Source organism: Peromyscus leucopus, chromosome 18 (genome assembly GCF_004664715.2).
Source record: "Peromyscus leucopus breed LL Stock chromosome 18, UCI_PerLeu_2.1, whole genome shotgun sequence".
Classification (NCBI taxonomy): domain Eukaryota; kingdom Metazoa; phylum Chordata; class Mammalia; order Rodentia; family Cricetidae; genus Peromyscus; species Peromyscus leucopus.
The window spans coordinates 11,102-131,239 of record NC_051078.1 but is presented as its reverse complement, the minus strand read 5'-3'; the positions used below and the strand labels follow the sequence as shown (position 1 = coordinate 131,239).

Genomic DNA, 120,138 nt, shown 5'->3' with positions numbered 1-120,138 from the left:
ATGAATCTAATCTCCTTTGTTCAGCTTTTTTTCTAATCATTAACAATAGCAACTTGTAACCAACCCCTTAAACAATGACAAATATCCATAATTTATATGTGGGCATAGTTCTCTAGACTACTTCCTGTTGATTGGTGGTGCTGGCAATCTTTGAGGGACCCTGAGAAAATTCAAGATTATAGTCAAGTCCTGACTGGAGAATTCTGTGAGGCTGGATAATCTCAATCAGGAACCCTGAAGCCATTCTTGATGCAGAACTCAGAGGAAATTGCAACAAAGGTGCTCTGAAATGTTGGGTCATCTGGGCCATCTGTTCTCATTAGAGATTTTTCAAGGGATCTTCCTTGATCAAACCTGATTTTTCTTAACCTAGAATGTTTCCACAGCCTCTCATTTCCTGTGGAAACAAAAATATAACTTCTCCCCCAAAGTTACATATCTTTTGACTTAAATTTTGAAGTCAAGGTAATTTAAAAATTGGTTGGTTTAATATGGCAGCTTTTATAATCCAAGATCTCTTAGCTGTGGTAATATATTGTGTACCCCAATAAAGCTTGCCTGGGGATCAGAGGACAAAGCCAGCCACTAAATTAGACATAGAGGTCAGGCAATGGTGGCACACACCTTTAATCCTATCACTTGGGAGGCAGTGATCCATCTGGATCTCTGTGAGTTCATGGCCACACTGGTAACAGAGCCAGGCATGGTGGCACACACCTTTAATCTCAAAACTTGAGGTCTCATGTCTTTGCTTGGGAAGAAAACATTCTTTCAATCCCAGGAAGTAATATGGCAGGACACAGAAAGGTATACAAGGCGTGAGGTAACAGGAACTCACTCTCTTGAGACTGAGGATTTCATAGAGGTAAGAATTTGTCAGTGGCTTGCTCTGCTTCTCTAGTCTTTCAGCTTTCACCCCAATATCTGGCTCTAGATTTTCTACTAATAAGACCATTTAGCAATTCATGTTACACTTACCAGCAAAAAAAAAAAAAAAAAATTAAATACAACACAATAATATACATAATCCAGACTGTGTATTTTCCATCTTTTGCAGCTTATTATAATTTTATTACTCTATTTCTTTTTTAAGGATTTTCTCTACTAAGCCTACAAACATTTTCAAACATACTGTAACCCATTTATAGGAGTTTTTGGCCTGAATCCATCTTTACTGTATATCCCTATCTTTTGCTGACCACACGAGTCTTTAAACTGCTAAGCAGTGGCTTTGGTGACTAGCTCCACCCATTCCTTTGTTCCTTGAGAGTCTAGTCTTATGGCAGAGGTACTTTTACTGCCAGCTCTGGGAACCATGTTTACCATTCCAACTCTGGGAAGTTTTTGAATCCACACTGCCACTGAGTAGTATGCTACCCACTGCTCATAAACTCTATTTAAGTGTTTGGCAGCAGGGCCTCTTAAAAGAGCCACTTGGTTTTTGCCACTAATGCTGTATCAGGAAACCATCTCTTAAAGAAGCTGTGCCTTTGCTCACTGCCAGTAAACAGAGCCCACAGGAGAAAAAGTGGTTACCAAGAAGCTGAGTTTTACTCTTTTTCTGTGTTTAGAATACTTTTTAAAGCTTTGTTAGGTCTTATGTGAAAATTCTGACCAAACGTTTGGGTGCCATGTGTAAATGGAATTTCTCTATCCAGCCAGCAACTTCCAAATACCCAGAAGCCATTTTTCCAAGTTATCACACAGAAGCTTATATTAATTATAAATGCTTGGCCCATAGCTCAGGCTTATTACTAACTATCTCTTACACTTAAATTAACCCATAATTCTTATCTATGTTTAGCCATGTGGCTTGGTACCTTTTTTCAATACAACATTTTCATCTTGCTTCCTCTGCATCTGGCTGGCAACTCCTGGCTCTACCCTTTCTCTTCCCAGCATTCTTAGTTTGGTAACCCCATCTATACTTCCTGCCTGACTACTGGCCAATCAGTATTTTATTAAACCATTTTGAATGGCAAATCTTTACAGTGTGCAAGAGAATTATTCCACAGCAAAGTATAAAAAGATGTAATGGAGTAGGAAGCAGGGATGAATAGAGACAGTCCATGTAAAAATGTAGGTTTACTACTTTTTGCTATTTAATATACTAATTTTACTCTTTTGAATTTTCACTTTTTAAATGTGTGTGTATGTGTATGTATGTATGTATGTATGTATGTATGTATGACTCAGGCTGCTAAGGCAGGTTTTTTGTAAATGGTTTCAGAACTTACCACTCTGCACTAGACAACCATGAAGGGGGCTCTTCTCTGGGAAAGTTAAATTCTCTTTCTCCCAACAGTCATTAGTTGCCTGTAGTTCTTGGTTTAGGGGTGGACCCCGTGGAATTTTCTCTTTCCTGACTTAGAGACCAGCCCCCAACTGCCTTCCTGCCCTGGACCTCCCATCTGGACAAGAGGTGAGTGTCTGGGCTCAGACCCAGAGAGGCCTGCCCCTAGATTCCATCCCTGGGCACCAGCCATTCTGGGGAAGACCTGCCCAACTTGGCCCCAGGTTCTGGCCATCAGGCAGGATCTTCTCCACCCCCACCAGGAAGGCTCCCCTTCTCCAAGACTCCAGGCAGACTGCAATCTCCACGCCTTGCCCCTATGCCCATCTGCCCAAGACCGCAGCCACTTCCTGATACTTAGAGATCAGCCACCAGCTCCCAATCTGCCCCGGACCTCCCATCTGGACAAGAGCTCCCATCCTGCCCCAGACCTCCCAATTGGACAAGAGCTCCCATCTGGACAAGAGAGAGAGGCTTCCTGAATCTGTCAGCTCTGTCTGGACCAAGAGCGCTGATAAGACCAAGAATGAATCCACAAGGAGATGAGCAGACATCAAGGCAGAAGTACATAGAACAAAATGAAGAACAATACAGCATCACCAGAACCTAGTCCTCCTCCAACAGATAGAACATCACAAAATGGAAGAAGCAGAAGAAAGCAACCTTATGAATAACATCATGAAGAGGGTAGAGGCTTATAGAGAAGAAATCACATATGAAATTGAAGAAAAAACAAAAAATGGGAAGAATGCTATAAAAAACGAGAGGAAAGAACAAATAAAGCACAAGAAAACAATAAATCCCTGAAAGAAAATCATGAAAAAGCAATGAAACAGATGAAGGAAACAGTCCAAGACCTGAAAAGGGAAATAGAAAAATGAAGAAGACACAAACAGAGGGAATGCTGGAAATAGAAAATCTGAGTAAACAAATGGGAACTTCAGATACAAGTATAACCAACAGAATGCAAGAGATGGAAGAGAGGATCTCTGGCATTGAAGATTCGGTAGAAGAAACAGATTCATCAGTCAAAGAAAACACTAAAGCCAACAAAGTCATGACCCAAAATGTCCAAGAAATATGGGACACCATAAAAAGACCAAACCTATGAATAATAGGGATAGAGGAAGGAGAAGAATACCAACTCAAAGGCACAGAAAATACATTCAACAAGATCATAGAAGAAAACTTTCCCAACTTAAAAAAGGAAATGCCTATGAAGATACAAGAAGCCTATAGAACACCAAACAGACTAGACCCCCAAAAAAAGTCCCCTCATCACAAAATAAACAACTAAATGTACAGAATAACGAAAGAATATTAAGAGCATCAAAGGAAAAAGGCCAAGTGACTTATAAAGGCAAATCCATTAGAATAACACCCAATTTTTCAGTGGAGACTTTGAAAGTCAGAAAGACCTGGAAAGATATAATACAGACACTAAGAGACCATGGATGCCAGCCTAGACTAATATACACAGCAAAACTTTCAATCATCATAGACGGGGTGAACAAGACATTCCAAGACAAAGCCAGATTTAAACAATACTTATCCACAAACCCAGCCCTACAGAAAGCACTAGAAGGAAAATTCCAACCTAACGAAGTCAGATACACCCTCAAAAACACAGGCAATAGATAATGCCACAGCAGTAAACCCCAAAGAAGAGAAGTACACACATACTACCACCAAAAAATAACAGGAATGAACAATCACTGGTCATTAATATCCCTTAATATCAGTGGACTTAATTCACCTATAAAAAGACACAGGCTTACAGAATGGATACGAAAGCAGGACCCATCTTTCTGCTGCATACAAGAAACACACCTCAGATTCAAAGATAGACACTACCTAAGAATAAAAGGCTGGGAAAAGACTTTCCAATCAAATGGTCTTAAGAAGCAAGTGGGTATAGCCATCCTAATATCCAGCAAAATAGACTTCAACTAAAATCAATCAAAAGAGATCAAGAAGGGCATTACATACTCATCACAGGAAAGATTCACCAAGATGAAGCTTCAATTTTGAACATTTATGCCCCAAACACAAGGGCATCCACATATGTAAAAGAAATATTACTAAAGCTTAAACCACATATAAAACCCCACACATTAATAGTGGGAGACTTCAACACCCCACTTTCACCACTGGACAGATCTCCCAAAACAAAACTTAACAGAGAAATAAAGGACTTAACTGATGTCATGACCCAATTGGACCTAATAGAGATCTACAGAACATTCCATCCCAACAAAAAGAATATACCTTCTTCTGAGCACCCCATGGAACCTTCTCTAAAATTGACCACATACTTGGCCACAAAGCAAATCTCAACAGATACAAAACAATTGGAATAACCTCCTGCGTTATATCAGACCACCATAGTTTAAAGTTAAATTTCAACAACAACAAAACTACAGAAAACCTACAATCTAATGGAAACTGAATAATGCTCAACTGAATCACCAATGGGTTAAGGAAGAGATAGAGAAAGAAATTAGACTTCCTAGAGATCAACAAAAATGAAGACACCAGATACCCAAACTTATGGGACACTATGAAAGCAGTGCTAAGAGGGAAATTCATAGCACTAAATGCCCACATAAAGAAGTTGGAGAAATCTCACACTAGTGACTTAACAGCACACCTGAAAGCTCTAGAACAAGAAGAAGCAAAGTCTCCCAGGAAGAATAGATGCCAGGAAATTATCAAAGTGAGAGCTGAAATCAATAAAATAGAAACAAAGAGAACAATACAAAAAATTAATGAAACAAAGAGTTTGTTCTTTGAGAAAATCAACAAAATAGACAAGCCCTTATCCAAACTAACCAAAAGATAGAGAAAGAGAGCATCCAAATTAACAAAATCAGAAATGAAAAGGGGGACATAACAACAGACAATGAGGAAATCCAGAGAATCATCAGGTCATATTTCAAAAACCTGTATTCCACAAAACTAGAAAATCTAAAAGAAATGGATAATTTTCTGGATAGGCACCATGTACATAAGTTAAATCAAGACCAGATAAACTATTTAAATAGTCCAATAACCCCTAAGAAAATAGAATCAGTCATGAAAAGTCTCCCAACCAAAAAAGCTCAGGACCAGATGGTTTCAGCGCAGAATTCTACCAGGTCTTCAAAGAAGAGTTAATACCAATACTCTTTAAATTGTTCCACACAATAGAAACAGAAGGAACATCACCAAACTTCTTCTATGAGGCTACAATTACCCTGATTCCTAAACCAAACAAGGATACAACAAAGAAAGAGTACTACAGACTGATTTCCCTTATGAACATTGATGCAAAAATACTCAATAAAATACTGTCAGACTCCAAGAACACATCAAAACAATTATCCACCATAATCAAGTAGGCTTCATCCCAGGGATGCAAGGGTGGTTCAACATATGAAAGTCTGTCAATGTAATACACCATATAAACAAACTCAAAAAAAAAAAAAACCACACATGATCATCTCACTAGATGCAGAAAAGGCATTTGACAAAATCCAACACCCCTTCATGATAAAAGGTCTTGGAGTGATCAGGAATACAGGGAACATACCTAAACATAATAAAGGCAATTTACAGCAAGCCAACAGCCAACATCAAATTAAATGGAGAGAAACTCAAAGTGATTCCACTAAAATCAGGAACGAGGCAAGGCTGTCTGCTCTCCCCATACTTATTCAATATAGTACTTGAAGTTCTAGCCAGAGTAATAAGACAACATAAGGAGATTAAGGGGATCCAAATTGGAAAGGAAGAAATCAACCTTTCCCTATTTGCAGATGACATGATAGTATACTTGAGTGACCCCAAAGATTCAACCAAGGAACTGATACAGCTTATAAACACCTTCAGCAACATAGCAGGATCCAATATCAACTCAAAAAAATCAGTAGCCCTCCTATATACAATTGACAAACAGGCTGAGAAGGATATCAGAGATATATCACCCTTTACAATAGCCACAAATGATATAAAATACCTTGGGGTAACACTAACCAAGCAAGTGAAGAACCTATATGACAATAACTTTAAGTCCCTGAAAAAAGAAATTTAAGAAGATGTCAGAAAATTGAAAGATCTCCCATGCTCATGGATAGGCAGGATTAACAGTAAAAATGCAATCTTACCAAAAGCAATCTACAGATTCAATGCAATCCCCATCAAAATACCAAAACAATTCTTCACAGACCTAGAAAATATAATACTCAACTTCATATGGAAAAAAAAGTAACCCAGGATAGCCAAAAGAATCCTGTACAATAAAACAACCTCTGGAGGCATCACGATCCCTGACCTCAAGCTTTACTATAGAGCTACAGTGATAAAAAAAAAAAAACAGCTTGGTACTGGCATAAAAACTGACATGTGGACCAATGGCATCGAATTGAAGACCCTGACATTAGTCCGCACACCTATGAACATTTAATTTTTGACAAAGAAGCCAAAACTGTACAATGGATAAAAGAAAGCATCTTCAACAAATGGTGCTGGCATAACTGGATATCAACATGTAGAAGGCTGCAAATAGATCCATATCTGTCACTGTGCACAAAACTTAAGCCCAAGTGGATCAAAGACCTCAACATAAATCCAGCTACTTTGAACCTGATAGAAGAGAAAGTAGGAAGTAGTATTGAATGCATTGGCATTCAAGGAGATCACTTCTTAAATATAACACCAGTAGCACAGACACTGAGAGAAACAATCAATCAATGGGACCTCTTGAAACTGAGAAGCTTTTGTAGATCAAAGGATACGGTCAACAAGGCAAAGCGACAGCCTACAGAATGGGAAAAGGTCTTCACCAACCCCACATCTGACAGAGGACTGATATCCAGAATATATAAAGAACTCAGAAAATTAGACATCAAAATGCCCAACAGTCCAATTAAGAAATGGGCTATAGAACTAAACAGAGAATTCTAAACAGAGGAAAATGGCTGAAAGACATTTAAGGAATTGCTCAACATCCCTAATTATCAGGGAAATGCAAATCAAAACAACTCTGAGATACCACCTTACACCTGTCAGAATGGCTAAGATCAAAAACACTGAGGACAGCTTATGTTGGAGAGGATGTGGAGCTAAGGGAACTCTCCTCCACTCTGGTGGGAATCCAAGCTTGTATAGACACTTTGGAAATCAATATGGTGCTTTCTTAGAAAATTGGGAATCAATCTCCCCCAAGATCCAGCTATACCACTCTTGGGCATATACTCAAGGAATGCTCAATCATACCACAAGGGCACTTGCTCAGCTATGTTCATAGCAGCATTTTTGTAATAGCCAAAACCTGTAAACAACCTAGATGCCCTTCAACTAAAGAATGGATAAATGAAATCTGGTACATATACACAATGGAGTACTACTCAGCAGAGAAAACAATGACATCATGAGTTTTGCAGGAAATTGATGGGTCTAGAAAAAATCATCCTGAGTGAGGTAACCCAGACTCAGAAAGACAAACATGGTATGTACTCACTCATAGGAGAATACTAGAGGTAAAACAAAGATGACTAGACTGCTACTCCCAACTCCAGGAAGGCTACCTAGAAAACAGGACCCTAAGAAAGACACAGGGATTGCCCAATGACAGAAAAATTGGATGAGATCTACATGAACAACCTGGACATGAGTGGGGGTAATAAAGGGCAAGGGTCAAGGGAAAGAGAGCTTGGGGGAGTGGGAGATCCCAGCTGGTCAAAAACAGAGGGGGAGAACAAGGAATAAGAGACCATGGTAAATGAAGACCACATGTGAATAGGAAGAAGCAAAGTACTAGAGAGGTCCCCAGAAATCCACAAAGATATTTCCACAATAGACTACTGGCAATGGTTGAGAGAAAGTGCGAACTGACCTACTCTGGTAATAGGATGGCCAAACACCCTAATTGTCGTGCTACAAATCTCATCCAATGACTGAGGGAAGAAGATGCAGTGATCCAAGGCCAGGCCCCAGGTGGAGCTCCAGGAGTCCAATTGGTGAGAAAGAGGAGGGTTTGTATGAGCAAGAATTGTTGAGACCAAGATTGGAAAAAGCACAGGGACAAATAGCCAAACTAATGGAAACACATGAACTATGAATGAATAGCTGAGGAGCCCCCAACTGGATCAGGCCCTCTGGATAAGTGAGACAGTTGATTAGCTTGATCTGTTTGGGAGGCATCCAGGCAGTGGGACAGGGACCTGTCCTCAGTGCATGAGTTGGCTGTTTGGAACCTGGGTCTTATACAGGGATACTTGGCTCAGCCTGGGAGGAGGGGACTGAAACTGCCTGGACTGAATCTACCAAGTTGAACTCAATCCTCAGGGGAGTCTTTGCCATGGAGGAGATGGGAATGAGAGGTGGGCTGGGGGGAGGCGGGGAGTGGGTGGAGGGGGGATAACAAGGGAATCTGTGGCTGATATGTAAAATTAAATTAAATTTTAAAATTTTAAAAAATTCTTGTGTCCCATATCAAAAAAGCCCTCTAGTGTGGGACAAAAAAAAAACCAATATTTTTTATTTATAACAGGTTGATTATAAATACAATCTCTTTCTTTTTTATTTTATAATTTAATTTAATTTTACATATCAACCTCCTCTGTCCTCTGTCCCCCCAATTTTCTAAGAAAGCACCATATTGATTTCCAAAGTGGCTGTATAAGTTTGCATTCCCACCAACAATGGAGGAGTGTTCTCCTTTCTCCTCATCCTGTCCAACATAAGCTGTCATCAGTGTTTTTGATCTTAGCCATTCTGCATTTCCCTGATGACTAAGAATGTTGAGCAGTTCCTTAAATGTCTCCTAGCCATTTGAGATTCTTCTGTTGAGAATTCTCTGTTTAGCTCTGTAGCCCATTTTTTAATTGGATTGTCCAGCATTTTGATGTCTAGTTTATTGAATTCTTTATATATTTTGGAGATCAGTCCTCTGTCAGATGTGGGGTTGGTGAAGATCTTTTCCCATTCTGTAGGCTGTCATTTTGTCTTATTGACTGTGTCCTTTGCCCTACAAAAGCTTCTCAGTTTAAGGAGGTCCCATTTATTAATTGTTGATCTCAGTGTCTGTGCTACTAGTGTTATATTTACTTGTCTTATATTTGGTTCACTTTTCAAATAGAACTCTCATCCCAGTGTTGGAATTCCTGGCCACTCCCCCACCTACATGACCACATATACGCCACTCCATAGCCTGTCAAGATATTTAGTCATTCCAGAGCTTTACATTCTATGTGACTGTGCACTGCATGATCACATAATTTGCATTCAGTGTACTCACGTAATATCTGTGCATGCATGGCATAGCTACATAAGCCCATAAGCACATGTGTGGGGGCATCAATAAAAAGTGGGCCACAGACTCCTCCCCCTTCTTCTCCCCCCCCACAACCATTTCCATAGGCCTAAGCACTCCCCTCTTAATAAACTCTTATAGTGGGTTTTGTCATACCTCGTGGCTTTTCTCACATGGTAAACAGTGCCGCTTAATGAATAACATCATGCCTCATAATAACTAACACCCAGAAACTGAGATCAACCAGTATGTTGCCTAGGCATGTTGTGTTCATTGAATGGAAAGAAATTGGGATGTCCCCTACACCAAAAATCCCTGTTTTCCTCTGTCTCCCTTTTCAACATTGCCACAGTCAATACAAAAAGAGAATTCTTCCTTAAAGTCCACCAAAGAAATCAGAGCCTCTGTCTCCCAAAGCCTGCCATAAAACCTAGAAATAGTACACTTACTGTGTCTTTACTATATCTGTGCAACAGCTAATAAGAAAATTGTCAGAGCTATCATCTCAGATAGAATAACAAAGTCTCTTCTTCCAGAAGCAAGCCATAGTCAAGAGAAAGTGCTACAGAGGAATACCAGGAATAATCAGAGCTTGCAATCGTAGCTGTTTCCTTGGAGCTTAAGGCATGCCCTTCATTGTTCACATCTAATTCCACACATTATCCAGCTGTTTCAAACCTTAGCACAAAAGTGGATGATTATTCCCAGGTTCTTTGTCTCTTGATTTATACTGGTTTTGCTGTTACATAATTTTTTATTAAATAAGTCTATTTTGCTTTTCTACTGTCAACCTACCTTTGGCTATAAAAGTGTCATTGGTGACCCTTGTGATGAAGAGAGGTTATATATTTTGTTTTTTACCCTTTATGTTTTTATCTTAAATTTTGGAGTATCTATGTTCATCTCTGAGTTTGATATGATGTATGATCTATTTCTTCAGGCTTCATTTTTTGCTTTTTATTATACCTATAAATTATTAGTTTTTGAAAGTTAAATGTGATGTATATGTAATGAATACTGAAGTATCAGGGATTTAATAGTGAAGTTTTAGGCTACTTTGTCTAAGACTTGTACTGTTAATATTTTCTATAGTTTATCTGGTAAATGGTACAGTTTCATGATTTTTCCTTTTTTTATTTTGTGGGTTTCCCAAAGAACTTCCAGAATGACCCCAGTTTGCTGAAGATTTCTGTTGTAGCCATTATTTGGAGCTCTGTTAAAGTCCTGGGGAGGAGAAATTTGTATATGCCCAAGATTAAATATTGGTTTTCTTATTGGGCATATGTTCCATGTGGTATTTAAGTGTTTCTTACCTAATTTTCTCCACTAAGCATTGCTAGGAGGAGGCAGAAGCTAACTAACAATACTTTTTCTAGGTCAGATAAAGTTCCTGGAGGGAACATCCTTTGGTGACAAGCCCTTGTTATTGAGAACACCTTGTGACATTCTCAAGTTGCTTCTTTCTTGATTTTTCTGCTGAAGCACAAAGGTTTTTATCTCCCCTCTCTTCTGTAAGAACCTTGTTAAGTTCTAGTAAAATCTATGCAGTTTAAAGACTTTATATGAGCAGTAGCAATGTGTTGAGATAACCAACACTCAGCCTCCATCAATTGGTCATTCCTGCTTTAATTTAAATGTTCCTGCCAGCTATGGCCCCTGTGCTTCTGCTTCTACTGGCTGGATCTCAGTGTCGATGTTGCATTTGCTCATCTTTCAGCTGTCTGGCTGGTGGATTTTTCCTATGAACTCAGTTATCTGGTGAAAGTGAGAAAGGATGATGGACACAGCTGAATATTTTTGTTTGTTGTTTTAAAGGAAGTCAATAGCAATACATTCCATTTTTAAAATATTTAAAGTAGAAATTATATTGCCAAAGAGTATTACACAGGATGTAATTTTTCTTGGTATAGAATTCAAACAATAGGATAAAATCTTGGTTGATCAACTTTCTTTGAAATTTCATTTTGTTCAGTTTGTTTACCCACAAAATCTTTACTCAATTAGATGCATGAGATCTTACATTTATGCATTTTCTGCAAAGTTTAACTTATATACATTCATAATACTTAATAAATTATGTATTAAATAAACTTTTGAATTATTTTTCATGCCTTTTTCTTTTCATTATTACTCACTACAATTTTGATTAATTCCCTCTGGAAATATATCTGTAGAAGACCTTAATATATACTTGTTTATACTCATTGATTGTAACTTATTAAGCAAATAGTCTTGTGCACTGTGGTATAATTAACCTGAATTTATAAATTTCTGTATTTTTAAGTAAAACAACTCTGTTTTTTTTTTTTTTTTTTTTTTTTTTCCGAGACAGGGTTTCTCTGTGTAGCTTTGCGCCTTTCCTGGAACTCACTTGGTAGCCCAGGCTGGCCTCGAACTCACAGAGATCCGCCTGGCTCTGCCTCCCGAGTGCTGGGATTAAAGGCGTGCACCACCACCGCCCGGCACAACTCTGTTTTTAAGCACTATTATTCATAAAGCTGAAGATAATATTTGTCATTTTTAGCACACTAAAAATGAAAACTATTTTTATATCACTTACCTTCACATATTCTACTAAAGGCACATAATTCATTGTGCTTCAGACATATTGTTTTCATAACTAGCTTCCTACATTTGTTAGATTTTGGAGGATGCTAATCAATTTCACACAATGTACTAAGGTACTTGACCTATTATATAGGATATCTGCCAAATAGGTACATTAAATTGAATAAGTCAAACATGGCAGTGTATTTGTAATTCTGGAATGAGTTAGATTATTTTAAAGAGCTGACACCCTTGCTTTAATACTAAACGCAGTGGGTTGCTCTCTGAAAACTGACTGGAGGGTCCCATTTCCCAGGACAACTTTCTCACAGCTCACTGAATGCAGAGAGGTTACACAGGTGCAGGCTTGGAACTTTCACCCCCATGTTCTAGTCTCCTTGGCACAAGAGCACACTCTACAGCTACAAAACAAACAAACAAACAAAAAACAAAAAAACACTTACAATCTTTCCTGACTGTAAGATGTGCTAGAGCATGGTGACACAGAACATGTTAGGAGTACCTAAACAATGTTTTTACTTGACACACACAGCATGACAGGGGAACCATACCTTATAGGACCTGGATAGCCTGGAACCTCACGGAGATTTTAATGACAAACATGCAACCTGCATGGGTCTGCACCAGGTCCTCTGCATATATAGGCTGTTAGCTCCTGCTGCCCTAGGAGGCCAAAGGAATGCATCAGACCTCTTAGATTTGGAAATACAGGTAGTTCTTATCCATTTGATGTGGGGACTAGGAACCAAACTTGGGTACTCCTTACTACTAATGAGCAAACACTCCAGCTCCCAAACATGTCATTATAATGCAGATGAAGATGCTCCACTACTCCATGTGTCTCCTGTCACTTGAAGGTGGTGAAAGTTCCCACTAGACGGCTGTCAAAGAATTCAATGGATTTCTATCTGTGAATAGACTATCTATATTGCTTATTATTATTATTATTATTATTATTATTATTATATTTTGGTTTTTTGAGACAGGGTTTCTCTGTGTATCTTTGCACCTTTCCTGGATCTTGCTCTGTAGACCAGGCTGACCTCAAACTCAGAGATCCGCCTGCCTCTGCCTCCTGAGTGCTGGGACTAAAGGCATGCGCCACGACCCGGCAAGTAGAGCATCAGCCTCCTTGTGGGGAAATCGAACCCCGGTCTCCCGCGTGACAGGCGAGGATACTCTCCACTATACTAACAAGGAAGACGCTTATTATTTTTATTGTTAACACAGTTCACTTAATGTAAGTAAAGATAACAAAAGGTTTTGTTGAGATCAGTCAGAATCTAGTCAGATTACATTAGGAAAAGTTCCATAATTTGAGATATATTTTCTCTTTTTGGAATTTTTTTGAAACAATGTATCCTACATAGTCATTGCTGTCCTGGAACTCACCAAGCTGGCCTCAAACTCAAAGTGATTGGCCTGCCAGTCTCCCAAGTGTTGGGATTACAGGCATGTAGCTCTAAGCCCAGCTGAGATACACTTTTAAAATGACCTATCTTGATTCAGAAAATAAAAGAATATGGTGAGAGTTAAAAAGAAATCGTCAGTATTATGATAAACAATAATTCTTGAAATTCTATAATAATAATTTAAACATTATTTCATATGACAAATCATTTCATATGTTCTCAATAATTGGGCTATTTTCTTTGCTTTGTTAATTTCATTCATTTAAAAATGTCTGAACTGTGTTTGTGTGTATACACCTGTGCCACGTTTATTTGGCAGTGAGAGGACTACTTACAGGTGTTTATTATCTACTTTCCCAATATGAGTTCTAGAAACAAAACACAGGGTGTCAAGTTTGGAATGCAAATGCCCTCAATGGCACTTATTTGGGACTAAAAATTATTTATGTATGTGCTGGTGAGGGAGAGGGAACATGTGACAGTCCAAGTGTAGAAATAACAAAATTGTAGGAGTAATATGAACCTCCCAGAGACTGAATTCACGTCATGAGGCTTAGCAGTAACAAACTTTACTGACTGAGACAATTCTCTGGCATTCATTTGTGGTTCAGAGCAAGTGTTATGAACAAATGTTTAGTCCTTATGATAAACTAACATATCATCCCCCACAAAGTATATAGAGATATATTATTTTCAGTTGCAAATAGGATTTATTATTCAAATATTCCCATTTTCCTCTATTCTTGAAAGAAAATATATTTACAATCTAAAGAGAAGACAATATTTTACTGAGGTAATGTTTCAACTTATCTTATTTCAGCATCAGTGAGAGCTCAGTGAGAAATGTCTCTGGTGTGCAAGGCTGGTAGCCTCATCTCAATCATTTTATCACCAAAGATCACCAAAAATAAACTCAAAAAAGTTGCCTTCTAGTCTCCACAAATGTGTCATGGCCTAAAAAGCCCATAATCACATTACACATAAACACAACAGACATGTTTTTTTTTTTTTTTAAGTAAATCTCACTGTCATTACATTATCTCACATAACTGGTTAATCCCCTTAGAAGGCAGCACTTCAAGATGAAGATCCAAATGAATAACTAATGGGAACATGAAGATGCATGAAACTTCAAATGATATATACATATCTACAACACATCAAGCTATTGTGAAATGGACAGTTGATTGTTAATTATTATACTTTATTACATCATTTCCATATAGATGAAAATGCTGCTTTGGATGCACATGAGGTATTTAATGTTTCTTATATTCTCTTCTAATGAGCATTTTAACATTAGCATTGTTAAAATGTATTGACAAAACAGCACACATCGGGGGTTTATATTCTACTCTTGAATTTGTACTCAGGAGGCTGACACATGAGGATCATGAGTTCATATGTATCCCTGACTAATTACTGACATCCAAGCCAGGCTGGAAGGCAAATAGCATTTCAAGGGAATTTGTGAAAATGTAAACAACAAAACCAGGAACAATGACCCATCACCCTTACACAGACAGCCTTACTTGAAAAATATGATCACACATTGCCTGGTGTTTAAATAAACAATGGACCACTTACATGATGGGCATCCCCATCATTGTAGCAGAAAAATACCTATCACTAAGTGAAAGCACAACAGAAGATGAACAAAAGCCACAGAAGGAATATGAATATAAGAACCACAACATAAACTTCATTAAATGGATTTGCCACACATATAGCACATTTAAATATCTAAGTCAAATGTTGCAAAATAGAAACCACAATGCAGTGATCGCCACCAGCAGCCTTGAGTGAATGGGCTAAATAATTTACTTCCTTCAAAATTATGACAAAAGAGATGAAACAAGATTTTTTTTGTCTTGCAATTAAAGACAACTGTGATGTCTAAAGTCTTTACCAAAATGTTTATATGAATAGGGTTTTTCTCTTGTATGAGGTCTTCCCTGTTTTCTGATATCAAGATGATATAAAAATGCTTTAAAATACTTAACAGGGCTAGAGACATGGTTGAGGAGTTAAGATAAGTTTATTTGCTGGGCAGTGTGGTGCACATCTTTAATCCCAGCACTCGGGAGGCATAGGCAGGCTGATCTCTGAGTTTGAGGCCAGCCTGGTCTACAGAGCAGAGCAAGTAAAGCTATACAGAGAAACCCTGTCTCAACAAACAAACAAACAAACAAATGAAACAACAACAAAAAAAAACAAGGAAAAAGATAAGTTTATTCCCAGGAACAAGGTTAGGTTTATGACAACTTTTTATAATTCCGGCTAAAAGAAGTTTCAAAAGTCTATCCTTCTCTGGGTCCAGCCTGCACATTAACCCATCCACACAAGGACATGCTGATATCACATAACTAAAATTAAAATAGAACTTTGAACAAATTTTCACTCATGAATGTTTTTTTCTCTTGTAAGCATTCATTCCTTTAACACAAGTGTTGAGACATTGAAAGGTTTCCTTATGAAGTTTTTCTTGATCATGAATTGGTGCACAAAACAGAAAGCAAGCATGTAGGCTTGAGGTCAGAGAAATCAATCCTTCTTAGTTGGTGGTATCATTTGGAAAGATTTAGGAAATGCTGCCTTGCTGGAAGAAATATGTCATTGGGGTGGGTCTGAGAGTTTACATCTGCACACCATTTCCAGTTCCAACTCTCTGCTTCATACTGCAGGTTGAGGATGAGTTCCTAGCTTCCTGTTTTAGCTGCCATGTCTGACACTTGTTGCTATTCCACTTTCATGGTTATCCTGTATCACTCTGGAACTACAAGCAAAATTAAACTCTTTTTTAAGTTGTCTTAGACATTTTGTTTTTATCACAGCAACAAAGGGAAACTAATATACATCCATAAAGTTGTTTTTTCTTTTTATTTATTCTTTGTGTCTTTCACATCATGTATCTCATCCCCAGTCATTTCCCTTTCCATTTGTAACCTTTTGTATCTGCCCTCTGCCTTTGTAACTCCCCAAAATAAAGTACAATTTAAGAGAAAAAAGAAAAAGAAAAATCTATCTCATCATCAAGTATTCATTGCAAAGAGTAACTATCCCAGTTTGAGGCCTCTGATTTCTGTGACACTGCAGTTGCCTGTTTTATTCTTTGCTCTTTGGGGGGCCCACTACCCAGTTCCAAAATAAATCACACATGGAGGCTTATTCTTTCTTATAAATGCCTGGCCTTAGTTTGACTTATTTCTAACCAGCTTTTCTTAAATTATCTCATCTACTTTTTGCCTCTGGACTTTTATCTTTTTCTTACTTCTGAATATCTTACTTTCACTCTTACTCCATGCCTGGCTGTGTGGCTGGCCCCTGGCATCCTCCTCTTCTTCTTGTTCTTTCTTCTCATTCCTCTATGTTCTTGATTTCTCTCCCCATTTATTCTATTCCTGCCAGCCCCATGTATCCTTTCTCTCTGCCCATCTGTCAGTGGTTCAGCTCTTTATTAGACCAATCAAGTATTTTAGACAGGCACAGAATCACAGCTTCACAGAGTTAAACAAATGAAACATATCTTTACATCATTAAAACAAATGTTCCACTGCATAAACAAATGTAACACACCTTAAAATAATATTACTCAACATTTCCCCCTTTTTGTCTAAAATGAAAGGTTTTAACTTTAACATGGTAAAACTGTGTACAATAAAAGCAGTTATCAAGTAAGAATTACACTTACACTATTCAGCCTATTTGCATTTAGCAAATTCAGAGAAAACATTCCACCATCTATCCCAATTTAGTTACTCCAAAGGTTTATACCTAATTTACTTTCTATCAAAACTAAGGAAAACTGCAAGTATAACTATTTAGTCTTTAACTCCTTCAAAGAACCCAGAAGGGTATAATATTACATAACAACAGAGACATCTGTCTGTACAGTCACCCAAAGTTTCTCTGCAGTGTTGGGGCTTCCATCTTCAGCCTATAGGCCTAGAATATCTGGCAGACTTTTCATTGAAGCAGGAAATTTGAAGGACTGTCCTGCTTTGTATTGGCAAAGTTCATCAGTTGCTTTCCTCTGTGTCCTGCAGAATGTCTGCCAGACTCTTCTATGAATCAGGAATCTCAAAGGACTGTCCTGCCTTGTTTGGCAAGGGTCAGCAGTCACTCTCCTATGGGTCCAGCATGTCCAGTCTGCACAGCACACAGTCAAGCAGTCAAGGCAAAAGCAGTTTCTTAGCTAATCTTGCTACAATGAAAGCAAACACCTATGGAGTTTCTTCAATGCCCATCATCCTTTTAATCAAGTAAATTAGTCCTGCCAGGAGCAGATGTGTCTTTGTCACGAAAATCCCTAGTTTAACAAAACATTTTAAATGCCAAATTCTGCAGGTCTTTGAAGTGTTGGAAGACCATTTATCTACCTAAAATGTATCTCTATATAATCTAGAAAGCATGTCTATCATATCTACAAATTTGATTGTTATAGATGACCAACCACTAACCTATGCTTCTTGATTATCCTAGTTTATAAAGCTTTCAAAAACTAGAATGTTACCTTATATTTTTAAATGAATGGCATAGGTACAATAACTTAAACAAGAGTAGAAACATATATACAATGTAAGTTTAAATTTGTATCAATATACAATATTCCCCTAAATGATAACATTCATAGCCCACCATATAACAAAAAGCTTCCCACATCCCTCTTAGGAATGTGGGTGTCATGTTCTCCAAACTGCTTCCTGCTCTCTGTTGGTGAAGGCATCTTTAGGGTTCCTGAGAAAATGGTCAAATTCTGGGAAGACCAGCTATAACCTTTCTTGCTATGTATCACCTGTCAAGATTCAGTTGGTCTTCCCCAATCAAACATAATCCATATTAATCTGGAAGGAATCCACAGCCTCTCATTTCCCGTGAAAGCAAAACCTTTACTCCAAGGCATTGCATCTTTTAAGTTCCATTTTTCATTTTTTGACTTCCATTTCAAAATTAAGGCATTCCTAAAGAATATAGGCTGGTTTATTTCAACAGTCCCTCTTTCAGTTTCAGGTCTCTTAGCAGCTGTCCTTTGCTTATCAGCAATCCCAAAATTCAAAATCGATACAATACTATATAGGATCCAGAATCCCTGTGTATTTCCCATCTCTACATGGTTATTCTTTATTATTATTATTTTTACTGTCTCTTAAAGACTTAAAAAAACTATTTCTTTCTTTCTATAACTGCTTATGCCCATTTTCTTTTCTTTCTTAAGCCTATGCATTGTAAAACACACTGGAACCTGTTTAGAAGTTTTTCTGTCTGAACCTCTTTTACTGCATATTTTTTCACTTACTTTGTCTGCATGAGCAAAAAACCTACTGAGCAGAGTGGCTTTGGACTTTGGCCCCAGCTTTGGTGGCTAGCTCCATTCATTTCTCAGGTTGTGAAAACCAAGCCTAAAGATTACAGTCCAGTCTGAGGTTCATGACTCAGTACTGCATTAAACCTTCCTAGCTATAGAATGCCAGTACCATGCACCACGACTGGTGTTTTTACTTAGTTTGCTCAAGGGCTCATTGTCCCATAAAAACTCTTAAAGGAGCCATATCCTCCTTTTTTTTTTTTTTTTTTTATTGAGACAGGGTTTCTCTGTGTAGCCCTGTCTGTCTTAAAGACCAGGCTGGCTTCAATCTCACAGAGATCTGCCAGCCTCTGCCTCCCAAGTGCTAGGATTAAAAGGAAGTGCCACCACTGCCTGGCTACCATCTCTTTTTTTTCTTTTCAAAGCTTTCTTAGGCCCTATGAAAACATGGCCCATGTAGGTATACCAGAATTTTGTTGTTTATTTTACTCTTTACTCTTTAAGGGACCCAAAGCCCAGCTACCAAATAAATCACACATGGAGGCTTATTCTTTCTTATAAATGCCTGCCTGGTCTTATTTTGCCTTATTTCTATCCAACTTTTCTTAAGTTCTCCTTTTCTTAAGTTATTACCTTTTGCTTCCGGGATTTAATCTTTCTCTTACTTCTGTATATCTTACTTTCACTCATACTTTATGGCTGTGTGTCTGGCCCCTAGCATCCTCATCTTCTTGTTCTCATTCCTTCTCTTTCTTCTCACTCCTCCATCCTCTTGATTTCTCTTCCCATTTATTCCTTCTGCCTGACAGCCCCACCTATCCTTCCAGTCTGCTTAGCTGTCCACCATTCAGCTCTTTATTAGACCAATAAGGTATTTAGACAGGCAAAGTATCATAGCTTCACAGAGTTAAACAAATGCAACATAAAAGAATGAAACATGTCTTTGAATCACTAAAACAAGTGTTCCATTACATAAACAAATGTAACACATCTTAAAATAGTATTTTTGTATATTTTATTAAAAATATTTTTGTATTATTGACACTACAGTCAGTGCTGGGCTCTCAATGAGACTCCTCTTGGATATCCTATTGCCCTGTGTCATGGAGATCCTGCAGCTTTTGGTCTGCCAGATCAGCCCATTCCCATGCTCCTACAAATCACAAATGTAGTGGATGTTGGGTGGGCCAACACATGACCCTGGTTCTGGGCCTGGGTAGTTGCAGGTTTGATCAGCCTGCAATCTCTCCCTTGTCCTCACCATCAAGGTGAGCTCTACACCATTGTCCTTGCAGTGATGTGAAGGGGCAGAGCCAGCTCTTCTGCTTTCATGTCCTCAGGGTTGGCTCTCCCATAACTACACCATCAGGGCCAGCTCAACTGTGTTGACCAGGTGTGGTGTGTACAGGGGCTATTCTCCTGAGTGCTATAGCAGATGAAGGGCAGGGAAAGCTCTCCTACTCTTATAACCTCAGGGCCAGATCTCCCACCTCCCACAGGTGGCAAAGGGTTGGGGAGGGCATCTCTCCCCCACCCACACCACCTTGTGTTCTCAGGGTGGTTCATATGCACCCTGATAGGTAGCATCAGCTCTACTGATCTGTCTAGGACAGGTGCAGGACACAATTTCCTTAGTGCTGCAGCTGGTAAGGGGAAGGGTCTGCTCCCTTGCCCACCACAGGTGATGGGGCTAAGGAGGAAGACATCTTTCCCTTGCACTGATCACCACATGGCAGATGAGTGGGGTTTGGCCAGTTATCCCACTCTCACACCCTCAGGATCTGCTCTCCTGTGCTTACATCAATGAGGTCAGCTCTACTGTGCTGCTCAAGTAGGCAGCTCCTGCTTTCCTGAGTGCTGCAGCTGGTAAGGAGGAGAGTCAGCTCTCTGTTCTGTTGCAGGTTTCAAGGGGAGGGTTAAGTGTTGGCAACTCTGCCCTGTCTACATGACAATTAGTGGGGATAGCTCTCTCATGCTCACAACTTTGAGGCTGGCTCACTCACACCTCTGCCAACAGGGGTGGCTCTATTGTGCTGTCTGGGAGTGCTGCAGCTGGGAAAGGACAGGAGCAGCTCTCCTGACCCACACCTCAGCCACAGAGGGGCAGGATCAGATCTCCCAAGCTCATGTTCTCAGGAGGCCCACCCCTGCCCTCTCAACAGGGTCAGCTCTACTGTGATGCCCAGAGGAGGTACAGGACCCAGTTTCCTGAGTAAAGGGAAGGGTAAGTTTCCTCACCAACTGGAGGCAGTAAGGATGAGGGCATCTTTCTATCACCCCCACTACTTCACTGCAGACAAAAGAGGAGGTACCAGCTATGCCACTCAATTCATTCAGGGCTGGCTCACTTGTGCACCTGTTTACAAGGCCAAATCTACTCTGGTGACCAGGCAGGATTCTGAGCCCATTCTCCTGAGTGCTACAACTGTTGAGGAATTGGATAAGGTCCCCCAATGCTGCCAGCTGCAAGGGGTGAGAGGAGGCATCTTTCCCTCACCACATGGCAGGCATGACCTCCTGTCCCGTTCTCATACCCTCAGAGCCAGCTTGCCTTTGCCCCTGCTACCAGGGTCAGTTCTATTGCGATACCCAGGTGAGGTATAGGACCCTCTCCTGAGTGCTTCAGCTGGTGAAGTTCAGGACCTGTTCTCCTTAGAGCTGAAGCTAGTGAGGGGGTAGGCCAACTCTACACAGCTCTATCTTCTCAGCCTTCAGAGGTATCAGGAGATGCAGACATCAAAACAGACTGTGGCTGCATCAGGGCCATAAAAACAGACATGGGCCAGCAGCAACCCAGGCCCAGATATTACCAAGGCCCTGGCTGGCAATTAAGGCAGCCCACTCACCTCTTTCAGATGTCTCTGTCTGTGGTGGTATTCTAATTGTACTGAAATGTGATTTTAATTGTATGTTAATAAATAAAGTTGCCCGGGGGTCAGAGCTATTAGAGCCATAGACAGAGCGTGGTGGTGGTGGTGGTGGTGGTGGCACACGCCTTTAATCCCATAGATCTCTGTGTGTTCAGGGATACAGCCAGCATTGGAGACATACGCCTGTAAGACCTAGAGGGCTGTACATACAGTGACCAGGCAGTCACGTGTTTGGGTTTACAACCAATGAGAAGGCAGAACTAAATACTATGAAAGGACAGACACACAGGAAATAGCTCTCTTTCGGGAAGCTAGGACCACCGCAGGAGGAAGGGTAAGATTTTAGCTCTGAGCTCTGATCTCTTGGCTTTCTCTTTTACATTGGTTCTGTGTTTCTTATTTAATAAGATGGTTGGTTACATCTACATCTGTCCACAGGATATGAACCATTATGGCTCTCTCCCATAGGATACCATACATTTGATCACCATAATAGCGCCTGTGTGCCTGGTGCTACATACAGGTCTCCTTGTACCAGTCAGTCCATCATAGCACTGGACATGACCCTGCTTCCAAAAATTATAATGGTGCCTGACTGCCCCAGTGCCTGAGGTCCACCAGGCCTAGAAATGGTAGGCAGCTCATGGGTCCACATATATGTTTTATAACTGGATTTATTATTTCATGTAATTGAAGAGAAGTGTGAAATCTAAATTGGTTACTTTATTGTTTAAATTCATAGGGCTTTTATTCACATAAGTTTGCAGGTGCAAACAAAATAAAGAGGGATATCATAATGCTTGAACAGATTGTTGACATTGTCAAATTGTTTTCTCCAGAATAAAGAATCTTGTGTTACTGAATGTAAGTGTTGGCTGAGGAATGTCAAATCCTTAATAGATTCTCTTCAGTATGAGTTTATTCAGTTTCTCAACTTTTACTCTTGTATAAAGACTACCATGAAATGCAAATCCTTACCACACTGATTACATTTATATGGTTTCTCAGCAGTATGATTTTTTTCTCATGATTTCAAAGACTAATGACACATACAAAGGCTTTATCACATTGATTACATTGGTAGGGTTTCTCTCCAATATGTGTTCTTTTATGTATTTGAAGATTACAGTGATGTGCAAAAGGCTTTACCACATTGATTACATTCATGGGGTTTCTTGCCAGTATGTGTTTTTTTATGCATTTGGAGATGACTGTGATGTGTAAAAGTATTGCTGCACGAGTACCAGCCTCCAGTAGTACAGGGCTCAAAGGGAAATCTACAGAGTTGGCGCATACTATGACTTCTGGGGTTAAGGAAAAAGACAAATTCTCTCTTGATGGTTTCCTTCAGATCTTTTCTTTATTCTTTTGCATTCTCTATTCTTTCTTTTCCTGGTGATTTCCTTCTCTCTTTCCAGATGTATTCCATCTAACTCTCTCTTTATTCCTGGTGTTTCTCTTCTAGTTCCTTCTAAATCTCATTCATGATGTTTTCTTTCTAACTCATTTTAACTCTCTCATTCTTGTTTTCCTTCTAACTCATTTTAACTCTCTCTTGATGTTTTCCTTCTAGTCCATTTTGACTCTATTCTTTTTCTTACACCTTATATACTCCAACAAAATCATCCACACAATATAAAAATTACACTGTGGTTACATTCTGTTTTTCAAGTGAATGATTACAATGAATATCAAACAAACAGTATAAAACAGCATGTTTTCTATATCCCTTACATGATTAAAAATGTACATATTAAACATATAACAGATGAAAAAGAAATTATCAAAAGAAACCACATACATTCATAGCCAAGCAACTTGGTATAGATTAATTATGTAGGCAAGCAAGATATTTTTCTCAGTCAGGTTTTTTTTACTGGCAGGCTGCAGTTTTGCAGTTACAAAGAAAGGGCCAATTACTTTATTACTTATCTTCAAAGGTAATCATATAAGGAATCTTAAAGGAATCACAAACCTAAACTTATATATATGAAAAAGAATCAGTCAGCTCTACTTTGAATCTTTGTCATGCATACCCACTCATCAATAGTTTCTTATATCAGGCAAATAAGGGAAAATGGGGGAACAAAGAAGTAATTATCACCTTTGATCACCAACCAAACCTAGCAAGAAAAGTATGTCAGCTAGTAACAATTGGGCTGCTTTGTATTTTTGACCCTAAACTAATGAATCTATAACTCAGCTATGTGTTCTTGTGAATTTTTGATTGTTTTCTGAAGTCTGTCATCTCAAAGTTATTATCAAAACATCGGAGCTAACCTGAAGTTATTTTAAGGCATTATTTCAGCCTTATGATGCACCCAGCAACCTGTGACTGCATTATTCAGCATTAAAAGAATTACAGTCTGCCTGGCTCCTGGGGGCTCAATTGTTTTCCTTAGTCATTAACCTAAACTGTGATCTATATAGCTCCTTAGGGGAAACTCATAAGCCCTAGCTGTGTTATATTTCCTTGTATCTATTTTTATTCATCAAAACTGAATAAACTAATATTATTATCAATTAGATAGTAGAGCTTAGGAAAGGAATCATCTTCATAATAATCCACAGGTTAAAATGCCCAGTAGAGATCCCCTGTGGCACCAGAGATGACTGAGAAGCTGTGAGTCCCTGAGTTGCTGGCTGGACTGTGCCCCTCCTCCACCAATTCCAGCCCCAAAGACCAAGCAGCAGCATCCTTCCCCACCCCCTCAGCAACCTTCTCCCATGGCATCAGTGACCACTGGAAAATAGGCCCCACCTTCACCAACTGGAAGAGCAACCACTGGACCCACAGGCCCCACCTGCACCGATTGGAGGAAGAGGGACTCCCAGAGACACAGGCTCCACCTGTATGGATTGGAGGAAGAAATGGGTAGACAGCAGTATAAGAATACATTCAACAGCATAAAGAGCAATATGGCACCAACAGAAAGTAGTGGTTCTACAACTGAAAGACCTGAACATCCCAACTCAGATGAAGCAGAAGAAAACAACCTTAAAAATAACTTCATGAAGATGATAGAGGCCCTTAAAGAGGAAATGAAAATTTCCCTTAAAGAAATAGAGGAAAGTACAAACAAAAAAATTTGATGGAATCAATCAATCCCTTAAAGAAAGCCAAGATAAAACAATCAAACAGGTGAAGGAAACAGTTCAAGACCTGAATTTTGAAATACAGGAAATAAAGAAAACACAAACTGAGGGGATTCTGGAAAAGGGAAATCTGAGTAAATGAAGAGGAACTACAGATGCAAGCATAACCAACAGAATACAAGAGATGGAAGAGAGAATCTCAGACACTGAGGATACAACAGAGGAAATTCATCAAAAAAAAAATGTTAAATCCAGCAAATTTTTAACACAAAACATCCAGGAAATCTGTAACACCATGAAAAGATCAAACCTAAGAATAACAGGGATAGAAGAAGGAAAATTCCAGCTCAAAGGCACAGAAAATATATTCAACAAAAATCATAGAAGAAAACTTTCCTAACCTAAAGAAAGACATGCCTATGAAGGCACAAGAAGCTTACAGGTCATCAAATAGACTGGACAAAAAAAAAAAAAAAAAAGTCCCCTTGCCACATAATAAAATACTAAACATACAGAATAAAGAAAGAATAATAAGAGCTGCAAAGGAAAAAGGCCAAGTAATGTAAAAAGACAGATCAATCAGAATTACACCAGACTTCTTAATGGAAACTCTGGAAGCCAGAAGGTCCTACAGGCACTAAGATACCATGGATGCCATCCAAACTAATATACCCAGCAAAGCTTTCACTCACCATAGATGGAGAAAACAAGATATTCTATGACATAACCAGATTTAAACAATACCTTTCCAAAAATCTAGCCCTACAAAAACCGCTAGAAGGAAAACTTCAACTCAAGGAAGTTAGCTGCACCCACAAAAACACAGGCAAAAGATAACCTCACACCAGCAAATCCCAAAGAAGGGAAGCACGCACGCGCGCGCGCGCGCGCGCACACACACACACACACTACAAAATACAGCATCACCACCAAAACCAAATATAACAAGAATTAACAATCAGTGGCCATTAATACCTCTTAATATCAATGAACTCAATTTGCTTATAAAAAGACACAGGCTAACAGCATGGGTACAAAAACAGGATCCATCCTTCTGCTGCATACAAGAAACAGACCTCAACCTCAAAAACAGACATTACCTCAGAGTTAAGGGTTAGGAAAAGATTTTCCAACCAAACGGACCTAAGAAATGTGGTATAGCTACCCTAATATCTAATAAAATAGATTTCAAACTAAAATTAATAAAGAGATAGAGAAGAACATTTTGTATTCATCACAGGAAAAATCCATCAAGATGAAGTCTCAATTCTGAACATCTATGTCCCAAACACAAGGGCACCTACATTTGTAAAAGAAACATTACTAAAGCTTAAATCACACAACAAACATCACACATTAAAAGTCTTCAACACTTCACTCTCACCAATGGACAAGTCTGCTAGACCAAAACTTAACAGAGAAATAAGGGAACTAACTAATGGTATGACTCAAATGGACCTAAGAGACATCTATAGAACATTTCAACCAAACACAAAAGAATATACCTTATTCTCAGCACCTCATGGAACCTTCTCTAAAATTGACCACACATTCAGTCACCAAGCAAATCTTACAGATACAAAAAAGTGGAATTACTCCATGTATCTTATTGGATCACTATGGGTAAAAGTTAGAGTTCAACAACCACACAAACTACAGAAAGCCCACAAACTCATAGACACTGAACAACTCTCAACTGAATTACCACTGGGTAGAGAAAGAAATTAAAGACTTCCTAGAATTCAATGAAAATGAATCCATGACATATCCAAACTTAAGGGATGCTATGAAAGTAATGCTAAGAGGAAAGTTTATAGCACTATGTGCCTACATAAAGAATTTGGAAAAAATTTGAAAGCTCTAGAACAAAAAGAAGCAAATTCACCCAGGAGTAGATGTCTGGAAATAATCAAACTGAGGGCTGAAATCAATAAAATAGAAACAGAGAATAATAGCAAAAATCAGTGAAATGAAGAGTTGGTTCTTTGATAAACAAACACTTATCCAAACTAACCAAAAGACAGATAAAGAATATCCAAATCAGAAATGAAAAGGAGAATGTAACAACACACACTGTGGAAATCCAGAGAATCATTAGGTTATACTTCAAAAACCTGTACTCTACAAAATTGGAAAATCTAAAAGAAATGGACAATTTTCCTGAAAGGTACCACATACCAAAATTAAATCAATATCAGACAGATAATTTAAATAGACCTATAACCTCTAAGGATGCTAATAGAAGCAATCATTAAAAGTCTCCCAAACAAAAAAACAAAAAAAAAAGGAGAAAAGAAAAAAAAAAAGCCCAGGATCAGATGGTTTCAACATAAAATTCTACCAGAATTTCAAAGAAGAAGTAATATCAATACTCCTCAAACTGTTCCACAAATATAAACAGAAGGAACATTGCTAAACTCTTTTTATGAGGCTACAGATACCCTGACACTCAAACTACACAGACACAACTAAGAAAGAGAATTTCAGAACAATCTCCCTCATGAACATTGATGCAAAAACACTAAATAAAATACTGGCAAATGAAATCCAAGAACACATCAAAATATCATCCACCATGATCAAGTAGGCTTCATCCCAGAGATGCAGGGATGGTTCAACATATGAAAATATGCACATTCAATCCAACAAATAAACAAACTGAAAAAACCACATGGTCATCTCATTAAATGTTGAAAATGCCTTTGACAAAATCCAACACCCCTTCCTTGGAGATATCAGGAGATACCAAATTATGCCTGTCAGAATGGCTAAGATAAAAAACAATGATGACACCTTATGTTGGAGAGGATGTGGAGAAAAAGGAACATTCCTCCACTGCTGGTAGGAGTGTAATCTTGTACAGTCACTCTGGAAATCAATATGGCAGTTACTTAGAAAATTGGGAATCAACCTACCTAATGACCCAGCAATACTCCTCTTGGGCATATACCCAAAAGATGCTCAAGTATACCACAAGGACACTGGATTAACTATGTTCATAGCAGCATTATTTTTAAGAGCCAGAACCTGAAAACAACCTAGATGCCCATCAACCAAAGAATGGGTCAAGAAAATGTGGTACATTTACACAATGGAGCATTACTCAGCTGTTAAAAACAATGATATCAAGAAATTTGGAGGCAAATAAATGGAACTAGAAAAAAATCATCCTGAATGAGGTAACCCAGACTCAGAAAGACAAATATGGTATGTACTCACTTATAAGTAGATATTAGATTCAAATCAAAGGATAACTAGGCTATGATCCACAAACCCAGAAAAGATAGGCAGAAGACCCTAAAAGGGTCATGCATCAATCTCCCCAGGAAGGGAAAATGGTTAAGACCTCCTGGGTAAACTGGGAGGGGGAATAAGGGGAGAAGATGAGGAGTGGGAACATGAGGGATTGAGATGGCTATGTTGGGGGAAGGATGGAGATCAAGAGCAATGAAAGATATCTTGACAAAGGGAGCCATTATGGGGTTAGGGAGAATCCTGGTGCTAGGGCAATCCCCGGGAACCCACAAGGTTGACCCCAACTAAGATTCCTAGCAAAGGTGGAGAGGGTACCTGAACTAGCCTTTCCTGTAGTCAGATTGGTGACTACCTACTGTGGGATGGTCTGTATGTCAAATTGCTCTGATTGGTCAATAAATAAAACACTGATTGGCCAGCGGCCAGGCAGGAAGTAGGTGGGACAAGGAGAGAGGAGAATTCTGGGAAGCAGAAGGCTGAGGCAGAGAGACACTGCCAGCCACCACCATGACCAGCAGCATGTGAAGACACCGGTAAGCCACCAGCCACGTGGCAAGGTATAGATTTATGGAAATGGATTAATTTAAGCTATAAGAACAGTTAGCAAGAAGCCTGCCATGGCCATACAGTTTATAAGCAATATAAGTCCCTGTGTTTACTTGGTTGGGTCAGAGCGGCTGTGGAACTGGCAGGTGACAAAGATTTGTCCTGACTGTGGGCAAGGCAGGAAAACTCTAGCTACAACTACCCTAATTGTCATCATAGAACCTACATCCAGTGACTGATAGAAGCAGATGAAGAGACCCACAGCCACGCACTTGGCTGAGCTCCTGGAGTTCAGCTGAAGAGAGGGGGAATTATAGGAGCAAGGGGGGAGTCAAGATCATGATGGTAAAAACCACAAAGACAACAGACCCAAGCTAATGGGAGCTCATGGACTCTGGACTGACAGCTGGGGAACCTGCATGGGACTGAACTAGGCCCTCTGCATGTGGGTGACAGGTGTGTGGCTTCATCTGTTTGTGGGGCCCCTGGCAGTAGGATCAGGACTTATCCCAGGTACATGAACAGGCTTTTTAGAGCTAATTCCCTATGGTGGGATGCCTTGCTCAGCCTTGATTCATGGGGGAGGGGCTTGGTCCTGCCCCAAGTTGGTATGCCAGCCTATGTTGATTACCCAAGGGAGGCCTTACCCCTATGAGGATTGGATGAGGGTGGGGTAGAGGGAGGTGTGGGAGAGTGGGAGAAGGGGATGGAGGGGCACCTGTGGTTAGTATGTAAAATGAAAAAATTTCTAAATAAAGAAAAATTTTTTAAAATGCCCCGTAGAATGGGATGTTTCATGAGATAAATACACTACATTACAGGCAGTGGGAATCTTCCCACACTCATTCACACCATGACAGATAGCAAAGGAAGATGGCAGGGGCAAACATGTAAAGGCACAGCAGAAGCAAAAGACACTCTGGGGTCTGGGGTCTGGGGTCTCAGGGACTTGCCTACCAAAATTCACCCATCAGAGACTTTCCTCCTGGTGTGCTGACACTCTGAAGTCAATTGACACCTGCTGTTCCTCAAACATGGACAAGGTCATCTCTTCCTTTTGTGTTGATTAAATGAAGTGTGTGAATCTCACTTTGGGCAGAGCATACTGTGGATCTTAAACATCTGAAGATGACTGGAAGAAGGAATAGAAGTAGAATAATTAATCCTCCAATGATTCCCAAACTAATAAAACTCCATAAAGAGTTATTTTGAACAAAATTTTTGACTGAATTAGTGAACTAACTAGCCACCTCTTTTGCAGAGGATATCTGTAGCCTAGAATGACTAATAACACTAATCTGAGAATGAAGAATATCCATATTGATTATTAATAGCTGACAACTATTTCAAACATCTTATAGGTGAGCTGTACTTGCTCCCAGGACATCTCTGATCTACTGTAAGGCAGAGGAATAACACAAATCCATTTATAGTTAGCATGACATAAGGTTAAGCATTTCTTAATATTTTGGATCTGAGTTCCCATGTAAAAAATGGTTTCTTCTAAAGCATTAGCTCTACCTGTTAATCCTTCGTCAATCCTTTCCTGAATAACCAATGTTAATGATACATTTCTAAAGAGTTCACCTGGTTAGCAGTGTGCACCTGCTGAACCAAACCTGTAACAGAAGCTGACATAGATTTCAAAATTGTAATCAAAGCAATTAATAAACCATTTTAACTTTGAGAGGACAGTAGCAACCTGTTTAAATATACACACAGCAGGATCCTCATACCAGATTAACTGACAAAAGTACATATGGAGCCATTAAAATATACATATCAGGATCATGGGCAAAATTTATACAATAAGTAATAGAACATTTTTAAGGGCAATCTAACCCCTGGAGTAGAGAGTTCAATGTAGAGGGTAGGTTATGTTCAACCATACCCTGTAGCAAGTAGGGACTGAGGGAAGTTGGGAGAACCTGGTAGCCAGGTCAAGCTTTGATGTGATGAATAAGCACCTCAGTTACATATCCTGGGTAAAGAACTTAACATCTCAGCCTTTTTGTTGATAACAAATGAGTGACAAGGGATGTTGAAATCATCCATGATACTTCCTGCTGACATTGGGCTATTCTTGGGAACACTAAAGACTGGAATATTGACCAAGTCCAGATAGAGCAGACTGCTTCATTTGTTGTCCAGGCTTTATAGGACCCTCTGGGACCAGGAACATGCAGGCAGCAGTTGGAGCAGTCTGTAGCCTTTAACTGATCAGAAATCTGCTAGAAAAAATGTACAGTAATGGGCAGAAAATGGAGTTAAGGAATTTTAGGGGGTGTACACTTTTCTTTTAGGTGTACATCTGAAATTCCCAGGTCCACAGTCCTGGCAGATGGGAGAGGGGTGTCCCAAAACCAGGGAAAGGGGAAGAGGTCCCACCATTGTGTGTTCTAGTATGCCTCTGAAGATGACCTTGTTGTGCAAAGGCTTTACCACACTGATTACATTCATAAGGTTTCTCTCCAGTATGTGTTCTTTTATGGATTTGGAGATAATTGTGATATGCAAAGGCTTTACCACATTGATTACATTTATATGGTTTCTCACCAGTATGTGTTCTTTGATGGATTTGGAGACTCCTGTGACATGCAAAGGCTTTTCCACATTGATTACATTCATAGGGTTTCTCGCCAGTATGTGTTCTTTTATGTATTTGAAGATATGCGGGTTGTGAAAAGGCTATACCACACTGATTACATTCATAGGGTTTCTCTCCAGTATGTGTGCTTTTATGTCTTTGAAGATGACTTTGCTGTGCAAAGGCTTTACCACACTGATTACATTCATAGGGTTTCTCTCCAGTATGTGTTCTTTTATGTTTTCGGAGAGTAACAGTACATGCAAAGGCTTTACCACATTGATTACACTCATAGGGTTTTTCACCAGTATGTGTTCTTTTATGGATTTGGAGATAACTATGACGTGCAAAGGCTTTACCACATTGATTGCATTCATAGGGTTTCTCACCAGTATGTGTTCTTTTATGGATTTGGAGACTACTGTTTGATGCAAAGGCTTTCCCACATTGATTACATCCATAGGGTTTCTCACCAGTATGTGTTTTTTCATGCATTTGAAGATGACTGGGACCTGGAAAGGCTTTCCCACATTGATTACATTCATAAGGTTTCTCGCCAGTATGTGTTCTTTTATGGATTTGTAGATAATTGTGATATGCAAAGGCTTTCCCACATTGGTTACATTCATAGGGTTTCTCTCCAGTATGTGTTCTTTTATGGATTTGGAGAATAGAGTGACGTGTAAAGGCTTTACCACATTGGTTACATTCATAGGGTTTCTCTCCAGTATGTTTTCTTTTATGGATTTGGAGATAATTGTGACATACAAAGGCTTTACCACATTGATTACATTCATAGGGTTTCTCTCCAGTATGTGTTCTTTTATGTTTTTGGAGACTACTGTTGCATGCAAAGGCTTTCCCACACTGATTACATTCATAGGGTTTCTCTCCAGTATGTGCTCTTTTATGTATTTGGAGATACCAGTGTTGTGAAAAGGTTTTACCACATTGATTACATCCATAGGGTTTCTCTCGAGTATGGATTCTTTCATGCCTTTGAAGATGACTATGATATGCATAGGAATTAACACTTTGAGCATATTCAGATGGTTTCTCTCCAGTATGACTTCTTTCATGCCTGCAATGATAATTGGCACATGCAAAAGCTTTATCACATATGTTACACTGTTGAATATATATGTATGAATTAATTTTACAAATTTGGTCTCATTGTAAAGAGGAACCAGATCTTAAGTTTTTATCACTTTGTTTACACTCTTGATGTTCCCCTTCATTAAGGGTTATTTTGCATCTTTGAATATACCTGTGATGGTAAGAGCTTTTATTACATGACTTGCATTTATAACTATTTTTTTATATGAGAATTTTATATATTTGAACAGAACTGGAAAAACTCAGAGCTTTACCACACATATTACATTCATAAATTTTCCTATAGTATGAGTCATACTACATTTGCAAAGTAAGCCAGGACAAACAGAAGTATTTACATATCCCTAGTACTCATAGGACTTTTCTGCAGTGTGAGATTGTTGATGTATTTCCATTGTAGCTGGAAAAGCAATTACTTGTAAACTTGAATCATATTCAACAAGGCTATTCAAAGTGGGTCTACTACATATCTTCTAATTGTTCTGAGAGGGAGAGGGGTTTGTTGTTTCTTTTGATATCCCTATGTTCATATGGCTTGGATACAGGAAAGAATAACAAATAAAAAGTGTTCACATTACATTCACACAGTTTGACTTTTTGTTCCTCAAAGACAGATGATATATAGAAAGGTTTTCTCCACAATGATTACCACTGGGCTCTTGACTCTAACTACCCCTCCTCTGATTAAACTTTACAAAGTCACAACAAGTATATGAGTAACACAATCTTTACTATAGACTATTTGCTTATTAGAAGGTTTTGAACATATACTTATCACCTATTGAATATGCATATCGTTTGTAATATGAGTGATATGAAAATAAATGGATTGAGAATTCTACAGAATTCTCATGAGGCTATGATTCAAATGGTGATATCTGTTATGGCATTGTTTCTTTGTCTCCTTTCTTAAAATAATGCATTGCAAACACAATTTACTTACTTGACATTGAGGTATATGGTTCTGTGAGAATTTAATAATTATCAATGCACTTTAAGCTGTACTTATTTATAATGTTGCTTTCTTTAAACCTCCAGACACCTTAAAATTTCTCCTGAGGCACATTTGTATTAGCTTGCATATGAAAATTACCTTCCATGTCTTCTAGAACTTTCACAATGTTCTTCAATATGATGATCTTTCCATTTGTAACCTAAAATATATACCAGAAAATGTATATTATTGGAAATTGTGCAAAGTTTAAGTTATTATCTTCAGTAAATCTTGGAACCATGACTATTTTATTCACATCATCCTTCCTCACTTTCAATCATAATTACAGAAGAGTATCAATAACCAAGAAACATCACCCCTTTATTTTAAAATGTGAAGGAAAATTCAGTCTTACCTATAGCAGTGAGGTTCCCGTAGGTCTCCAACATCACATCTTTGTAGAGACGCTTCTGGGAAGGATCCAGCAAAGCCCACTCTTCCCAAGTGAAGTCAACATGCACATCGTCATAGGTCACTGCATTCTAAAATATAGTATACATATGTGGGAGAGCATCCCACCCCCATTTTTCCTCAGGGTACTCTTGACAGAAACTTAGAGGGGAGAGAAACAGAAAATACAGGATACCTTCAGGAGGGCCTGGATCCTAATCTAATGGGCTCCAACTGTCTCTGCCAAAGGGCTTTTAAAGGAATGCCAAGGGATGGAGCAAAAGACCTCCCCCCAGCACAGCCAAGTGCAGACCATCTCAGACACATGGTACTCAGGCCTGTGGTCCAATCATCCTCTTATGCAGTCCTGCTGGGTAATGCCACTAGGAAACCTAGGTGGGCTACAACACATATGTACAAACGAAAATGATACTGACAACATTGTAAATGTATACTTCTTTGAAAATATAGTTCTTCTGCATCTTACAATTATTCCGTGACACAGAAGTTCTAATGTAATCACCAAGTCACGTTAAAAGGAAATTGAATGGGAGGGTCACCTCTGTCATTTCTGCACTTTTAAATGGGTATCACCTTGTTAGAGAAATGCCTATTAATACAAATAGAGAAATAAGCAAACAGATAAATAGTACTGAGTACACATCAAAGAAATTGTACCAACAATTACTTACAAAAAAAAAAAAAAAAAGATGGGCAAGCTGGGTGTACTGGCTCATGCCTTTAATACCAGTACTCTGAAGGCAGAGGCAGGTGAGTCTGCCTCTGAGTTGAATGCTAGCCTCATTTATGTAATCAGTTCCAACACAGCCAGAAGTACATATTAAGAAACTGTATCCCCTGCAAAGATTCTTCAAATAAACAAAAAAGATAGAAAGAACTCAAAAGGTTTTAATGAACTTCCTACAAAGAGTTATACATTCACTCCAGTTCTATATTCATGTTCCAGAATTGTCTACACCTTTGGCATTCCTTTAAAAGCCCTTTGGCAGAGACAGTTGAGGTCCAATAGATTAGGATCCAGGCCCTCCTGAGGCTATCCTGTGTTTTCTGTTTCTCTCTCCTCTAAATTTCTATCAAGAATTGTCTTTGCTCAAGAAACTAGACATCAAAATAATGAACGATGCAATTAAAAAATGGGCTACAGAGCTAAACAGAGAATTCTCAACAGAAGAATCTCAAATAGCCTAAAGACACTAAAGGAATTGCTCAACATCCTTAGTCATCAGGGAAATGCAAATCAAAATGACTCTGAGATACCATCTTACACCTGTCAGAATGGCTAAGATCAAAAGCACTGAAGACAGCTTATGATAGAGAGAACGTGGAGCAAGAGGAACACTCCTCCACTGTTTTTGGGAGTGCAAACTTATACAGCCACTTTGGAAATCAGTATGGAAGTTTCTTGGAAAATTGGGAATCAATCTTCCTCAAGACCCAGCTATACCACTGTGGTGGTACTGTGTTCCCCAAAATATCGTGCACCCTAATAAACTTATCTAGGGTCAGAGACAGAACAGCCACAATATTAAACATAGAGGATAGGCAGTGGTAGCACACGCCTTTAATCCCAGCACTAGGGAGGCAGAGTTAGGCAGAAATCCATGTGTTCAAGGATATAGCCAAGCATGGTGACTCACGCCTTTAATCCCAGAAAGTGAGCCTTTAATCCCAGGGAGTGATGGTAGAAGGCAGAAAGGTATATAAAGCTTGAGGACCAGGAACAAGAAGCATTTGGCCTGGTTAAGCATTTGGCCTGGTTAGGCATTCAGGCTTTTGAGCAGCAATTCAGCTGAGACCCATTCTGGATGAGGACTCAGAGGCCTCCAGTCTGAGGAAACAAGACCAGCTGAGGATCCGGCGAGGTGAGGTAGCTGTGGCTTGTTCTGGTTCTCTGATCTTCCAGTGTGCATCCCAATACTTGGCTCTGGGTTTGTTTTATTAATAAAGACTCTTTAAGTTTCCTGCTACAATACCACTCTTGGGCATATACCCAAGGAATGCTCAATCATACCACAAGGACACATGTTCAACCATGTTCACAGCAGCATTATTCATAATAGCCAGAACCTGGAAACAACCTAAATGCCCCTCAACTGAAGAATGGATTAAGAAAATGTGGTACATATACACAATAGAGTACTACTCATCAGAGAAAAACAATGACATCATAAAATTTGCAGGCAAATGGATGGAACTAGAAAGTATCACACTGAGTGAGGTAACCCAGATGCAGATGGACAAACATGGTATATACTCACTCATAAGTGGATACTAGATGTAAAGCAAAGGATAACTAGGCTACAACCCATAACTCCAGAGAAGCCAGCTAATAAGGAAGACCCAAGGAGTGATGCATGGATCACTCTGGGAAGGGAAAATAGATAAAATCTCCATGAGTAAATGGGGAAGGTGAGGTAGGGCAATGGAGGTTAGGGGATAGGGAATGAGAACATAAGGGAACAGAATCGTTGAGCTGCAACAGGAATGGAGTGGGAAAGCAATAAAAGAGATATCAAGATAAAGGGAGACATCATAGGGATAGAGAGAAACCAGGTGCTAGGGAAGTTCCCAAGATTCCCCAAGGGTGATCCTAGCTTGGACTACTAGAAAGAGTGGAGAGGGTACCTGAACTGAACTGGCTTACCCCAGTGAGCAGATCAGTGAATACCCTAACTGTCATCACAGAATTTTTCTCCAGTGACTGATGGAAGTAGATGCAGAGATCCACAGCCAAACACCAGGCAGAGCTCCAGGAGTCCAATCAAAGAGAGAGAAGAGGGATTCTATGAGCAAGTGTATCAAGACCATGATGGGGAAACCAGTAGAGATGACCAAAGCAAATTAGTGGGAACTCCTGAAAGTTGGATAAATGGCTGTGGAGTCTGCATGGGACTGGCCTAGGCTCTCTATATGGTGAGACAGTTGTGTAGCTTGATCTGCTTGGGGGGGCCCTAATCCATTCCTGGTGCATAAGTGGGCCATTTGGAACCCACTACCTATAATGGGAGACCTACTGCAGCCTTGAGGCAGGGGGAGGGGCTTGAATTTGCCTCTACTGGATGTGCCTCTCCATGGGAGGCCTTGCCTTCTTGTGAGGGAATGAGTTGGGAAGGGGAAGTTGAGAGGTGGGAGGAGAGAAGACAGAAATCTTTGATTGATATGTAAAATGAATAGAAAATTTTTCTTAATTAAAAAAAATTGTCTTTGGACTTCTGTGACAACCAGGCACCCATGTGGTGCATATTCATGCATACAGATAAAAGACTCACATTCATTTAAAAAATTCAAAGCAAACACAACAGGCAGGAAGAATGTCACATACCTGCAATCCAATAACTCAGAAGGTTCAGGCAGTATTAGTATCATGAATACATGCCATCCTGGGAAAAAAAAAGAATGATACCCTCTGCCAAATTTCAAAATTAAAGATGTTGGTGAAGCTCAGCACAACACACATACTTGACATGTATAAAAGCCTACATTTCAGGCTCATCACCCAATAATATAGAAGCAAAACAAAACCCAGTAATTTTGGCCCACCTTTAATCCCAGCACTTGGGAGCCAAAATCAAGTGGATCTCTGAGTATGAAGCCATTCTAGTCTACAGAGATACTTGAAAGACAGCCCAGGTTACACAGACAAACCCTGTCTTCAAAAACAAAAACAGTAAAATAATAAAAACAACAACAACAACAAAAACCCAGCAGGCTAGCAAAATGGTTAGCATTAAACAGCAATTGCTTCAACTGTATCTTATCTGATTTAGGGACAGATTTATAACGGTGGTGAAGTCATGACAGCAAAGAAGGAAGTTGGCTGATCAGCTTCAATGACAACACAGTAGACACAAAGAACAAGAAACGGGTTGAGGCTATTAGATACTCATCTCCCATCCCCAATGAGGAATTTCATCCAGAAAGGCTCCTCCTAAGTAAAGCACAAATATCCACAAAGAGGGCCACCAAGGAGAGACACATGTTCAAATACATGACCTATCTGGGAGGTTTTTCACACAGCCGACTACTTTCTGCCCCAGGTCACTACAGGCTCATGGTCATCCCATGATGAAAATGCATTAAGCCTAACTTCAATGATCCTCATAGTCTGCAACAACCTCTACACTGTTCAAATGTACAAAATCTCTTCTGACATTCGAGACAATTGCTTGACTGGGACATCTTGTAAAATCAGAAAACAAGTTATATCTTTACAACATACAATGGCACAGAATACAAATTTACATCTTCAAAGAGAGGAATGGGGACATAGTGAGGGAAGACTGAACTAAGGCAAGATTGAAACCCAGGAGGGTAAACAACAAATCCTGTAGTTCTCTGTCAGACACATGGGGTTTCAGTTTCAAAGAGCTTAGATGGCCCTATCCCTGCAACTTCTCACACATCTCTTTTTGGTTGCTTTCACTCCCTATATGCAGCCCTCTGTGGCAGGTATCTCAGAGCTTGACTATCTCAACATCTTATGGTCTCAAAATACAACCCAGGCTTCATATTCACAGCATTATGCTATAAACAATCACATTCTTCTCACTGGGGCTCTGACTCTGCCGAACACAGATGCCTGCAACAATGCTGAACTGAAACCACAGACTAAGAATCCATGACCTGAAATTTTGCATCTTTCTTGTTTCCACAACCAGTACAAGATCAAAGATTCCCCCAAATTTGGCTTCTAAGTTGTGATGGACCCTGTCATGCTTGGATGAGAGTTGCAGTAGATTTTGTATGAAGTTGTTTCCTGGGACTAGGAATCACTTTGCCTAACCCTTCCATTAACTGAAGATGTAGAAGGATGGATTCTTAACCTTAGAGCATCTTGTTTGGCTTCCAGTGTAGAACAAGGGCCATCTCTTTAATGGTGATAAACTCCCTGAAAATTCCTGCTTCTGTTCACCACTTGGCTGCCATCCGAAACTACACAGGCATGTTTTTCCCTACAACCCACAGATTTTTATTTATTTTTGCCCCACTTGTTGCTCTTTTCATTGTAGTCCTGAATGAGTCATCAGTAATAGCCATCTAAGAGATTCAATATTCCAGCTAAAAAATCAGCCCATTATTTTTTAATTCTTCAGTATTCAACTTCTCAGTGCATGGACATAATAGGAAAGGTTTGGGACTAAAAGATCACACAAATGACTTCTAGCTTCATTCATCATGGAGTCTATTTCCTGCTGTGGGATGTTCTGTATGGCAAATGTGTTGTTCTGATTGGCTAATAAATAAAACACTGATTGGCCAGTAGCCAGGCAAGAAGTATAGGCGGGACTAACAGAGAGGAGAATTGAGAGAACAGGGAGGCAGAGGAGAGGAGACTGCAGTCGCCACCAGGACAAGGAAGATGTAAGGTACCAGTAAGCCACGAGCCACGTGGCAAAGTATAGATGAATAGAAATGGGCTGAATATAAGAGTAAGAGCTAGATAATGATAGGCCTGAGCTAATGGCCAAGCAGTTTAAATAATATAAGTGTCTGTGTGTTTATTTTATAAGTAGGCTGTCAGACTGCCGGGGCTTGGCGGCACCCGGAGAGAAAACTCTCCAGCTACAATTTCCCACTGAAATTCTATGACCTGGACCTCTACTGTCTGTCATTACTCTCAACACTCAAGTCCTACACGAGCAGCTTATTAAGCTCTGGGTAGAACTTTCTATCACTTTTGCCATCCAACATCCTGATATCTTCCATATTCCTCCAAAAGATAACATTCCCAGGTTCTGCCCAGCAACAAAATCACTTTTTGTATGCCATTTTTGTTCTAACTTGGTTCTCTGGTGCTATGATTAAATTCTTTAAATAAAGCATCTCAGGTAATGAGTGGGTTTATTTGGCTGATTCTGTCAGATCACAATCCATCATCATGGGAGCTTAGGATAGAAATTCAAATTAGAAACTGCTGGTGACCATACCAGAGGTCCAGCAGGTGTCAGTCCACCAAGAGAAAAATCTCTAATGGATCAATGTCATTTTAGGCAAGGGCACAAGATTACAGACTCCAAAATATCTTTTGTTTCTGCTGTATCTTTGCTGTCTGACATGATGTTTATGGTGTGGGAAACACCCCACTGTGTATATTATAGTGTGTTTATCTCATAAAAACATTCCATATTGGGCATTTATATCTGTTTATTGTCAGGAAGATTTCTCCTTAAGCTGTATAATCTTGATGAATAGAAATAATACTAGGATATGTTTCATAACTAGGCCTATTGTTCCATGAAGTCTGGGAGATATTTAGGACCTGCTTTTTATCATAGTTTGGGTTGACATAGGGAAATACTTATTATTTCCCTAGCTTCCAGGAGAATTGTATACTATGAGCTGACATAAAGCTTCAAAGTATCTTTACACTAGACCAGGTGCCTTACTGATGATTTTTTTAAGGAAAACCATTGCCAGGAAAAGCAGGCTAGTTCACCGGGACTTAATAGTCAGCTGTCTAATTTGTTGATCCAAGGTTAAAGGTGTAAAGCAATCTAATTGCTGTGCCAGCCTCTCTGACTTCACAGCCCTGAGAGAGTTGCAAGCTTCCTTTTTTAGGTTCTAAAGTTACACACCAGACAGAAAAATATATTTTAAGATTTAAAATGATTTTAGTGTCACTATGCCTTGGAGGATGCTGTAGTGAGCTCATATTAAGAGAATTAAGGTAAACCTGAATTCCAACCAAAGCATTTATGACACAGCTCTCTCTCTGTAAACACTCTAAGTCTGAGAAAGCCCAGCATTTTCATTAATCACAAAAATGTTAGTTTAAAATGTTTATTACACTCAGAAATATAAGATGTAGTATGATTTCCTTATTTCTCTTAGATTCCTAAGGAGTTTAGTAACTGTTAAAAACCTTTATAAGATTATCTCTTTATGTAGATAACAAAATGACAGGTTCTTTCTTTGCAGCTACAGCTGCAAGGTTATAGCTCACCAATTAGGAAGCTGAGATTTATTGCATGCGTGTTGTTGGGAGGACTCTGTCTTTTATCATTTACTTAAGAAATGGAATGTGACCTTAAAATGTAACTCCTATATTCAACATGAAAAATTCTATTGGGTATATATAGCTGTGAAGAACGAAGAGATTTGGAGCCAACATGAGAGAATAAATAAAAGTAACCACCAAGAAAATAAGTGTGAGTGTTTATGTCTCCTAACTCCTCAGATGGAAAAAAGTCTAAGTTTTGCAATACTGTAGCTTTCTCTTTGAGCCCTGCCTGCAGCCTAAGGCTGGTTGCCTAAGACTGCAATAAGCAACTAAAGGCAAAAAGCATGGGGAAACTTTGTTTCCTGGCTTTCTCTCTTACTTGGGTCATTGTATCATACTCTGTATTAACAGCCCTGTCTACTTTCTTAGGGATATTGTCACTATCAGTGGAAGGGCCTTCACACATCAGTCATCAATAAACACACTCTCTCAAAGACATAGCAACCAGCCATTCTGATGGGGGCACATCCTCAAATGATGTTCCATCAGATGACTGTAGGCTCTGACATGTTGACACCGAAACTAACTAGGACACAAAGACAGTAATATATAAGAAAGTTTTTTTTAAAAAGTATTAACTACATCAATAACTTAAATAGCAAAAATGCAAATACTGATTGCTGTGGGATGGTCTGTATGTCAAATTGCTCTGATTGGTCAATAAATAAAACACTGATTGACCAGTGGCTAGGCAGGAAGTACAGGCGGGACTAACAGAGAGGAGAAAAGAAAGAACAGGAAGGTGGAAGGAGACACTGCCAGCCGTCGCCATGACAAGCAGCATGTAAAGATGCCAGTGAGCCATGTGGCAAGGTATAGATTTATAGAAATGGATTAATTTAAGCTATAAGAACAGTTAACAAGAAGCCTGCCACGGCCATACAGTTTGTAAGCAATATAAGTCTCTGTGTTTACTTGGTTGGGTCTGAGTGGCTGTGGGACTGGTAGTAGACAGAGATTTGTCCTGACTGTGGGCAAGGCAGGAAAAATCTAGCTACAACTGATGATAGTAACAACTGGAAAACCAAGATATGCCAAGAAATGAGGAGAAGCAAGCCTCTAAGATTAAGAAGAGAAAACTAAAACTGTTTCTCCAGAGGAGGTCCCCAAATCAACAAAAATTCAGAGAACTTATAACATAATATAGTAATTTTTCAGAATACAAATAAGGTCCATCATTTTCAGAGAAACATCAATAACTAATAAAATCATACAAAATAGATGGTACCACTGATAAAAGGAGACACAAAGGTAGATCTACAAATTTAACATGGTCCCTTAGACAAGAACTACAAGATTCTCACCAAAATCAAATTAAAAAAAAGTCACTGACTATCACTCCCTCTGTGTGCTCTCTTTTGCCAATAACAGAAAAAGGGTAGGGTAAGGAGGGCTATTCAAACAAAATTAGATAGATTTGCTTGAAGCTTTCTGATGTTTCCACATTGTAGAAAATAGTTTTGACTACTGAAAGTATCTCATTCTCTTTTGATAAAGAAAAGCATGTCTGTTAGGATTACTTAGAAACCATTTTGCTTCCTATGAGTGAAGATAGGATGTAAGTCTGCATCAGAGTGAGGAAATGAAAATGTTTCCAAACCAAATGCAAGATAACAGATTTTTAAATAAACATTGTATGCTTTGTATAATACACCTAAAGCAACTTGTTTAGCTCTAATCGCTTTTCAAGTCATAAGTAGTTTTGCAAACAAGTCTATCCTCATTTTGAATGTATGTTTGTGTGTGAGAGAGAGAGAGACAACGTTTTCCATGTGTGTACAGTTGTCACACCATAGAAGATCTATGGTTTTTTGCCATCTAAAGTTCTGATATCTTCAACATTTATCCAAACATCAACATTCCAGGACCTTTGCAGCAGCAAAATCACTTTTGAGGTACCTTTTTTTTTTTTTTTTTTTTTTGTCATTGTTCTAAATTTCTTCTCTGTTGTTGTGATTAAATTCTTTAACCAAAAGCAACTCAGGTAATGAACAGGTTTATTTGGTTGATACCCCTAGATCACAGTCCATCATTTTGGGAGCTTAGGATAAAAACTCCAGCTAATAACTGAAGGCAAAATATAGGGAAACATTGTTTCTTGGCTTTATCTCTTGCTTTGTCACTGTCTCATGCTCAGATACCTCTCTTGTCCAGTTCAGGACCACTTTCTAAGAGATATTGCCAACTCAGTGGAAGAGCCTTTCCACATCAATCATCAATCAACACAACTCTCTCAGACATGACAACCTGATATACTGATCTAGGCACACCCTAAATTGACTTCTCTCAAATGACTCTAGGCTATGTCATGTTGGCAGCTGAGGATAATTAGGAAAAAGAGACAATAATATATGAGGAGTCTTTAAAGATTCAAAGTCAATGTATTAACCATATCAATCACTTAAGCAGCAAAAAAACCAAACATGAAGATAGCAAAACAGATATGCCAGGAAATAGGAAGAGGCAAGCCTCTAAGATCAAGAAAAGAAAAACAAAATCATCTCTCCACAGAAAGTTTCCAAACCAACAAAAACTCAAGGAACACAAAACATAATAAAATTTCTGAATACAAAAATTGGCGAAAGTTCATTTTCCCAAAAATGACGTTTTAACTTTGTAGATAAAAAGGATCTGATTCTCCTATGATAAAGAAAAGGATATCTGTTAGGATCACTTAAATAGCATTTTATTTCTTATGATTGGATGTAAGTCTGCATCAGAGTGAGGAAAGGAAAACTCTTTAAAACAAAATGCAAGAAAACAGATATTTAATGAAACAGTGTACACCTAAAGCAACTTGTTTTGCTCTAATTGCATTATAAGTCACAAGCACTTTTGAAAATAAGTTTATTGCTGTTTGTGTGTGTGTGTGTGTGTGTGTGTGTGTGTGTGTGTGTGTGTGTGTTTGTATGTGAGAGAAAATGTCTTCCATATTTATACAGGTGACACACACAAAAAAGAGGGTATCAGATGTTGTGTATCTGGAGTAGTAGGTATGTGAACTCAGGTCATCACCAAGAAGAATATGAGCAGAGCCACCTGCCATGACCCATAGTACTTTGTATCCAATAAAATAAAAGTCTTCCATAGATTAACAACAACAAAGCCAAAATAAATAAAGATGGAAAGAAAAGATCCTTGGGAACATGATGCATCAGTATTAAGATGTTATGTATGGTAAATATGCATCATAAATTGACATAAATAGAATCCAATGTCAATGACCAACAATTTATAACAGGAAAGCTGATTCCAAAGCTACTTTCATAGTAAAAATACTCAGAATGCTCAATGGAATTATGAAAAAAAAAGTACACAGATTGACACAATATGACTTCTATACTTACCACAAAGCTACAGTAATCAAGAATGTGTACAGCCGGGCGGTGGTGGCGCACGCCTTTAATCCCAGCACTCGGGAGGCAGAGCCAGGTGGATCTCTGTGAGTTCGAGGCCAGCCTGGGCTACCAAGTGAGTCCCAGGAAAGGCGCAAAGCTACACAGAGAAACCCTGTCTCGAAAAACCAAAAAAAAAAAAAAAAAAAAAAAGAATGTGTACAATATTTGTGAAAGAATAATGGAGATAGAGAGAAAAGCCAAGAACAATGGCAGAAAAAATGTAGTCAACTTTTAATCAAAATGCCAAAGGAACCTCAGATAGGAAAAGTGTAGGCTTGATCAGTGTTACCCAACTACCTATGATTCTCTGTGTACAGAAATTAAATAAATGCAGGTTCACAACTTTCACAAAATTAACTCAAAGTGATCCTTAAACTTTATGTTTCTGATCCTCCAGCCACTGATATTTCTCCCAAAGAGAGAAGCTGCATGCTCTAGAGGTCTCTCTGCAAATGGAGGTGATCTCCAGCTATGGCTCTGCAGTCCCTCATGCCTCCTGGTGGTTTTTGATAAACTCAGCCCCACTGATACCCAATCCCAAAATAACCCAAGAATAAATTAAAATCTGTTTCCTGCCACATGGATTATGGCACAAGACGTGGAATCTGCCCAATCTACCTGCCCAACACCATGCACATCTGAAAATCTCTACATATCAGAAACTCCTTTTGTCTCCTGGAACTGAACTTTACTGAGTCACTCCATGATGGTTTGTGGTAGCAGAAAGTTAAAAGCATTCTAATCATGTACTGCTGAAGGATGATCCACATCACTATCTTTCTACCAGTTGCTCAACCATTTGTAACATGAATAAGACGAATCTGAACATGGAATGCAATGGTCAGAACTTACTTCTAGAAACCAGACCTTTAGTTTTCCAATCTTTCCACTGCACACCAAAAGAAATGCCTGTGTATGCACACTGTACATGGCATTACAACCTTCCATAGCCATGGTGGCAAAGCCCTGTCCTTGCCAGGGAATCTACATTCAGAGAGGCTCAGAGGAAAGTCTTCCACTGCCCAATGGTCCCTCCCAGTCCCAGCAGCTCTGACAGCTCAGCAGAAGTGCTCCTTCAAGTTTGGGGTCACTGGCCCCAACACTCACCATGAACATGGCCTGTGGTCTCTCTCAAAGCTCCCTATATCAGAAACAGAGAAGAAGTCTGGAAAGACCTGCAAGCTACCTTCCACTGGTACACCTGATTGCAAAGCCTTCCCAGAGTTCCTCATTAGCTAGGATCACCCAGCTGGGTCTCAGCAGACAGCACAGACCTTCCCAGCTCTGCTTTTCCATCCTATGGACAGAGAGGTCCCTAGTCTGGGAAATTTGTAGTTTAGTAAAACCCTCCAATCGCCCAGAGCACTTCCTGCTCCTCTTCCAAGGCACAGGGTCCTATGTGTGCACATTCCATTACATACTAAATGTCCAGTGCAGCCAACCCTTTGCTTTATACCTGGGAGGTCCTTCAACCAAACACAGGTTACATTCAAACAGTAACTGTCCTTAAACAAAAAGAGGCCATGAGTTAGAATACAAAGAAGAGTTTATGGAAGGGTTTGGAGGCAGGAAAGAGATAGTGGAAATAGTATAATTATAATCCTCCCCACCCTCCCCCAAAAAATCTTAAAAAGCTGAAACAGCCTTTATGGCCATGTGCTCCAGAGACTAGGGATTTGTATTAGAGCACACCAAGTACTACTCATGCCATTTCTCTCGAGGTTATCATCTTAAACCTGGAAAACAGTCATGATAGGCAGGGCCACTTCATTTTTATCCAGTTTTTCTATTTAGGTCGAACTGGTGTAACTACAATAATTTGGTTTAATGATAAGTTCAGTTTTTTATCCAGCTTATTGATTGTCTGGTCTCTGGACCCAAGAAATGGCCAGTCAGAACATTTATTGATCATCTAAAATTGATTCCCTAAATACTCATTGCTAATGTCAACTATTGTCAAAGCAGGAAAGCTTTCACCTGCCTTCTTGCCCCTCCCTTACTGTGCTGTGACTACACCTGCTTTACAGTTCTTCAGTGAATGCAGTTCTTACACAGGTCACACTTCATTTGTAAGTTCACAATAAAATCTAGAGAACTTGGAGGATGTTCATTCACTGGTCTATTTTTCCTTCCCACAGACCAGTCAAGACCCAGTCTGGAAGGAGTTGCAGGACTGCCTTTCCAGCACTGGGCAGCAGAGGCAGGATTAGGAGTTCAAAAGTAATTCTTAATTATATAAAGTAGGGCAAGCCTGAGCTACATGAGGCACTGATGAAAACAAGTGTTTCTAAACATTCCTAATGCTGTTACTCATCAATACAGTTAGTTCCTCATGATGTGGTGACCCCTTTACCCATCAATAAAATTATTTTGACTGCTACTTCATAACTATAATTTGGCTGTTATGAATTGCAATATAAATATTTGTGTTTTCCAATGGTCTTGGGCCAGTCCTCTGATAGGGTCATTTGATCCCCAAAAAGGGAGCTGAGATCCCACAGCTTGAGAACCACTGCTCTAAACCAATATAAATAAACAAATAAATATCACTCAAGAAAAAAATAGAATGAAATTCTTAAACCAAATATATATATATATATATGTGTGTGTGTGTGTGTGTGTGTGTGTGTGTGTAAAAAGAAACAGAGATTATAGCAGCAATGCATTTAAAGAAAAATAAATTTTAAAAATGATACCAATAACTGACTTTTTAAACTGATAAAAATAATTGGAAGAACACTAAACTATACTGACTTTGAAACAGAGCAGGCACTTCCCTGGTAGAGAAAATGTCCTTAAAAAGACACTGTATGACTTTGTCCCATAGCCACTAAGGGCTGTTAGCTGACACATGGAGTTACAGCCAACGGCCTGTCTCTCAAACCACTGAGCTGACATAACTGAGTCATACCTGGATTAGTCTTTGTGTATTTTCTACAGGGGCAGTTTAGTCTGATTGAATCTGTTCTCAAGTCTAAAATTAGCCGTCTTTGAGAATGAAAATACTGTTACTTCTGGTATTACTTCTATACATCAGAATTATACAGCTTAAACAGAAATCAACTTCCCGACCATCCACAACTGTAAGTGTGCCCAAACATGTAAAACACACTGCCAAAGGGCTGTGGGGAAAAACTCCACAGCTGTTCTTATTAGGGAGGTAAGGTGGTGGTGGCACATGAGGAGTTACAGGCAGAAAACAACCAGTCAGTTACAGCCAGTGACCCCACTGCTTTACCTAATGGGGCCACCCCGTGGATTTTATTTAGTGGGGCTCCATCATGGACTTTCCCTAGTGAGACTCCCCAACAAAGAGTTATACATCTGGCGGGTCCACCTGTCAAACGCAAGCTGTCACCTGCTGTATATTCCCACAGCCTCCTGCAAACAAGGATATTTCTAAGCTCAGTTCCACTCCCAATACTCTGCACAGACACAGCACAGGGAGTGAAGTTATTCAGAGGCTGCCAGCCTGGCCCAGGGAGTTGCAAGAACCACCTAGGACCACGCTGGACCAGGCAGGACCAGGCAGGAACACGCCGAACTCTGTGTCTGGCCACTGGTTCCCACCCAGCCAGGGGAGGACGCACCAAAACGATTCCCGTGCCTCAGCAGGCCGCTCCACCTAGTCTAAGGACAGCGGCCCCTCACTCACCATGGCCGGCCACTCCTCCCCGCCTGGGGCAGCGGCCCCTCACTCACAACTACCAGTCAGTCACTCCTCCCCGCCTGGGGACAGCGGCCCCTCACTCACCATGGCCGGCCACTCCTCTCTGCCTGGGGACTGCAGCCCCTCGCTCGTCTTGGCCCACCATTCTTCCCCATCTGTGGAGAGCAACCACTCGCTCACCATGGTGGGGCTACCGAGCTGACCCAGCTCCCCACACAATCAAGCCCAAGGTGCAGCGCAAGCGGCAACTTCCGACTTCCTCACAAGCGCTGAGCCTGTAAGCCTGGCTCCCGGAAGAACCCTCCCATCTGACTGGCAGGTCCTCTAGAAGCTGTGATTGGCTAGTGAGGCCTGAGTGACAGGACCAGGTGAGCAGAAGCAGAAGGGGCACAGCACAGTGGTTCCCAGCCTTGGCATCCAATCTAAGGACAGACCTATTCCAGATTGACTGGAGATTGGTGCCAAATTCAACAGCAAGTCTCTTGTTAATGTGAATCAGTGGGTCCAGTTTTAAAAGGAAGTACACAAATTCAAAAGGAGGCTAATCAGACAAGGTTGCACCAGAGGCACACAGAGTAACTCAAAACCGTTATAAACAACATCTACAGTGCCATGGAGACTGATAACCACAGCCTCTTGTCTGGAAAGTGTTGGGGTCTGAGAATCTGAAGCAACACCTTCCCAAAGGCCCTGGACCCAGGCCATTACCACCTCTCCAAGCATATTCCCATATTAGAGATGGAGCTGGTTTTGCTCTGTACATCAGGGCCTTAGAGAAACTGCCCAAAGCCTAGGCAGATTGCCAAACTCGTAGAGACCTAGTTTCAAATATCTTCTAGAAGTTCAAATATCTTGCTTTTGACATGTACGTGTAAGATCCATTTGTAGTTAATTTGTGGAGGTTGTAAATGTGTGTCGCCTACTGGGTAGCACTCCACTACTAAGCTGTGAATATAGAAAAGTACAACTGGTGATAAAAAAAAGATTGACCAATGCTTAGGAGATAGTAATTCACAAAAAGTAGAATTTAGTTAAGGGAGGGCTGCCTCTAAAATACCCCAAAGATAAGTAGTATGTTAACCAGGGCTGTTAGAGATTTGGATGCTAGGATGTAAATGAGTCTTCACCTTTTATGTATACTGTTATTGGTCACATGTCTGTAGTTAAAAACACTGAGTGCAATGCTTATCCATGGAGGATAGAGAGACACTTTGTGTAAAGATCTCTCTATAGTAAGCTGGGTCATCATAGTTTTAAGAAATATTTCTTAGTTGTGTTACACTGGATGCTGTGAACATCAATTCCATGATGTTTTGTTTTGTTTTTGCTGTTTCTTAGTATCGACTATATACTCGAATTAAAATCCATAAGCATGGTTATAGTGGTGATGCCATATATTATATGAAGAGTGTCGTATGTTTTCTCTAAGGTTTAGTTTAACAGATTGTACCTATGTTAATTTATTACATTATCTTATACATAGTTTCTACCCAGCTGTCTCTTATTTAATTGTTGCTGCTTGGCACTATCTTAAGACAGACAATTAGCATCTTCCTGTGATCAGCTATGCCTGATTACAAAGGATGGCCACCACCAGGTTTGCTGACTGTTGATATTCCATCATGGAAGGAGGTATCCCCTCCTTCTGAGTATATGGCCTCTTTTCCAGGTACTGTATGCAATTCAGCCCTAATGACATGTGACCTTGTGGATTGGGGGAGGAGCTAGAGGACATAGTTGGGAAAAACTTGAGAGGAGGTGGATTCTGTGTATGCATCTATGAGAAAGCCATTGTTAATGTGATACCTCAGTAAAACCCCCCACTCTATCCCCTACAGACAAAGAGAAGCTTAAACCAGGATTCCTAAGTGTAGATAAGAACTTAGACCCCTTTTCCCCAGGTGGCTGTATCTGCTACAGGGACTTTGGAAAACACAGAGTCAGGATATTCGTCCAAAAGACTAAAAAGGGAGGCAGGTTAAAATAAATTATATGGTCTGTGCCTTTAAGAACTAGCCTCACAAAGAAAGGGGAGCGCTCCTTCCAACCTCCCTGCTGTGAGTGAGAGGTTTGGAAGAGCCTCCCTGGAGACTTGTAAACTTAGAAAACACCTTACTTTTGCATTCTGTACCTAAAAGTCTCCAGTTGCGACTTTGGGGACTGTGATCTAGGCCAGGCCAGTTTCAAGTCCCCAGAAATGATGGCACCAGCCCCAGGAACAAAAGAACAGAGTCAGGATGTCTGATGGTAACCAATTAACCATGAGATGCCCCTCTCCAGAGATAACAAGACCACACCCCTGAGATGAGTTATAAAACTCCTGATAGGGCAAACAGATAAGATAAAATAAGATAAAGCCCAGGCCCGGGAAAAACTTGACCAATCAAGGATGGACCCGTACTAACCCCCTCCCCTCTAAGAAATTTTATGGGTTTTGCCTATAAAAACTAACTTCCCCCAAGAGAGAGGCACTCCTCCCTGCCTCACTGTATTGGGTGTAGGAATGAGTCCCTGTCTAGACTTGTATCTGCAGAATAAACCTTGCTGTTGCATTCTGGACATCCAAGGTCTTCGGTGGTCTCTTTGGGGGGGTCACAATCTGGGCATAACATTAAAAGTGGAAATTTTCCTTGAGTGCTATCAGGCTTACTGAAGTGAGAATCCACGAAAGACTGTTCAAGAGTTTATTAGAGGATTAAATAAGAGAAGCACACTCACCAATACAGAGTGAAGGAATACAGGATGAAGTGATATAACTGGCTCTTCATCTGCCAGGAAGAATGGAAAAAGCTCCATACTAGGTCACCAAACCATGGAGTCAGTCATATTTCTTAAAACTATGATGACCCAGCTTACTATAGAGAGATCTTTACACAAAGTGTCTCTCTATCCTCCATGGATAAGCATTGCACTCAGTGTTTTTAACTACAGACATGTGACCAATAACAGTATACATAAAAGGTGAAGACTCATTTACATCCTAGCATCCAAATCTCTAACAGCCCTGGTTAACATACTACTTATCTTTGGGGTATTTTAGAGGCAGCCCTCCCTTAACTAAATTCTACTTTTTGTGAATTACTATCTCCTAAGCATTGGTCAATCTTTTTTTTATCACCAGTTGTACTTTTCTATATTCACAGCTTAGTAGTGGAGTGCTACCCAGTAGGCGACACACATTTACAACCTCCACAAATTAACTACAAATGGATCTTACACGTACATGTCAAAAGCAAGATATTTGAACTTCTAGAAGATATTTGAAACTAGGTCTCTACGAGTTTGACAATCTGCCTAGGCTTTGGGCAGTTTCTCTAAGGCCCTGATGTACAGAGCAAAACCAGCTCCATCTCTAATATGGGAATATGCTTGGGAGAGGTGGTAATGGCCTGGGTCCAGGGCCTTTGGGAAGGTGTTGCTTCAGATTCTCAGACCCCAACACTTTCCAGACAAGAGGCTGTGGTTATCAGTCTCCATGGCACTGTAGATGTTGTTTATAACGGTTTTGAGTTACTCTGTGTGCCTCTGGTGCAACCTTGTCTGATTAGCCTCCTTTTGAATTTGTGTACTTCCTTTTAAAACTGGACCCACTGATTCACATTAACAAGAGACTTGCTGTTGAATTTGGCACCAATCTCCAGTCAATCTGGAATAGGTCTGTCCTTAGATTGGATGCCAAGGCTGGGAACCACTGTGCTGTGCCCCTTCTGCTTCTGCTCACCTGGTCCTGTCACTCAGGCCTCACTAGCCAATCACAGCTTCTAGAGGACCTGCCAGTCAGATGGGAGGGTTCTTCCGGGAGCCAGGCTTACAGGCTCAGCGCTTGCGAGGAAGTCGGAAGTTGCCGCTTGCGCTGCACCTTGGGCTTGATTGTGTGGGGAGCTGGGTCAGCTCGGTAGCCCCACCATGGTGAGCGAGTGGTTGCTCTCCACAGATGGGGAAGAATGGTGGGCCAAGACGAGCGAGGGACTGCAGTCCCCAGGCAGAGAGGAGTGGCCGGCCATGGTGAGTGAGGGGCCGCTGTCCCCAGGCGGGGAGGAGTGACTGACTGGTAGTTGTGAGTGAGGGGCCGCTGCCCCCAGGCGGGGAGGAGTGGCCGGCCACGGTGAGTGAGGGGCCGCTGTCCTTAGACTAGCTGGAGCGGCCTGCTGAGGCACGGGAGTCGTTTTGGTGCGTCCTCCCCTGGCTGGGTGGGAGCCAGTGGCCAGACACAGAGTTCGGCGTGTTCCTGCCTGGTCCTGCCTGGTCCAGCGTGGTCCTAGGTGGTTCTTGCAACTCCCTGGGCCAGGCTGGCAGCCTCTGAATAACTTCACTCCCTGTGCTGTGTCTGTGCAGAGTATTGGGAGTGGAACTGAGCTTAGAAATATCCTTGTTTGCAGGAGGCTGTGGGAATGAATATACAGCAGGTGACAGCTTGCGTTTGACAGGTGGACCCGCCAGATGTATAACTCTTTGTTGGGGAGTCTCACTAGGGAAAGTCCATGATGGAGCCCCACTAAATAAAATCCACGGGGTGGCCCCATTAGGTGAAGCAGTGGGGTCACTGGCTGTAACTGACTGGTTGTTTTCTGCCTGTAACTCCTCATGTGCCACCACCACCTTACCTCCCTAATAAGAACAGCTGTGGAGTTTTTCCCCACAGCCCTTTGGCAGTGTGTTTTACATCTTTGGGCACACTTACAGTTGTGGATGGTCGGGAAGTTGATTTCTGTTTAAGCTGTATAATTCTGATGTATAGAAGTAATACCAGAATATTCCTCTTTACTGACACAGGAAAGTAACAGTATTTTCATTCTCAAAGATGGCTAATTTTAGACTTGAGAACAGATTCAATCAGACTAAACTGCCCCTGTAGAAAATACACAAAGACTAATTCCCAGGTGTTGTTTATTGCTAAATCAAGGCTAGGCTGTTTACTTTGAGACATAGTTCTTTGCAGTCCTTCTCTTTCTGCTCTACCTCCTCTTGTTACTGTTTAGTCCTGAATTTCAATGTCGTTCTCTGGGAAAAAGTTAAGTGCAATAAGTGTATACACTCACTGGCCGGTCTTTATGGCCCTGCTAGCCTGAGAAAAACTGTGTGACTTTATGTGTTATGAGAATAGGTTGGGCCCTGAAAAATGTAACAAATAATTGTCTAGAGTTTGGCTAAGGAAGGAGCAGCATCATTGTAGGGATGAAGCTGTGCAGAGTGTGAGTAAAGTGTATGTATGCTGAGTGAGATGAAGAAGAAGCCTAGAGAGGATGAGAGAGAGAATTAATGAGAGAGTGAGTGAGCTAAGAGTGAGTGAATGATATAGAAGAAGCATGTGTGAGTGAGTGAGTGTGTGAGACATAAAGCTGCGTGAAAGAGTTGCCGCTACATATAGGAACTGTATAAAGAGCTGTATGAGAGCATGTAGGAGTGGTGTAAGGTATTACATGGTGAGAGAGCTATGTATATGAGATGTATAGCTATGGCTGTGTGGAGAATTATCTGTGGAGGCAAGGAAGAAGACGCCTCATAGAAAAGAAAAGTAGAAGAGTAATGTATGTAAAAGAAAGATGTGCAGACATGTGAAAATAGATGTAACTGTGTATAGAAGTGTATGGCCATAAGAAAGATATGTAGCTGTATGTACAGAATGTAGCAATGTGGAGATTTGTAACTGTGCAGAGACAGAAAGAGTCAGAGACCATTTTTAAGATGAAGTAAAAGAGAAAGCATGTACGTTTCCTTATTTTACCAGTCAGTTAGATAGAAACTTATTCTTAATTGCCCTCAGATAAAAAAGTTTCTTATCTCTAGCTACTCTGAGGCTAGAGTACTCTGAGGCCTATTTCACTACCCTAGGGCAGTTTGGCAAGTTCCTACCTGGTCCTGCCTGGTCCTATTTAGTCCTTGCATCTCCCTGGGCCAGAGGCAGCCTCTGAATAACTTCACTCCCTGGGCTGTGTTTGTGCAGAGCATTGGGAGTGGAACTGTGCTTAACAGTTGTTGTTAACATCACTGTGAAATGCTGGCACCTATAGTGCTTATATTGTCACATGTGGAGAGAGAAACATCACCAGCTTTGCCAAACTCAGAGAGCACTGGCCTCTCTAGTATCTTCCAGAAGTTCTGCACTTTTAACATTTAACATTTATGTTTAGGATCCATCTGGAATTAATTATGTGGAGCTTGTAAACACTGTCTTCTGTGTAGAGTAGCATTCCACTGCTAAACTGCGATGTAGAAAAGTAGAATTGATGGTAATAGAATTGATGGTATAAGGATTTACCAGTTCTTAGGAGACATTAAGTCACACAAAGTAGAATTTAGCTGAGGGAGGGCTGCATCCCAAATACCCCAAAGATAAGTAGTATGCTAACCATGCCTGTTAGAAATTAGTATGGTAAGATGTAAATGTTTGTTCACCAGGATTAATCAGCTGTTAAGCTACATTCCCATAACAAATGAGACAACCCAGATTTACAAGCAGCCTAAAGGCCCACCTACCTATCAAAGGCCTCTAGCATGCTGCTTAAGGAGCCATTACAGGGTCATAACCATCAAGTCCTGGTGTGCTATGAAGGTATTATAATTCTTGAACAGCTGCATCTCCAGCCTTTTTGAAAAGCAGTTTTGAGTTAAGGTCTCCCATCTTGATTGAGGTGGACTTGAACTTTTTCTGCTGCCCCACAGGGCATTGCCCTTGCTAGCCTCCCGACTAATCACCCTGAATTCTTGGATTATAGGTCTGCAGCACATCAGAGTTCTAAACTTTCCAGTTTGAGTCACATAGTGGGCTGTCCATTGCAGAACAAGGAAAGGATTTGTGTGTGGAGCATGGCTTCTCCCTTCAGAACAGAAGAGGAGGAGCAGTGTACTCTGTACACTGCAGGGGAAACAGTCTAGACAATAGCTAGATCCCAGACTGAAGTTGAAGGCAGTGAGCTGCAGGCCTCTCCATTACAAAGAAGGACCTGATGGGACAGGGTGAGTTATTTTCTGTGTAATTTCCCATCATGCATTAATTCCTTCCATGTGAAGGAAGACAAACAGAATTGGTGGGTATACAGTTTAGGGAGGATAGCTTGAACTACTAAGTATTCAGTTTGCTATTAGCAAAATCTCCCATGCAGGTATGTGCAATACAGGTTGACTCAGATATGTCAGCTCAGTAGTTTGAGAGACAGGCCGTTGGCTGTAACTCCATGTGTCAGCTAACAGCCCTTAGTGGCTATGGGACAAAGTCATACAGTGTCTTTTTAAGGACATTTTCTCTACCAGGGAAGTGCTTGCTCTGTTTCAAAGTCAGTATAGCTTAGTGTTCTATCTGCATGTCCAGTCGATACATCATTTTGTCAAGCAGTCTGGGCAAGAACAGTTTCTTGCCCAAATGGCTATTTTTGGCAAGAAGAAGATAAATTCCATATAGAGTGTCTTTAATGCCCATCCTCCTCTCTGAAGTAAATTGGTGCTGCCAGGAGCAGACATTTCTCACTGTCCAGAAAAATCTAGATTTTTAAAACATTTTAACTGCCATATTCTGTAGGTCTTTGAAGTGTTTGAAGATTACCTATCTAATTGAATTATATCTATAATACCTCCAACGAGAGTAGAAATACATATACAGTATAACAAAATTAAGTTTAAACTTGTATCAATAAACTAAAATCCATAGCTATGTAAAACACTTCTAAACAAGTTGTTGCTCTTTAAAGTAGGTTCACTAATCTACCCTTTGATACTATCATATCTATACTATCCCCTTCTTTAGAAAGAGATTGCATTTATAATCAACCTGCTTTAAATAAAAATATTGATTTTCCTCTGTCCCACACCAGAGGGCTCTTCTAATATGGGACAGGACAGAAGAAACTCTCAACCTTTTCTTTTGGCAATTTGCTTGGGTTTAGAGAAGGAGTGAGCCAATTCCATCTCCAAAGCCAGCTTGGTATATTTGGGAATTTGGGCGTAGCTTCTCATACTGCTTTCTGCTGGATGAGTGTGCTTTATTTTTATGAGGACACAATGAAAATTTTAGAATTATGAAATAGTCCGTGAGGCTGTATTCTCTGAGCCAGTTGCCTTGAAACCATTCTGGATGTTGGGATCATCTGGGCCATGGTGTCATCTGAGACCTTTCAGGTGGTCTTGGCTGGTCAAACCTGATGTATCTTAATCTGGAACAAACCCATAGCCTCTTGTTTCATGTGGAAACAAAAACAGAGCCTCCTTTCCAAAGCAACATATCCTTAGATCCAAATTTTCAAGTCAAAATACCTCTAAAATATACATATTGATTTAACTGAGCAGCCTTCACAATCAAATGTCTTTCTGCAGTTAAAAATATCAGAGGATATAATCCAGACTCTGTGTGATTTCCATCTCTATGTGGCTTTTTTTTAATATTACTTTTACTTTCTCTCTTTTTTTTTTTTTAGCTCCAGCCATCTTTATTTATACATCAAAAACAAGCATGCTTTTCCATAATAACAAACATGTTTTTTCCATCCTCCATTAACCCCCAGCAAAAACAAATATGTCAAATGTGTTTTTCCCAACTTTAACATCAAAACATCTTTAAACCCAAAACAACAGTTATCATTTTGCTGGCTTGGCCAAATATCGAGTTGGGTACATCCTGTCTTTACAAAACATAGCACACATTTTCAAGAACAACATTATCACTCAAAACATATTTACAGAAATAGGGGTGATCTGCCTCCGATCCTGTCAGCTCTGAATCAGAACAGCTCCCAGACTCTTTCAGACAGCTGGCTTCCCCAGACAAGAAACCTGAGAAGCATCAGCTCCCAAAGAATTTTAGGGGAAAATATTGGAGAAAAATTGGGTTTCCAGGAATGATCACATCTGTTCCATGCAAGATTGACAAAATGACACTAAATCCACCAAGAGAATCATCAATATCACGAGAGAGAAGAGAGAATGCAGGCCGCGTGGTCCCAGCAGTATCCTGCAGTATCCTGAAGTCCACTGGTCCTTGCCGAGTAAGACTGTCCCTGTGGGCTTTTACTTCATCTGGACCTGTTGGACAAGCACTCATATACTGGTCCAAAACTAGGCCGCAGGGCTCCCAACAGAGAATCATTGGTCTGAGGGCATATAATCAACCCAATATGGCAGGAATTTAACAAAGTTGGTCATATTGCTCCCACAGTCAAGAAGCAAGGGTAGATGAATGCTAACACCCAGCTGCTTTCTCCTTTTTTCCTTTTTATTTATCCTTGGACCTTAGGCCATAGGATGGTGCCACCCAATTTCAGAGCTGGTCTCAGTTCAACTTCTCTGGAAATGTCCTTATGGATACGCCCAAACTGTATCTCATAGGTGATTCCAAACTTGGTTAACTTGACAATGAAAATGAACCCTCACAGCCCCTATTATCCAACATGACAGATTTCTACTCAACTGCCACTTGTATGTTCAAGAGATACTTTTGAGTCATATTACATTTGCCTTCATCGTTACTCCTTCCACATTAAAAGCCTTTCTTCTGAGTTCAGTGCCACCCTTTTTTTCTCCTACTGTCTTCTGGTCACAGCTGGGCTTCTTTTTTTTTTTTTTTTTTTTTTTGAAAAAAGAAAATATAACTTAAGATATTTGAAAAAAACAAGGTGAATACAGGTTCAAAAATAATTAAGATACATTTTCTTAAGGCTACCTAGAATTAGGCTTTAAAGAATTCTACCATTTCAAGTTTACCACTAGTTACTAGATACCAATTTACAAACAAGATATTCACTTTTTTTTGTTCCTTTATCAAGAGAAAAATCTACCTTCAACTATGAGGGTGGTGATGGGGAGGGACTAAAAAACAAGATTCAAACAATCCTATGTAAAAATCACATTTTTCAAATGGAAGAACTCCAAACTGCACTAGAAGTTCCAATCACTAAGACACTTTCCATTGAAATGATTTAAGTACAAATACATGGCACCAAGGTTTAGGCCTAATATAGGCCTGACAACCAAGTCCTTGTTTTCTGGAAGAAAGGCCTCAAAAGTCCCACTCAATTCCACATAACAATGCTTCAAAGATCAATTAGGTTTTCATTTCCTTAATATTTTTGTTTTTGACTTCTAATCTTAAAGACTAGATTAAAACTTAGCTCATTTCCCAGAAGGCATTGCTTCCCTTTGCTCTATGAAGAGTCCACCAAGACCTCTTCCTCAAAACCATCTAGCCCCCAGCCTCCAGCCTGTGCTTGTGATGCATCTTTCTCAACATCCTGAAAAGGTAATGTAGGTAAAATATGCTCATAAATATTAAAACTAATTATTAGAAAGATGTAACTAGCTTTATAATTTAAGTTTTAAAACATAAATACTTGCAGCTTGATCTGTACTGACAATGATTGTCGGAGCCTAGAATTCAACATTTACAAATTGTCATTCACACACACACAAAACACACTATTATCACACAACTTGTGTCTTGAGAGAATCTTCTGCTTTTTAATCTTTGGCCTCCCAGTCAATCCAAAGTTCAACCAACTTTAACTAAAACTTCACTTAGAATTTCAAACAAGCTTTTCACCCACACATTAATGCTTGTCGTATCTTTCATCAACTGTCAAAATCTGAAGCCTGTAAACCATGTGCAACATCTTAAGCCAGTAAAGCACCAAAATAAAAAAAAAAATTAAAAACCCACCAAAAATCACTTTTCATAATGATTAACATAGAAGCACAAAATATCGACCATAAGTCAGGAAGCAGTTACCTGGACAGATACAATGTCCACTGTTGAAAGAATTTTTCTTCAATTTAAATGTCTTTTCTCATCTCTAATGAAACCTTAAAGTGCTAACTTTACTTATATAAAGCAAGCAAATTCTTCAAGTAATTTGCTACGCCAATTTTTATCAGCCTAAACAAGGAACTAAAAATAGCAAGTGAAGTGAAAAGGGCAGAACACTCGACCGGTTCTACACAGGTAGACACCCCGGAGAACGTCACCTACCATACTTTCTCTTTAAAGACTTTATTTTTTAAAACTTTCTATTTCTTTATATAACTATATATTCCTTTTTCTTTCTCTCCAAGCCTATTTACATTTTTATACACATTGTAAACTATTCCATCTGAATCTCTCTTATTGTGAACCTATTTGCTTTAAACTGCAGTGGCTAGTACTGAAGTAGAAGCCTTGGCTGCTGGCTCTGCCAACTCAGCTTCCCAACATGGCGGAACTAAGTTTACCAGCTCTGGGTGGGTCCATGCCTCCATCCAGCAGCGTGTAGCCCAAAAAACTCTTTTTCTTTTTAAACTAGTAAAGACTAAATCCACCAGGCACCAAACTGTGAATCTTGAAGGTGCCTCTGTGTATTGTGGCAGGAAACTGCAGCCATGCTGTAGGTCAAGCCCACGTGCCATGTACCCACCATATTGTAGTTAAAGTCCGCATGTTGCGGTGTCTTGCTGCCCGCATGAGACATGAAGCAGGAACCAGTTTTTGACTCCATTTAGAATTGCTTATTAAGTATTCTCAGGTTTTAGGTGGAAACTCGAGCCATCGGGTGCCATTTGTAGCTGAAGTTTTCCTGGTCCTGCCCGGCTCCCACAGCCCTGTGGCTGCTTGGACCCAAATAAACACACAGAGGCTTATATTAATTAAAACTGCTTGGCCATTTGCTCAGGCTAACTATTGACTAGCTCTTACACTTAAATTAACCCATAATTCTTATTTATGTTTAGCCATGTGGCTTGGTACCTTTTCTCAGTTCTGCCTTCACATCTTGCTTCCTCTGTGTCTGGCTGGTGACTCCTGCCTCTTCCCAGAATTCTCTTCTCATCTTGTCACACCTATACTTTCTGCCTGGCTACTGGCCAATCAGCACTTTATTTATGAACCAATCAGAGCAACACATTCACAGCATACAGAGCAATATCCACAGCAATAAAGCTTCTGCCTCTTTGCCACTTTGATTTTGCTATGCTCTATTACTTAATCATGTCTTCATCAATAGGGTCTTCTCAAGTTCTTGAGGATAACCAAGAGCAATGCAGTGTTATGTTTGAGGGATTTGGAGGATCTAATTGGCAAAAATTCCAAAAGAAGTAACTTATACATGGCAAAGAATTTTTGTCTCTCTCTGGTGTCCAGTAGGAGCATTGTTCTGTTTCAGAGTACCTCCATTTTAATTCTGTATCTCTCTCTCTCTCCTTTCTATTCACCTTTCTATGTGTGTTTGTGTCTCTCTGTGTGTGAGTGTATGTTAGTGATATAAAAGTGTAGTAAATTTCCTTAACTTTTTCAAAAAGTCTTTTGTTTTATTTATCCCTTTCACTTCTCCTTTGTATATCCTACCTCCATCCCACCCCCCAATATAGTTTAACCCTCCTTAGTCCGTTTTTCCCTTTGCATTTGTGAATTTTATCTCCCTTCTCTCCATAGCCATTCCCATGGCATTTTATCAATTTCGTGAACTCTATGGATATTACAATTGAAACACATATCTGAAGATTTAACATCAACCTCCACAGTGACTGAAAACATGTAATGTTTATCTTCTTTGGTCTGAGTACCTTACTCAAAATAACTGTTTCTAGCTCCTTCTGTTTAGTTGTGCATTCCATAGTTTCATTTTTCTCAATATCTGAATAAGATTACCCTTTTTATTTTCATTATTCATTGATCAGTTGATGCAAATCTAGAGTGTTTCCATTTCCTGGCTATTGTAAATATAATCACAATGAACATGAATTATCTCTGGAATATGATATGGAATTTCTTCTGTATATAAATATGGGAGTGGTACTGCTGGGTCATATGGTATATCTAGAGTTACCCTTTTGTGGATGGATCCTCCATACTGATTTTTAAAATGGTTGCACCAGTTTGATTCCCTCAAGCACTGAAATGGAGTTCTTTTTTCTGCACATCAATGCCAGCACTTGTCATTTTTAAAAATTTTAGGCATTCTGACTTTGATGAGATAAATTCAGAGAGAAGTTGTAATTTGTATTTCCCCAGCATCTAAGTATTAATGTTAAACACTTTTAAATGTTTGTCAGCTGTTTGTATTTTATTTTCTGAGAATTCTCTAGTTAGCTCTATTCCTCATGATATTTAAAATATAAACACACAGCAACTCCCTTCACCTTCAACTCTCCAATCACTCCATGCCCCTGTTGTGGAATATTGCTTGAACAATGTAAGGATGTGTACATTTTTTATGCTGCATTTGTTTAATTATGTAAAGATATGTTGCTCTTTTCACCTTGCCTGCCTAAGGCACCTGATTGGTCCAAAAGGTAAACAGTCAATATCTAGACAGAGGAAGAATAGGCAGGGTTGACTGACAGAAAGAATAAGTAGGAAGAGGAATCTAGAGAGAAGGCAAGAATGAGGGAGAAAGAGGAACATGCTTGGGATTGGAAGCAAGACAGCAGCCAGCCAGCTAGCCACGATAAGCAGAAAAGTAGGACAGGAAGGAAGGGAGGGAGGGAGGGAGGGAGGGAGGGAGGGAGGGAGGGAAAGTAAAAAGGAAAGGAAGGAAAAGGAAAAAAAAAAGCTCTGGAGAAAAATGTCTAAGCTAAGACTGAGCATTCATAACTAATAGGAAGTCCCCATGTCATGATTTGAGAGCTGGTTGGTGGCCTAAAAGAAAGCCTGTTCCATGCCCCCACTTACTCTGTCTCAAACTGATTGTTTCCCTTTTGTTATTATTGCATATATATTTATATGTCCATTGACATAAAATAAATATGAGCTGCTGAGCCGATTTGGTATTTCTTCAGTTTATATGATTTCAGGGCAGGCCACTTTGGTTTTGATAACCAACTATTAGTTTACTATAGTATTTTGTCTAGGAATAGGATCTCATTAAATCCCCCCCATAGCCAGTAGACATACTAACAGGGTGTATGTCTACTGGCTATGTTTTCTCTTTCATCTGAGATCTTCTTGCAGGGCTCAGTGTCTGTCTGCCTTGCCAGCTTGGCTTTGGCTTCCCGGCTCCTATATGATTTCTGCTCTAGAGTTCCAGGCCTCCTCTTCCAGAGCCCTGTGGATGGGTGGCCCTGCTGTCTCCACTGGCCTTGATCTAGAGCAGCTCTCCAGTTTAGCTGCCAAGCACTCCTTATTCTGCCTCTTTCCTCAAAACTGAAGTCACCACAGGACTCCCAGGTCCTTTGAATCAGACTGAAAGAATGTGTGAAAGGGCATTTCCAGAGAGGGGGGAATGTTTGTGAGCATGTTATATGGGTGTGTCTGTGAGGGATTTGCCTGGGGGTGCATCAGGAGATTGCTGTGCTTGTGAGGAGATGAGCTGAGTGATTTCTGCTGGGTTTTTCTCAGGGAGAGGGTGTGTTTAGTAGGGATTGGCAGGTGTGGCCCAGGGAGGCAGGGAGGTGGGGCTGCACAAGCTCACAGGCCCTGTGCACCAACTCAGCTCCTGTCTTAAATATTTGTGGACCTGAAAGAGTATCCGTGACATCTCGCCTGATCACTTGCAGCCCTAGGACTAGTCCCTAGAGTCAGTCAGGGCTGATGATGAAACCCAGAGAGATAGAGGTCATAGTGCAGCTGCTGTAGCTGTTAGGAGTAGCAGGATGCTGGGAACAGCCCAGGAACAGCTTGCCATGGTCATATAGGTGAGAACCTGATGCAGGGAAAGTAAGACAGGCATCTACCTACCCTTCTTAAAGACTTTCCTGCCACTGGGTTGCTTTCTGATTCTTTAGTCTCTAAGCCACTCTCCAGACTGTTCTTTGAGCCCAAATGCCCTCCAAATACTTCCTGGTGTCCAGATGCTTTACAGAGCTTTCCATGGGGCCACCATTGCCTTCTGAGATTTCATAAATTGCTAGAGTCTTGGAATGTTCCTGGAAGAGCATGGGTGATCCTAATATAACACTACCTCAGAGAGCCAGCCTCCAAGGCAGCACTCATGGCTTGAAGGGAATTCCACAGCATCAGCAAATCTTAGACTTTTCTATCTGAGGAGTTTTAGGGAATTGAAAACACTCATGCACTCTCTTGATGGTTTCTTTATTCACTCATATTATCTCCTCATGCTGTTCTCTCATGTTGTTCTCTCTTTTTCACTGCTTATATACCCCAACAAAATCTTCCAGGCAATTGAAGAGTCCTAAGAAAGGTTACATTCTATAGGTAAAGACAGGAATTAAAAACAGTCATCTCAACAACTCTCATGCAATATATCTAAGTAGCCTGTTATGTGCAAGCAAGGAGCATATTTTCTCAGCCAACCCTTTTATTGACAGGCTGTAAACTGTAGTTATAAAGAAAGAATCTATTACTTTATTATCTATCTTGAGAGGTAATCTTATAAGGAATCTTAAAAGAATCATAAACCTAAACTACTGAAGAGCCTAAGAAGATGAGAAAATTGTATACTCACAACCTGTCTGAGTATATAGCCTCTTTGACTGTTTGTCCCTGCATTCTCCCAAGCAGGCAAATTAAACTAACTCAATGACTGCATAAACATTTTCAACTAGCACTCTGCAATCAGGAATCATAAATTCTGATTCCCTTTAGATCTCAATGTTACCTACAGAGTGCTGAGTTTTAGACAAAAAGACTCTAAAAGTGTCACAGATTCTCTAGTTCAGGCACAGGTCAACATTTCTGAGCCACTATATATCTTTTAGTATGAGCTCTGCTGGCACTTTTCACAATACTATATTGCTTAAATCTTAAAATGTAACTTTTGTCCTGTGTGTGACTATTAAAAGAAAACCTGTAGTAGTGTACACTGATGGGATAAAAGACTAGACAATAGCTAGATCACAGACTGAAGTTTAAGGCAGTGAACTGCAGGTGTCTCCATCATAAAGAAGGGCCTGATGGGTGAGGGTGGGTGACTTTCTAGTAATTTTCCAGCATGTATTAATTTCTTCTATGTGAATGAAGACAGAAAGAATTGGTGAGTGTACAATTTAGGGAGGGTAGCTTGAACCATTGAGTATTCAGTTTCTGATTAGGGGGACTCTTCTATACAGATATGTGCAATCCTGGTTGACACAATTAAGTCAGCTGAGAGGTTTGAGACAGTCCATTGGCTATAGCTCTGGGTCAGCTTACAGCACTCAGCAGCTAACATTTTACATGGGACAAGTCATACAGTCTCTTGTTAATGGTATTCTCTCTACCAAGGAGAGGCCTACCTAGTCTTTTTCAAAGTCAATGTAGCTAAATGTTGTTCCAATTATTTCTATCCCTTTAACAAGTCAATTATTGGTATAACTTTTTAAATTTTATTTTCTTTAAATGCATTACTGCTCTAATCTCTTATTTGTTTTTATTCAATAGTTGCCAGTCATTAAGAATTTCATTCTATTTTTTCTTAGGTGCTATCATCTATCTATCTATCATCTATCTATCTATCTATCTATCTATCTATCTATCTATCTATCTATCTATCTATGTGAGTTTAGAGCAGTGTTACTCAACCTGTGTGAGTCATGACCCCAAGAGTCAAAGATGCTCACACAGGGGTCACCTAAGACCATCAGAAAACAGATGTTTATATTATAGTTCACAAAAGTAGCAAAATTGCAGTTATGAAGTAGCAATGGAAATAATTTTATAATTGGCAGTCACTACTGGGATATGAACTGTATTCAAGGGTTACAGCATTTGAAAGGTCAAGAACTACTGGTTTAGGTCAATGTCTTCAATAGCTTGGGCTTGCCTCACAGTATGTAATTGAGAATTGCTTTGAACACATAAGCCTGACCTTGATGCCCATTGCTGGGAAGACATTCCTGCTCCTCCTTCCAGACTGGTTTCATTTCCAGGATTCTGCAGTTTGTGTTTTCTTTATTGCTTTTATTTCCATTTTCAGCTCTTGAACAGTTTTGTTTCCTTCAACTATTTGGTTTTTTCTTCTCTTTATTTAAGAGGTTTATTGGTTTCCTGACTTTCTTTGTGGGATTTATTTGTTTCCTTCCTAAGGACATCTATCATCTCCATATAGTTGGTTTTAAGGTCTTTTTTTTTTTTTTCTGTATTTCAGCTATGGTGAAATTTCAGTACCTGCTGGGATAGGATAGCTGGGCTCTGGTGGTAACATGTGCCCTGGCTGGTATTGATTATGTTCCTATCCTGGTATCTAGCAACTGGGTTTGGAGTGATTATAGGTCTAGGTACTGATTTCTGAGTTTGTCTTGGTTGGATGGGAGTTTTGTTCCTGGGTTTCTGTTTGCTTTCTGGATTTTTAGAGCATGTGTTAGCTGAGTGTTGCCTTTTTCTACTGCCCTTCTTGGCTCGTGTATTCAAGGGATAATGCTTGCTTTTGATTTTGGCTAGAATCTTGTAGTTCTTTTTTAAGAGGACCATGTTAAATTTGTAGGTCTGTCTTTGTGCCTCCTTTTATCAGTGGTGCCTTTTGTGTTATATGATGGACCTTTACCTATTTTTGTATTTTGACAGATTACTATATTATGTTATGAGTTCATTGAGTTTTTGTTGGTTTGGAGATTCTGTGGAGAAACAGTTTTAGTTTTCTCTTCTTGATCTTACACCCTTGCCTCTTCTCATTTCTTGGTATATCTGTGTTTTCCAGTTGTTACTATCATCAATGTTTGCATTTTTTGCTATTTAAATCATTGATGTGGTTAATACATTGGTTTTGGGTTTTAAAACCTTCTTGTATATGATTGTCTCTGTTTCCTAGTTAGCACCAGCAGTCAACATATCTGAACCTACAGTCCCCTGAGGGAACATCAATTGAGGATGTGCCTCCATCAGAATGGCTGGTTGCCATGTCTATGAGAGACTGTGTTGATTGATGATTGATGTGCAAAGGACCTTCCATTGAGGGTGGCAATACCCCAAAGAAAGTAGGCCTGGGCTAGATAAGAGAGCTAGTTGGGCATGAAACAATGACCAAGTAAGAGAGAAAGCCAAGAAACAAAGTTTCCCTGTGTTTTTTACCTTCACTTGCTAGCTTGAGTTTCTATCCTAAACTCCCACAATGATGGACTATAATCTGACATAATCATCCAAATAAACCTATTTATTACCTAAGAAGCTTTTGGTTAGAGAATTTAATCCCAGCATCAGAGATTCAAGTTAGAATAAAAATGATACACCAAAAGTGACTTTGTTGCTGGGCAGAACCTGGGAATACTATCTTTTAGAGGAATGTGGAAGATATCAAGACTTTGGGTATCAAGAGTCATAAGCTCTACACAGAGCTTAATAAACTGCTCTTGTAGGATCTGGGAGATGGGAGTGTTGAGTGTAATGGCAGACAGTGGGGGTCCAGGTATTAGGATTTCAATGGGAAGTAGAATTCATGGTAAATTAGGCTAGAGGTCATTTGTGTGATATTTTTTCCCCAAACCTTTCTTATTTTACTCAATGCCCCAAGAAATTGAGGAAGGTGGAATTAAAAATAATGGGCTGATTACTGAGCTGGAACATTGAATCTCTTGGATGGCTATTACTGATGACTCATTCAGGACTACAGTGAAAAAAAGCAAGTGGGGCAGAAGTCAATAAAAATTCTATGGGGTTATACAGAAAAACCGCACTTAGGTAGTTTCAGATGGCAGTCAAGTGCTGAAACAGAGGCAGAAAATTTCAGGGAGATTATCACCATTAAAGAGGAAGTCTTTGTAGACAGAGAGCTTTTCCCTATTTCACCTGGCCCTGTGGTCCCATAGCCATTTATAAAATAATCATTCAGAGGCTTAGTATTAATTACAAACTGTTGGGTCTATGGCTTAGGCTTCTTGCTAGTTAGCTCTTACATCTTAAATTAACCCATATCTGTTCATCTGTGTATTGCCATGTGTCTCATGGCTTTACCTGTATTCTATTACATCTTGTGTCCCTTCTGGCTCTCAGCATTTCCCCTGACTCTGCCTTTCTTCTCCCTGTATCTGTCTCTTTTGGATTTCCCACCTGTCTATATCCTGTCATGCCATAGGCCCAAAGCAGCTTCTTTATTAACCAGTGGTAGCAACACATATTCACAGTATACAGAAAGACCATTCCACAGCAGTCCTTCCCTCTACATTGGATGCCTAGCAGGGTGCCCTAAGGGTAAGAATCCATCCTTCTGTGCCCTCAATTAATGGGAGGAGTAGGCAAAGTGATTCCTAGTTCCAGTAAGCAACTTCATACAAAACATGCTGCAACTCTGGCCCAATCACAGCTTAGAAACCAAAGTTGGGGGTATCATTGATGTTGTACTGCTTCTGGAAACAAGAAAGATTTGACATTATGGATTCTTAGTCTGTGGTTTCAGTTCAGCACAGTTACAGGCAGTTTGTTTGGCAGAGTCAAGAGTCCCAGTGAGGAGACTGAGAGTTTATTGCAGGATGCTGTGAGGTTGAACCCTAGGTTGTATTTTGAGACCATAAAATGTTGTGATGCCTAAGCTATAAAATATCTGTCATGGAGAGCTGTGTATAGAGAGTGGAAGTAACCAAAGAGAGAGAGATGTATGAGAAGTTGCAGGGATAGGGGCTTCTATCCCTTTGAAACTGAAGTCATCTCTGTCTGACAGAGCTATAGGATTTGATGGTTGCCCTGCTGGGTTTGTCTTGTCTTGGCCCAATCTTCCCTCATTATTTACCCATTCTTCTCTTTTGGAATGAGAATGGCTATTGTGTGCCATTGTATGTTGGAAAGATATGATTTGTTTTTTGATTTCACAAGATGTCACAGTCAAGAGATTCTCTTGAGTGTCAGAAGGACTTTGGACATTTGAATAGTGTAGAGGCTGTTACAGACTATTAGGATTATTGAAGTGACTATATGCACTTTCTTCATGGATGGCCATGAGCCTATAGTGACCTGGTTCAGAATGTAGTTGATTGAATGAAGAACCTCCTCAGTAGGTATTGTAGTTGAAACATTACTGTGTTGTGGTTGAAACTGATCAGCTGGCTTCCATCTCCTGTGGTTATACCTTTACCATCATTATAGACGCTATTCCTAAATCATATAAAATACAATAGAAACAATTGCTATTCAATGCTAAGTTGTTTTGCTAGCCTGCAGTTTTTATTATTTTAATTTTGTTGTTTTTTAAGACAAGGTTTGTCTGTGTATCCCTGGCTGTCCTGAAAGTGGCTCTGTAGACCAGAATGGCCCCTAACTCAGAGATCTACCTGACTGTGGCTCCCAAGTGCTGGGATTAAAGGTGGGACAACATTTCTGGCTTTCTTTGATTTTATATTATTGTGTGATAGGCCTGGAATGTAGGTTTTTGTACATGTTAAGCATGTGCTATTATGCTGAACTTCACCTACATCTTGAATTTTGAAATTTGGCAGAAGATATCATTCTCTTTCCCAGGATGGCATGTATTCATGACATTAGTACTGCCTGGGCCTTCTGTGTGTGACATTCTTCCTGCCTGTTGTGTTTTGAATTTTTCAAAATAAATATGAGCATTTTGCCTATATGCATGGATATGCACCACATATGTGCCTGGTCCTCACAGTAGTCAAAAAATGGTCTCAGGACCCCTGAACTTGGAATAATGGGTAGTTGTGATCCCCCGTGTACATAATGGCAATTAAGCCTACCTATATGCAAGACCAGCAAATTGAGCCGACTCTCCTGCCTTATGTTAATTATTTATGATCAATATTTGCATTGCTAATGTTTTCATTTGTCTATTTGTAACTGTTTAAACACTCATTCCTTTTTAATAAGATCTTATTAATGCTAGAGTTAAACTGGGGCATTTCAGGTTTCTGGAAGATGAATACAGAACTCGAGGGAATGCATAACTCTTTGTAGGAACTTCAGTAAAAACTTCTGAGTTCTTTCTAATTTTTTGTTTGATTGATTTTTGCAGAGGAGACAGGGTCTTGCTGTATACTTCTTGCTGCCCTGGAACTGATTGCATAGACTAGAGTGACATTCAATTCAGAAGAATCACTCTCTGCCTTCTGAGTGCTGGGATTAAAGGCATGACCCAATACACTCAGCTTGCCTTCTATTTTTTCTTTTTTTGTAGTTAGTAATTGTTAACACAATTTCTCTGATGTGTACTCATTACTGCTGATCTGTTTGCTTGTCTCTCTGCCTGCTAATAGTCATTTCTTTTGCAATATGATATCCCATTCAAAGGGTGCAGAAATGACAGGTGAAGCTCCTATTCAGTTTCCTTCTAAAGTGCCTTTGTGATGATACTATAATGTCCATGTCATGGATTGGGTGTGGGAAACACAAGAATTATTTGACTATATTGTCAAAGAAGTATACATTTACAATGTTGTCAGTATCATGCTTTTTGCTGTACACATGTATGGGATCTTTTAGAATGCAGTGACCTATGATGATGTGCATGTGAACTTTACTCAAGAAGAGTGGGCTTTGCTGGATCCTTCTCAGAAGAATCTCTATAAAGATGTGATGCTGGAGACCTACTGGAACCTCACTACTATAGGTAAGACTGAATTTTCTTTCACATATTAAAATAAGGGGACAACTATTTCTTAGTTAATGATGAGCTGAATAAATCAGGCATGGTTCTAAGGTTCACTGAAGATAGTACTCAAATATAGCATAATTTCTAATAATATACCATACATTTTTCTGGTACTATATTTTAGGCTACAATTGGGAAGACCATAACATTGAAGAACATTGTGAAAGTTCTAGAAGACACAAAAGGTAATTTTCATGTACAAGCTGATACAAACGTGCCTCTCAAGAAATTTTAATATGTCCTGGAAGTTGTAAAGAAAAGCAATGATATAAATAAGCACAGCTGTGGTGGTATTGTGTTCCCCGAAATATTGAGCATGCTAATAAACTTATCTGGGGTCAGAGAACAGAACAGCCACAATATTAAACATAGAGGATAGGCAGTGGTAGCACATGCCTTTAATCCTAGCATTCCAGAGGCAGAGATCTACCTGGATCTCTGTGTGTTCAAGGATACAGCCAAGCATGGTGACTCACACCTTTAATTCCCAAAAGTGAGCCTTTTATCCCAGGGAGTGATGGCAGAAAGCAGAGCATGAAGACCAGAAACTAGAAGCGTTTAGCTGGTTAAGCTTTCAGGCTTTGGAGTAGCAGTTCTGCTGAGATTCATACTGGATGAGGACTTAGAGGTTTCCAGTCTGAGGAAACAGGATCAGCTGAGGAACTGGCAAGGTGAGGTAGCTGTGGCTTGTTCTGCTTCTGTGATCTTCCAGCATTCACCACAATATCTGGCTCCAGGTTTGATTTTATTAATAAGACCATTTAAGATTCCTGCTACACACAGCTTAAAGTGCATGGTTGATTATTAAATTCTCACAAAACCATATACCTTAAGATCAGATAGGTGAATTATGTTTGCAAGGCATTTCTTTAAGAGAGAAGACAAGGAAACAATGCCTTAACAGATATCACCATTTGAGTCATAGTCCCATGTATGTTGTAGAACTGCCAATCCATTTAGTTTCATAACACTCAGATATTGCAAAAGGTATACTACATTGAATAGGTGATAAGTATATATCTAAAGCTTTCTACTAATCAAATAATCCATAATAAAGGTGTTATTATTCATATACTTGTTTTGACTGTGCTAAGTTTAGGGAGAGGGGAAATTAGAGCCAAGAGTCAAGGGGCAATTTTTGTGGAGAAACCTTAATTCCTATACACATGTCTATGAGGAATAGATAGTCAAACTGTGAATACAGTGTGGAAACCTTTTGTTTGTTATTCTTTTCTTAATAGGTTTACCATATGTCACTCTGGATATAGGCTATATGAGAATAGGGATATGGGAAAAAACAATGTATCTTTTTCTCTCTGTGTCAATTAGAAGATATGTAGTAGTCCCCACTTCTAGACACTTTGTTGAATGTGATTCAGGTTTACAAATAATTGGTTTTCGAGCTTCATTGGGAATGCATCAACAATTTCACTTTGCAGAAAAGCCCTATGATTACTAGGAATGGGTAAATATTTCTGTTCATCTTGGTTCACTTTGCAAATGTAGAATGACTCATACTATAGGAAGAGTTATGAATGCAATAAGTGTGGTAAAGCTTTTATATGTACCTATTATCCTTGCAGACACAAAAGAAATTATACTGGAGAGAAAACCCATGAAGTTATTCAATATGGTGAAGCCATTGCACATCAGAGTATTCTAAAAATACATAAAGGAACTCTTATTGGAGAGAAACACTATGAATGTAATCAGTATGGTAAAGCCTTTGCAAGTCATGGTCATCTCCGAATACATAAAAGAACGCATAATGGAGAGGAACCATTTGAATATAATCAAGGTGGTAAACCCTTTGAAAGTCACAGTAGTCTCCAAGTACATAAAAGAACACATACTGGAGAGAAGCCCTATGAATGTAATCAGTGTGGTAAAGCCTTTGCAAGTCACAGTAGTCTCAAAATCCATCAAAGAACACATACTGGAGAGAAACCCTATGAATGTAATCAATGTGGTAAAGCCTTTGCATATCGCTGTACTCTGCAAAAACATAAAAGATTGCATACTGGAGATAAACCGTATGAATGTAATCAATGTGGTAAAGCCTTTTCACAACTCACTAATCTTCAAATGCATAAAAGAACACATACTGGAGAGAAACCTTATGAATGTAATCAATGTGGTAAAGCCTTTGCATATCATAGTTATCTACAAATCCATAAAAGAACACATACTGGCGAGAAACCCTATGAATGTACTCAATGTAGTAAAGCCTTTGCATTTTATAGTAATCTCCAAATACATAAAAGAAGACATACTGGAGAAAAACCCTATGAATGTAATCAATGTGGTAAAGCCTTTGCTGAACAGAGTCTTCTTCAAATGCATAAAAGAACACATACTGGAGAGAAACCCTATGAATGTAATCAATGTGGTAAAGCCTTTGCAAGTCATGGTCATCTCCAAAGACATAAAAGAACACATACTGGAGAGAAACCGTATGAATGTAGTCAATGTGGTAAAGCCTTTGCAAGTCATGGTCATCTCCAAGGACATAAAAGAACACATACTGGAGAGAAACCCTATGAATGTAGTCAGTGTGGTAAAGCCTTTGCATTTTACAGTAATCTCCGAATACATAAAAGAAGACATACTGGAGAGAAACCCTATGAATGTAATCAATGTGGTAAAGCCTTTGCTGAACAAAGTCCTCTTCAAATGCATAAAAGAACACATACTGGAGAGAAGCCCTATGAATGTCCTCAATGTGGTAAAGCCTTTTCACAACTCACTAATCTTCAAATGCATAAAAGAACACATACTGGAGAGAAACCCTATGAATGTAATCAATGTGGTAAAGCCTTTTCACAACACAGTCATCTTCAAATGCATGAGAGAACACATACTGGAGAGAAACCCTATGAATGTAAACAATGTGGTAAAGCTTTTGCACATCAGAGTACTCTCCAAAAACATAAAAGATTACACACTGGAGAGAAACCCTATGAATGTAATCAATGTGGTAAAGACTTTTCACAACTCAATAATCTTCAGGCACATACAAGAACACATACTGTAGAGAAGTCCTTTGAATGTACTCAATGTGGTAAAGCCCTTGCATGTATCAGAAGTCTTCTAAATCATGAGAAAAAGTCATCCTGCAGAGAAACTCTGTGAATATACTCAAATCATCCTGTAAAGAAACCCTGTAATTGTAGTCAGTGTGGTCATGTTTTGCATTTTGTGATAGCCTTTTACAAGAGTAAATTTTTAGTTTGCAACCAATCTGTTAATATCACAGTAATCTTTGATGATCTGAAACACTAATACCAGAGGGAATATGACAATAAAAATTTGGTAAAATTTTTGAACAAGAAAAAAATCCGACAATATCAACAGTCTTGTCTAGCATGATAATATCCATTTTTTACTTTGTTTGCACCTTCATACTCATTGACAACAGCCCTACTTATTTAAAGAATAAAGTAACTCTTTTAGATTTCATACTTCTCTTCAATTACATGAAATGTCTAATTCAGGTGTAAAAGTTTATGGATGTGTATTAGTGCCTTTTCTGTTGTTGTGACAAAACACAATGTCTATGTCAACTTATGAATGTTTAGTCCTTAGTTCTGGAGGGATACAGGATCACCATGAAAGTGGCATAGCAATAAATGTCAGACTTGGCAGGTGAAGCAGAAGGCTAGGATCTCACATCCTCAACCTGCAGCATGATCTATTACATAAACCAATTCATAATGAAGAAAACCTCAGTAAATAAACCTTTAGCTACCTGAATACCTGTGTTAAAAGAATAAGTACTTACAAGAGAAAATTAATGATAGACTCTTGGATCTTCTTGTATTGGGAGTTACAAGAAGTTGTCAAAAACCTGACCTTGGTCCTGGGAATAAAGTTTTCTTAACTGCTCAGCCTTGTTTCTAGCTCTATAAATGATTTAAATATTTTGTATCATCTTGATATCAGGAAACAGGGAAGAACTCATACAGCAACAACAAAAAAAACTGTTTTTGCTGTTTGCCATATGGTCTAGTAGCATATGAACACAAGAATTTCATAGCAGAAGACAGCAGATATATTAAAAACTGAATGATACCGAATGTTCCTTGATAAATGGTTTCCTCTAGAAAAATTCCTCGGCTTTCTAGGTATAGCTTTAATATACAGCTGAATCTCTACAATATATTGTTGTGGCTCTATACCACCTTAGAGTTTCAAAATTATCATTTTGCATCATCTAATAGACTATCCATTGTAGTCACAGGGAAAGGATTTGCATGTGGAGCCTGGCTTCTGCCATCAGACCAGAGTAGGAGGAATAGTTTATTGTGTGTACTGCGGTGAGAAACAGGGTAGGCAATCAGCTGCTCAAGTCATAATTATGAAAAAGGACCTGATTATAGCATGGGGAGTGATTTTGTAATTTTCTGGTATGTATTAATTTATGTCATGTGAATGAAGACAGACCAGATTGGGAAGGTTCATGTTGGGAAGGTTATCTTTAGCCAAAGAATATTGATTTTCCAATTAGGGAATTCTACTACTCAAATATGTTTAGTCCTGTTTGACACAGTTAAGTCAGCTCAGAGGTTTGAGAAACTGGCTATTGACTGTCGTATCAGGTTACAGATATCAGCAGCCAACATGTGTTTATGGGCAGAACAATTAGTCTCTTATTAAAGGTATTCCCTCTACTAGGGAAGAGTGTAATCTTTATCTAAATCAATATAGCTACATGTTTTATCTTAGAAATAAATTACTTCTATCATTGTAAAAACTCAATTGGTATAGTTTTTGAAATTTCATGTTCTTTAAATGCATTCCCACTCTTTTACTTTTATTCTCCAGTGTTTCTCAGTCATTTAGAATGTCATTTTTCTGAAGTGCTACTGATTTATTTTCTTATGTTTAGAGCAATATCTCCTGTAGCCCATGCTTGCTTTGAGCTATGTAGTTGAGAATTGATTTGAACACACCTAATCCTTCCTCTGTTGCCCAGGGCTGGGAAGAAACTCCTGCAACTCCTTCCAGGCTGAGCCTTGACTGGTCAGTGAGAAGGAAAGGGGTTTCTTCCTTTGGCAGTAGTTGAGATTAGCAATGTAGAATCAATTTTAGATGATCCATAAATGTCCTGTCTGGCTGTTTTTTGAAGTCCACAGACCAGGGCAATCAAGAATCTAGATAAAAGTCTGAACCTATCATGAAGCCAAATAACTGTAGTAACTCTACTTCAGCGAAAACAGACGATCTGGGTAAAAATGGTGTGACCCTGCCTAACAGGACTGTTATTTTCCTCATTTAAGATATTCAATCTGGGCTGGGCAGTGGTGGCGCATGCCTTCAATCCCAGCACTCGGAAGGCATGGACAGGTAAATCTTTTTGAGTTTGAGACCAGCCTGATCTACAAAGTGAGTTCCAGGACAAGTTCTAAAAGCTACAGAGAGAAACCCTGTCTCAAAAAACAAACAACAACAACAAAAAAAAATATGTTCAGTCTGAGAGAAAATATGTGAGTAATCCTTTGTGTGCTCTCATACAAATCCCTCGTCTCTGGAACACATAGCCATTGTGGGGCGTTTATCCAACACCCCCATAGTTCCCCAGAGTTTTCTTGAGTGTGAGCACCAGGAAATATTAGATAGAAGGATTTATTGCAGAGAATATTGCGGAGATAAACAGAAAATAAAGGATAGCCTCGAGAGGGCCTGGAACCTATTCCAAAGGGCCCTGACTGTCTCTGCTCCAGGGTTTTTATAGAGACGCCAAGGGGTGGAGCAAAAGACACCCCCCCAGCACAGCCAAGTGCAGACCATCTCAGACACCTGCACTCAGGCCCATGGTCCTAATCATCCTCTATGCGGACCTGCTGGGTAAAGCCACGAGGAACCCGAAAACGGGCTCCCCCCTTCTTAATATATAAAAAATAACTATTAATGGCTTACAGCAATCTCCATAGCTGTTTGCCGCAGACCACCCAGAGGGAGACCACCACTGCGGGAGAACCAGGGAGAAGGCTCGAGGAGAAGTCAGGAATCGGCGAGGAAATGACAGACAGACACACGATGGATTGATGTGCTGCTGTGGATTTACTTCTGTAAAACCAGTGCTTATATTCTTTTACAATCAAGGAACTTGGCAGGGGATTACATCAGACTGTTAATTTTTACAATTACTCAGAATCAGCAAACTTTTACAATTCCATAGAATCAGCAAAAGACAATAGCAAAAATATATCAATATCTATTTCTGTGTAGACAATAGCAAAGCACTTTAATATCTATTTCTGTGTATCACTTCCGCAGCTTGGAGTTCATGGGGGTTGTTGCTTAAGGGCATGATCTCAGAATTTTGTGAAATCTGTCTCGCGCCAAAGACCACATCTGTGAGACCCAGACTTTTACCAGCCAAGGCTTAACTCACCCTCTATATACTTTTTGTATAATTTCATTTATACACTCATCTATCTTTCTAATTGTCATCTACCCTTCTATACCAATACCTTAGGTCTGGCTTCATATTTTCTATGATCTGTTGACTTTCTTCCTTACTATAAAGGCACCAAGGCTTTCTAGTTCTGGCTAGCCTTTCCATGAAAGGCAAATCACTCCAAAGTTGTTTCTTTCCTTCATGATTCATTCCCCCCGACACAGAAAAGACATACAGAGAAAAAGCATGATTAGTGCAAACAAGGACTGTTGCCCTGAGATCCTCAGGCCGCATGACGACCGCTGGACGTGGGGAAACTGCCTGAGGTCTCGCTCCAGGAAGCTTCAACCTCAGCCCTTTAGCTGCCAGACTCTAGTACAGCGGCAAGCTTTCAAGCTTTGCTACAGCTACACAGGTGTCACAGCTGTGGGCGTAGCAGCTGTTATACCTCCCAGTATGGGAGTAGAGGATGATAAAAATGGCATTTCTCTTTTGAATTAGGTCCAAGGTGACTACAGCAGTCTTAGCTGCCTCAAGCCCTTTCTAAATCAAAAACTCTTAAGGCGACTACAAACTTAAAGAATCCCTTAGCTTCATCATTACCACTAACAGGCTAACATAAATATTGCTATACATAGCCATAATTCTCTCAATCTTACAACTCAAAGCAAACTCTTAACCATTTGAATTAGCATATATGGTGCTATATATAGTTAACAATTTTTTCCGTCTTACAACTTTAACTCATTTGAATTTTCTTGTTAACAGAACATAAGAAAAACTTCGATGTATTCACATCAAACTTAAATATTTCCTTAACTCCACAAAACCAGGGTGCATTAATATCAATAGGTTTCTGTGAACATAATTCAATCTCATAACTCCTCCTTTTCTTTATAATTTTTTAAACAAAATCTCAAACCTAGTTAGAGGAACCCAAATTTATGCAATTCCTACAAACTCATATTGAAAAGCAATATTTTCAATCTAATCATTAACACTTTGAAAACCTTTAGCAAAACATCCAAAAGCAGTTTCTTAATAAAACTCTTTACACACTTTAAAAGTAGTCTCTTAGTATATCCCATTTGCATTTCTTACTAACAAAACATGACATTAATCCACTCAAAGAAAATTTTTTTAATTAAATAGACTAAGGAATATTAACTCTCCCTTTTATAATTTTTTTAAGCAAAATCTCAAGCCTAGTTATAAAACCCAAATTTCTGTTTAAACAGTTCCATTTGTAACACAAAACTAGTTCCATAAATAATTCCATTTTTACATAAAGTTCCACAAAAGAATTCATGAATCACCAGTTAATAAAGCATATATGCATACACAAAACTGCATCTTGATTCTAGGTAGAAATAAATTTCTTTATTTAAACAGTTCCATTTTTAACCCAATTTCAGCAAACAGTTCCTAGGTCATTACTATGAATAAACTCAAAATTGTCCCATTGCAATGAAATCTTGATTGTTCATTTCATTTCTTAAGTCTCAAAATTCAAATGATAAATTCTGGTACTAGCTTTCCAAATATGAAGAAATCCATAACCAAAATCTGTAGTTTTATCTCATTTTTATTAAGTTCAAAAAGTTCAAAAAAGTAAATTCTGGTATCAGGCTTTCACTTCCAGATATAAAGAGACGTTTTACAACTAAAACTTTTTGCAGTTAACAATTTTAGTTCAAACAAGCGTCTCTGCAACTTTTGTTCTCACAGACAGAGACCTTTTTAGGTACAGTAGTAGTCTAAACCTCACCGTTTTTGATGTTAGCTCAGGTTTTTCTGTGTTGTGTCAATTTTCCTTGGATCTCAGCTGCGGATGCCTTGTGCTGGTTCTGGCATCTGCCATTCTTAGCTTCTTAGCAGCTTCTAGAGCTTTTGAAACCATTCAGACTGTCTACTTTGCAGTCTACTAGGACACTATCTTCTGTGTCTCAGGTTCATTCACCATATACATTAAGCATAGATTCACACTCAATATTTACACTCTCACAAACTCACATATAATGTGCTTAAGCATAAACTGACACTCAACATTTACACATTTTTTTCAAACTCACATATAACATATTAACATCTACTTATACTCTTTAAGGAAACTATAGAACTACTTTAGCAAATGTATTTCTTATGTCTTATATACTTCTTATATTCATTCCATCTTATTTCTTAAACTTACATTTGCAACTAGCATCTTACAAGCTTATTACTACATGTCTTAAGACTACTTTGAATACTTTTTGCAAGCTTATATTCTTAAAGGAACTCTGGATCTATTTTACAAACATATAGGGCTACCATTAGCATATATCTAACTTAGCAAACACCTAAAGATTTCTTAACACAGATCTAACAAGACAGAATAATTTCTACAAACTCATATCTTATTTTTGTCTTTCTACTTTTTTACTCTTAATTATTATCACCATCTCTATTAGAAAGATTTTCTTAACTAGACAGGAAGTACGTACATCATTTCTAAAGTTTAGAGTTTATAGTCAGCTTTGTTATAAAGCACTGGGATTTAGTGAGTGTTGTTATAGAATTGTGATAGTTGTTGCTAGGGGACTGTAACCTTCCCAGGATGACACCACACTCCAAAGTTGCCAGTTCTCTCAGCCGTTCCGGACTGGCAGAGATGCACAGTCAGCAGTAGACAGTTTTTAACCAGAGGCTGTTCCTTCACCCAAATTCATAATAGCTCCCCTAAGTGCTTCAATTCAGACGAATGTTTCTATTACAGCAGTACTCTTGGTTTGCTCTACCGAAAAACTTCACTTCATGCTGAGGGTGAAATTACCATATTTAGCTGCTGTAAAGCTCTTCGCCAAATACGGCACAGCTATTAGGTGATATAAAGTATTTTTCTAAAGGAGCTAGTAAAGTCAAAAGCAGCACAGCTCCGAACTCTATTTCCTCACTGTTTGCATTAACCAGTGACAAGACCTCAGAAACACAAATTGAGCCACTTTCATTCTGGTTCCTATATAGGAATGTCATTGGAGCTGACTTTTCTTAGTTCCACGCTCTTTACCAGACGCTCCGGTAACCACCAAGCTTCATTCTCCTCTTGTGAAAAAACACAAACATGTCCTTGACCCCATATTAAAACAGGATCGGGACCCTTCCATAATCCCGAGCAGGGATCTTTCCGTTTTACTTGAGTGAAAGTCACTTGGGTGCCAAAATCTATCTGTGGCATACTGTTCATAGACATCCATATTCAAAAAGTTCAGAACAAAAAGAGCATGATTTAATGCATTATGTGGCGATTGAGGGTAAATTTCTTCCTTTTTTATATTTATTTTTTGAAGTTGTACTTTAAGACTGCTATAAGCCCTTTCCACAATACCTTGTCCCTGAGGATTATAAAGAATACCTGTTTTATGTACGATTTCCCATTGGGTACAAAATTGTTGAAATGCCTTACTGCTATATCCAGAACCATTATCAGTTTTAATAATATCAGTCCCTTATCTCATTTCCCATAGTTCTTTTTGGGTCTGAGAGTCAGCTTCTAAGTTCTTTTTTACCAGACTTGCTTACAAATTCTTGCCTGGGAGGTTCGAACCTCCCAGAACTGCACCTGCCTCATTAGCCGGCATTGAGGCTGGCATTTCTGATAGCAACTTTCCTGGGGCTTGTGTTTGTCTTAGCCAGTCAGTGAAAAACAAGATCATGTACAACAGCTTTTCCATAGTTCTTTCAGAGAGATTTTCTCCCACTGATCTTATTCTCATTTTGCTTGTTCCTCGCCCCCACCCCCAGATGCAGAGCCTCAGCTATCTGTCTGCGGCTCTGTATCTCTGCTAGCTGCCTTTGGAGGTAGGGGCTTTTTTTTCTCCCCCTGAATCTGCTTCAAACTCTAGCAGCTTTATCAGGTCATGCATTTTCTAGGGAGGAATCTGTCTCCTCTGTTTCTTCAGAGTCTTTCTCCCTGACAGTATCCAGTTTGGTCTCAGTTTATCCCCTCTACCCCAGAAACAGTTTCCGACACTACAGTGGTGGCTTTCCCTGCTACTGAAGGTAGGGGTTTTTTGTCCGTTTCTGTTTTCGGGGTCTGTGTAGTTTGCGTACAGACTGAAAATCTAACAAGGGAGGTTTTTGCCATTTCTAAACTCCCTTTAGGACTGGTGTTTTGCCTCATCAGGCCTTCACCTGGCCCAGTCCCCCAGTGGGTTGCATTTGCTTGTCTGGGTGCTCAAGGACAAAGCTTATGCCAGAGGCAATCACCCCTCAGGGCTACACTCCCTCATCTCATCGAGTCATTTGAAACAAAGCTTTTCTCAAAGAGGTGCTTTCTCTGACAGAAAAGAAAGCTTTATTCCTGGATAGTTCTGTTCTGCCCCGGCTGGGCTCTTTCCCCAGACAGTGTTCTGACTCTGCAGCATAACTGCTTCAGACACAGTTCAGCTTTACTGTTTTCCCAGAAAGGTCCTTTCTCTAAAAGGAAAGCTTTTTCTCAGATTTCTTTTTTCAACTGTGGACCTATCAACCCAGGACTTGTAGGAAAGCAGACAACTGTGCCGTTCCCACCGGCTTTAGCTTTGTTTGTTCATTAGCAATCTTCCCCTGGGTCCTGCACTTTCCTGCCTGAGCTCTGTGCTCCAGGAAGTTTACAACTGCAGGAACCCTAGTATCCCCGAAAATGCACTCAAACTCAGAGACACTGGCCAGTTACTCCTGGGTTTTTGGTCAGAAGCAAGGATACAATGCTAACAGTTTGCATTGCTTCAGGGGATCTTTACATTAGGAGCACTTTTTCATTCTAAAATGCTCACTCAGAAACAAAACCCTTGATGCCTCAGCTTGGCTGTAACTGAAAAGCTTGGTTTTTCTGCTTTTCTCAGGCAAAGTTTCCTGCCCTTTGGGGCTCTCTATAGCTCTTCACCCTTACTCTCCCCAAGCAGTTCCCTCAGGGTACTCTGACCCATTATCTTTTACTAGCTTGAAGAGACAGAGCTTAGAAGGGGTTTTTAGAAACTTGTTCCTGCCTCCTGCATTGCAGGGAGGATTGTTAAAGCTTGAAAGAATTTAGAGAGGTTTTGCTGTCTTAAGTTTGTTGTTTTCCCTTAGAGCTAATCACAGGTGGTCCCCATACTAATATCTTCAGGTGATTCTAATTTTTGTTCTTCTGAGAGAGAATGTTAAAGGCTTTAGTTTTTAAGTTTAAGAGCTTTTGAGAAAGATTAAGGCTTTTTAGAGAGATTTTTTTCCCCCAAATTTTCCAAGAAAAGCTTTTTAGTTTAAAAGATTTTTTTCCCCAGGAAAAAGACCAACTTTTTCCAAAACTTCCCAACTTTAAACTTTGACTTCTTACACCCCCATTTTTGCGTCAGGGAGAAATTACTTTCTCCTGCTGCTTGGACTTAGCATTTCAGCTGTCCCCAGGACAAAAGCTTCCATAGGAAACTTTTTCTTCCCCATAAACTCAGAGAAGAGCTTTTTTACTACCCATAAAGTCCAAAGAAAGACTTTTCCCCCCAGTTTGCATTCAAAGCCCCCAAAGTTAGAAAATTGAAGAGTTTTTCTGTCTAGTTGTCTTACTTATTTTTTCCTACACGATCTTACACTTCTAAGTTTTTCCTACACTATATTACTACCCTATACCTTATACTTATTTTTCAGATAGAAATTGAGAAAGGGATAGAAGATAGAAAATTTTGACAGAAGAGAATTTTGCGCTGCAGCATCAGACATCCTTTCAGTCCGCTTTCCTTTTCTCTTGAGGATAAAACCCCTGCCTCTCAATTATATATATATATATATATATATATATATATATATATATATAAAACACCGGCATGCCTTTCCACTGGCAGGGCTGACTCAGCACATTTGCCAAAAACTCTGTAATAAAACTATTATTTTCCTTTATCTTTAGTCCCTATTTCTTTGTCATTAGTCCCTGTTCATTTGTCTTTAGTCTCCCCTTTTTTAGTCCCCGTTCATGGCGCCATTCTGTGGGGCATTTACCCACCACCCCCACAGCTCCCCAGAGTTTTCTTGAGTGTGAGCACCAAGAAATATTAGATAGAAGGATTTATTGTGCAGAATGTTGCGGAGATAAACAGAAAATAAAGGATAGCTTTGAGAGGGCCTGGAGTGTATTCCAATGGCCCCGACTGTCTCTGCCCCAGGGTTTTTATAGAGACGCCAAGGGGTGGAGCAAAAGACCTCCCCCCCCCCAGCACAGTCAAGTGCAGACCATCTCAGACACCTGCACTCAGGCCCGTGGTCCTAATCATCCTCTATGCAGACCTGCTGGGTAAAGCCACGAGGACCCGAAAACAGGCTCCCACAAGCCATAAAGCATGTTTTGTCTTTTTAAAAAATAATCCTTTGATATTATAACTACATCATGTTCACAGTCTCTTTCCTGCCTCCAAAACCTACTCTTGATAACCCAATTGTTTTCTAATTCATGGTCTCTTTTTGCTTTAAATAGTGTTAAACAGTGATAACAGCTACTGTTTGAATGTGACCTATGTTTAGCTGCAGGACTTCCCAGCTGTGAAGCAATAGGTTGGCTACACTGGACATAGAGTGTGTAATGGAATGTGCACACAAAGGACCCTGTGCCTTGGAAGAGGAACAGGAAGTGCTCTGGGAGACTGGAAGCATTTCTACTAAAATACAAATTTCTCAGACTGGGGACCTTACTGTCCCTGGGGTGGAAGAACAGAGCTGGGAAAGTCTGTGCTGAGTCATTTGATTTCTCCTCACCAGGTAGGGAGCAGCCAATGTTCTGAGACCCAGCTGGGTGATCCTAGCTAACTAGGAACTCTGGGAAGGCTTTGCAATCAGGAGTACCAGTGGGAGGTGGCTTGCAGTTATTTATTTTTTTTTTCAGGATTCTCCTGCTTCTGCTGTAGGGAGCTATGAGGGAGACCATACACTATGTCATGGTGAGTGTGGGGGCCAGTGACTCCAAACTAGAAGGAGCACTTCTGCTGAGCTGTCAGAGCTGCTGGAACTGGGAGGGACCATGAGGCAGACTGTGGTTCTCTTGGTCTATTTGGTGACCTGGGCAGTGGAAGACTTTCCTCTGAGCCTCTCTGGATATGGATTCCCTGGGGAGGAGGGGCCTCTGCCACCCTGGCTTTGGGAGGTTGTAATGCTTGTAATATGTGTCCAGTGTGCATACACAGGCATTTCTTTTGGTGTGCAGTGGAAAGACAGATTGGAAAACTGAAGGTCTGGTTTCTAGAAGTAAGTTCTGACCACTGTATTCCATGTTCAGGTTTGTCTTATTAATGTTACAAAGAGTTTAGCAACTGGTAGAAAGATAGTGATGTGGATCATCCTTCAGCAATACATGATTAGAATGCTTTTAACTTTCTGCTACCACAAACCATTATGGAGTGATTCAGTATAGTTCAGTTCCAGGAGACAAAAGGAGTTTCTGATGTGTAGAGATTTTCAGATGTGCATGGTGTTGGGCAGGTAGATTGGGCAGATTCCACGTCTTGTGCCATAATCCATGTGGCAGGAAACAGATTTTAATTTATTCTTGGGTTATTTTGGGATTGGGTATCAGTGTGGCTGAGTTTATCAAAAATCACCAGGAGGCATGAGGGACTGCAGAGCCAAAGCTGGAGATCACCTCCATTTGCAGAGAGACCTCTAGAGCATGCAGCTTCTCTCTTTGGGAGAAATATCAGTGGCTGGAGGATCAGAAACATAAAGTTTAAGGATCACTTTGAGTTAATTTTGTGAAAGTTGTGAACCTGCATTTATTTAATTTCTGTACACAGAGAATCATAGGTAGTTGGGTAACACTGATCAAGCCCACACTTTTCCTATCTGAGGTTCCTTTGGCGTTTTGATTAAAAGTTGACTACATTTTTTCTGCCATTGTTCTTGGCTTTTCTCTCTATCTCCATTATTCTTTCACAAATATTGTACACATTCTTGATTACTGTAGCTTTGTGGTAAGTATAGAAGTCATATTGTGTCAATCTGTACTTTTTTTTTCATAATTCCATTGAGCATTCTGAGTGTTTTCACTGTGAATGTAGCTTTGGAATCAGCTTTCCTGTTATAAATTGTTGGGCATTTTCATTGGATTCTATTCAGTTTATGGTCCAAATTTATCATACACAACATCTTAATACTGATGCATCATGTTCCCAAGGATCTTTTCTTTCCATCTTTATTCATTTTGGCTTTGTTTTTGTTGTAATCTGTGAAAGACTTCTAGTTTACTAAATTAAAAAGTGTATGAGTCGTGCATGTGGCTCTGCTCATACTCTTCTTGGTGATGACCTGAGTTCACACACCTACTACTCCAGATCCAAGACATTTGATGCCTTCTTTTGTATGTGTCACATATATGTATGTATATATACACATATATAAACATATGCATATATATGTGTGTATATATATGGAAGACATTCTCATGTATGAACGTACAAAAAAAGAACAGCAATAAACTTGTTTTCAAAAGTGCTAGTGACTTATAAACAATTAGAGCAAAACAAGTTGCTTTAGGTGTACACTGTTTCTTTAAATATATATTATCTTGTACTTTGTTTTATGAAGTATTTAAACCGTGATATATATTTGTAGGTCTGTCTTTGTGTTTTGTTTTACCAGTCATATCATCTATGTTGCTTATTTTATTGTCGTCTAATTATGTTGTTAATTTTCTGGAAAATGACAGACCTTCACTAATTTTTGTGTTCAGAAATTTTATTAAGTTTTGGGTTCCTTGATTTTTTGTTAGTTTGGGAACTTTCTGTGGAGAGACAGTTTTAGTTTTTTTTTTTTTTGTTTTTTTTTTTTTCTTGATCTTAGAGACTTGCCTCTTCCCTTTTCCTAGCATATCTGTTTTGCTATCTTTATGTTTGGGTTTTTGCTGCTTAAGTGATTGATATGGTTAATACATTGACTTTGGATTTTTAAAACCTCCATAGTATTTTCTCTTTTTCCTAATTATCCTCAGCTGTCAACATGACATAACATAGAGTCATTTGAGAGAAATCAATTTAGGGTGTGCCTAGATCAGTATATCAGGTTGTCATGTCTGAGAGAGTTGTGTTGATTGATGATTGATGTGGAAAGGCTCTTCCACTGAGTTGGCAATATCTCTTAGAAAGTGGTCCTGAACTGGACAAGAGAGGTATCTGAGCATGAGACAGTGACAAAGCAAGAGATAAAGCCAAGAAACAATGTTTCCCTATATTTTGCATTCAGTTATTAGCTGGAGTTTTTATCCTAAGCTCCCACAATGAGGGTCTGTGACCTAGAGGTATCAACCAAATAAACCTGTTCATTACCTGAGTTGCTTTTGGTTAAAGAATTTAATCACAACAACAGAGAAGAAATTTAGAACAAAAAAAATGGTACCTCAGATATGATTTTGCTGATGCACAGGATCTGGGAATGTTGACTTTTGGAGGAATGTTGAAGATACCAGAACTTTAGATGGCAAAAGCCATAGAAAACTGGACACAAAGCTTAGTTGGCTGTTCTTGTTGGACTGGGAAGATAGGAATGTTGAGTGTAATGGAAGGCAGCAGAGGTCAAGATCATAGGGTTTTGGTGGTAAATAGGCTTTGCAGGGAACCATGGAGTTAATGTGGCCTACCTGCCTTGAGACAAGTGTCATAGAATTTTTAGGTTAGAGTCCATGACTCCTGGGGCACAATGTGCCTTCCAGTTTCTGAGAGAGACTGATGTACTCCCTCAGGTAGTGAAGCATTCAGGCTACTTTGTGTTTCTCAGTATGATCCCTTAGATGTCAAGGAAACATTGATGCTTCACAGGACAATTGGTCTTAGCTTTTGCATGCTGGGGTTATATGCCATGTACTCCTCTTAATAGCTAAAAGTTAGTGTCAGATCTGAGGAGCTAGGTTTACTGCTTCATTTGGAGTTAGAAAGGAAAAAGTTTCAGTCAGTGAGAGCTGTATAACAGAGGCTGTGGAGACTGAGGGCATTTGTTCACATCGATTGTGCCGTTCATACATTGTGGGGGATTGATGTGGGTGATTTAATAGCAAAAACACAAGTGTGGAGTAATGGTAACCAAATTTGGCTGCTTGTCAGGATTACTCAACTATATCTGAGTTATTCTGATCATAGCAGTTAGGATGTAGAGCCTAGAAAATGGAATTTTAAATGAAACTGTAATGTGGGTATTTATAATCTGCAGCCCTAGAGAGTTTCACAGAAGGAGGAACTCTCACCTTAGCATCATGTGGAATCTTCATACTAAAGGGATCATTTGCTAGTACATGTATTCTATATTTTTTTTTAATTTAAGGACTTCTCTGTCACCTACCTCTTTTGTGGATGGTATTATAATTTGTATGCATTTTAAACTGGCAACTTTGTCCTGTGGCAAAGGCATCTAGCAAATATTTAATCTCAAGGCTGAGCGAGGTGTTCCATCATAGGTAGTGGGTTCCAAAAAACCTGCTCATGTACCAGGGATGGATTCTGATCCTACCAACAGGGGGCCCCCAAGCAGATCAAGCTACACAACTGTCTCACCATACAGAGGGCCTAGCCCATTCCCATGCAGGCTCCACAGTCATTGATCCAACTTTCATGAGTTCCCACTAGTTTGGTTTTGTTGTCTCTGCAGGTTTCTCCATCATGATCTTGATGCCACTTTCTCATAGAATTCCTCTTCTCTGTGTTTGACTGTACTCCTGGAGTTCTGGCTTGTCTTTGGCTGTGGATCTCTGCATTTGTTTCTATCAGTCACTGGAGAAAAGTTCTGTGATGACAGTTAGGAATCTAACAGATTCACCAATCTGATTTACTGGGGTAAGCCAGTTCAGTTCAGGCACCCTCTCCACTATTTCTAGTAGTCCAAGCTAGGATCATCCTTGGGGAATCTTGGGAACTTCCCTAGCACCTGGTTTCTCTCTATCCCTATGATCTCTCCCTCTATCATGGTATCTCTTTCATTGCTTTCCCACTCCATCCCTGTTGCAGCTCAACCATCCTGTTCCCTTATGTTCTCATTCCCTATCCCCTAGCCTCCATTGCCCTACCTTACCCCCTGTTTACTCATGGAGATTTTAACTATTTTCCCTTCCCAGAGTGGTCCATGTGTCCCTCTTTGGGTCTTCCTTGTTAGCTGGCTTCTCTGGAGTTGTGGGTTGTAGCCTAGTTATCCTTTGCTTTACATCTAGTATCCACTTATGAGTGAGTACATACCATGTTTGTCCTTCTGCATCTGGGTTACCTCACTCAGTGTGATATTTTCTAGTTCCATCCATTTGCCTGCAAATTTTATGATGTCATTTTTTTTCTTCTGAGTAGTACTCCATTGTGTATATGTACCACATTTTCTTAATCCATTCTTCAGTTGAGGGGCATTTAAGTTGTTTCCAGGTTCTAGCTATTATGAAAAATGCCACTATGAACATCAAGGAGCATGTGTCCTTGTGGTATGATTGAGCATTCCTTGGGTATATGCCCAAGAGTGGTATAGCTGGGTTTTGAGGAAGATTGATTCTCAATTTCCTGAGAAACTGCAATACTGATTTCCAAAGTGGCTATATAAGTTTGCACTCCCACCAACAATTGAGGAGTGTTCCCCTTGCTCCACATCCCCTCCAACATAAACTGTCTTCATTGTTTTTGATCGTAGCCATTTTGACAGGTGTAAGACGGTATCTCAGAGTTGTTTGATTTGCATTTCCCTGATGACTAAGGATGTTGAACAATTCCTTAAGTGTCTTTTGGTCATTTGAGATTCTTCTGTTGAGAATTCTCTGTTTAGCTCTGTAGCCCATTGTTTAATTGGATTGTTTGATATTTTGATGTCAAGTTTCTTGAGCAAAGACAATTCTTGATAGAAATTTAGAGGAGAGAGAAACAGAAAACACAGGATAGCCTTGGGAGGGCCTGTATCCCAATATTGGGCTTCAACTGTCTCTGCCAAAGGGCTTTTAAAGGAATGCCAAGGGGTGGGGACAATTCACATTTCTGGAATATGAATACAGAACTGAGTGGATGCATAACTCTTTGTAGGAAGTTCAGTAAAACCTTTTGAGTTCTTTCTATCTTTTTTGTTTATTTGATGGATCTTTGCAGGGGATAGTTTCTTAATATGTAGTTCTAAATATGTTGGAACTGCTTGTATAAATGAGGCTAGCATTCAACTCAGAGGGTGACTTACCTGCCTCTGCCTTCAGAGGGATGATATTAGAGACATGAGCCAGTACACCTGGCTTGCCTGTAGATGTAACCAACCGTCTTATTAAATAAGAAACACAGAACCAATGTAAAAGAGAAAGCCAAGAGGTCAGAACTCAGAGCTAAAATCTTACCTTTCCTGCGGTGCTCCTAGCTCTCCGAAAGAGACCTACTTCCTGTGTGTATGTCTTTAATATAGTCTTTCTGTTCTGCCTTCTCATTAGTTGCAAACCCAAACACATGACTGCCTCATCACTGCCTGTAAGTACAGCCCTCCAGGTCTTAAAGACATATGTCTCTAATGCTGGTTGTATCCCTGAACACACAGAGATCTACCTAGCTCTTCTACCAAGTGCTGGGATTAAAGGCGTGCGCCACCGCCGCCGCCGCCGCCGCCGCCGCCGCCGCCGCCGCCGCCGCCACCACCACCACCACGCTCTTGCTATGGCTCTAATTGCTCTGACCCCCAGACAACTTTATTTATTAACATACAATGAAAATCACATTTCAGTACAAATAAAATACCACCATATTTCCCCTTTTCTATTTTAATAAAAAGAAAAAAGGCAAAAGGTTATAACTAACAAAAGAAAAACTATATACAAAAGTACAATAACTATATACAATATATACAAGTAACAAATACCTAAACGATGTCCAGTCCATTTGTATTTGACAAATCAGAGAAAATAATTCCTTTATCTATCCTATTTTGGTAAGTCCAAAATGTATCTAATTCATTTTCTATCCTAATTAATCTTCACCTATAACTAACTAACTTTCAACTATAACTAACTTATCTTCAACTCCCTCAGAGACCCAAGAAGAAAATAATATTAGCTAACAAAAATAAAAACAGGAAGTGCATACAAGCAACTTCCAAAAAACTTGTGAGTTGACAGAAACAGCCAGCTGCCTGGACAGTCACCTGAGGTTTCTCCTCAGTGTTAGGGCATCATCTTCAGCCTATAGATTTGGCGTATCTGACAGACTCATTTGTGAAGTAGGATGTACACAAGGTCAACAATTCAACCTCACATTGGGTGAGAGCAGTCCATGTACCAGAAACACCTGAATTCCACTAGTGTCATGTCATGATTCAGGATTTTAAATTCTGGAAATTTTTGGTGGTTTTTTTAATTCAGCTGTCCATTCTTCTTGGCTGTGTATATATGGCTTCATCTCAGCATCCGCTTCTTCTCCACATCCCTCTATTAAATGCCAGTCTACTATTGAGAGGTGTGAGCTTTCAGCTGCTGTTCCATTGTGCAACAGAAGCCATTGGCCTACTGCCTGTTAAACTGCCTTCGAAGAAAAGGGCACTGTACCTTTTCCAGATTGCAAAGGCCACTTCAGGGATGGTGCCATATTGTCCTGGCCTCAGAAGATGCCTTTTGATAAAGCCATAACCACACTTGTTTTGGTAACAATCAGTAGTCCTTTGTTTCATGTCCTGTCTGTCCATTTTGTCCTGTTGATTCAAGGATACTTTGTTGTCCAGTGGCTAACTTTTGCCACAATGAAAGTTGACTCCATATGCAGTTTCTTCAATGCCCATATTTTCTCTGAAGTAGATTGGTACTGCCAGGAACTGACATGTCTCAAAAAGGAAAAATTTCTAAGTTTATTAAAACATTTTAAATGCCATATTCTGTAGATCTCTGAAGGGTTTGAAGATGACCTGTCTAAAATATATCTGCTCAGTTTTTAATACATATCTAATATGACTACAAGTTCTATTGTAATGTCTAACTACTAACTTTCATTTCTTTATATCCTAATAGTTGGTAATAATAACATTCAAGGATCAGAAAATTGTATTACATTGTTAAATGAATGGTATAAATACAATTAGAAATATATATATATATATATAGCATTTTCTAACAATATCAATTTCAAATTTGTATACAATATAAAACAATCCAATCCAATGTAAAGTATTTAAAACTAGTAATTGTCTTTTTCTTTTCTTTTCTTTCTTTTTTTAAAACAAGAACCTTAAATCTAATCTCCTTTGCTTAGCCTTTTTCCTAACCCTTGACAACAACTTGTAACCAACCCCCCTAAACAATGACAATTATCCCAGACCCAAAACCCATTAAAAAGACCAAAAAACCACCCACCCCACCCACCCCACCCACCCCACCTCTTTGGGAATGTCGGCGTTGTATTCTTAAAATTGCTTCCTGCTGGGTATGGGTGAAATTATGTTTATCCTGAAAGAAAAACTTTAGGTTAATTGTCAAATTCTAGGAAAGGTAACTATATCCTTCATTATCCAGTCTGTGTATAATGCCAAAGTTCAGGGTTTATCTCAAGTCCTTATTCAAGTAGTCTTTGAGACAGGATCATCTCAGCTTGTTATCTCAAAATTGCTCTGAGCACCTTGTAGTTCAAAGTTGATCTGTAGATGATGTTTGTCAGCTTAATGATATTATTATTGTCCACATGGAATTGTTGTTGTTGTGGGGCCCCATCTTCTTTCTGGATACTTCAGCTGATTTCAGCCTGGCCGTGATTTCCTGCAGAAAACTGATAAGAGACTCGAACACAAAGACATCTATATGCAGCTAATTGAAGACTTTTTTCTAGAATTAGTTAGTACTCTATATGATCATTCATATCTTAACAAAGTTTAAAATGTATATAAATCTATATATCTATATATATTAATCTTGTAAATTTTGATATAAAATTCATACTTTATGAAAAGTTTAAAGAATCAGAATAGAATCAAAGAGTTGAGATTAGTAATAGAATAGTCCCTTAATTAATTTGGCTTTTGTCCTGTCCCATAGCAGAAGATGGCTCTTTTCTTCTGGCATGATACAGGGAGTTTGCATTTTCCTTTTAACAACATGCTTGAGTTTAAAGAAGGAGAGAGCCCTCCACCAGGCGCCTAGCCATGGATGTCTGCATCCAGATTCCTCACTTCTTGGATGGGGTTTATGGCACAACTATTAGGGTGTTTGGCCATCCCATCACCAGAGTAGGTCAGTCCCAGCTGTCTCCAGCCATTGCCAGCAGTCTTTTGTAGGGGTATCTTTGTGGATTTCTGTGGGCCTCTTTAGCTCTTTGTTTCTTCCTTTTCTCATGTGGTAAATGTGTCTTCATTTACCATGGTCTCCTATTCCTTGTTCTCCCTCTCTTTTCTTGATCCAGCTAGGATCTCCCACTCTCTTTCCCTCGACCCTCGCCCTTCATTGCTCCCACTCATGTCCAGGCTGTTCATGTAGATCTCTTCCATTTCTCCGTGTCTTTCTTGGGGTCCCATTTTCCAGGTAGCCTCACTGGTGATGTGAGTAGCAGTTCAGTCTTCCTTGTTCCACATCTAGTATCCTCCTATGAGTGAGTACATACCATATTTGTCTTTCTGAGTCTGGGTTACCTCACTCAGGATGATTTTTTCTAGATCCATCCATTTGTCTGCAAACCTCATGATGTCATTGTTTTTCTCTGCTGAGTAGTATTCCATTGTGTATATGTGCCACAATTTATTTATCCATTCTTCAGTTGAAGGGCATCTGGGTTGTTTCCAGGTTTTGGCAATTACAAACAATGCTGATATGAACATAGCTGAGCAAGTGCTCTTGTGGTATGATTGAGCATTTCTTGGGTATATGCCTAGGAGTGGTATAGCTGGATCTTGGGGGAGATTGATTCCCAATTTTCTAAGAAAGCACCATATTGATTTCCAAAGTGGTTGTACAAGCTTGGATTCCCACCAGCAGTGGATGAGAGTTCCCCTAGTTCCACATCCTGTCCAGCATAAAGCGCTGGGAGTCTAATTAGTGAAAAAGAGGAGAGTTTATATGAGCGAGAATTGTTGAAACCAAGGTTGGATAAAGCACAGGGACAAATAACCAAATGAATGGAAACACATGAACTATGAACCAAAGGCTGAGGGCCCCCAACTGGATCAGGCCCTCTGAATAGGTGAGACAGTCGATTGGCTTGATCTGTTTGGGAGGCATCTAGGCAGTGGTACCAGGTCCTGCGCTCGTTGCATGAGTTAGCTGTTTGAAAGCTGGTACTTATGCAGGGATGCTTGGCTCAATCTGGGAGGAGGGGACTGGACCTGCCTGGATTGAGTCTATCAGGTCGATCTCAGTCCTCGGGGAGACCTTGATCTGGAGGAGGTGGGAATGGGGGGTGGGCTGGGGGGAAGGGGAGGGGGGCAGGAAGGGAGAGAACAAGGGAATCTGTGGCTATTATGTAGAACTGAATAGTATTGTAGAATAAATACAAAACAAAAAGAAAGTAGACTCTCAGCTCTCTAGGGAAACAAAGGGCATTAGTAGTAGAGGGAACTGGAGAGACAGAGAGGGTGGGGACTATGGTGAGGAACATGGTCAAAGCACTTTGCAATCTTTGAGATGACATCTTTATGAAACCCAATATTGTGTAAAATAAATAGAGATACAACTTTATTTTAATTAGAGCTGTATAAAAACAAATAAAGATATTGAAGTGTAAAAACAAAAACAAAAAAAAAGGAGAGAGCCATTCTCCAACTCCAAAGTCAGCTTTAAATTTTAATTGAACTGGGACTATTAGAAGACCAATAGTGTTAAATCTTTAGAGAAAAGCAGAAACAAACATTTAGGAAGACATAAAATTTTTTAGATAATATATACCCATGCGCCGTTTCACTCTGTTTCCTGGGATAGATGATTTGTCCCTTTTCTTCAGTTGTCTCATTTGTCCAGTGTTCTTCAGATTCCTTAACCTTCATTCTCCTAAAAGACAAAAACAAAAACCTTTCCCCAAGACTCATTTTGGGGATGTTTCCTTTTGGCAAGTTATTATCTGATTAAATGAAAAGGCATGTGTTACTGGTACAAGTTAGTTTAAATTGGATGTTCATGCTGACTGATGAACTATCACCTCCTCTAATTAAGAGGTCTCTCTTGTTCAAATTGAACCTTTATCAATTTTGATGGTACCCACAGCTTATCTTCTCCTGTAGAAACAAAAGCAAAACCTCATCCCCAAAGTAATACATACCCTGGTTTCCATTCTGAGGTCAGCACATCCTTAAAGTATATAGGCTGATTTAATTCTGTAGTTTTTTCTATTATACAATGTCTCTCTGCAGCTGTTGTTCCTTTCTCATTGGCATTGAGAAAATTGAAAGTTAATAGAGCATTATGCAGTCTATTTCTGGGGTTTTTTGTTACCCATTTCTTTTTATTTAGCATATCCTTTAGAGTTCTGTTTGATCTTTCTATAACTGCTTGACCTGTAGGATTATGTGGTATACCTGTAATATGCTTTATATTATAATAAGCAAAAAAACTGTTTCATTTTAACAGAGACATATGATGGAGCATTGTCAGTTTTGATTTGTGCAGGTATACCCATGATGGCCATAACTTCTAGCAAATGAGTGATTACAGAATCAGCTTTTTCAGAACTCAAAGCAGTTGCCCATTGAAATCCTGAATAAGTATCAATGGTGTGGTGTACATATTTCAATTTTCCAAATTCTGCAAAGTGAAACACGTCTATCTGCCAGTTTCATTCCTCTGAGTACCCTTTGGGTTACATCCTGCTGGTAATGGTGTTTGTTTGTAGAAGGAACAAGTAAGACATCTCTTTACTATTTCTTTGGCTTGTTGCCAGGTTATGGAAAACTCCTTTTTTAAACCTTTACTATTGACATGATGCTTTTTATGAAATTCTGAGGCCTCCAGCACATTTCCTATCAATAAATTATCAATCTCATCATTGCCTTATGCTAGAGGGCCTGGCAGACTGGTATGGGATCGGATGTGAGTTATATATAAAGGATGACTCCTTTTCCTGATTGTATCTTGTAATTGAATAAATAGTGAAGTTAATTCTGAAGCATCAGAGATAAATTCTGCAGTCTCAATATGTAATACTACTCTTTCAGCATACTGAGAGTCAGTTACTATGTTGAGAGGTTCTAGAAAATCCATTAATACCAACAGAATAGCATACAATTCTGATTTTTGAACTGAATTATATGGACTTTGAATCACTTTACTTAAATTTTCTGATTTGTAACCTGCCTTTCCTTGTTTGTTTTGATAAAATCAAACCTGGAGCCAGGTATTGGGGTAAACTAGAAGATCAGAGCACAAGCCACAGCTAAACTCACCTGGTCAACTGCTCAGCTGGTTTTGTTTCCTCAGACTGGAAGTTTCTGTGTCCTCATCCCAATGGCTCTCAGCTGAACTGCTGCTAGAAAGCCTGAAGCTTAACCAGCCAAATGCTTAACCAGCCAAATGCCTCTAGTTTCTGGTCCTCATGCCTTATATACCTTTCTGCTTTCTACCATCACTCCCTAGGATTAAAGGCTAGCTTTCTGGGATTTAAGGCATGAGTCACCATGCCTGGCTGTTTTCAATGTGGCCTTGAACTCACAGTGATCCCAGATGGATTTCTGCCTCTGGAATGCTAGGATTAAAGGCGTGTGCTATCACTGCCTAAGTAGTGGCTTTTCTGTTCTCTGACCCCAGATAAGTTTATTAAGGTACACAATATTTTGGGAAACACAATACCACCACAACTAAATTTGCCAAAACAAGATGAAATGGTCCTTCAGGTTCCTACTTTGCAGAGGAGACTGCCAGACATTCTACAAGACACAGAGAGAAGTGACTGAGAGACTCTATGACTATGGGCTGAAGATAGACACCCCAACATTGTACAGGAACTTTGGATAACTGTCCAGGTAGCCAGCTGTCTTTGTCATTCTAGATTTTCGGAAGTTGCTTACAATGCTCTTCCTATTTATTTAGGTAATATTATATCCTTCTGGGGTCTTTGATGTAGTTGAAGATTAGATAGTTATAGTTATAATTTTCTTTGGTTATGATAAAATATAAATTAGATATGAAACTTTAGACTCACAAATATAGGATAGAGAGAATATTTTCTTTAATTTTGCCAAATACAAATATACTAGATACTGTAACTGTAATGCTTGCTTGATAACTGTTCTATTATATGTAATTTTACTATGTTAAAGTTAAAACATTCCTTTTTGATTAGACAGAAAAGGGGAAGTGCTTTAGAATGTCATTTTGTATGCTGTGAATATGTATTGCTCTGATTGGTTAATAAATAAAATGCTGATTGGCCAATAGCCTGGCAGGAAGTATAGGCAGGATAAGCAGACAAGGAGAACTCTGGGGAGAGGGAGGCTGAGTCAGGAGTCACCAGCTAGACACAGAGGAAGCACGATGACAAGGCAGAACTGAGAAAAGGTACCAAGCCACATGGCTAAACACAGATAAGAATTATGGGTTAATTTAAGTGTAAGAGCTAGACAGTAATAATCCTGAGCTAATGGCAAAGCAGTTATAAATAATATTAAGCCTCTGTGATTATTATATAAAAGATTGTGGGACTGTGGATGAAAGGTATGTCCCAACTTCAGGGCCTGGGAAGGACCAGAGAAATCTTCCAACTACATAGATACTTTAGAAAGAATGTTTAAAGAAGTAAAGAAAGTTTTACCATGCTGGGGATTTTAATTTGCTCCTGAAAAAAATACAGAGAGGAGATTTATTAATTATTTAGGATATAAAATATGTCTACAAAAAGTTCAACTCTGGAATATCCAAAGATGGCGGAGACAAGCAGACGCAGGTAGGCCTGTGGCAGGGGCCCGCAGAGGTAGACGGGCCCGGCGGCAGCGGCCGACAGGGACATTTAGGCCTGGCGGCAGCTGGCGGAAACATTCAGGCCCAGCGGCGGCCCACAGAGGTGGACAGGCCCTGTGGCGGAGATAAGCAGACAGAGGTGTATGGGCCCGGCGATGGCGGGCCGACAGAGACATTCAGGCCTGGTGGCAGCCCACAGAAATAGACAGGCCACACGGCAGAGACAGGCGGACACAGGTCGGCGACATGCGGAGGTGGACGGGCCTGGTGGCAGCGGCCCACAGGGACATACAGGCCCAGCGGCAACCAGCAAAGACATACAGGCCCGGTGGCAGCCCGCAGAGGAGGATGGGCCTGGCAACAGTGACAAGCAGAGGTAGGTAGGCCCATGGCGGCAGCCAGCAGAGACATACAGGCCCGTTGGCGACCCGCAGAGGCAGACAGACCCAGCAGCAGCTGACAGGGACATACAGAGACAAGTGGATGCAGGTGGGCCTGTGGCGGCGGGCCACAGGGGTAGACAGGCCCGGGGACAGAGAGGGGCGGACACAGCTTGGAACGGGGACGCCCCTAGTCCCAACACCTGGGGAAGAGGCTATCTCCGTGGGTCAGAACCAGGGCGAGTCTGGGCACTCTGTCTGGGGACAACCCAGGGCCCAACTGCTGATCCTGTGAAACCCAACAACTTGGAGGTGTTGGTGAGACTACCCTGCTCAGCTGAAACCCATCTGGGAGAGGATTCAGATGCCTACAGTTTGAAGTCTGAAGAAACAAGATCAGCTGAGGAGTTGACAAATGAACAAAACGTGACCTGGGAACACAGAAGAAGGTGCTACCCAGCCACTAAACCAGATCACCAGAATCATAAGTATATAATTCACCGACTGAAATCAGCTGTCCCTGAAGAAACAGCCCAATAGCACCAATTTAACCAAGAACCCCTACTAAACCAAGACTAAAAATTAGAACAAGAGAGGCACTCTCAGACACAGACACCACCTGCACCCCACAGAGGAAAAGATGAGTAGACGCCAGTGCAAAAATACAGGCAACAACATAAAGACCTATATGGCAACATCAGAACTTAGTGATTCTACCCCTGCAAGACCTAAACATACCATGACAGAAGAAACAGAAGAAATCAACCCTAAAAATGACTTTAAGAAGATGATAGAGGCCCTTAAAGAAGAAATAAAACATTCCCTCAATGAGGAAATAAAAACTTTCCTTAAAGAGGAAATGAAAAACTACCTTAAAGAGGAAATAAAAACTTTGCTTAAAGAGGAAATGAAAAACTCTCTTAAGGAGGAAATAAAAACTTCCCTTAAAGAGGAAATGAAAAACTCCATTAAAGAGGAAATAAAAAACTCCCTTAAAGAAATGAGAGAAAAAACGAACAAAAAATGGGAAGAAATCAAATCAAGCCAAGAAAAAGCAATTAAACAGATGAAAGAAACATTCCAAGATCTGAAAAATGAATTTGAGACAATAAAGAAAACACATGCTGAAGGAATGCTGGAAATAGAAATCCTGACAAAATGAACAGGAACTACAGAAACAAGCATAACCAACCGATTGCAAGAGATGGAACAGAGAATCTCTGACACTGAAGACACGATAGAGAAAATAGATTCGTCAGTCAAAGAAAACACTAAAGACAAAAAAGTTGTAACACAAAATGTCCAGGAAATTTGGGACACCATGAAAAGACCAAACCTAAGAATAATAGGGATAGAAGAAGGAGAAGAATATCAACTCAAAGGCACAGAAAATATATTCAACAAAATCATAGAAGAAAACTTTCCTAACCTAAAGAAAGAAATACCTATGAAGATACAAGAAGCTTACAGAACACCAAATAGGCTGGATCCAAAAAAAAAGTCCCCTCACCACATAATAATCAAAACACTAAACACACAGAACAAAGAAAAAATATTAAGAGCTGCAAAGGAAAAAGACCAAGTAACATATAAAGGTAAACCCATCAGAATAACACCAGACTACTCAATAGAGACTATGAAAGCTAGAAGATCATGGACAAATCTCATGCAGACACTAAGAGACCACGGATGCCAACCCAGACTATTATACCCAGCAAAACTCTTAATCACCATAGGCGGAGTAAACAAAATATTCCAGGATAAAACCAGATTTAATCAATACCTGTCTACAAACCCAGCCCTACAGAAAGCACTAGAAGGGAAAATTCAACCCAAAGAAGCTAAACACATCCATGAAAAATCAAGCAATAGATAATCCCACACCAACATACACCACAGAAGGACAACATAACACAACCACAAAAAATAACAGGAATTAACAATCACTGGTCATTAATATCCATCAATATCAATAGTCTCAACTCACCTATACCTGGCGATCTCTGAGCAGGCTTCAGATTTTGACAGTTGATGAAAGATACGACAAGCATTAATGTGTGGGTGAAAAGCTTGGTGAAATTCTGAGTGAAGTTTTAGTTAAAGATGGTTGAACTTGGGATTGACTGGGAGGCCAAAGATTTAAAAAGCAGAAGATTCTCTCAAGACACAAGTTGTGTGATAATAGTGTGTTTTGTGTGTGTGAATGACAATTTGTAAATGTTGAATTCTAGGCTTCGACAATCATTGTCAGTGCAGATTAAGCTGTAAGTATTTATGTTTTAAAACTTAAATTATAAAGCTAGTTATGTCTTTCTAACAACTAGTTTTAATGTTTATGAGCATATTTTACATACATTACCTTTTCAGGATGTTGAGAAAGATGCATCACAAGCACAGGCTGGAGGCTGGGGGCTAGATGGTTTTGAGGAAGAGGTCTTGGTGGACTCTTTCATAGAGCAAAGGGAAGCAATGCCTTCTGGGAAATGAGCTAAGTTTTAATCTAGTCTTTAAGATTAGGAGTCAAAAACAAAAATATTAAGGAAAGGAAAACCTAATTGATCTTTGAAGTATTGTTATGTGGAATTGAGTGGGACTTTTGAGGCCTTTCTTCCAGAAAACAAGGACTTGGTTGTCAGGCCTATATTAGGCCTAAACCTTGGTGCCATGTATTTGTACTTAAATCATTTCAATGGAAAGTGTCTTAGTGATTGGAACTTCTTGTGCAGTTTGGAGTTCTTCCATTTGAAAAATGTGATATTTGCATGGGATTGTTTGAATCTTGTTTTCTAGTCCCTCCCCATCACCACCCTCATAGTCTGAAGGTAGATTTTTCTCTTGATAAAGGAACAAAAAAAGCGAACATCTTGTTTGTAAATAGGTATCTAGTAACTAGTGGTAAACTTGAAATGGTAGAATTCTTTAAAGCCTAATTCTAGGTAGCCTTAAGAAAATGTATCTTAATTATTTTTGAACCTGTATTCACCTTGTTTTTTTCAAATATCTTAAGTTATATTTTCTTTTTCAGAGCTGCTTCTTATTTGGGGCTACTTTTTTTTTCTTTTTTTTTTAATTGAGGCATAATTCATAAAAGGGTATATTGTTTTGATGAGACTTTTTACAACTGTGGCTAGATGTCTTTCTTTAGTCTTCCAAGAAGGGCCATTTTACTTTTTTAGAGTTACTTTTTAAAGTCATGAGATCAACAACTTGGACTACTATGCATGTAAGTGCTAATGCAAATTAAAGCCCAAGTTGACCTCCAGCAGCAGTTCATTCTATGTTGACAGTGAGAGAACACTTTGCCTGTTAGGATACTGTTACTCGTGGACTGAAATGCTGAAGAAACCCCTCCCCCTATTTTGTTTTTTGCAAAAATCAAGGTATATTCTAGGGTTTCCTGGTTGACCTCAACAGATAAACTGAGATGATAGTCTTAGTTCAGAAATGATCTGAATGTAGATTTACAGTCTACGTGTACAGTTGGCTAAGTGAGATCGCTTTCACAGTTCTGCATGTATCCCATCAGCTCCCCATTAGTCACTGAACTCTTAAAACTGGTATTGTAACATTATCACAATGTTTTGCGCCAATTTTATAAACTTTACAGTGCAATATGTGTTCCTTTTCTGAGGCAAACCAAAGGTATATTTCTCAAGGTTCTGCTGCTATCAGCAGCGTTGATGGAGGATTTTTTATACATTTGTAATAGATAGAAATAAACCAGAAAAAAAAAGAAGAAAAAAAAAGTGGTGGAGGAAAAGGTGAACACTGCAAGAATACTCAAAAGGGCTGAGAGTTGCAAACGCCAAGAATGGCTTTGCATAGTAAATGGAATAGAACAGCTCTGAACTATAGCTTACTTTTCCTGGTTTGGTCTGACAGAATGGTTGAATGCTTTTGTACAAAAAATCAGAGCCTTAAAAACAAGGATTTGGTGAGATTGTAAAATGGTGTGCCACTTTGGCAAAACAGTTTGGTGGTTGGTCAAAATGCAAAACATTGTTACTCTGTTACTCAACAATTCTACCCTTAGGAATATATCCTCAAACTACTGAAAATGTGCACCTATGAAACATGTACATGAAGGTTTACAGCAGTGTGTTGCTAATAACAAAAAAGTTAAAACAACTCAAATAGCTATCAAATACTGGAGAGAAATAAAATGTGGCTTATTCATACAATAGAATATTATTAAGACATAAAAATGAATGAGAAACTGACAGATTAAATGACTTTGGTGAACCTTCATAATTTCATTTGTAGATCTTTCCATTTCTAATTTATAAATACATTTGGGGTTATAAATTATAAATGTACTGCCTCCTGTCAACATTGTATACTTCTATTTGATGATTTCTGTGTCAAACATTATATGGAAATGTTTCCAAGTATTTTCTGTATTAACTGTGAATGAATAGAACAAAATAAATTGCCTGTGATGGAAAAAAAAAAAGTTCAACTCTAAAAAGTACAAATCAGGAGAAATCGATTGCAGACGCTTAATGACTTTCAAATACTGCTAGGAGACAGTATCTATCTATGACCCACTCTTTAGTAATAATTCAAGAAATGAGCAACTTGTTTTAAACCTTAAAAGGTGACAAAGACTTAAATAGTCCAAGAGAATTATCAGCTGAATCTGAGAGAGAATTGGCTTTGGTGGAAAAGAAATTATAGAATGTACATGTGGATGTAAACGAATTTCTAAGCAGTCTTATTAAACAAAAAACACAGAGCCAAATATAGGAGTGAAAGCCTTAGAGATCAGCGAAATAGGAATAACCACCAGCTATCCTTACCTCACCATGCCACAGCTTCCAAAGTATGTTACTTCCTGTCTACCTGTGCCTCTATTTCCTTGCTATTCTGCCCTCTTACTGGCTCTTAGCTCAACCACCTCACTTCCTTGTCACTGCCTGTCTGTACAGACCTCCAGGTCTCTGTGATTGGTACTGGGATTAAAGGCTTGTGTCTCCATGCATGGCTCTGTTCCCTAGTATGGCCTTGAACACACAGAGACCCTGCCTGCCAAGTGATCAGATTAAGGGCATGTGCTACCACTGCCTGACTTTTGTGTTTACTTAAAATGGCTTGCTATTTCCTCTGATCTCCAGGCAAACTTTATTTATTAACATACAAATAAAATATCACCACATTTCAGCACAAATAAAATATCACCACATTTCCCCTTTTTTGTCTAATAAAATTTTTTAAAAAGTTATAATATAAGAAAAACTATATACAATAATTTCAATAACTATATACAATATATACAAGCAATAAATACATCAACAATGTCTAGTCCATATGCATTTGACAAATTCAGAGAAAATATTCCATTATCTAGCCTAATTTGATGAGTCCAAAATGTACCTAATTCACTTTCTGTCCTAACTTGTATTACCAAGAGAAGACTATCTTATACTGTGTTTGAAATCTATACACTTTACACTTCCTTAGTTTCTTTTCTGCAACTTCTTAACAAGAAAAACTGTGATTACAACTATCTAATCTTCAATTCCCTCAGAGACCCAAGAAGGAAATAATATTACCTAGTAAAACAGGAAGAACAAACAAGTGACTTCCAAAAAATGTGAATTGACAGAAACAGCCAGCTGCCTGTACAGTTTCTAGAGGTTCCTCTGCATGTTGGAACATCATCTTCAATCTACAGGCTTAGCATATCTGACAGACTTATTTGTGAAGTAGGAAGTAAACAAGGCCTACAGCTTGACCTTACATTTGGTTCAAGTATTCCATGTACCAGATAAACCTGAATTGCACCAGTGTCCTGTCATGATTCAGGATTTTAAATTCTGAAAATTGCTAGTGTTTTTGGAATTTGACTGCCTAATCTTCTAGGCTTGTGGATGGCTTCATCTCAGCATCCTGCTCTTCTCCACATCCCATTCTTCTGGCTTGTGGGCGGCTTCATCTCCTTTATTAAATGCCAATCTACCATTGAGGGGTTAGACTCTATCACCCTAGTTATTCTTCCCAGAATAACTGTTTCAGCTACTGTTCCACTCCACACCCTAAGCCATCAGTCAATTGCCTGTTCAGCTGCCTTCATAAAAAGGAGCACTGTACCTTTTCTGGATTGCAAAGCCACTTCAGTGATAGTGCCATATTGTCCTGGCCTCAGGGGACACCTGTTGCCAAAGCTGCAACTACACGTATCTTGGCAAGGATCGGTAGTCCTTTGTTTTGTGTCCTGTTTGTTCATTTTGGATAGCATACTGTCAGCAGTTAATGTGAGGGTACTTTCTTGCCCAGTGGCTAACTTTTAGCACAATGAAATTTAACTCCATATGCAGTTTCTTCAATGCCCATGTCTTCTCTGAAGTAGATTGGTGCTTCCAGAAACCAACATGTCACATAGTCATAAAAAAAGAAAAAAAATCTAATTAAATTAAAATGTTATTAAAACATTTTAAATGCCATATTCTATAAATCTCTGAAGGGTTTGAAGATGACCTGTCTATCTAAAATAAATCTCTGCTTGACCATGAAAACATACCTAATATGACTACAAGCTTGATTGTAATGTCTAACTACTAACTTTCATTTCTTTATATCCTAATAGTTGGTAATAATAACATTCAAGGATTATCAAATTGCATTACATTGTTAAATGAACTGTATAGGTACAATATCCTGAACAAGATTAGAAATATATGTATAGCATTTTCTAATAATATCAATCTCAATATATATAATTTGTATACAATATATAAAAATCTAATCCAATGTAAAGTATTTAAAACTAGAAGTTGTCTTTTAAAAGTAGATTATTCTACTTTTTTATCTATATCATATCTATATTCTCTCTTTTCTTTTCAGAGTAGATTCAATAATCTACCTCTTATCTATATCTTCTTTTTTCTTTTTGCTAAACAAGAACCTTAAATCTAATCTCCTTTGTTTAGTCCTTTTCCTGACCATTAACAACAACAACTTGTAACCAACCATCCTAAACAATGACAACTATCTCAAACCCACTGAAAGGTCAAAAAACACCCACCCCATCCCATCTCTTGGGAATGTGGGTGTAGTGTTCCTGCTGTTTTTTTGGGCAAAGGCATCTTTAGGGGGTCCCGAAAAGAAAATTTTGGGGTTAATTCTCAAGTTCTGGGAGAGGTTGCTATATCATTTGTTGTCCAGTCTCTGCATAATGTCAAAGTGCAGAGCATATCTCAAGTCCTTGTTTGAGTAGTCTGTGAAATTGAATTATCTTAGAGAGCCATCTCAAAATTGTTTTGAGCAGTTTTGTAGGCCAAAGCTGATCTTTGGGTGATGTTTGTCAGCTTAATGGTATTATTATTGTCCACATGGAATTGTTGTTGTGGGGCCCCATCATCTTTCTGGAGACTTCAAATTCACTGTTAGGCCTAGTCATGATTCCCTGAAGAAAACTGATAGAGACTTGAACACAAAAATATGTATAGGCAGCTAAATGAAATCTTCTTTTCTAGATTAGTACTCTATATGATAATTAATATCATAACAATATATATATAATTCTTTTATATTTTGATATAAAATTCATACCTTAAAAAAAGTTTAAAGAATCAAAATAGAACCAAAGAATTGAGATTAGTGGCAATAGAAGAGTCCCCTAATTTTTGTATTTTCTTCCATCGCATATCAGAAGATGGCTCTTTCTTCTGACATGATGCAGGGATTTTGCATTTCCCTTTTAACAACATGCTTGGGTTTAGAAAAGGAGAGAGCCATTTTCCAACTCCAAAGCCAGCCTTAATTTTTAATTGAACTGGGACTACAAAAAGACCATTTATGTAAAGTGTCTGTAGAGAAGAGCAGAAACAAACATTTAGGAAGACTTAGGAAATTTTACATGCAATATACCAATAGGCCAATTGTAAGAAATTGTAAGAAATTTGTGAAGGATTCTCTGGGGTCCTGTATAACTTTTGTGAATAATTCAATTTTTTTTCTGCTTCCTCAACTCTGTCCCATGCATTCATGACTGCCATTCTGCATAGAATTAAGGTTTGATATATCATATAAACATCATCTTTGTTTATCAGTGTATTCACCTTCTCCAAGAAGCTGATTCTGGGGAATCTCCACACCTCTGGTTCTACATTGGTGTTCTATTGTTTTAGCCTCCTCCTTAAATTGTGTTCTCCACTGTAATTGTGCTCCAGACTCCAGGACAGCTGTTACCAATTCTTTCCAGTCCTGAGAAATAATCTTATTACAAGTTGACCACAAGTTTAACATTTGCTTTACAAATGGAGAATGCATGCCATATGATTCTATAGCTTCCTTAAATCTCCTTAAAGCTAAGATTTTCACTGGAGTCCAATTAGCTTGTACATGCCCTTGAGCATTTTCATGTAAGGTTACTGGGTAGATTAAGTTTGGTTGTTTGAAAACAGGCTGTCTCTCTGTAACTATATAATTCAATCCTGAAATAACTTCACCTTTAAATTCTTATGTCTGAGTCTGAATTTCTCTATAAGTCATTTTAACAGGTTTTTCTAAAGTCAATCCTGAGTTAGTTTCACCTTTGAATTTTTCTGTCTGGGTCTGAATTTCTCTATGATTCATTTTAAAAGGTTTTTCTAAAGCTTTTATCTTGGCACTTAAATTGACCAACCTTTTTAATACTAAAATAAGTATAATTAAACAAATAATATCTGTTTATCAATATTTGTCAATTTGTCAATATTAATTATCCTCTCATTTAATTGTTCCATTTTTAGACTGTCTAATGTGCTACCAAACAAAGACCAATTTCCTTCCATTGTAAAAATTTTCCCATTTTTTAATATGGGGGGAAAATCTCTTTTAACTAGTTTGTTTTAGCCTCCTCCTTAAACTGTGTTTAAAATTTCTTCCTTTAAGATATTTGAATTGACTTACCTAGTCTGTGTAGAACAGTAGAAGTCCAAGGGAATTTCAAAGGAGCTACCTAGCATGGTGGCAGTCTGAAATGGGGAGAAAGGGGGGGGGGCTACAACGCACCAGGAGAAAAAAAGCTAAAAGCTAAAGAAAGTCTGGCCACATGCTCAGGCCTGACCATACCAGGCCTGAGCCAGGGGCTCTGTAAACCCACAAGCAATCCAGCTACTTTCAGCTCCTGCCCCTTGCAGCTCTGGCCATGTGCTTTGGCTGAGTTGGGGCCCACAAGGTCACAGCTAAGTGGCTTTTTTAAAATGAATTCCTGCCCCACAGTTGGATGCCAAATGTAGACAAATTTCTAAGTGGTTTTTTTAAATAAAAAACACAGAGCCAAATATAGGAGTGAACGCCTTAGAGATCAGCAAAATAGGAATAGCCACCAGCTAACCTTACCTCACCACATACAGCTTCCAAAGTATGTTACTTCCTGTCTTCCCATGCCTTTATTGCCTTGCTCTTCTGCTCTCTCATTGGCTCTTAGCACAGCTACCTCATTTCCTTGTCACTACCTATCTGTACAGACCTCCAGGTCTCTATGGTTGGTACTGGGATTAAAGGCTTGTGTCACCATGCTTGGCTCTGTTCCCTAGTATGACCTTGAGCACACAGAGACCCTGCCTGCCAAGTGATCAGATTAAGGGCATGTGCTACCACTGCCTGACTTTTGTGTTTACTTAAAATGGCTTGCTATTTCCTCTGATCTCCAGACAAATTAACTTACAAATAAAATATTACCACATGTGGATTCGGACCTTGATTGCATTCTGGTTATTTTTGCCTCTATGCATTCCCCTTCAGGGATTTTCATTCAGAGGGAAGATACTGTTTTAGAATGAATACTTTTACTACATAAACAGAGTAAAAAAAATACAAAACTTACATGAAAATTGTTTCTGAGTTGATTCTAAAAGGAAAGTTGAGACTTTGTCAACTAGTAGGAATAGACCCAACCAAAGTTGTGGTACATTTTACTAATGCTGAAATTTCCTCTTTATGGGCAGAAAATGAACATTGGCAAAGAGCTTGCAGTAATCTTTTGGAAAAGATTAACAACAGATATCCCAAAAGCAAGAGACTTCAATTCATAAAAAGAACTAGTTGTGTCCTTCCCCACATTGTATGGGGAACACCAATCTCTGGAACTCCTATATTCTATACTGATGGAAATAAATCAGGAAAAGCAGGTTATAAATCAGGTAGTTTGAGTAAAGTGGCTCAAAGCCCTTATGATTCTGTGCAAAAGTCAGAATTATATTCCATTCTCATGGTCTTAATTAGTTTTACAGAACCTCTCAATACATTTACTGTCTCTCAATATGCAGAAAGAGTTGTTTTACACAGTGAAACCCTAACCCTAACCTTGATGATTCAGAATTAACTTCATTATTTATACAATTACAGGAAATAGTCAGGAATAGGAATCATCCCTTATATGTAACACATATCAGCTTTCATACAGGTCTGCCTGGCTCCCTAGCACAAAGTAATGATGAAATTGATCAGTTATTAGTAGGAAATGTGCTGGAGGCCTCAGAATTTCATTTAAAAAATGCCATGTCAGTAGCAAAGGTTTGAGAAAGGATTTTTTTTCATCACTTAGCAACAAGCCAAGAAAATTATAAGGAAATGTCCTACTTGTTCTTTATACAGCCACACTCTACTACCTGTAGGAAGTAACCCAAATGGTACTCAAAAAAATAAAATTTGGCAGATTGTGGGGACCTGCCCCACTGGGAACTTAGGTCACCTATGAAGAGGTGGACTGGAACCGAGGAAAGGTAAGTGAGTGCCACTCACCCATTCCCCAGCTTCCCTCTTACCCAGAGATAGGCAGTGAGCCTCTTTTATACCAGAAAACCTTAAAACCCTAGGAGGGGGTGAAGGAACCAACCAATCATTTTAAAGGTCACCCTATTTACAAGTTGTTTATGCCCTGACATCACCTCCTGTTTTTAGTATCTTATTTTAGCATAAATAACTTGAACTAACTTTCTTTCTCACTATTCATCTTTAATCTCCATACAAACAACCCAAGCTAATTTCCTCTTAGCCATCCTTTGTATCTATTCTCTGCACAAACAACTTAAACTAACTTCCTCTGGTACCATTTGTATCCACTCTCTAAGTAAACAGCTTAAAGCTTAAGCCCTATTTGTCTAACTTTCTCTTGGCACCCTCTTTGCAGCCCATGTATGCCCCACAGCAGATGGATGTGTTTCATTTTGTAAAATTTGGAAAATTAAAATATTACACCATACCACAGATACATATTCAGGATTTCAATGGGCAACTGCTTTGAGTTCTGAAAAGGCTGATTTTATAATCACACATTCATTAGAAGTTATGACCATCATGAGTACACCTGCACAAATTAAAACTGACAATGCTCCAGCATATGTCTCTAGTAAAATGAAGCAGTTTTTTGCATATTTCAATATAAAGCATATTTTAGGTATAATACTCAATCCTACAGGGCAAGCAGTTTTAGAAAAATCAAATCCAACTCTAAAAGTTATTATTAATACATAGAAAGTAGTAATAAGAACCCCTAGAAATAGATTGCATAATGCTTTATTTGCTTTTCATCTTCTAAATGCTAATGAGAAAGGTACAATTGGTTCAGAGAGACACTGGATAATAATTAAAAAAAACTACTGAATTAAATCAGCTTGTATGCTTTAAAATTTTTTGACCTCAGAATGGAAACCAGGATATGTGTTACATTGGGGAAGAGGTTTTGTTTTTGTTTCCACAGGAGAAGAAAAGCTATGGAGATCATCAAAACTGATAAAGATTAGATTTGAACAAGAAAGATCTCTTAGTTAGAAAAGGTGGTAGTTCATCAAATAGCATGACCATTCAATCTAAACTAATTTATATGACTAACAAATGCTTTTCATTTGAACAAATATAACTCCTCAAACTTAGGATTGAGGCAGGGTTTTGTTTTTGTCTTTCCAAAAGAATGAAGGCATTGAGCTAAGGAATCTGAAAACCACTGGACAAATGAGACATGTGAAGAAAAACAACAAATTATAAAGAAGAAAATGTCCCTAGAAAAACAGTAAATTGGCCTATTGGTATATCATATCTCCAACAGGATAAAATTTTGTAAATCTTCCCAAATGTTTGTTTCTGCTATTCTATATAGACACACCATGCAAATGTTCTTTTACCTATTACAATCCAATTTGTCATGTTAGATATGTTTTCAGGGTCAAACAGAGATATATTTTGAATAGGTGGTCTTCAAACACCTCAGAGATCTACAGAATATGGGATTTAAGATGTTTTAATAACATACAGTTTTTTGTTTTTTGTTTTTTGTTTTTTTTTATGACAATGAGACATGTTTGCTCCTGGCAGCACCAATCTACTTCAGAGAAGATGATGGGCATTGAAAAAAACTCCACATGGAGTTTACTTTCTTTGTGGCAAAAGTTAGCCACTGGGCAAGAAAGTACCCTTGTCTTGACTGCTGGCAGTATGCTGACCAAATTGGATAAACAGGACACAAAAGAAGGTGACTGCCAAACTTTGCCAAGACAAGGTGTGACAGATCATCAGAATATCATGCTTCACAAAAAAAAAAATCTGTCAGATATTCTAAGCCTGTAGGTCAAAGATGGATGTCCTAATGTTGCAGAGGAAACTTGGGTTACTGTCTAGGCAGCTAGTTGTTTCTGTCATTTCTCACATTTTTTGGAAGTCATTTGCTTGCACTTCCTCTTTACTCAGATAATTTTATTTCCTTCTTGGGTCTCTGATGGAGTTGAAGACCAGATAGTTTAGTTATAGTTTTTCTTGTTAACAAATTCAGAAAAGTAACTCACTAAGAGGTATAAAGTATATAAGATTGAGAGACATAAAAACATTGTTTTGGGTTGGTAATACAGATTAAGATATATGGTGAATTAGGTGCAACCCTTTGGACTCACCAAGATAGGATAGATAATGGAGTCTTTTCTCTGAATTTGTTAAATGTATATGGACTGGACATTGTTAATGCAATTCTTGACTGTATACATTGTATATAGTTATTGTGCTTATTGTATACAGATTTTCTAGTTATAACCCTCTTTATTTAGACAAAAGGGGGAAATGTTGTGATATTTTATTTGTTTTCTGACAAATAAAGCTTGTCTGAAGATCAGAGGGCAGAGCTAGCCACTATCTAACCATAGAGGTCTGGAGGTTGGTACATAGAGGAAACACTAGTGACAACATGGAGTGGAGACAGGAAATTATAAGGCAGGTGTAGACAGGATCTCAGGCTTTCAGTATAAGAATTCAGAGAGGTAAGATGTGACTGTGGCTGCTCCTTTGCTTCTGTTTTTTAAGCATTTACCTCGATATCTAACTCTGGGTTTTTATTGTTAAGACTAATTAGTCTTAACTAATTAGGATCATGCTTTAATCCATCACAACTTAGAAACCTAATTTGGGGGAATCCATGTTGTACTGGTCCTAGAAACAAGAAAGATGCAAATTTTAAACTCATGGAGTTTTTCTCCGTGGTTTCAGTTCAACACTGTTCTACCCACCTATATTTGGCCAAGTTAGAGCCCCAGTGAGGAGACTGGGAGTTTATTGCATGAAGCTTTGAAGATAAAGCCTAAGCTGTGGGCTGGAGAGATGGCTCAGAGGTTAAAAACACTGGCTGTTCTTCCAGAGGTCCTGAGTTCAATTCCCAGCACCCATATGGTGGCTCACAACCATCTATAATGAGATCTGGTCTGCAGGGATACATGCAAACAGAACACTATATACATAATAAATAAATACATCTTTAAAAAAAGCCTGAGTTGCACTTTGAGACCACAAGATTGAGACACCTAAGCTATGAAACATCTGCCACAGAAAGCTGTATATAAGGAGTAGAAGTAACCCAAAAGAGAGATGTGTGAGAAGTTGCAGAGAAAGGGCCATCTAAGTTCTTTGAGACTGAAGTCCCAAGTGTCTGACACAGAATTACAGGATTTGTTGTTTGCCATCCTGGGTTTTAATCTTGCCTTGGTCCAATCTTCACTCACTGTGTCCCCATTCCTCTTTTTTGGAATTTAAATTTGTATTCTTTGCCATTGTATGTTGGAAAGATGTAACTTGTTTTCTGATTTTACAATATCTCACAGTCAAGTGATTGTCTTGAGTGTCAGAAGACACTTTGGACATTGAACAGTGTAGGGGTTGTTGCAGACTATGAGGATCATTGAAGTTAGGCTTAATGCATTTTCATCATGGGATGACCATGAGTCTTTAGTGACCTGGGTCAGAACGTAGTTGATTGAATGAAAAGCTCTCAGATAGGATGGTGTATTTAAATACTTGCCTCTCTTTGGTGGTTTTCATGTGATGGTTCGGAAACCCTTTGTAGGAGGAGCCTTTCAGGATGAAATTCCTTATTAGGGATAAGATTTGTTTGTCTATAGCCTCTACCCACTTTCTGTTCATTTTATCTACCATTTTGTTATTGAAAATGATAAGTAGCTTTCTTCTTGTTCTGTCATGCCTTCACCACCAATATAGAAGGTATCACTAAATCACATAAGATACAGTTGAAACAACTGCTATTCAATGCTAAGGCATTTTGCTGGCCTATATTTTGTTTTTTAAATTTTGTTGCTTTTATTTATTTTCTTTTTTGAAGACAAGGTTTGTCTTCATAGTCCTGGCTGTCCCAAAGATACTTCTGTATAGAAGCCTGGCCTCAAACTCAGATCCAAATGATTCTAGGTTCTGAGTGCTGGGATTAAAGGTGGGCCAACATGCTTGGGTGATTTTTTTTGAGGGGGTTGGTTTTTAATGTTTGTTTTGTTTTGTTTTTATAATATTGGCTTATAGGCCTTGGATGGAGTTTTTTGTACATGTCAAGCATATGCTGTTGTGCTGAGCTTCTCCCACATCTTGAATTTTGAAATCTGGCAGAGGGTGTCATTCTCTTTTCAAGATGGCAGTATTCATAACATTAATACTCTGAGCCTTCTGGGACATTGGATTGCAGGTGTATGACATTCTTTCTACCTATTGTGTTTGTTTTGAATTCTTTTGAATGAATTTTGATAAGACAAAAATCAATCAAACACAAAAGGTTAAAAGAAATCAGAGGTTTGTAGCAGGAATCTTAGAAAGTCTTATTAATAAAATCAAACCTGTGAGGCAGGTATCAAAACTGTGAAGCTGGAAGATCAGAGATACAGAACAAGCCACAGCTACCTCACCTCGCCGGATCCTCAGCTGGTCTTGTTTCCTCAGACTGGAGGCCTCTGAGTCCTCATGCAGAATGGGTCTCAGTTGAACTGCTGCTAGAAGTCTGAAAGCTTAACCAGCCAAATGCTTAACCAGCCAAATGTTTAACCAGCCAAATGTTTAACCAGCCAAATGTTTAACCAGCCAAATGTTTAACCAGCCAAATGCTTAACCAGCCAAATGCTTCTAGTTTTTGGTCCTCAAGCCTTATATACCTTTCTGCTTTCTACCACTACTCCCTGGGATTAAAGGCTTGCTTTCTGGGATTAAAGGCGTGATCAGTCACCATGCCTGTCTGTACCCTTGAACACATGGATTTCTGCCTCTGGAATGCTAGGATTAAAGGCGTGTGCTACCACTACCTATCCTTTATGTTTAATATTGTGGCTGCTCTGTCTCTGACCCCAGATAAGTTTATTAGCATGCACAATATTTTGGGGGACTACAATACCACAGAGGTTTTTACTGAAGTTTCTACAAAGACTAATGCATTTACTTCAGTTCTATATTCCTCTTCCAGAAAACTGAAGTGTTCTAGTTTAAACTGTAACATGAAAAAGATCTCACTGAAAGGAAACCCTGTTCAAACAGTTCCAAATGGACAAATGAAAACATTAGCAATGTAAATGTTGATCATAAATAAATAACATGGGACAAGAGATGTAGCTCAGCATTTAAGAGCTCCTGCTGATCTTCCAGATAGATGGGTCTTATTAATATGTAACTCTGGCTGCCCTGGGGCTCACTATGGGCTAGTATCCAATTCAACTAGATTCACATTCCTCTGCCACCTGAGTACTGGGATTAAAGTAATGAACCAATACACCCAGCTTGCCCGTCTCATTTCTAGTTAGTAATTGTTCATATAATTTCTCTGATGTATTATCAGTGCAATTGATCTGTATGCTTCTCTCTATGTTTACTAATTGGTGTTTCTCTTTCAAGGCTATATCATATTCAAAGGGCCAAGAAATGACACATATGAACCTCCTATTCAGTTTCCTTCTAAAAATTACTTGGTGATTACATTATAACTTCTATGTCATGTGATAAGTGTGGGGAGTACCATAATTATATGAATATGTTGTCAAAGAAGTATAAACCTACAATGCTGTCAGTATCACACTTCTATCCCACATATGTATGGGATATTTTAGAATGCAGTGACCTATGAAGATGTGCATGTCTACTTTAATTGGGAAGAGTGGGCTTTGTTGAATCCCTCTCAGAAGTGTCTCTACAAAGATGTGATGCTGGAGACCTACAGGAACCTCACTGCTATAGGGAAGACTGTGAATTTTCCTTCACATTTTAAAATAAGGAGATGACTATTTCTTGGTTATTGATACTCTTTTGTAATTTTGATTGAGAAAGAAGAAGAATGAGGTGAACAAATCAGGCGTGGGTCTAACAATTACTGAAGATAGTAACTTGAATATTGCACAACTTCCAATAATACGTCATAATTTTCTGGTACTATATTTTAGGCTACAGTTAGAAAGACCATTATATTGCAGAACATCGTCAAAGTTCTAGAAGACATGGAAGGTAATCTTCATGTGCAAGTGTATATAAATGTGCCTCTGAAGAAATTTTAATGTGTCCTGGAAACTTTAAAGAAAAGCAATAGTGTAAATAAGTCACTTTAAAAAACAGCTTAAAGTGTATTGATGATTATTAGATTCTCACAAAACCATGTACTTCAATGTCAGGCAGATGATATGGATTTACAAGGCATTCCTCCAATAAATAAGACAAGGAAACAATGCCTTAACAGATATTGAATCATAGCTCTATGAGAGCTATGCTGTAGAACTGCCAATCTGTTTAATTTCATACCACTCAGATATTGTCAAAAGTATATGTGTTGAATATGTGATAAGTATATGTCCAAAACCTTCTAATAAGCAGATACTTCATAGTAAAGCTGGTGTTACTAATATACTTGTGATTGCTAATTTTAGTAAGGGGGCAGTTTATACAAGTCAAAAGTGTTGTCATGAAGAAACCTTAATTCCTATGCCACATGTCTTTGAGCAACCAAAAGACAAACTTTGTGAATGCAATGTGGAAACCTTTTGTCATTCTTCCTTTAATTGGTATATTATATGTCACTCTAGATACAAGCCATGTGAGCATAGGAATATGGAAAGAAGCAACATACCTCTCTCTCTCCCAGAACAATTAGAAGGTATTTAGCAGTCTCATGTTGAGTAGACTTGTTCAATGTAATACAAATTTACAATTATTTGATTTTCTTATTTTATTGGAAATATATCAACAAACTCACACTGCAGAAAAACCCTGTGTGTATAGGAATGTATAAATACTTCTGTTTGTCCTGGTTTACTTTTCAAATGTAGTATGACTCACAGTATAGGAAAATTTACGAATGCACTAAGTGTGGTTCTTAGTTCTTCCAGTTCTCTTCAAATATGTGAAAAATGTCATATAGAAAGGAGATGCTATAAATGTGAGCCATGTAATGAAGGCTCTTACCATCACAAGTATCTTCAAGGATGCAAAACAACCCTTAAAGAAGGGGAGTGACATGAGTGTAAACACAGTGGTAAAACCTTAAGATCTGATTCTTTTTTACAGTTAGACAAAATTGTACATTTAATTCATACATACATAAAGATTCTACAGTATAATGAATGTGGTAAAGTTTTTACATGTGCCAATTATCATTGCAGGCACAAAAGAAGTCATACTGGAAAGAAACTCTATAAAGGTATTTAATATGTTAAAGAGTTTATGCCTCCTATAAGGAAAGAAAAAGAACTTTCAGGCTTGAAAATGGACTTGTCTGAATGGGAAGGTATTCTGTTTCCCTAAAGCTTGCAAAAGCCTCAGTTGGGAGTCTAGAATGATAGTAACTCCAGATGACATCCAGAGATTCTGAGACTTAAACAAAAGTCATTCCACAGGTGGGGCAATCAGGCATTTATGAAGAGTTATGAAGTTTGAAGAAACTGTTAGGGAGGGAGTTTTAGGTATAAAATCCAGAGGATCAAATGGCCAGAGAGCAATTCTTCTGGGTTACCAGAGGACAAGCTGGCTCCTACTGTGTTCTCTGTATCTGCTCAACTTGGTGGATTATAGGGATCCAGCTCCCACCTTTTGAAGGGTTATTAGGTAGAACAGAGATGAATTAAGAAATATTAGGTAGTAAGAGAGACCTACCTGATGAGAAGAAAGACAGAAACACAGGATAGCTTTGGGAGGGCCTGGATCAGTACCAACAGCCTTATCCTTTGTTGAAAAGGGCTTTTTATAATATGCCAAGGGGAGAGGCAAAAGACCTCTCCCTTGTAAGGTTAAAGTACACCATACAGCCAAGTGTAGACCCTTCCAAACACCTGGTAAATACACCCATTATGGTGGTATTTTATTTGTACTGAAATGTGATTTTCATTGTATGTTAATAAATAAAGTTGACCGGGGGTCAGAGCTATTAGAGCCATAGCAAGAGCGTGGTGGTGGTGGTGGTGGTGGTGCATGACTTTAATCCCAGCACTTGGTAGAAGAGCTAGGTAGATCTCTGTGTGTTCAGGGATACATCCAGCAATGGAGACATACGCCTTTAAGACCTGGAGGGCTGTACTTACAGGCAGTGATGAGGCAGTCATGTGTTTGGGTTTACAACCAATGAGAAAGCAGAACAGAAAGACTATTTAAAGACATACACATAGGAAGTAGCTCTCTTTTGTGGAGGTAGGAGCACTGCAGGAGGTAAGATTTTAGCTCTGAGCTCTGACCTCTCAGCTTTCTCTTTTACATTGGTTCTGTGTTTCTTATTTGATAAGATGGTTTGTTACATCTACACACCATGGCCAAATCATCTCCTTATAGAGCCCTGGTGGGTAAAGCAAGCTCAGATTCTCTGACCCTGAGTAAGTTCTTACTAGATAGCCTCTGTTGGCTCCCACAGGTCCATTTTTTTAATAATATGTGAGGGTTCAGAACTTAACTCTATGTAACTCTGAAGCCACTTTTCCACTAAGAGCTTGCAAATAGCTGGAATAATTATAGCAATACCCCTGCTCCTTATGGCTGCCACATCTTCCAGTAAAGAAGTAGAGGATGGTCAAGATGGAATGGCATTTTTGAATGGGTCTTAAGGTAACTATAGTAGGCTTAGTTGCACCAAGCCCTTTTTTTTTTAAATCAATAAACTCTTGTTGCAACTACATCAAATAAATCAGTAAACTCCTGAAGCAACCACATCAAATCCAACGAACTCCTTAGCATCACCATACTGTTCATTAATATCAACAGGTTAACATAATTCTAGCATGACTATTACAATACATAATTACAATTCTCATAAACTTACATCCAAAAGCAAACTCTCAATAGAACCATTTACACTACAAATGTTAGCAATCATCCAAAAGCAATCTCTTATTAAAAGTACACAAAACATAGAGTACATTAACACAAGTTAACATTAATCAACTCAAGAAAATATTTTTTTAATTAAAGAGACTGAGGAATATTACCCCCCCCCCTTTTCTTTATAATTTTTTAAAGCTGCATCTTGAGTCTTGGTAGAAAAAACAAATTTCTTCATTTCTACACAAAACAGTTACATTTTTTACACAAAACAGTTTGTGAGTCACCAAAGTTAATAAAACATATGTGCATATACAAAACAATTCATAAGTTATCACAGTTCATAGAGTATATATGTTTTGTTAAAGTCAATATTGTCCCATTGCAATTGAATCACTTCTGTCCATCATATTTCTTAAGTCTGAAAAGTTCAAAGACAGTTCTGGTACTATGGTGATATTTTATTTGTACTGAATTGTGATTTTATTTGTATGTTAATAAATAAAGTTGCCTGGGGGTCAGAGCTAATAGTAAGCCATAGCGGAGCTGGTCATTTGTGGTGCATGCCTTTAATCCCAGCACTTGGTAGGCAGAGCTAGGTAGATCTCTGTGTGGTCAAGGATACAGCCAGCATTGGAGACACATGCCTTTAATCTCAATACCAACCATTGAAGACCTGGAGGTCTGTACAGACAGTGATGAGGCGGTCATGTGGTTGGGTTTACAACCAATGAGAAAACAGAACAGAAATTGTATATACAAACACACAGGAAGTAGTTCTCTCTTGGCTGAAGAGGATCACTGAAGCAGGAAGGGTAAGGCTCTTAGCTCTGACCTCTTGGACTTTTATCTTTACATTGGCTCTGTGCTTCTTATTTAATAAGATGGTTACTTCTACATGGTACCATTCTTAAAGTTCCTCTGAATGTTTGCAATCAGAGCCTGGCTTGTCAGCTGCCCAGAAGTCCCTGTTTAGCTGTCCATGTTGTAATGACTCGGAAGCAAACAGCTTCAAATATGAGGAGTCCCATAACCAAAACTTTTTTTTGCAGTTCTTTTACATGAAACCCAGTTCAAATAAACATCTCTGAAGCCTCACTCTTGGCTACAGAGGCACTTTCAGTTAGCTTTCCCCTAGGCAAAAGCTGCTCCAGGGCAAAAGCTGCTAGCTTAGCTAGTGCAGAGTCCTCTCCAAGAAAACACTCCTGCTGTGGGATGTTAATGTATGTCCTGTGGGAGCCCTTCTTGGGTTCCTTGTGGCATTATCCAGCAGGTTTGCATAGAGGATGATTAGGACCATGGGCCTGAGTGCAGGTGTCTGAGATGGTCTGCACTTGGCTGTACTGGGGGATGGTCTGTATGTCAAGTTGCTCTGATTGGTCAATAAATAAAACCTGATTGGTCGTGGCTAGGCAGGAAGTATAGGCGGGACTAACAGAGGAGATATAAAAGAACAGGAAGGCAGAAGGAGACACAGCCAGCCACTGCCAGGACCAGCAGCATGTGAAGATGCCGGTAAGCCACCAGCCACGTGGCAAGGTATAGATTTATGGAAATGGACTAATTTAAGCTATAAGCACAGTTAGCAAGAAGCCTGCCACGGCCATACAGTTTGTAAGCAAAATAAGTCTCTGTGTTTACTTGGTTGGGTCTGAGCGGCTGTGGGACTGGCGGGTGACAAAGATTTGTCCTGACTGTGGGCAAGGCGGAAAACTCTAGCAACACACTCCTTACAGCCAGCATGAACCATAAAGCTGACTCTCAAAGGAGCAATGTACTGGCCCACCACTAGCAAACTGAAACTGTATGGATTTTGGCTCCTGGCTCCCTTCAACTTTCATAGTTCCAGTCTGTGTCTCCTGTAATCTGATCGTCCTCCCAGGACCCCATATGTCCTGAGGCCCTGAGGGCTCTCTCAAGCCTTGCACTGAATAACTGAATGCTGCCTACTGCTATGAGCTCTCAAGCAGCACCTTGGGTCCAGGAGGAAACCCAGTCACTACCAGTCATGGCTGCTGCACCCTGGCTGCCATTATCTGTTTCATTCCTTGCTTGTAAGGCCAAACACTGCCTTAGGGCCCCAGACTCTGCCACTTTCTGCTGCTGGGAGCTCGGGCTGCAGCAGTCTCAGCAGTTAGTCCAGCTGCTTCTGCTCAGGCCGCTTACCTTTGCTTGCAGTTAGTCTCTCCTGTGGTGACTGTTATGCCCAAAGAAGCCACCTCAGGTACAGAATGCAAAAGCAAGGTTTATTCAAATGAAGTTTACAAGCCTTGGCAGGGGGGCTCATTCCAAACCTCTCAAGCACAGCAAGGAGGTTGGAAGGAGCGCCCCCTTTCTTTGTGAGGCTAGATTTTAAAGGCACAGACCACATAATTCATGTTCCACCGCCCACCTCCCTCTTTAGGTTCATATCAGTAGTTTTTCATGTTATCTTTATTTCTCGTTTGTTCAGCAACCGTGTTTAGGAGTTTTATGAGCTGTCTCCGGGGTTCGGAGAGTTTGGGATGTTTTATGACCACTTAGTCTCTGCCAGATGGTCGTATATCCTAACTCTGTGTTTTCTTAAGTTTCTGTAGCTGATAAAGCCACCTGGAAAAAGGTGTCTAAGTTCTTATCTACACGTAGGAATCCTGGTTTAAGCTTCTCTTTGTCTGTAGGGGATGAAGTGGGAGGAGGGGTTACTGAGGTTTCACAGTGGCTCTGCTGGGCTCTGTCCACTAGGAACACTCTGGCTCTAGGAGACAGACCTGCTCTGGCCACTGGGGTCCAAAGTTTCTGCGGGACTCCAAACTGCTGCCTGCTGCCTGCCTCTCTCACTGCACAGAGTCTCTGCTTGGCTTGTCAAGGCTGCATGTAGCCTCAAGCCACTCACAGCAGAAAGCACACAGAACCCCTTGGCTTGTGTCTTGTGCTAGCTATAGGAGTCTGCTGTTCTTGGTGGCTTCTGAAGCCACTTGGACTGCTAAGTCTGCAGTCTGCTCAGTCCTGAATGCTGCTTTGTGTGTCCCAAGTCCTGTTTGTGAAAATCTATTCTACACTGTTACTTTTTTAATAAACCTTCATCATGTTCCTAAAGACTATGTTTCTCAACCTTCACCAAAACTTTTTTTTAACCACTTTAAACCTAACTTACTAAACAGATAAAGAGAGAAACAGAGATAGATACTGCAGCCTAACTTTAACTACTTTCCAAACACCTGGTAAACATACGTGTGTCCAAATCATCTTATGCAGCCCTGCTGTGTAAATCAAGCTCAGATTCTGTGACTTTGAGTAAATTCTAACTAGATAACCTCTGTGGGATCCCACAGTGGATCAGGCCCCTCCAGGTCCTTCATGCTTTCCTTTTCTTGGTGCTATATGTAGCTGTCAGTGACAACACTCTGTAGGCCTCCAATATGCAATTCCCATTTGTGCCTAAAAGCTCCCTGTCAATTTCTGGAACCTGCCCCACCTGGTAGGAATAAGGATACTCTAAAGAGATGTTTATATCTCTCCCTTTGGCTAACAACTAGTGAAACAATGGACTCCATGAAATTCTAATTTCCTCAGGAATTTCATTGTGGGAAATGACTGAGTCCTTCATATGAGAATATCTCTACTGAAGAAACATTTACTCCTTATCTGGCCACCTTGTAGGAGAGACAGTAGCTGAGAATGGGAGAGGATTTTAGAGATGGGAAAAATTCATTATATGGCTTCATTAGATTACTTAGTTTTGCATATCTTTTGCCTTCTATCTAAACTTGTTAGGACTCCCAGGATGGATTAGTTACCTTATCTTTTCTTCATTGTTCCAAATTAGTCAAACTGAATAAATATCATGTTTTCAGTAATTGCTTTTTTTCCCATTTTCTATGGTTTTATTCCTTTCTTTCTTTCTTTCTCTCTCTCTCTCTCTCTCTCTCTCTCTCTCTCTCTCTCTCTCTCTCTCCTTCTTTCCTTCAAGGATAGTCTTACAATGAATCTATGTCTGGCCTGGAGCTCACATTATACACTTGGCTATCCTAGCACATCAGAGAGATCTGACAACCTTGCCTCCAGAGGGCCTGCATTATAGGTAGGCAGGTCACAACTGGGTAACTTGGTTCTTTTAATTGACTTACTGAGGATGAGTGGCTGAGCCTGGCTGATTAGGGTAGCCAGGACACAGGAGTGTTACCTCCAGTAACAGAAGAAGGCTTCCATCAAATGCAGCCCTCCAGCCTTAAAGTCCACTCTCTTCCAATTATGAACAATATTGTTTTCCTTTATCATTGAGTCGGTTATAACTCATCAAACAACCTGAGCAGAGTTCTGTCCTTATTCTACAGAGGGCTCACAGAGATAAGTGGTTTTTAAATATAGTTAAGTATAACTGCTCATCTTACTCATCCTGTCTTTTTGATTACTCACTAATGAAGTTGAAGTCAACTAGGCCAGGCATGGTGGCACAGGTCTGTAACCATGGTACTTAGAAAGTGGAGGCAGCAATTTCATGATTTCAAAGTTATCCAAGATGAGAATAGTCAATAGGGCATGGTGGGAAAATTATATACATAACCAAGGGAGACTGTGATTGCCTCAGGACAGTGCCCATAGTCTTCCCTACAGTTCCAGAACTCCAGGACCATGGCACCAGCAATTATTACCTGATGTATTTAACACCACAATTTTTCTGTTCTTGATAGTATTTCCTGTCCAAGGCAGCCTAGGTCACTTCAGGGTCATACTCCTGTTGCTCATTAAACTGTGGAATTCTCCTGCAGATGGAAGAATTAGCCTCAGTCTGGGATGAGCTTCCTAATTACATACTC

The 120,138-nt window shown here is 39.3% G+C and overlaps 2 protein-coding genes across 7 annotated transcripts; one reads left to right on the top strand and one right to left on the bottom strand.

Annotated features, from left to right (window-relative positions):
• Positions 1-23,728: 23,728 nt before the first annotated feature.
• LOC114683520 (zinc finger protein 431-like) lies at positions 23,729-48,110 on the bottom strand. 5 transcript variants are annotated; one of them, XR_005093142.1, is made up of 6 exons: positions 47,900-48,110; positions 33,692-33,818; positions 33,436-33,496; positions 31,196-32,307; positions 29,597-29,771; positions 23,729-24,592 (listed from the first exon to the last, which is right to left on the bottom strand). XR_005093142.1 is itself a non-coding variant. In XM_037211933.1 (5 exons), the coding sequence occupies exons 1-5, from the start codon at positions 47,996-47,998 to the stop codon at positions 29,668-29,670; spliced, it is 1,503 nt and encodes a 500-aa protein (XP_037067828.1). In that variant the 5' UTR covers positions 47,999-48,110; the 3' UTR covers positions 29,214-29,667. The 5 variants fall into 5 exon arrangements, 4 of the variants coding, with proteins under 4 accessions (XP_037067828.1, XP_028713680.1, XP_028713679.1 ...); XM_037211933.1 differs by lacking the exon at positions 23,729-24,592 and having other exon boundaries at positions 29,214-29,771; XM_028857847.2 differs by lacking the exon at positions 23,729-24,592 and having other exon boundaries at positions 29,214-29,771; positions 32,174-32,307.
• A 3,512-nt stretch (positions 48,111-51,622) lies between these two features.
• On the top strand, positions 51,623-73,118 carry LOC114683523 (zinc finger protein 431-like). 2 transcript variants are annotated; one of them, XM_028857851.2, is made up of 4 exons: positions 51,623-51,820; positions 69,063-69,189; positions 69,356-69,416; positions 70,815-73,118. In XM_028857851.2, exons 1-4 carry the CDS (start codon positions 51,722-51,724, stop codon positions 72,361-72,363), a joined length of 1,836 nt encoding a protein of 611 aa, XP_028713684.1. In that variant the 5' UTR covers positions 51,623-51,721; the 3' UTR covers positions 72,364-73,118. The 2 variants fall into 2 exon arrangements, with proteins under 2 accessions (XP_028713684.1, XP_037067826.1); XM_037211931.1 differs by lacking the exon at positions 51,623-51,820 and adding an exon at positions 67,897-67,932.
• The last annotated feature ends 47,020 nt before the right edge of the window (positions 73,119-120,138 follow it).

Coding starts and splice junctions, on each gene's coding strand:
- LOC114683520 (XM_028857845.2), bottom strand. CDS start 47,998: ATGGTGAGCGAGTGGTTGCTCTCCACAGATGGGGAAGAATGGTGGGCC. Junction 33,819..47,899: donor GAGAGGAGTGGCCGGCCATG/GTGAGTGAGGGG, acceptor ACTATATTTTAG/AATGCAGTGACCTATGACGA. Junction 32,308..33,435: donor AGTTCTAGAAGACATGGAAG/GTAATTTTCATA, acceptor TTATCATTGCAG/GCATGAAAGAAGTCATACTG.
- LOC114683523 (XM_028857851.2), top strand. CDS start 51,722: ATGGTGAGCGAGTGGTTGCTCTCCACAGATGGGGAAGAATGGTGGGCC. Junction 51,821..69,062: donor GAGAGGAGTGGCCGGCCATG/GTGAGTGAGGGG, acceptor GGGATCTTTTAG/AATGCAGTGACCTATGATGA. Junction 69,417..70,814: donor AGTTCTAGAAGACACAAAAG/GTAATTTTCATG, acceptor TTATCCTTGCAG/ACACAAAAGAAATTATACTG.